This window comes from Grampus griseus (genome assembly GCF_964374135.1).
Source record: "Grampus griseus genome assembly, chromosome: X".
NCBI classification, from domain to species: domain Eukaryota; kingdom Metazoa; phylum Chordata; class Mammalia; order Artiodactyla; family Delphinidae; genus Grampus; species Grampus griseus.
Window position 1 is genome coordinate 55,002,827 of NC_138999.1, and position 144,179 is coordinate 55,147,005.

The 144,179-nt window shown below is 39.0% G+C and overlaps 2 protein-coding genes across 6 annotated transcripts; both read right to left on the bottom strand.

The window, feature by feature from the left end:
* Positions 1-13,394: 13,394 nt before the first annotated feature.
* Positions 13,395-88,953, bottom strand: EDA2R (ectodysplasin A2 receptor). 5 transcript variants are annotated; one of them, XM_082681610.1, is made up of 8 exons: positions 88,783-88,953; positions 73,619-73,715; positions 27,436-27,614; positions 26,796-26,881; positions 24,985-25,149; positions 23,550-23,735; positions 21,784-22,176; positions 13,395-20,179 (listed from the first exon to the last, which is right to left on the bottom strand). In XM_082681610.1, the coding sequence occupies exons 2-7, from the start codon at positions 73,703-73,705 to the stop codon at positions 21,785-21,787; spliced, it is 1,095 nt and encodes a 364-aa protein (XP_082537736.1). In that variant the 5' UTR covers positions 73,706-73,715; positions 88,783-88,953; the 3' UTR covers positions 13,395-20,179; position 21,784. The 5 variants fall into 5 exon arrangements, with proteins under 5 accessions (XP_082537736.1, XP_082537734.1, XP_082537735.1 ...); XM_082681608.1 differs by having other exon boundaries at positions 13,395-20,527; XM_082681609.1 differs by adding an exon at positions 83,067-83,124 and having other exon boundaries at positions 13,395-22,176.
* LOC309840068 (centromere protein N-like) lies at positions 76,262-77,003 on the bottom strand (the record flags this gene model as incomplete). Its single annotated transcript, XM_082682063.1, has 1 exon — positions 76,262-77,003. The coding sequence occupies exon 1, from the start codon at positions 76,991-76,993 to the stop codon at positions 76,262-76,264; it is 732 nt and encodes a 243-aa protein (XP_082538189.1). The 5' UTR covers positions 76,994-77,003.
* Positions 88,954-144,179: the final 55,226 nt, after the last annotated feature.

Below are 144,179 nucleotides of genomic sequence, written 5' to 3' on the forward strand. Positions count from 1 at the left end.
TTTGAATATAGAAGACTTAAGAGAGAGGTGACAGAGAAGAGAAATAGCTCTTGGTGAGAACTTTTGAAAATTTGTGGATTGAGCAAATAGATAACTTGCTGAGACAGTTTTATTTCATTTTAAAATTTTTATTTCTGTGAAAGAATAATGCAATCTTGAAGTCTCCAGATTTCCCCAAGGAGAATAATTTCCACAATACAGAGAGTGAATGCATTGCTCCTCACTTTCTGCACAGGACATAGGCTGACTCATAAGACAAATAATCTATGGGATAGTCAGGCATTTTATAATGGGACTTTTACTGTGTTTGAGTTATATTTTGCCTCCTATCATACTACTAGCAAGAACTAAAAAGATAGCTCATTCATTCCTTTCATTTGTCTGAGGAGAAAATTCCTGTGGCAGTAAGAATAAACTCTCTGAAAGATGCCCGTATCCTAATTCCTAGAACCTGTGAATATGTTACCTTACATGGCCAAAAGGATTTTGCAGATGTGATTAAATTAAGGATCTTGAGATAGGGAGATTATCCTAGACTATTTTAAGTGGGTCCAATGTAATCACAAGGGTCCTTGTAAGAGAAAAAGAGAGACAGGAATATCAGAGAGGAGAGATGTGACAGCAGAAGGAGAGGTTGGAATTATGCAGTCATAAGCCAAATAATACAGGCAGCTTCTAAAAACTGGAAAAGGCAAGGAGCAAACTTTCCACTGGAGCCTCCAGAGGGAACCGACCCTGCTGCCAACACGTTAATTTTAACCCCATAAGACTCGTTTTGGACTTCTAATCTCTAAAACTTTAAGATAATAAGTTTGTGTTGTTTAGATCACTAAGTTTGTGGCAATTTGTTGCAACAGCCATAGGAAAACTAATACAACTTCTAACTCTAAACCAGAGACTCATGCCAAGAATATAAGCCTGGAAGGAAGGAGACCAAGGTCTTATTTTAGGCTCTGGCATTCACTTGCTATGTGACCTTGGGCAAATCCTTGTTCATCCTCTCTGGGGCTTCAGTTTTCTCTTCCCAAAAGCAAAGAGGCTGAGACTAAACATAACTAGTGTTACAGATTCTTTCCTGCTAGGACAGCCAATGAGGACAGTGATAGATTCAGTGGAACACTCCTGGAAATAGTTTTCTTTTTACTAATTCAGGGTAGTGTGAAGACACAGAATACCTGTCACCCACACATCAGCGCTCTAGAGCCCTGCTCTCTTGGTGACTACTTTTGCACATCAGATGGGCCATATTTGCTCTAAGACAGTTATGGTGAGCCACTGGGTTTGTGTGGTGGGATACGTTGTGTCTTTGGTGAATCCAAATTGAACCTAGGGATTTGGACATGTTCCAGTTTTAAAAAGGCTCACTGCACTGAGGGAAGTTGAGCTTGCAGAGTCACACTTGTGCTCATGCCTTGCCTGTCTCCTTCCTTGAGCTGGGCCTTGCATGAAGTTGGGCACAAGGTAGAATCTTACCTACTTGTTCCATGTGTATGATGTTTTGTTTGGAGAGCTCAAAGCAACTGGGAAGATGAGATCCAGTCTTTGGATTCACTAATACCCATATCTGATTTCAGGTCTAGGAGGTCAGTGACCAGTGATTTGTTCCAGAACTGTCTCTGGTCTTCAAGGGGATGCTAGGGCTCAGATTGGGCAAAAAGTCACCCCAATATACTTTATTATAAAAATATCCCTCCCTATGTACTTCCACTTTAATGTCTACCCAAATGCTTAAGGGCAACTTTTGTCCCTACCCTGAGCTCATTCTGAATGTGCTTAGTGTTAAAATGTAGATCTGAAGGTGGAAGGGCCCCTCAAAATCATACAGTCCTGTCCCCTGTAAACAAAGAGAACAAAGAGTATCAATCATCATCCCATTATACAAAGGGTTAAGTCTCATCCCTCTGCAGTCATCCACTGACAGTGCACATTTAGGGGAATTCAGGATGGGAAAAACAGGATGAAGCATTCTTTGCTTTGGATATATGGGTCCCTAGATAGTTAAGGTTCATGTTTAAGGAAGAATTTCAATGACCCAAGATTCTTGAATACTCCCATACATAGAAAAGCACTAAAATTATTAACCTGAGAGATCGGTTCTTTGTGATTAGCAGTAATCTTGTACCAAGATATATGCTTGACTACATGTATTTCCCAGCCAAAACATTCATAATATACACTGGCTCCTCCCCTACCAATTCAGAGCAGTCCCCTCAGAGTTACTGAGGGCTATAGTTTCCCAGTCTATAGTCCTCAGTAAGATCTCTGAATAAAACTCAACTCACAACTTTCACATTGTGTGTATTTCTTTGACATCTTCAACCAACCATTAATATAAAGGTGTGGAAACTGAAGTGAAGAGGGAAGTTATCTGCCCAGAATCATTTAGTCCTATTCTTTTGTCAATTAGAAAGCAGGGGGATGCAGATGGGGGATGGGAAGGAGAGTCCATGGGGCCAGGAGAGAAGTATTAATTCTGACTATAGCTTTTTATACATGGCCTTGGACTGCACCCCCATCCCTGATGTCCAGTCAACTTTCATTTCACTCAAGCTATGATTGAGTGGTGATGCCATTTTAATTAAATTTCATTAACTCATTAACAAGTTTATGCTAACACTGTAGCTAGAGGACCAGAGGAGTAGCAGGTAATATCTGTATGGCAATGTCACAGTTCCTGAAACAGGAACTGAGTTTTTCAATCTCTAGCCATAGTACGTAGTACATTTTAGATTATTTAGACCAGTATTCACACTTAAAAACATGTCTGAAGCCAAAGTTTCATGAGAAACATCTATTATCTATGTTTATCTTGTGCTCAGTACTGTTCCGAGTACCTTAAATATGGTAACTCAATTCCTTAATTCACACAATGACCACTATGCAGTTGAAACTATGAAATTATATATATGTATATATATATAATTTAAATTATATATCTAACTATGTAAAAATAATTAGTAATTACAAATATGATGTAATGGCAATAACTATTCCCTTTTGCAGCAGGAGAAATTGAATCACAGACAAGTCAAGTCAAGTAATAAGTAATTGCCAGAACTGGGATTGACTACCAATTAGTGCATCTTCAGAGGCTGTGCTACTATATTTTACTACCTTTCCTTATTTAGCTTCATTAGAAATGAAGTATTCTGATATTTTATTCTGTTTTGTGTTCTTTTTGTCTTTACATTTATTAGCTAAATTGATTTTCATTTATTTATTTAACTGAACTACAGTTTGTCAACTGAAGAAAAATGCACAACCTAAAAGTTGCAAGTTAAGTTTTATTTTGGGAACTTATTGAAGACTATAGCCTGAGAGACAGCCTCTCAGATAGCTCTGAGGAACTGCTCCAAAGAGGTAAGGGAGGAGCCAGGGTATATAGGAATTTTTGCTGAAAAAAGAATGTAATGGAACATCAAAAGATTATTGCTAATCACAATAACCAGACATCTCAAATTAATGATTTTAGTGTTTTTCTACGTATGGGAAGATGCAAGAGTCTGAGCTCATTGAAATTATTCCTTAGACGTGCATCTTAACTATCTAGGGCCAATATCTAGAGCACAAAATCTTTCCTGTTTTGCTCCACCCCGAATCCCTCTCAGAGTGCACAATCAAGGGGGTGGCTGCAGTGGCTGATGGCTTGATGGTGGGCAACATTCATTGTTTACTGGAATGACAGGCAACATTCCTTTTCTACAGTTGATGTACAATATTATGCTTGTTTCAGGTGTACCACATAATGATTTGACATTTGCATACATTATGAAATGATCACCACAATAAATGTTTCATGTTTTCAGTACAGGTTTCCATCCAGTAAATTGATTTAGTAACCTACCAATGGTTCAAAACTATAGGTCTACTCTCCAAGTAAAGGAAAGAAGCCTAGGAAAGGCATGGCCAGCCACCAGACCCTACCCTACCCCACCTTTCACATACTTCTTCCTGGATTACTTGGATATTGACAATGAGTTTAAGTGGGAGAATGAAGAGATTCAATAGTAACAGCCAGGCAGGTCACTGACTTTTCTCTCTGCCCCTTCCACTTTTCTACAAAAGATAAAAGCATGACTTTGGACTACCAATGGGAGTACAGTGTTAGGGTTAAGTAGTGTTTTACAGAGGCGCTAAGGCCGTTGAATATGGAGGAAAAGCTTGGTTGAGGAGGGGTGGTGCCACTGACATAAGGGCCATTAATCCTTTAGCTATGTCTTGAGATGAGTCATGTTATTTTGAGCCAGGTTTTGTAGGTACTTCTGCAAAGTCCAACTGATTCCTCATATGGCTCCTTTGGATGAATAGATTTGGGAATAGTTTAAAAGTAGTAGCCCTTCTAGAGTATCTAAATAGGCATTTTCCAAAGAAGACATACAGATGGTCAATAGACACAGAAAAAGATGCTTCGTGTCACTAATTATCAGTGAAATGCACATCAAAATCAAAATGAGGTATCATTTCACACCTGTTGGACTGGTTATTATCTAAAAGACAAGAAATAACAAGATTAGAGAGGATGTGGGAAAAGGGGAACACTTGTATGCTGTTGGTGTGAATTTAATTTGTACAGCCACTATGGAAAGCAGTATAGAGGTTCCTCAAAAAATTAAAAATAGAACTACCATATGATTCAGCCATTCCACTTCTAAGTATTTATCTGAAGAATATAAAAACACTAATTCAAAAAGATATATGTACCCCTATGTTAATTGCAGCATTATTTACAATAGCCAAGATATGAAAACAACCTAAGTGTCATTGATGGATGAATGGATAAAGAAAATGTGGTATAAATACAATAGAATACTACTCAGTCATAACAAAGAAAGAAATCTTGCCATTTATGGCAACATGGGTAGAACATGAGGGTATTATACTAAGTGAAATAAGTCAGACAGAGAAAGACAAATACTGTGTAATTTCACTTATATATGGAATCTGAAAGAAAACAAAACAAAACTCATCTACAAATAACAAAATGGTGATGGGAGAATTGGATGAAGGAAGTTAATTGTACATTGTGGATGTATGCTGACTAAACATTGTGGTGATCACGTTGTAGTGTATACAAATATCAAATTATCATGTTGTACACCTGAAACTAATATAATGTTATATACCAATTTTACCTCAATGGAAAATAGAAAAAAAAAAAAAAGAAAGTAGGAGCCATTCATCAATTTCACATGGATAAATTCAATTTTAGTCCACTTAGGAGACTCTTCTGAGAATGGTACCAAAAGAATTAAAGCACTTATAACAAGCATTCACACTGATGAAAAGCCTCCAGAAATCAAGTGGGGCTAATAATAATAACATGTATGTCAATTTGGTTGGATGCATGAGCTCTCTCTCTTTGGGTGTTTCAGAAAGTAATCTCCTTCTGTTCAAATATGCTAAAAATTAAGCTTTTATATGTTAATGACTGGAACATATTTTTACTTAACTGACCTTGGTATGTAAAATCTGACTCTTGACTTCTCTCCTTATGCTCTCAGTCTAGCCACATTTAAAAGAAATTAGTTTTGAGGAAGGGAGATAATATGGCAGAGTAGGAGGACCTTGAGCTTACCTCCTCTCACCAGCACAACAAAATCACAACTAATTGCTGGAAAACTATCAGTAAAAAAGACTGTAATATAGCAAAAAATATATTCTATATCCAAAGACATAAAGAAGGAACCAAGAGACGGTAGGAGGTATGCACTTGCCATATAATCAAATCCCATACCACCTGGACCTACAAACTGGAGAATAATTATATTGCAGAAGTTCTCCCATGGGAGTGAGAACTCTGAGCCCCACTCCAGGCTGCCCAGCCTAAGAGTCCAGCATCGGAAGGAGGAACCCCCAGATAATTTGGCTTTGAAAGTCAGCAGGGCTTGACTGCACAAGCTCCACAAAATGAGGGAAAACAGAGACTCCTCTCTTAGAGGGTGTACACAAGGTCTCTTGCATACTGGAACCCAGGGCAAAGGCAGTGACTTCATAGAGGCCTGGGCAAGACCTAACTGCTGGGCTTGGAGGGTCTCCTGAGGAGGAAGGGGGTGGCTGTGGATCACTGTGTGGAAAAGGACACTGGTGGCAGAGGTACTGGGGAATATTCATTAGTGTGAACTCTCCAGGAAGCCACCATTTTGGCACCAAGACCTGGCCCCACCCAACAGTCTGTAGGCTCCAGTGCTGGTTGAATCAGCCCAAACAAACAACAGGGCAAGCACAGTGTTCTACTCATCCACTGGCAGGCTACCTAAAGACTTCCTGAGCCCACAGCCTCCTCTAGACACACTGTCTTGATTACTGTAGATTTATAGTAAGTGTTGAATTCAAGCAGTGTAATGGAGCAGGACCCTATGGGGCCTTCCCAGGACAGACCTCCCACCACCCAAATCTTCTGACTGCCTCTTGTCTGTAGAAAAACTTTAGGCAAAGAATAAATTTAATCATAGAAGTAGAAAAATGCAGGAGAAAAGAAAAGCAGTCAAGCAGGACAAAATAATAATAGCTTAGTCATTAAACAAAATCAAGGCCATTGAGTTCCTCCTCAAGGGCTATAGATAATATTCTGAGCCATCTCCTTTGGATTGTTTTACAGGTACTGAAAACCCCCACCAGGTGGAAAAAGTTAACTACACTATGTCCAGCCCGTAGCCATAATATAAGCTTCTTCATCTTGCACAATTTCTAGAACTGGCCTCAAGGAAATGGGAACAAACCAACCCTGGAACTGAAGAGTAACTGTACTTAAAACAATCAAGATGATGCTGATCAGACCACTGCAGGAGCAATTTCAAGATGAGTGTTGGAGCTGACTGTGCTGTTCTGCACCTAGCACCCTTCTTCCACCTATACACTCCTGAAACTCCCCTTTAAAAGCTCTTTCTCCCTGATTGATAGTGTGAAGTTGGCTTTTGGATGTGAGTCCACCTTCTCACTAGGTTGCCGGCCTACTGAATAAAGAAATCTTTCCTTTCCTACCAACGTTTGTCTTTCGAGTGTTGGGTTTCAAGTAGCAAGCAGCCAAACATGAGTTTGATAACAGTAATATCAGTCCTCTAACTTTGTTCTTGTCTTTCAATATTGTGTTCACTATTCTGGGTCTTTTGCCTCTTTGTATAAACTTTAGAATCAGCTTGTCAATATCCACCACATAACTTACTGGGATTTTGATTGGGATTGCATTGAATCAATAAATCAAATTAGGAAGAACTGACATTTTGACAATATTGAGCCTCCCTATCCATAAACATGGAATATCTCTCCATTTACTTAGTTTTTTTTTTATTTTTCATCAGAGTTTTGTAGTTTTCCTTATAAAGATCTTGTACATATTGTGTTAGACTTATACCTAAGTATTTCCTTTGGGGGAGGTGCTAGTGTAAATAACACTGTGAAAAATTTTCAAATTCCAGTTATTCATTGCCAGTATCTTGGTTACTTTTTTTTTCAGTTTAGTTTTCTCTGTTGTTCTAATTGGATAATTAGTATTATTGTATACTCAAGTTCAGTGATCTTTTCTCTCTTCCTCACTGTGCTCTTGAGTCCATCCATTGAGTTATTACAAGTATTGCATCTTTGAGTTATTACAAATATTGCATCTTTCAGTTCTAAAAGTTACTTGGTCCTTCTATTTCTTTGCTGAGACTGTTTTTGTTTTGTTTTGTTTTGTTTTTTCCATTTGCTTCAAGCAAATTCATAATTGCTCACTGAACAATTTTTATGATGGCTGCTTCAAAATCTTTGTGAGATAATAATATCTATGTCATTCCATTGACATCTGTTGTCTTTTCACATTTGCAATTTTTTTGGTTCTTCTTATGAACATGATGTTTTATTTTATATGGGCATTTTGTGTATTATATTATAAGACCTTGGGTATTTTCAATATATTCTGTTTAGCAGGCCTCCTCTGACATCACACCAGTGGGAGAAGGAGAGTCACTCTTTCATTACTGACAGGTGGGGAGTAGAAATTCAGGTTTCCCACTAGCTTTCCTTGACACCCTAGAGTAAAGGGGTGACTCCTTACTGCTGGGAAAAGGTGGGAGTTTCAGATTTTCACTGGGGGTCTGATGGTACCATCCTGGCTAGGAGGAGGAGTGGCACCATTTTATTGCTCCCCATGTGGCCTCCACTGACATCTCTGGGTGGGGAGATGCTTTGTTACTTCTGGATGGTAGTGAATATTCTGGATTCCCACTCATCCTTCACTGACACTGGTGGGGAATGGGAAGAATGCCTTGTTATCACTGGAGAGGGGAGGAATTCCACCCCCCCACACTAGGCCTCGACTGGTACTATGGAGGGATGCTTGTTACCACAAGACAGTAAAGTTCCCAGTCCTCATTTTGTCTTCTCTGATACCACCCTGGCAAGAAGGGAAGGGATACTTCATTAGAGCAGGGAAAGCGTCGAAATCTTGGTTCTCCGCACTGCTTTTATTGACAAAGATGGTGATGGGGTCACAGTTATTTCCACAATTTAGGGCAGTTATTAGCTAGAAGGTTTCTATCTTGCCTCTTTGTCTTTTAGCTGGAAAGAGTAGGGTTTCCTTGGGGGATTTATTGGCATTTATTGCTCATTGGCATTTCTGTGTCACTGGATTTTCTTCCACCCAGTCTGAGATGTATGCAACAAAAAGAAAACCCAGAGAACTCACTGCTGTATCACTCATCAGGTTCCATAGCCTCTAGATGGTTTGACTTCTCTCCACTTTTCAGGGCTTTCTCATATTTGTTTTATTTTATTATTTTATTTTATTTTATTTATCAATTTTTATTTTTACATCTTTATTGGAGTATAATTGCTTTACAATGTTGTGTTAGTTTCTGCTGTACAACAAAGTGAATCAGCTATATGTATACATATATCCCCACATTCCCTCCCTCTTGAGCCTCCCTAGCACCCCCCCTATCCCACCCCTCTAGGTCGTCACAAAGCATCAGGCTGATCTCCCTGTTCTATGCAGAAGCTTCCCACTAGCTATCTATTCTACATTTGGTAGTGTATATATGTCAATGTTAGTCTCACTTCCTCCCAACCTCCCCTTCTCCCCCATGTCCTCAAGTACATTCTCTATGTCTGTGTCTTTATTCTTGTCTTGCCACAAGGTTCATCAGTACCATTTTTCTAGATTCCATATATATGTGTTAACATATGGTATTTGTTTTTCTCTTTCTGATCTACCTCACTCTGTATGACAGACTCTAGGTTCATCCACCTCACTACAAATAACTCAATTTTGCTCCTTTTTATGGCTGAGTGATATTCTATTGTATACATGTGCCACATCTTCTTTATCCATTCATCTGTTGATGGACATTTAGGTTGCTTCCATGTCCTTGCTATTGTAATTAGTGCTGCAATGAACACTGAGGTACATGTATTTTTTTTAACTTTATTGGAGTATAATTGCTTTACAATGTTGTGTTAGTTTCTGCTGCATAACAAAGTGAATTAGCTATATGTATACATATATCTGCATATCCCTTCCCTCTTGTGCCTCCCTCCCATCCTCCCTATGTTGAGTCATATGGTAGTTCTATTTTTAGTTTTTTAAGGAACCTCCATATTGTTCTCCATAGTGGCTGTATCAATTTACTTTCCCACCAACAGTGCAAGAGGGTTCCCTTGTAACATTTATTGTTTGTAGAATTTTTGATGACGGCCATTCTGACTGGTGTGAGGTGATACCTCATTGTGGTTTTGATTTGCATTTCTCTAATGATTAGAGATGTTGAGCATCTTTTCATGTGTTTGTTGGCCATCTGTATGTCTTCTTTGGAGAAATGCTTATTTAGGTTTTCTGCCCATTTTTGCATTGGGTTGTTTGTTGTTTTGATATTGAGCTGCATGAGCTGCTTGTATATTTTGGAAATTAATCCTTTGTCCATTGCTTCGTTTGCAAATATTTTCTCCCATTCTGAGAGTTGTCTTTTCATCTTGTTTATGGTTTTCTTTGCTGTGCAAAAGCTTTGAAGTTTCATTAGGTCCCATTTTTTTATTTTTGTTTTTATTTCAATTACTCTAGGAGGTGGGTCAAAAGGATCTTGCTGTGATTTATGTCATAGAGTGTCCTGCCTATGTTTCTCTCTAAGAGTTTTATAGTCATATTTGTTTTAAATATAATGTCCAGGGATTTTAGCTGTGCTTAGGAGGGGGTGGTGGTAGAGAAATGCATCTCTTCCTCTGTGGTCTGGAACCTGAAACCCTTTTTTAAAGTGAGCTTTGGATGTTGCTTGCTTTCACAGCCTGAAGATTCTGCCCAGGAAGCTGACATATTAGAAACCATCTGTATTTGAGCATAAGTTTACACTTGATCCTGTAATTGGGATGATTTTTAAGGGATTAGTTAATATAGATTAGGAAGAATACTAGTTTAAACCTCAAAGGGAAAAGAGTTAAGTTTAAGAGATGTATGGAGAGGCAGGAAACAAACAGTTGATGGAAGTTTTAAAAGGACCTTTTAACAGAGTAAATAGATTACCTGTGGCCATGATAAGGAAAGCCATGAGTAGGAGAATGTTTCTATAGGGAAGAAGTTCTCAACCCTGGCTACTCATTAGTATCACCTGGGGACGTGTTTTGTTTTGTTTTTTTTTCTTCTAATACTCAGGCTGTATTTCAGAATGATTAACTTAAAATCTCTAGGTCTGAGGTCTATGCATCAGCATTTTTAAATCTCCCCAAGTGATTCCAGTATAAAGCCAAGGTTAAGAATCACTGCTGTAGGGGTGTTGGACTAGAGTAGGAAGGTTCAACTAATGTTAAGAAGAAACTCATCCCATACAAGACATTGGGAAGGTAGAATGAAGAAAAGATTAATCAGTGATTGTCAACAAGTAAGGCTTCTTGGAGAAAGGGTCTCTAACCAACCACAGGTGTCTTAATCTTTACCCATATGTGTTGTTTAATATAATATAATATTTTTCAATACTGTTACTGATTTACTACTTTAACAAGAGATCTAGTGTTATATAGAGCATGTAAATGAGAAGAAAAGTGTATCATGGTCTGTCTCTTTGTCGTTCTTACTTATGGAAAGCTTACTTTCTCAGATGCATCTGGAGGATCTGAAAATAATCCCTAGAGGCACGTTTAATGGAGATGATTCCAAAATGGAATAGAAAACATCAATAAAGCCCATAGGTTAAAAAATTAAGCCCCTGTTATTTACTCAGTCATATTCTAGTTACCATTTCTGGTTATATTCTCTGTCCTTCCTCTCCTTTGAGATCGCCTGCTACGAAGAGTCTATAGCAAAGCTAGGTCTTGTAAGTTTATTGCACATCAATGTTGGAAGGCTCTTAGAGATCATTGAGTTCAATCTCCTTAGTGTACCATGGGGGAAACTGAGGCCAAGGAAATTACCCTTTTCATACTCCATCTAGGGGATGATGAAGGTGAAATAAGAACTCATATCTCTGGGGAGCGGGAAGGGTAAGCTGTGACAAAGTGGGAGAGAGGCACGGGCATATATACACTACCAAACGTAAGGTAGATAGCTAGTGGGAAGCAGCCGCATAGCACAGGGAGATCAGCTCGGTGCTTTGCGACCACCTAGAGGGGTGGGATAGGGAGGGTGGGAGGGAGGGAGACGCAAGAGGGAAGAGATATGGGAACATATGTATATGTATAACTGATTCACTTTGTTATAAAGCAGAAAATACCACACCATTGTAAAGCAATTATACCCCAATAAAGATGTTAATATATATATATAAATAAATAAATAAATAAATACATAAAATAAATAAATAACTCATATCTCCAGCATGCTCTTTCAATGACAACATTGTGTCCAAGGAGATAGCATGATCAATGTGGTCCTTCTGATTACATGGGAATGATTAATATATCATGAGCTGATAATACTTTGACACTACTATGTGATATGATACTTAGAGAGACTTAGAGAGTCTCCTAGGGAGACTCTCTGATGTAGCCTCCCAAGCTGGGAACTATGAGAGATCCAGTGGGATAAATTCTATTCTCTTTCCTGAGGTCTGTCTTAGGGAGGCAGCTGAGGCATGGTGGGAAGTGTCTGTGCCTCAGAGTCAGATAAACTTAGACTGGAATTCTAGCACATCATTTACTACTGTATAACCATAGAAAAATCATTAAATCTGTGATCTTCTTTTGTAAAATGAAGGTTATAAAGAGCACCTACCACCTAGGGACATCATGAGGATTGAATGAGACAAAATATGAAAGTGAGAAAACACATGAGAGATAACCACTAAATATTGACTACTTTCCCTTCTATTTCACTTTTGCACTATTCCTTAGGAAAGAGATGTTAAGGAAGGGAATTTACTGGCACTAGAAACCACAAGGAAAAAAGGTTTGGGGCCATATAATCATGTGATTAGGCAGCTGCTCTCACTGGGGATCCATTTTTTCCAGGCAGGCAGCATTTGAACCACCACACACACACACACACACACACACACACACACACACACACACAGTTTCTAAGGCCTTAAAGGACTAACTGTTGGGCATACAGAAACTTGCCAATCATGTTGTGAACATAAAGTGAAAGATCATCATACCAGCAGAAATAGCAAGTGTTCCTAGTCCCTAATAAAAGGGTTATTAACAATCACCTAATAATCCCCTATTTGATAGTCTGAAGACTTGTTTGTGCTTTAATCCATCTATTTACAGAGCTCTGATTTTCCCATGTCCTTCTTGGGTAAGGAGTAGGACTTCACTGCCCTATGACTGGTACAAGCACACACTGACATCGACTCCAACAGATAAGTGCTAACACTTACTGTGCCTTAATCACCATCCATAAATTAGAGGGTTAAATCTCTCCCACTGTACTAGCATTCAAAATTTCGAGTAAGAATGGGAGGCCTGGTTGGGCAAAAAGTTCTTTTCTGACACAAAGGCAGGACAGACTCACCACAAGTCCTGGCCTCTTACCTGCCAAGTAATTCCCAGTTACTCCTCCTTTATTCTGTGATGGTTCCCTCAAAAAACTCCTCTGTAGCCTGTGATGGTATCTCCCAATATCTCTTTTCCTATACCCACCCCTGAATCTATAATAGTTTCCTTTGTTCTTCCTCCTTTTGTTTTGAATGATGCCTCCTGTAAGTTCCTTCTAGATGCATCCTTTCTCTTTCCTTGAGGCTATGTAGAGAGTTCAAAATGAAAAGAACCAAATAGGACTCTAGTTCTGTTTCTTTCTTTTGTCCTAATTGAGTAATTGGGTCATGTTTGTGTGTGTGTGTGTGTGTGTCTGTCTGTCTGAGAGAGAAAGAGAGATTATTTCTGGCAATGCAGGTGTTTGGAAAGTAATCAAATTGTTAAACCAACACCAGTCTACTCAGATCGATGATCACAGAATATTTTTTAAAACAGTTTTATTGAGGTGTATTTTACATATGATAAAATTCATCCATTTCAAGTGTGCATTTCAACAATTTTTATTTACTGAGTGATGCAGCAATCATCATAGCTCAATTTTAGAACATTTTCATCCCCAAATAAGATCCCTCATGCCTATTTACATTTACAGATTTTCCTTGACTTACAACTGGTTACATCCTGATAAATTCATCATATTTGAAAATATCCTAAGTGTAAAATGCATTTAATACTCTTAACCTACCAAACACTACAGCTTAGCACAGCCTGCCTTAAATGTGCTCAGAACACTTACATTAGCCTACAGTTGGGAAAAATCATCAAACACAAAGCTTATTTTATAATAAAGTATTGAATATCTCATGTAATTTACTGAATACTGCACTGAAAGTGAACAACAGAATGGTTGTATGGGTAGAGAATGGTTATAAGTATATCAGTTGGTTACCTTTGTGATTGCATGGCTGACTGGGAGCTGTGGCTCCCAGCATTACAAGAGAGTATTAGAGCACATATTGCTAGCCCAGGAAAAGATCAAAATTCAAAATTTGAAGTATGTTTCCTACTGAATGCTTATCACTTTCACACCATCATAAAGTCAAAAAGTTGTAAATTGAATCATCATAAATTGGGGACCATTTTTAATCCCTTTTCTCACCCCCCAGCCTGAGGCAACCATTAATCTACCTTCTGTCTCTATTAGCTTGCTTATATGGAAATTTTATATAAATGGAATCATACAATAAGTGGTCTCTTGTGTCTGGCTTTTTCACTTAGCTTGCTTTGAGGTTAATTTATGACATATTGTGCGTCGGTTCAATCTTTTTAATTACTGAATATTCTATTATATGTATACTTGAAAATTTGTTTAGGCATTCATCAGTTGATAGACATTTAGGTTTTTTCTACTTTTTGGATACTATAAATAATGTTTCTATGAATATTTGTGTAAAAGTTTTGTGTGTGCATATATTTTTAATTATCTTGGGGTACATACATAGTGGAGTTATTGGATTATATAGTAATTCTAACTTTAACTTTTAGAGGAATTACCAGGCTGTTTTCAAAAGTGGGTGTACCATTTTACAATCCCACCAGCAAGGTATGAGAGGTCCCATTCTCCACATCCTTGCCAATATGTTTTGTTGTCAGGATCATAGCATATTAAAGATGGGAGGAACTTGATTTCTCTAGCTCTTAAATAAGATTATAGTAAAGCACAACATTCAAAGTTAAATATTATCTACTTAGATGCTTCATTAAATCGAACGAGATTGTAAACACAGACTCTGAAATGGCCAGGTAGTACTTTTAAGAGATAATAATCCAGATGGTCTAAAGAGAATATGCTTGTATTTTTTAAAAGAATATTATAGTCAAAATGAAAATACACACAATCTCTGAGAGATTTTGCAGACCTCACAAGACATGTGCACAGTCCTCTTAGGACATGGAACCTGTTTTAAGAAATATTAGTTTAGAACACAAGAAGTTCTAGTAGATCTGTAGCCCAGAATAAAAGATAAATGTCATAAGCAATTCAAAAATATAGAAGGAGAGCTTGGACTATAACCCAGACCTCTTGGGTGGCAAGTCAGTGGATCCTACTATCCCTGGTGATGGATCCATTGAGAAGAAACACATTTCCTTGCTGTACTCACTGAGCAAAGACACACCAGTCAAATGAGGCACCTTGCTATTTGAAAGTAGAGGAATAAACAAGGTATTTGGATGTATTTTTCTTTATTGGCTAATATGAAATATTTCCAGACCATCAGAAATAAAACATAACTCTGCCAGTAGACACATATGCATATGGCTCAAGATTGAACAAAATCTCTATAAATAACAAATTTAGGAGGGAAAAGTAATTAAAATTTACCTACATTCAATTTAAAACACCAGAGACCTTCTTAGTGAGGCGAGCAGGGGATTAGGTGCATAAGAGATTATCTTCCCAGTATAGTAGGGTTTGTGTTGTGGAGAGGGTGCTACAGTATTGACACTGTTACCAAGCCTGGATCTGAGAACCTTGGAGGAGAAAGTTGCTCTCCTAGGCTCCTCCCTGTCAAAATCCAAATCCAGATACACAGAGAAGAAAATACAAAACTGAAAAACTAAACTCGTCCTCAGTAAATACCTCCCCTCCCTTACAAGCAAGAACAACTTTCTTTTGCTAGTTCAAATATAGACAACTCCACTATTTTCTAGTCTTAGGGACATGTTGAAAACTTTTCTGTCACATGTCCTTTGTGCTTCCACTGACCAATAACCCCCAAATAGAAAAAATACATGAAACCAAGGCACTCAAAGATGCCCATACTTTAAAAGCAATGAAATATTTAAAAACACTCCCCAGGAACAAATGCTTGAGTGTGACATTTGCCATGGCAAAGCAGCAATTATAAGGAAAACAAGCATGCTTCACCTCACCTCTACCCAAGATATCTTAAAAAGCAAAGTAAAACATTTCCTTAGTCCAATTGCTAACTACAATTTTTTAACTTCAGAATGAAAGTTAGAAGCAAGGTGATGCTGGGTATGACTTGGAATGGTCACACAATGTTCATACCATGAGGACCTTGCTCCTGGTTGGCACACCTGTGCACTGGGGTAGCCCCAGCAACCAAGGCTGTTGTCTTAATTGCTACAGAAAATATCATTGCTAAGAAGTTATTCTGGGCTGGGTATTCTAGCCAGGAAGTTTCTTGTCTTGTATGGGGCTCACAATGAGCTTTGCAGTAATTGTGTTTATGGATATACCGTTGGGGAATTTTGCTACATTGTTGCTGTTTTTTTCTGCAATGTTGCCCTCAGTGCCACTATAGTAACTGTACCATCTTAAAGCAGTTGTTAAGGGGAAACACTGGAGAAAGCCCTGGTCTGGGGATCAGGAGACTTGGGTCAGACTGATCTCTGGCCTGACAAGCCACATATCTAATATGAGCTGTTTTACTTTTCTTCAAAAGGGATATAATAACACCTTATTCAGGGGTTTGTGAGGATGAAATGAGACCATAAACATAAAAGAACTTTGTAAATTATAAAGTCTAGAGCAGGAACAATGAATAAAGCTGGCTGTAACATTTTATCATAATATTACTGTCATTATGACTGTGACAAAATCACTACCTTTGCCATAGATACAGCAATCTTAGACTTGGGCTTGAACCACTGCCAGGCACATGGTGACCTTTGAACACCTAAGGCCTGCCCAAGCTGAATCATCTTCTGTTTGGATACTAGTTCTTGCCCTACCAGAAGCTGCAGACATGACTAATTAGAGCCAGTGAGATGAGAATAAACTGTCCCAGAAAGAAAAGAACAGAGAACCTAAAGATCAAGGCCTAAACACTTGGCTCACACGTATTTGCCAATACCTGTGTTAAGTCAGGCTGCTTGGTGCAGGCTAGTAATTCAATTGCTTCTAATCCCCAGTCCAGTACAATGGGGCCTGTTTACTTTTTCCCAGGTGCTTTTAGCACCCTGACCAATGGGCTGTCCCCGGAGCCCTTAATCAATATTTGTAGATGAACTCTCCCCAAAGATGCATTTAATAAAATCCTGAAAGCAGAGGTTTTGTGGTAGAGAGCATTCATTTGCCAGGGCTAGGTCCTAATGAAGTGCACATGCAATTTAATGTACTTAATTAACCACCAAGTACTTGTGGGACAGAACTAGCTGTACAGTCCTCAAAAAGATAGCCAGATAATAAAGAAGAATACAGCCTCCAAGTTGCTTGTTCCTTCCTGGTCATGAGATGTATAGGTAGGAATTAAAGCAAAAACAAACTTCAGAAAGAATCAAATGGGAAGGGGTGGTGGGAAATCTGGGATCCAACTGACATGTTAGTAGAAAGTGGCAGTGAGGCTCCCTTCCTCTCCCCACTCAGCTACTCCTAAGTATATTAGAGGGTATCTTTGGAGGACTGCTGGGAGGTAATTTGGGGAAATCAGGCCCCAGAGGGAAGGTCACCTTGGCTCAGAAATTTTCCGTAAGGTTCCAATAAGGCAAATTCCAGCCCGGCTCCCTGCCGGAGGTGGAGAGTTATAGCACTTCAAATAAAGGGTGAGGCCCAGGAGATCCACAGGGAAATTATTTGCTCTGGCCTGTGCTGCATCACAGGACCATCACTCTTCAAACATGCATAAGATCTTCCAGCTAACCCAGGGAGTGTGGTGAGTCCAGAGGGATCTGGAAGAAGGGAGGGGAAAACTTGTAGGCTATAGGAGGTAAGAGCTATAGGGGAGAGTAAAGTCAAAAAAAAAAACCCCCAAAAAACAAAAAAACAAAGAAACCCTCTCCATCCTGGATGTGGATGAAGTCATGTGCTATTTTTCAGTGGAAGACTACACTGCTGCCTCCGTAGCACTTAGACTATGGGGCCAGCTGTTTTTTCTGGCGGTGGAGATGAATTGCCTTATTCAATCTCCTGCTCTTCCCTATGTTCCTTAATGATATTTTAAGGGTTATTTAGGCAGTGTCTAGTGGATAGAAATAACTAGTGCCCTCCAACACCTCTGCCTGTCCTTCTGCCATAGCCAAGAGCAGTTTCTACTCAAACTGTCCTTCCCTGGCTCTATCCTCAGCCATGGAATCCACACTTCAGTCTGGGGTTGGGAGTGTGGAGCACGCTGCCTTTCCAAAATATGAATTGCTTTGGGTAAGTTACTACTCCTATCTAGGGCTCAGGTTCCTCATCTTTAAATTAGGCATGTATGACTGAATTTTTTTAGAATGTAAAACACTAAAGTGTTATAATTGAAAGATTTGCTCAAATATCTGTAATCTACCTGGGAGAGGCTTTTAAAGATGGGATATTTGTCCCCCTCCCACCTTTAAAGTTAAAGTCTCAAGTCATTGCCCAAACTAAGATCAGAGACTCTTAAGTTGAACAGAGGAATACAGGAGGGAGGACAAGTAGGATGGATACTCCTACTGGCTCCAACCTTTATACCTTCTTTCTTACCCCCAGTGGCAAAAGGAGATAAGATAGACAGATAGAAAGGGTTTTGTCTGACCTTGCAGCTCTTCTCACGTTTTGATCTCTTGAGAGACAGTGCTGAATGGAAAGTCTCTTACCTTTCCACTGGGGTCAGATCTGGCAGAGAATATACATCCAGGCTGGCTACAGGGTGGGAGTAGGGGAGCTGATGGGAGGGGGAGAGAATAGGTTTGGTATTGTAGGCAAGGATATTACCTCATTCACATTCAGGCATAAAGGCCTTATTTGTCCCTCCACCCCTTTTGCTTCCAAAAAGTGTTGTTTTCTGGAACAGATATGCCAGAAAAGCTACTACTTTAAAACACTGTCTTCTAGAAAATGAAGATTTCAAGATATTGGAGATGACCCTAGCCTTGATAATTACCCCATACATTACTGAGTGCAGTCACCTTCCATTTCTGAGCCTCAGTTTCATCATCTGCAACCTGGAGATGGTAATTCTTGCCCTGCCCACCTCAGGGTGTGTATAAAGATCCAATGAGATGATTGCTGTGAATACACACTGCAAACTTTAAAGTGTAGCACATATACGTAGTAAATTCCAGCATTCCCACCCTAAGATACAGTCTTGGTTTTCACAAATTAAGTCACATCCAACATTCTGAAGTATATAGGTTGCTCCCAAACAAAGGAGAGAGTTGCTCTGCTCATCTGGGCAATTTTTCTTTCAAAATATGACCCACAGTGAGGAAGTGGGTATCAGCCCAAGTAGCCCATTATGGACATAAGGGAGACTTAAAAACAATCCATGGTGCCCACATCTGAGCCTTGATGTTCTCATCTGCCTTGTGGCATCAGCCATGGAGAGAGAAGTTCCACTTTATTCTGAGAAGCATGTGAAACTGGTGGTGAGGGCTCAGCAATTGATTGTTTTTCTCTAAACCAAGAAAGCACCAATGGTCCCTGAGCAACCCTAGGGCAGGCTTCATGGCTTTAACAACACCCACACCAGACACTTAGCTCCTAAGTGTCCCCCACTAGATCTCAGGGATTTCATGGTCACCCCAAAGATGAAAGCTCTGAGCTCTGAATTTGGCCCTTGGGATCTAGAGGCTCAGCCTTGGGCTTAAGAAGACAAGATACCAGGAAGGGACAAAAGAGGCAAGAAAAGAAGAGAAATAAGATAAAAGGAACTTTAGGAAGTACCATTTTAAGAGTCAAAAAGATGCTTAGTTGTATCCCCACTAAAGAAGGTAAGAAACCTATAAGTGGAGAGGAAGACCTCAGGGGGCAAAGGGGTTAGCTCCGTGATTGTCACAGCCACAGAAGTCTAAGAGATGTGTGGGGAATCAAGGTTTCAGGCCTCTCCTAAGATGTGTGTAAGTGTGTGTGTGTGTGTGTACTGGGGAGGGGGGGGCAGTGCAGAGGAGTGAAAGAGGGAAGAGTTTGATTTTGTCCCTAAAGTGCTAGGTAGATGTATCAATAGGGTACTGAGAGGCTCCCCCTTCAGATTCACCTGACCAAAGATGCAGGCAGTAAAACTCTACCCCATTCATTGCCATCCCCTTCCCTCCTCTCTATAATCAAGCTGAGCTAGGAATATGTCCGGTAGTCCCATGACTAGGGAATCTGGTTCTCCAGGCTATCTAGGATAGGAAAGCAAAAAATGCTGCTGGTCAGTCTTGGGAAAATGATGAAGGATCAATCCTTTGGTGGGATGGGATAGGATGTGCCCCGTCTGTAGAGTACAGGCTGTTGTGGATACCACATCCTATGCCCCTGCTGCTGTTGTGGTATAGGAACAAGGCAGGAAAGTCCAGGGAGAACGACTGGGCTGCCAGGAGCCCAAGAGACCTAGGGAGGGAGCAGAGCAAGTTAGAAACCTATGGGGCAATCTCACTAGCTCCTTCCTCTTCCCATCCCTCAAAAAATGGTTTTAGGCCAGTGGTTAAGGTATAATAGCAGAAAAACATCACTTGTGTGGGGTGGACATGATGACAGTTCTACCCTACTCTATGTTGGTGAGACAATTCCTCATGAAACTGGGTTCAGTTTTAAGCCCCCCATACTTTAACGGAACCCAAAGTGGTACTTTCCAGAGAGGAGATGCTATCTTTAGACTTCTTCAGGGCTATCACAAGACACAGGAAGCAGATGAGGTCTGTGTGGCCTGAGGAGCAGAGCAGGACCCAAGGGTGGTTACTATAAGAAGACAGAAAGGTTTTCTTTACATTGAGCTCAAATCCACCAGTCATAGCTGCAATACATGTTGGGCAGTAGTGAGCTCTCTGATACTGTAAGTATGTGAGCAAGGATGACACAAACACTTCTTGGGGATATTATAAAAGGGACTCAAGAATGGATTGGAGGAGTTGGAAGAGAGGTTGGCCTAGATGACCTTGAAGGTATCTAGGATGACTGGTTTAATAGGAGTCTTGGCTTTCACCTACATATTGTTTATATTTTCTTAGGTAAGATATAGGGAGCGGGAGTCATTGGGGGACCTGGACAATATCATAGCTGGAGAAATATGGAAATGGGTGGTGAAAGTAATTGGTTAGTTGAAAAATAGGAATCCACCCTCATGCTTCATACTGCCCCTTGTTACTTACATGGAGCTCCAAAACCTGTGCTCTAACCCAGTTCTGCCACTGAAATGCTCTGTGACTTTAAGCAAATCACTTTCCCTCTCTGTGTCTCAGTTCCTGCCTCTATAAAGTGTAACCTTCTTACCATAAAGGTATGTTATGAAGACCAGACGAGTGTAGTGTATATGTATGGATGTATTGGGTTGGTCAAAAAGTTCATTTGGGTTTTCCCATAAGACGTTATGGAAAAACCCGAACAAACTTTTTGGCCAACCCAATATAAATTGTGACTGGGGGCAAAGACAAACTAACATGGTTTAAACACCTCTAATGCATTAGACACTATAAAAGGCACTTGCACATGCATTTCTCATTCAACTCTCACAATATAAGGTGAATAGTATTTCCTACTTTTCACAGATTAAGGACCTGAGACTCAGAGAGGTGAAGGGATTTACACAAGCTTCACACAAATATTAAGGAATGGAGGTAGATTTGAAATATAAGGCTTCCAGATGCCAAGGTTTGTATATTTTCCCACTGTACCTTGGTGCTTGAATACATGATGGGAGATAACTGAATATAACTATTAGACAGTGGGGCTCTGAGAGAGATTGCAAAAGACCAGGATAGAAAAACTGGTATCATGTCAACCTGGCCAGTTCCTTGACAGCTGTAGGCCCAGATGTATGATGTATGACTGACTGGCTTAAAAGATTAACATTATCACAGTTGTCCCTCCATCCACCAGTGTTCCTAGCTTGCTGTTCCTCTGACACTAGCCCTACTGAACAACAGTACTCCAAGGGATAATTCCTTTTGGGGGTGGTCCCCAATTTCTGGTCTTTCTACCCTACCTTTCCAGCTCACCTCAGTAGAGTGAAAGGCTGGGTACTTCAAAGGGTACAGTGAGCTCCAGTCTGTCTCCAGAGTGTTCAGCTGTGTTCCCCCTCAAGGTCTCAGCTCCAGTATAGGAAGCAGAACTGGAAATCTTTCGCAGGTCCAGCTCTGTACATTCGATGGGAGTGTGGACCCAGTGGGAGTGGCTCTCTGAGGCACAGGAGGCCAAGGTAAAAGACTCCTGTGTGGGGAAGCCACGAGTCGAGCTGCAGTCGTCATCCAGGATGGGGTTAAGTGCCTGGGTCTCAAAGATGCTTTCACTCAGTGGGGACTCAGGACTGGTCTCCTGGCCAGGTGGCATGGGGAAGAGAGATTCCTCTTCCGCTGCCTCGTCAGCCTCATACTGCAGCGAACCTCCTGAAACTTGAAGCAGAAAGCCACTGAGTCACCCAAAGGCAGGGGCTCTTCTTAGCGGGGCACCTGGTCCTGAGCACAAAATCAGGAAAGATCTGGGAACTAGTGCTCCCCCTCCCATCCCTGGGGACCAGAGCACCTAGCACCAGGCTGAGGTGACACAGTTGAGAAACATATTTACATTGGGGTATCAGATTAAGGCTACCTGGTGGTGGATCAGGGAAAATTGTCAATTTCTCCAGAGAAAGAGAAATCCTTTGTGGGAAGCAGGATTTTAACAACACCCACACCAGACATGATCTTTATTCCCTGGTGTTATGCCAGTGTATATGTTGTGTTATATGGCAAAAGGCACTTTGCAGGTGGATTTAAGATTATGGACCTTAAAATAGGTAGATTATCCTGGATTACCCAGGTGGGCCCAATGTAATGACATGTGTCCTTAAAAGGGGAAGATGAAGGCAGAAGAGTCAGAGAGAGTATCAGATATGTGAAAGGAAAAGGACTTGACCACCATTGCTAGTTTTGAAAATGGAAATGGGTCATAAGTCAAAGAGTGGGTGGTGTCTAGAAACTGGGAATGGTTCTCAGCAGACAGTCAGCAAGGAAATGGAACCTCAACCTTATAACTGCAAGGAACTGAATTCTTCCACCTTTCTGAATGATCAAGGAAATGGATTAACCTCTTGATCTTCCAGAAATGAATGCAGCCTCGGCAACACCTTGATTTCAGCCTAGTGAGACTCTGAGTCGAGATCCAGCCAAGCTTACAAAGCTTCTGATCTATGGAAATGGTGAGATAATAAATGGGTGTTGTTTTAAGCCATTGAATTTGTTGTAGTTTGTTCTGGCAGTGATAGAAAATTAAAACACCTTTCATGCATAAGTCTGATTCAACATCAGGTTACAAACTGAGAGCCTATGGGATGTGTGTTTGTTTGACCCCTGCATTGTGGTTGTGGTACTTTTTAATTATAACTCATTGCCATAACTTAAAACTATTTCATATAAAAATCCAGAGTTTTGGCTTCTCTTGAAAATTCAGAAGATCTTGAAACATTGAATATTCCTACATGGTAACAAACAGCTGAAACTGAGTAGTAGATTCCTCTTTAGACAGGGGATGAACTATTCAGTTTGCCACAGTCTCTACTCCTCTCTAATGAACCTTATATTGGATCCAATTCACATATTCATCTCCCTTATACAACCCTAGTATTCATGTAAGTCAGTGACTCCTGAAAAACACCTCCTGATAAATGAGAAAATGTCTAATCTTATTTCCCCTGTGGAGACCCTGAGGGAGCTGCCTGCCCTCGTATCCCCAGAAAAGGGTACTGCATTATTATCTTGAGGACAGAGGACGAGCAGAGAAGCGTTACCCATTTCTCTTCTCCTGAGGCAGGAGGAGGGAGACAGGCAGCTCTCAGATGTTGCCTCATCTTCTTCTTTCCGGGCCCTGGGGCCCAAATGCTTCATTTCCCATGTTTCATGCCCATGCCCAGGGACTGGGCAACAGCTCTTATCTGAGAAACTGGCCTCCAAAGTCAGAGACAGGATGATCCACCCTGAGCCACAATGTTCCAGGAGACACCAGAGAGTAGAGGAGAGAGAATTAGAATTTGAGAAGGGTCATAAAGGGATAACAGTGTTGCCCTTGTGCCCTGCATCCCCTGAAATCCTAGATTCACCTCCACTTAAGTGAGAGGTAGAGCCAAACATATCTTCTAAGCTTTTTGAAGATCATCTGGCAGACCCTAGATCCAAAGTAACCAAGGTAGGCCTATATAAGCAGAATCTTTCCACACAAACAGAGAGGTTGAAAAAAGTTGTGTTGCTTTGGACCCAATATACAGTGGGCTGAGGAGGAGTCCTTAGCACCTGTGTATCTAGTAGAATGTGTCCTCCTCTTTCCTTACTAAATCAACTCTGCTTACTAGCCTGGGTTCCTATTTTGGTGTCTCTGTCCAGCTCTCAGCTCCCTTGATGGCACTGAAGCTGCACTGAACCTCAGTACTATTGACTAAAGATCTAAACCCTTCTCTGGTCTTGGCCAGCCACCATCTCACCTCCCCTATATCTTCCCTCAGTGACCTGGCATTCTTGTCTCATATTCTTGGCTAATGGCTGGACTTGTGCTGAAAATAGATCATGATGTTACTCCTGATTTTAAATATGACATTCCATCTAAAATTTCACATGGCCATCTCCTATGGGCTGGGCCAGAGCTCTGGTTATCATTATTGTCTGAGGAAAAATGTCTAAGTTTGCCAATTCCTCTGGACATTGGGCTCTCAGTTACCACATTTGGTATACTACTATACTGATAACCATTGCCTGAGACCTCACCCACTTTTATTATAGTCATGTCTCATTCCAGCCAGCCTTCCTCTTTTCCTGACATGCTCCAGAATCTATACCTATTAGTAGATATAACTAATTGGAAAAGAACTTAGAAATCAACTTCATCTCTCATTCTAAAGATTAAGGAGAAAGAGGTCCAAAGAAGCTAGATGACTTATCTAAAGTTACACAGTGATTTAGAGGTAGATTGGACTAGGACTTCAGATGCCTTTCCCAAGGGTTTTCCCATAATGTTGTAGCCCTTTATGAATCACCACACCTTAAAGAACCAGGTCCTATAAACTCATAGGGTCAGCCTCAATCATCTCTGAAGTCCTGTGCATTCTATTGCCACCCCAGATATTTCAGCACTGTAGGGAAGGTCCATTAACTCTCAACCCCAGGAAATTCCTCTCTTCTGCTAGTTAGAACCTTGTTCCTGATTCATGTAATACGTGAAGCAGCTACCCTTACCACGCTGGCAATTTCTGTTGAAGAACTGCTTGCAGTAGAGGAAGAAGAGCCCCAGGAAGGCCAGGGTAAACACCATGAGCAGACTGCTCACCAGTGCAACAAGTGTGACCTCCTGAGGGGATACTGTGGGTACATCTGCCTTCACTAAGCTCAACTGGAAGGCACCTGTGAGACAAGAAAGTGGGGGAGGTCAGTCACTGTGGGTAGTCAATAGTCACCCTGACACTGGGCCTGGACTTCCTCAGGCCAGCACCCTCTCCCCAGGGTCTTCCTCAACTAGGGCTGCTAAACTGGTTCTACTTCTTTGTAGAGCAGGGAAAAGTATAACGAACAAAGTGGAGGAACTAGCATATACTGCTGGTATGGTATAAATTAGTATAGTTATTTGAAGATGCACATATCCTGTGGTCTTTCCATGTCACATTCAGTTATATAACCTAGACAAATAGAAACAAACTAAAATGTTCATCAGTAGGGCACAGGATAAATAAATCATGATATAATTCTATTATGTAATATTATTATATAGCATTTAAAATAAAAGACCTGTATGGATCAATTTAAATAATCCAGAGAGGAAAAGCAAATTGGAGAGAGAGTATATAACTTGATATCACTTACATAAAACATTATAAAATATAAAAAATAGCATATAGAATACATTGCTTATGAATATATATATATATATATATATATATATATATATATATATATATATATAAAAGAATACAAGTATCAAAACATTGGTGGAGAGTTTGGCAGAGTCATAGTGCTCACAAGTTATCCACATGCTTCTCTGCATTTCCCATACACCCTTGTAGTAAGGCCATAAGAGTACTTCTGGCCAATGGACTGTGAGTGGAAGTAATGTGTGTCACTTGCAGACTGAAGTAGTTAAAAGCCAGTATGTCTCCTCTATCTCTTAACCTGTCCCATCAACCTGGAAACCACATGGTTTGATGGTATAGTTACAAGATAGAGTAAGATCTTTGCATATGAAAAATAAACTTTTATTGCATGAAATCACTGAGATTTGGGGGTTTGTTACTGTAGCATAACCTACCAACAAGATACACACAATTTCATGATAGTGGTTGCCTCTGGGGAGGTAAGGAGAGAATGGAACTCAGAAAGGATCAAAACACAGATTCCATTAAACTTGTGGAATCTTCATTTAAAAAAAATCTGAAGCAAATATGCAAAATTTTAAGATTTATTAATCATTGATGCTGTGTAACTGAGCATTTTTCTTTTTATATTTTTCTGCATTTAAAATATTTCTACATATTTGAAATACTTCATGTTTTAAAAAGATATCAATAAATTAAAAAATAAGTGAGTAGACATATAGTTGGTAGATAGACAAAAATAATAGACAGATAAATGGATAGTGATATGGGCACAGACTAGATCTTAGTGCTTCATTCAGCCTTTTACTAGTCCTAAGCATTAGGGACTCCTATAAACTTCAAATAAATAATACACAAGTGTACAAATATTATAATTTACAAAATGCTTTCTAACCTCTCATCTCACTAGAACTAGGCAGAATCCCATAAGGTATGAAGAACAATGATTTTCATGACTTACATTTTTTTCAGGTGAGGGAAATGAGGTTCAATGAGATTCAATAATTTATAGAAGATTACACAGATAATATATTGCAAAACTATTACTCAAATCTAACCAATTCCCTTGCCAATCTACCCTATAGGAAGGAGTATGAGGGGGTAGGGGAAGTCTTTACTATGCTGTCTTGCTGTCACCCAATGGATTGGGGGGGAAAGGGGAGAAGAGAACTGGATACACACACTGAACCTCAGAGGTGGGGGTCTGCTTCGTGCATGGGATACACTCTTGATCCTGCAGGCCTCCAATACGTGTCTTTTGGTAGAACCTGTAGTCAGAGCAATAAAAAATGGCAAGATGATCAAACAAGCAATGTACTTGGATTGGTCCTTCTTGAACCATAGGCAGCTTCTAAGAGTCTTGTCCTCCAGGAAGCCATCACTCACTCTGACCCCTCGTGAGTTCTCTGCCTCTATGTCTGATTCTGACTCAAGAGTCCCAGACGCTCCACCTCTTCCCCCATTCACCAAACCCTATAACCAAAAGGGGAACTAGTCTCACAAGAGAAGGAAACACTGCTTTGACACCAACTGCTTCCTAATCTCTTCTAGGTCTACAGTGAGATTTACCTTGAAACTTGGGCCTGAGCTAAGCATGCCAGCATGATAAAACAGCTGTTTAGTACTCATCTGTAATTGACTGCGTGCTAAGTACTTTATAGAGGTATCTTGAAAAAATAATGCTTCTCCCTCAGGGGAGCTTAAACTCATCATGATATGGACAGTTAGAATACTTCAACTAGGCCCTGAGAGGTAAGGATGAGGGAGACCTCCAAGGGCTACAGAATGCCCAGAAGAGCTTGGCCTTATGTAGCAGGCTCACCTGGGCAGACAGTCCCCACAGACGGCATTAGAGGTAGCTGTACAGTTCTCCTTCTGGATACGATTGATGACAGCACAGGTGTTGCAAGTATGACATCTATGGTGGCCCCAGCTGCTTTTATATCTGCGGGGAGGGCAGGCTGCGCAGTATGCATCTCCACCTTCTCCATAACCACAATCCTTCAGTGAAATGGGAGTCACTAACATTACTCTACAGAAACTTGGAGAGAGGATTAGCTATGGGACAAGTGGACATTGTACGGAGTAGCATTTTACAAACTGCAAGTTGCAACCCATTACTGAGTCATGACATCAATTTACAGTCAGCATAGGTTAGGTTATGCTATGGTAAAAAAGTAAACTCCAAACCTCAGTGTCTTAAAAGAACAAAAATTTATTTCTCACTCACACCATTTTGCTTACCAGAGATTTCCTGGGGGCTCTGTTTTACGTTATACTTACTGGGTTACCCAGAGTGATGGAGGCTTCATCTTTGTGCTACCATGATTGGAGCATCAGAGAAAAGAGAATATTGTGATCTGTGCACTGGCTCTTAAATCTTCCCCCAGAAATAACTCATTTCATTTTGCTCACGTCCTTCACCACACACATCACCTGATCATTAGTAACTACAAAAGTAAAAGAAAGTATAATTCTATAGTGTGCCAGAGCTGGGGAACTGGAAATATTTGACAATGAATGCTAATCACTACCTATCTTAGTATTGTTTTATAGAAGTTTTACAGATGAAATATGTAAGTATGTGTTGGGTTGTGATGAAAATTTTATTTCTTACATTTTACTGAACTATAGTTGACTCACAACATTATATTCATTTCAGGAGTACAACACAGTGATTCAATATTTTTATAGATTACACATCACACAAAGTTATTATATTATTGACTGTAATCCCTGTGATGTACATTGCATCTCTGTGGTGTATTCAGTTTATAACTGGTAGTTTGTCCCTCTTAATTCCCTTCACCTATTGGGCTGGCCAAAAAGTTCGTTTGGGTTTTTCTGCAGGATGTTAGGAACAACCTGAACGAACGTTTTGGCCAAGCTAATATTTTGCCCTTACCCCTACACTCCTCTCCTCTGCCAATGACTAGTTTTTTCTCTGTATCTGTGAGCCTGTTTCTGTTTGGTTATATTTGTTTATTTGTTTTTCAGATTCCACATATAAATGAAAACATATAGTATTTGTTATTCCCTGTCTGATTTCACCTATTACTCCACCCCTCTCCTCTCTGGCAACTACTAGTTTGGTCTCTACATCTGTGATTGTCTCTGTTTTGTTACATTTATTTGTTTGTTTTGTATTTTTAGATTCCACATATAAGTGAAGACATACTGCATTTGTCTTTCTCTCTGACTTATTTCACCTAGCATAATACCATCTAGATCCATCCATGTTGTTGTAAATGACAAGATTTCATTATTGTTTATGGTCGAGTAATATTTCATTGTGTGTGTATATATATATATATATATATACATATATGTGTGTGTGTGTGTGTGTATATATATATATATATATATATATATACACATACATATACCACATCTTCTTTACCCATTCATCTGTTGATGGACACTTAGGTTGCTTCTACATCTTGGCTATTAAAATAATGCTTCAATTAACACTGGGATGCATATAACTTTTTGAATTAGTGATTACATTTTCTTCAGATAAATACCCAAGAGTGGAATTGCTGGATCAAATGGTAGTAATATTTTTAATTTTTTGAGGAACCTTTATATTGTTTTCCATAATGGTTGTACCAATTTATATTCCTACAAACAGTGCATGAGGGGTCCCTTTTCTCCACATCCTCTCCAACATTTGTTATTTCTTGTCTTTTTGATGATAGCCATTCTGACAGGTGTGAGGTGACACCTCATTGTGATTTTGATTTGCATTTCCCTGATGATTAGTGATGTTGAAAATCTTTTCATGTGTCTGTTGGCCATATATATGTCTTCTTTGGAAAAATGTCTATTCTGGTCCTCTGCCCATTTTTAATTCGGTTGTTTGTGTGTTTTTGATGTTGACTGTTATGAGTTATTTGTATATTTTGGATATTAACCTCTTAGTGGATATTTTATTTGCAAATATATTCTTCTATTCAGTAAGTTGCCTTTTTGTTTTGTTGATGTGCTTTGCTGTGCAAGTTACAGACAATATCACAGAAATACAAATAATCATGAGAATACTATGAACAATTATATGCTAACAAATTGGACAACCAAGAAAAAATGGATACATTTCTAGAAATATACAATCTTTTAAGATTGAATCTTACTCTCGGAAATGCTCAAACATGTTTGAATAAAGGTGGTATAGAGGAGAGATGAGTGATCCAGCTGGATATTGTCTCAGGTCTGGTATTGACTCAGTGTAACTTTGGCTAGCCTCTCTCCATTTCCAAGCATCAGAGTCCCCAACACCTGAGGATATTAAAATAAATGGTCTCTAAATATTCTTCCAGCTCTGGCATTCTAACCTAGGAACGAGGCTCCTGCCTGTTATATCATAGCTCTTTGTCAAAGACACAACTCTACTTAACAATGGATATTAGTTATTTGTTTGTTGTGGGAGAAGTTGGCTGGTTGTTCACTAAACTCATTCACCTTTCTTCCTGGGAATACCACTTGTCAACATTTTCTAACCCCACACAAGTCTGTAGGGACATGTGCCTAATTTCTAGCCAATGGAATATGGTTTAAATGATGTATGCATCTCTCAGGCCTGGCTCAACAAAAAACTGTCTTTTTTCTTTATACTTATTTTATAATTAAAGTATCCTTAATTTTCTTTATGCTTTGATCTTCTGGCACACAGGGACACCCAGGGAGATGTTGGAATCAATATATTAAAAACGACAGAGGACATCAGGGATATGGAGGAGGCAGCAGCTCTGAGCTTTCATTCTCTCACAGAAGTGTAGCAACACAAACAGAAACTGTCGGAATCAATGTTGTCAGAACTCTGGGAAATAGTCAAACATTTACAACAATGAAGCAAATGCTGAACCAAGAAAAAGGCATCTTGAAAATGATAGGAAAGATTTGTGCCATTTTTACTTGCCCTTACTGCACCCCTCTCCCCAGTAACAGTCCTAAAGTGAAGGCAGTCTTAAAGTAGCAGCAGCCTGAGTTCCTAGTGTGAAACCCTCACCCCTAGGTCCAGAGTGAGCTAAGCAAAACTTATTCAAAAATTATTGTGTATGTCTATTTTAACCTGTTATCTGAAGGACAGATACAAGGTGCTCATCTCTGTTTCACTCAATTCAAAATGCAGGCTGGAAAATGGGTGGGCATTTGTTAAAATGTTTTGCAAAGCAAACTAATAAACCAGAGATGCCTGGGACAAGAAATTATGGGTGGAGACATATAATAGACTGCTTAAGTCTGGAGCAAAAGCTGGAGAAGATTCTTTGGGAAATTAGGACATTCAAAAGCACCAATATATATGGGGCCAGTTTAGAAAGGCCCATGTATGTCCAGGGAAAGACACATGACTAGAAAAATATGGAGAAGACCCAAAGCTTGCACACCGGACTGATACATGGGCTAAGTGCCAGTTTGGCTAAGTGTTGAAGGAGTGCTTCAGCACAGAGCCAATGTTCAAAGATTGGGAGAGGTATGTGGGTTTTTTGGTTGCTACTGTTGTTATTTACTTTTAACTGCTGGCACTCAAGGAAATTCCTGTCAAAATATTAGCTGAAAAAGAGCCACACAGACTTCAGTGATCACATATGACAAAGAATACAGTCTTTGCACAAATAATTTGGTTAAAACAACTAAACAAATGGACTACTATAGCCATCATCAAATAAAGTAACAACAACAGAAAACAGCTAAATATGGGGAAGGGGGAGAATCTGATTTTCAGTTACCACATTATAATTAAAACAGTTTTCAAAAACAACAACAACAAAAACACAAGGCATAAAAAGAAACAGGAATGTATGGCCCACTTACAGTAACAAATAAAATTGACAAACTGTTCCTGAGGAAGTCCAGACATCAGACCTACTAGACAAAGACAAAAAAGTACTGTCTTAAATATGTTCAAAGTAAAACATAGACAAAGAACTAAAGAATATAAGAAAATAAATGTATGAAAAATATGGTAATATCAAAAAAGAAAAATTGTAAAAAGTAACCAAACAGAAATACTAGAATTGAAAAGTAAAATAACTGAAATTAAAAATTCACTAGAAGAGTTCAACAGCAGATCTGAACAAGTAGAAGAACAAATGATGAAACCTGAAACATGACAGTTGAAATTGTTGAAATTATTAAGTCTGAGGAGCAGAAATTTAAAAAGGATGAAGTAAGTAAACAAAACCTAAGAGACACCATCAAATGGACCAATATACACATTATGGGAGTCCCAAAAGTAAAAGAGAGAGAAAGATAAAGAAGCAGAAAGAAATTTGAATAAATAATGGCTGAAATTTCTCAAAATTGACAGAAGACATGAATAACACATCCACAATGCTCAACAAACTTTGATTTGGAAAAACTCAAAAAGACCCATATGAGACATAAACAAGATGTGGATAGCCAAAGACAAAATGAAAATCTTGAAGCAGAAGGAGAGAAACAATCTGTCAAATACAAGGGATCCTCAATAAGATGCAAAGTTGATTTCTCTTCAGAACCTGGAAGCTGGAAGGCAATAAGATAACATATTTAAGTCTCAAAAGAAATAAACTATTAACCAATTTTATACCCAGCAAAAAATCCTTCAAAAAATGAGGGAGAAATTAAAATATTCCTAGATAAATAAAAGAAGCTAAAGGAGTTTGATACTACTAGACTTGTACTTCAATAAATGTTAAAGGGAGTTCTTCAGGTTAAAATGAAAGGACCCTAGATAGTAACTCAAAGCCATAAAAAGAAGTCAATATCCCTGGTAAAGTTAAATACACAGGCAAATACAGAAGGCAGCATTATTGAATATTTGGTTTGGAACTCTGCCTTTTATTTCCTATATTATTTAAAAGAAAAATTAATAAAATAGTAACAACAATAATAATAAATCTATGTTATTGCACATACAATGATTAAGATAAAAACAAAAGTGACAAAAATAACATAGAGGAAGGGGATATCAAACTGTATAAGTGGGCTTCCCTGGTGGCGCAGTGGTTGAGGGTCCGCCTGCTGATGCAGGGGACACGGGTTCATGTCCCAGTCCGGGAAGATCCCACATGCTGCGGAGTGGCTGGACCCATGTGCCATGGACACTGAGCCTGCGCGTCCAAAGCCTGTGCTCCACAACGGGAGAGGCCACAATAGTAAGAGGCCTGCACACCACACACACACAAAAAAAACAAAACAAAGAAAAACAAAAAACCCCCCAAAAAACCCTGTATGTGTCGAGTTTATGTATGTTATTGAAATTAACTTGGTATTAATGCAAAATATATTGTTAAAATTTAGTATGTAATATATAAAATAGATAATTGATAAGGACCTACTGTATAGCACAGGGAACTCTACTCAATACTCTGTAATGGCCTATGTGGGAAAAGAATCTAAAAAAGAGTGTGTATATATATATATGTGTATGTATATATATATGTGTGTGTGTGTGTGTGTATAACTGATTCATTTTCCTGTACACCTGAGACTAGCACAACATTGTAAATCAACTATGCTCCAATGAATTTTTTTTAAAAATAAATAAAATTTAGTATGTTAAAGGGAATCTACATGGTAACCACAAAGAAAATATATTTAAAAAGAAAACCCCACACAAAAGAAATGATAAGGGAATTAAAACTTTTCACTGCAAAAGATCAACTAGCACAAAAATGGCAATGAGGAAGAAAATGATGAATAAAAATGGCATAAGAAATACATAAAACTAATAATAAAATGTCAGAAGTACTCTCTTATCAGTACTAATCTTTATGTATATGGATTAAACTCTCCAAAGGTACAGATTGATGGGTTGGATAAAAAGAACATAATCCACTTATATACTATATGAAGAGATTCATTTAGATCCAAAGACACAAATGGGTTGAAAGTAAAAGACAGGAAACATATTCCATGCAAATAGTACTGAGAAGCGAATTGGGATGTCTACACTGATATCAGACAAAATAGACTTTAAGTTAAAACTTTTACAAGAGAAAGGGAAGGACGTTATATATTTATAAATGGTCAATACATCAAGAAGATATAACAACTCTGAACATACATACACCAAATAACAAATCCCCCCAAATCTATGCAGCATTGACAAAATTTAAGTGAGTAATAGTGGTTCTAAATAATAGTTGGAGACTTGAATACCAACTTCAATAAAAGATTGCATATCTAGACAGAATAGCAATAACAATGTAGAGGGCTTTAACAACACTATAAAACAACTAGACATAACTGACATTTATAGAACACTACACCTAACAAAAGAAGAATATACATTCTTCTCCATTGCACATGAAACATTCTGTAAGTAGACCACATATGTTAGGTTATGAAACAAGTTTCAATGAATTTTAAAAGACTGAAATTATACAAAGTGTCTTTTCTGACCACAAGACAATGATGATATAAATCAATAACAGAAAGAAAATTGGAAAATACACAAACATGTGTAATTAAATACCACATTCTTAAAAAACTAGTGGGTCAAAGAAAAAGTCTTAAGGGAAACTGTAAATTACTTAAAGCTGAATGACAATAAAAAAACACCACATACCAAAATGTATGGGATACAGCAAGGCAGTAGTAGTCTGAGGAAAACTTATACCTGTAAGTGCCTATATTAAAAAAGAAAAGAGATTTCAAATAAATAATCTAAATTTATACCACAAGGAACTAGAAAAAACATAACAAAGTAAGCCCAAAGCTAGCAGAAGGAAGGAAATAATAGATTAGAGTGGAGATAAATAGAGTAGAAAAACAATAGAATCAATGAAAACTAGATTCTTTGAAAAGATGAACAAAATTGGCAATCCTTCCAATCCTTCAGCTATACTTACAAAGAAAAAAGAGAGAAGATGAAGATGACTAAAATCAGAAAGGAAAGTGGGGGATTTCTGACAGAATGGCAGAGTAGGAGGACCTGAGCTCACCTCTTCTCACAAAAACACCAAAATCATGAGTATCTGCTGAACAATCATTGACAAAAAAAGGACTGGAAACAACCAAAAAACACAATGAGATGATAGGATCCTGTACCCACCAGGTGGGCAACCAACAAACTTTAAAATAATTATATTTCAGAGGTTCTCTCACAGGAGTGAGATTTCTGAGCCTCACATCAGGCTCCCTAGACTGCTGGTCTGGTATCAGGAGGAGGAGCCCGCAGAGCATTTGGCTTTGAAGGCCAGTGGGGCTTGATGGCAGGAACTCCACAAGACTTGGGGAAATAGAAGGAATATTCTTAGAGGACACACACAAGGTTTGTACAAACTGGGACCTAGGGGGAAAAACAGTGACTTCATAGCAGCCTGGGTCAGACCTACCTGCTGGTCTTGGAGGGTCTCCTGGGGAGGGGGGCGGCTGTAGCTCATTTCAAGGACAAGGACACTGGTGGCAGAGGTACTAGGGAGTACTCATTGGTTTGACCTGTCTGAGGTTGCCATTTTGACACCAAGGCTTGGTCCCACACAATAGCCCTTAGGCTCCAGTGCTAGGATGCCTAGGGCCAAACAACAAACAGGATGGGAACACAGCACCAACCATCAGAAGACAGACTGCTTAAAGTTTTCCTGAGAACACAGCCACCTTTAAACACACCTCTTGACACAGCCCTGCCAGCCAGTGGGACAGGACCCAGCTCTACCCACCAGTGGGCAGGCACCAGTCACTCTCACAAGGAGCCTGCACAAGCCTCTTAGACCAGCCTCACCCAACAGAGGGCAGACACCAGAAACAAGAGGAACTACAATCCTGCAGCCTCTGGGATCACAAACACCAAAAGTTAGGCAAAATGAGATAGCAGAGGAATATGTTCCAGATGAAGAAACAAGATAAAACCCCAGAACAACGAAGTGAAGTGGAGATAGGCAATCTACCCAACAAAGAGTTCAGTGTAATGACTGTAAAGATGATCCAAGAAGGTAGGAAAAGAATGGATGCACAGAGCTAGAAATTACAAGAAGTTTTAAACAAAAGGTTAGAAAATACAAAGAATAACCAAACAGAGTTGAAGAATAAAATAGTGAAAATGAAAAATACACTAGAAGGAACCAATAGCAGAATAAATGAGGCAGAAGAATGGATAAGTGAACTGAAGAAAGGATGGTGGAAATTACTGCCGAGGAACAGAATAAAGAAAAAAGAATGAAAAGAAGTGAGGACAATCTCAGAGACCTCTGAGACACACAAACATTCACATTACAAGGATCCCAGAAAGAGAAGAGAGAGATAAAAGTCATGAGAAAATATTTGAAGACATAATAGCTGAAAAATTCCCTACCCTAACAGGGGAAAGGAAACAATCACCCAAGTCCAGGAATCACAGAGAGTCTCATACATGATAAACCCAAGGAGGAACACACTGAAACACACAATAATAAAATTGACAAAAATCACAGACAGAGAAAATATTAAAAGCAACAAGGATTGTTTGTTTTTTTGTTATTGAGCTGCATGAGCTGCTTGTAAATTTTGGAAATTAATCCTTTGTCAGTTGCTTCATTTGCAAATATTTTCTCCCATTCTGAGGGTTGTCTTTTGGTCTTGTTTATGGTTTCCTTTGCTGTGCAAAAGCTTTGAAGTTTCATTAGGTCCCATTTGTTTATTTTTGTTTTTATTTCCATTCCTCTAGGAGGTGGGTCAAAAAGGATCTTGCTGTGATTTATGTCATAGAGTGTTCTGCCTATGTTTTCCTCTAAGAGTTTGATAGTTTCTGGCCTTACATTTAGGTCTTTAATCCATTTTGAGCTTATTTTTGTGTATGGTGTTAGGGAGTGATGTAATCTCATACTTTTACATGTACCTGTCCAGTTTTCCCCCAAAATGGGCAGAAGACCTAAATAGACATTTCTCCAAAGAAGACATACAGACTGCCAACAAACACATGAAAGAATGCTCGACATCATTAATCATTAGAGAAATGCAAATCAAAACTACAATGAGATATCATCTCACACCAGTCAGAATGGCCATCATCAAAAAATCTAGAAACAATAAATGCTGGAGAGGGTGTGGAGAAAAGGGAACACTCTTGCACTGCTGGTGGGAATGTGAATTGGTTCAGCCACTATGGAGAACAGTATGGATGTTCCTTAGAAAACTACAAATAGAACTACCATATGACCCAGCAATCCCACTACTGGGCATATACCCTGAGAAAACCAAAATTCAAAAAGAGTCATGTACCAAAATGTTCATTGCAGCTCTATTTACAATAGCTCGGAGATGGAAACAACCTAAGTGCCCATCATTGGATGAATGGATAAAGAAGATGTGGCACATATATACAATGGAATATTACTCAGCCATAAAAAGAAAAGAAATTGAGCTATTTGTAATGAGGTGGATAGACCTAGAGTCTGTCATACAGAGTGAAGTAAGTCAGAAAGAGAAAGACAAATACAGTATGCTAACACATATATATGGAATTGAAGAAAAATAAATGTCATGAAGAACCTAGGGGTAAGACAGGAATAAAGACACAGACCTACTGGAGAACGGACTTGAGGATATGGGGAGGGGGAAGGGTGAGCTCTGACAGGGCGAGAGAGAGGCATGGACATATATACACTACCAAACGTAAGGTAGATAGCTAGTGGGAAGCAGCCGCATGGCACAGGGATATTGGCTCGGTGCTTTGTGACAGCCTGGAGGGGTGGGATAGGGAGGGTGGGAGGGAGGGAGACGCAAGAGGGAAGAGATATGGGAACATATGTATATGTATAACTGATTCACTTTGTTATAAAGCAGAAACTAACACACCATTGTAAAGCAATTGTACCCCAATAAAGATGATAAAAAAAAATAAAATAAAAGCAGCAAGGAAAAAGCAACAAATAACATACAAGTAAATCCCAATAAGGTTATCAGTTGAGTTTTCACCAGAAACTCTGCAGGCCAGAAAGGAGTAGCACTATACTGTATATTTAAAGTGATGAAAGGGAAAAACCTACAACAAAGAATACTCTACACACCAAGGCTCTCATTCAGATTTGAGGGAGAAATCAAAAGCCTGACAGAGAAGCAAAGGCTAAGAGAATTCAACGCCACCAAATGAGCTTTACAATGAATGCTGAAGGAGCTTCTATAGGTAGCAAATAAGAGGCCACAATTAGAAACAAGAAAATTATGAAATGGGAAAGCTCAATGGTAAATGTAAACATACAGCAAAGGTAGGAAATCATCCACACACAAACATATTATCAAATCCAGCAATGGTGAGAAGAGGAGAATACAAATATAGGATATTGGAAATGCATTTGAAATTAATAGACCAGCAACTTACAACAATCTTGTATATATATAGGTTGCATGCCAACACTTCATGGGAACCACAAAAATCTGCAATAGATATCCAAAAAAAAAAAAAAAAAAGAGAGAGAAAAAGGAATCCAAAGAGAACTCTAAAGATACACATCAAATACCTAGAGAAGAGAACAAAAGTGGAAGGAAAGAAAAAAGACCTAAAAAACAAATCCAAAATATTAACAAAATAGTATTAATACATAAGTATCAGTGAGTATGTTAAATGTAAAAGGAATAAATGCTCCAAGCAAAAGACATAGACTGGCTGAATGGATACAAAAACAAGACCTATATATATGTTGTCTACAAGAGACCCACTTCAAATCTAGGGACACATACAGAAAGTGAGGGGATAGAAAAAGGTATTCAATGCCAATGGAAATCAAAAGAAAGTTGGAGTAGAAATACTTATATCAGAAAATATATATTTTAAAATAAGGACTGTTACAAGAGACAAAGAAGGACACTACATCAATCCATTTCTAATTCTACTGATTTGAGTTTTCTCCATTTTTTTCTTGATGAGTCTGGCTAATGGTTTATCAATTTTGTTTATCTTCTCAAAGAACCAGCTTTTAGTGTTTTTTTTTTTTTTTTTTTTGTGGTATGTGGGCCTCTCACTATTGTGGCCTCTCCCACTGCGGAGCACAGGCTCCGGACATGCAGGTCCAGCAGCCATGGCTCACAGGCCCAGCTGCTCTGCGGCATGTGGGATCTTCCCGGACCGGGGCACGAACCCACATCCCCTGCATCGGCACATGGACTCTCAACCACTGCACCACCAGGGAAGCCCCCAGCTTTTAGTTTTATTGATCGTTGCTACTGTTTCCTTCATTTCTTTTTCACTTATTTCTGATCTGATCTTTATGATTTCTTTCCTTCTGCTAACTTTGGGGTTTTTTGTTCTTCTTTCTCTAATTGCTTTAGGTGTAAGGTTAGGTGGTTTATTTGAGATGTTTCTTGTTTCTTGAGGTAGGATTGTATTGCGATGAACTTCCCTCTTAGAACTGCTGGAGAGGGTGTGGACAAAAGGGAACCCTCTTGCACTGTTGGTGGGAATGTAAATTGATACAGCCACTATGGAGAACAGTATGGAGGTTCCTTATAAAAACAAAAATAGAACTACCATATGACCCAGCAATCCCACTACTGGGCATATACCCTGAGAAAACCATAATTCAAAAAGAGTCATGTACCACAATGTTCATTGCAGCTCTATTTACAATAGCCAGGACATGGAAGCAACCTACGTGTCCATTGACAGATGAATGGATAAAGAAGATGTGGCACATATATACAATGGAATATTACTCAGCCATAAAAAGAAACGAAATTAAGTTATTTATATTGAGGTGGATGGACCAATAGTCTGTCATACAGAGTGAAGTGAGTCAGAAAGAGAAAAAAAATTACCGTATGCTAACACATATATATGGAATCTAAAAAAAAAAATGGTTATTATGAACCTCAGGGCAGGACAGGAATAAAGATGCAGATGTAGAGAATGGACTTGAGGACACGGGGAGGGGGAAGGGTAAGCTGGGACGAAGTGAGAGAGTGACATGGACTTATATATACTACCAAATGTAAAATAGATAGCTATTGGGAAGCAGCCGCATAGCACGGGGAGATCAGCACGGTACTTTGTGACCACCTAGATGGGTGGGATAGGGAGGGTGGGAGGAAGATGGAAGAGGGAGGAGATATGGGGATATATATATATATATATATATATATATATACACATATATATATGTATGTATATGTATAGCTGATTCACTCTTTTATAAAGCAGAAACTAACACACCATTGTAAAGCAATTATACTCCAATAAAGATGTTAAAAATAAAATAAAAAATTTAAAAAAGGTATCAATCCAAGAAGATATAACAATTGTAAATATATATGCACTCAACATAGGAACACCCGTATATATAAAGTGTATGCTAACAGCCATAAAAGGAGAAATAGTAACACAATAATAGTGGTGGACTTTAACACCCCAATTACATCAGTGAGAAAATCAATAAGGAAACACAGGCTTTAAATGACACATTAGACTATATGGACTTAACTGATATTTATAGGGCATTCCAACAAAAAGTAGCAGAACACACATTCTTCTCAAGTGCACATGGAATATTTTCCAGGATAGATAGCATGCTGGGCCATAAAGGAAACCTCAATATAAATTTCAGAAAATTGAAATCATATCAAGCATATTTTCCAACCACAATGCTGTGAAATTAGAAATCAACTACAAGAAAAAAAGTTGTAAAAAAAAGTTGGAGGTTAAACAACATGGTACTAAACAATGTATCACTGAAGAAGTCAACAAGCAAATTAAAAAGTACCTAGAGACAAATGAAAATGAAAACATGACGATCCAAAAATTATGGGATGCAGCATATGCAGTTCTAAGAGGGAAGTTTACAGCAATGCAATCGTACCTCAGGAAACAATTAAAATCACAAGTAAACAACCTAAAGTAAACAACCTAGGTGCTTTTACACCTAAAGAAACTAGAGAAAGAAGAACAAACAAACCCCAAAGTTAGCAGAAGGAAAGAAATAATGATCAGAGCAGTAATAAATGCAAAAGACTAAAAAAACAATAGACAAAGGTCAATGACGATAAAAGCTGGTTATTTGAAAGATAAGCAAAATTGATAAACCTTTAACCAGACACATCAAGATAAAAAGGAAGAGGGCCCAAGTCAATGAAATTAGAAATGAAAAAGAAGTTAAGACTGATGCCACAGAAATACAAAAGATCATAAGAGACTACTACAAGCAACTATATGCCAAAAAGTGGACAACAAAGAAGGAATGGACAAATTCTTAGAAAGGTACAATCTCCCAAGACTGAACCAGGAAGAAAAATAAAATATGAACAGACCAATCATGAGTACTGAAATTGAAAGTGTGATTAAAGAAACACCCAACGAACAAAAGTCCAGGACCAGATGACTTCACAGGTGAATTCTATCAAACATTTAGAGAAGAGTTAACAACTATCATTCTGAAACTCTTCCAAAAAATTGCAGAGGCAGGAACACTTCAGATTTCATTCTATGAGGTCACCATCACCCTGATACTAAAAACAGATAAAGATATCACACAAAAAAGAAAATTACAGACCAATGTCACTGATGAATATAGGGACAAAAATCCACAACAAAATACTAGCAACCGAATCAAATAATATATTAAAAAAATCATACATACATGATCAAGTGGGATTTATTCCAGGGATGCAAAGAGTTTTCAATATCCACAAATCAATCAGTGTGATACATCACATTAGCAAATTGAAGAATAAAACCATATGATCATCTCAATAGATGCAGAAAAAACTTTTGATAAAATTCAACACGTACTTAGGATAAAAGCTCTCCAGAAGGCAGGCATAGAGGGAACATAGCTCGACATAATGAAGGCCATATATGACAATCCCACAGCTAACATCATACTCAACAGTGAAAAGCTGAAATAATTTTCTCTAAGATCAGGAAAAAGACAAGGATGTCCACTCTCAATACTTTTACTCAACATAGTTTTGGAAGTCCTAGCTATGGAAATCAGAGAAGAAAAAGAAATAAAAGGAATCCAAAATGGAAAAGAAGAAGTAAAACTGTCAATGTCTGCAGATGACATGACACTATACATAGAAAGTCCTAAAGATGCCACCAGAAAACTATTACAGGTCACCAATGAATTTGGTGAAGTTACAGGATACAAAATTAATATGCAGAAATTTGTTGCATCCCAATATGCTAACAAAGAAAGATCAGAAAGAGAAATTAAGGAAACAATAACATTTACCATTGCATCAAAAAGAATAAAATACCTAGCAATAAATCTACCTAAGAAGACAAATGACATGTACTTTGAAAATTATAAGATGGTGATGAAAGAAATCAAAGATGACACAAACAAATGGAAAGATATACCATGTTCTTGGATTGGAAGAAAAAATATTGTCAGAATGACTATACTACCCAAGGTGATATACAGATTTAATGCAATCCCTATCAAATTGCCAATGGCTATTTTTTTTCAGATCTAGAACCAAAATCTTAAAATTTGTATGGAAACACAAAAGTCCCTGAATAGTAAAAGCAATCTTGAGAAAGAAAAATGGAGCGGGAGGAGTCAAGTTCTCTGACTTCAGACTATACTATAAAGCTACAGTAATCAAAAGCATATGGTACTGACACAAAGATAGACTTATAGATTAATGCAACAGGATAGAAAGCTTAGAAATAAAACCATGCATGTGTGGTCAATTAATCTATGACAAATGAGGCAAAAATATACAATGGAGAAAAGACAGTCTCTTCAATAAATGGTGCTGGGAAAACTGGCCAACTACATGTAAAAAAATAGAATTAGAACCTTCTCTTACACCATACACAAAAATAAACTCAAAATGGATTAAGGAGCTAAATGTAAGATCAGATAATATAAAACTTAGAGGAAAACATAAGCAGAACACAGTTTGACATAAATTGTAGCAATATCTTTTTAGATCCACATCCTAGAGTAATAAAATAGAAACAAATAGAAACAAATGGGACCTAATCAAACGTAAAAGCTTTTGCACAGCAATGGAAACTATAAACAAAAAGAAAAGGCAACCCACAGAATGGGAGAAAATATTTGCAAATGATGCAGTGGACAAGGGATTATCTCCAAAATATACAAATAGCTCAGTATCTAAAAAACCCTAGCAACCCAATCAAAGTAGACATTTCTCCAAAGAAGACATACAGATGGCCATAAAGCACATTAGCTCAACATCACTATTTATTACAGAATTGCAAGTCAAAACTACAATGAGGTACCACCTCACAGCAGTCAGAATGGCCATCATCAAAAATTTTAGAAACAATAAATGCTGAAGAGGATGTGGAGATAAGGGAACCTTCCTACACTATTGGTGGATATGTAAATTAGTACAGAACACTATGGAGAGCAGTATGGAGGTTCTTTAAAAAAACTAAAAATACAGCTAACATATGATCCAGCAATCCCAATACCGGGCATATATCTGGAGAAAACCATACTTTGGAAATATACTTGCACCCCAATATTCACTGCAGCACTATTTACAATTGCCAAGACATGGAAACAGCCTAAATGTCCACTGACAGATGAAAGTATAAAGAAGATGTGGTATATATATATAATGAAATATTGCTCAGCCATAAAAAGATTGAAATAATGCCATTTGCAGCAACATGAATGGACCTAGAGATTATCATACTAAGTGAAGTAAATCAGACAAAGACAAATATCATATGATATCATTTATATGTGGAATCTAAAAAATGATATAAATGAACTTATTCACAAAACAGAAAGAGAGTCACAGACTTAGAAAACAAACTTATGGTTACCAAAGGGGGATGGTGGGTGGAGGGATAAATTAGGAGGTTGGGATTAACAGATACACCCTAGTATATATAAAATAGATAATCAACAAAGACCTACTGTATAGCACAGGGAACTCTACTCAGTAATCTGTAATAACCTATTTGGGAAAATTATCTAGAAAAGAATAGATATATGTATATGTATAACTGAACCACTTTGCTGTACACATGAAACTAACACAACATTGTAAATCAACTATACTCCAAAATAAAATAAATATTAATAAAAAAGAAATGAATGTGGGGATATTACTAACAACCTTACAGAAATTAAATAAAATTATAAAAGAATGTTTTAACAGTTATATAGCAACAAATTAGATAATCTAGATGAAATGGATAAATTCCTATAAATCCACAAATTACCTAAACTGAGTCAAGAAGAAATAGACAATATCAGCAGACTTATACCAAGTAAAGAGATTGAATCAGTAATGATAAATCTCTCAATGAAGAAAAATCCAGGAAGAGGTGGCTTCTCTGGTGAATTCTACCAAACCTTAAAATAATTACTCTTAATGTTTTCAAAATTTACCAAAAAAATAAATTTAATTCAATACCTAACTCATGTTATGAGGCCAGCAATAACCTGATTAAAAATACGTCACAAGAAAAGAAAATTACACACCAATATCCCTCACGTATATTCATGTAAAAGTCTTCAACAAAATACAAACATAATGAATCCTATAGCATATTAAAAGGATTTTATACCAAGAAGAGTTTATCATAAGAATGCAAGGATGATTTAACATAAGAAAATCAATGTTAATATAGCTCACTAATAGAATAAAGGGGAAAAAACACATGCTTATATCAATTGTCAAAGAAATCTAGGAATAAAAGGGAACTTCTTCGACATGGTAAAAACCATATATGAAAAATCCACAGCTAAAATCATACTCAATGGTAAAAGACTGATACCTTTCCCCCTATGTTTAGAAACAAAAAAAACATGGCCACTTTCACCACTGCAGTTCAACATCTTACTGGAAGTCCTAGCCAGAGCTATTACAGAAGGCAAAGAAATAAAATGGATACAAATTGGAAGTAAAGAAGTAAAACTAGGGAATTCCCTGGCAGATCAGTAGTTAAGACTCTGCACTTCCAATACAGTAGGTTCAGGTTTGATCCCTGGTTGGGGAACTAAGATCTCACATGCTGCAAAGTATGGCCAAAAAATAAATAAGTAAAACTATATTCATAGATAACATATTCCTATGTAGAAAATATCCTAATTACTCCACATGAAAGCTAGTAGAGGAAATAAATTTTTATGGGCTGAATTATCTCCCACCCCTAAATCATATGTTGAAGCCATAACTCTTGGTACCTCAGAAAGTGGCTGTATTTCAGAGATGGGACCTTTACAAATATAATTAAATTAAAATGGGATAGTTAAGGTGGGTCCTAATCCAATATGACTAGTATCCTTACAAGAAGAAGAGATTAGGACATAGAGAAAGGGGAAGACCAAACACGTGCTTATATATGCATAGAGAGACAACCATGTGAACACACAGCAAGAAGGCAGACATATGCAAGCCAAAGAGGGCCTCAGAAGGAACAAAAGACAGTCTACACCTTGATCTCAGTATTCTAACCTCAAGAACTGTTAGAAAGTAAAATTTCACTGCATATATATATATATTATATATATATATATAGTTATAGTTATAGCTGTAGTTATAGTTATAGCAGCCTAGCAGCCCTAGCAAAGTAATACATATACAAAGTCAGAAAAGTTTCAGGATACAAGGTAAACACACAAAAGTCTGGTGCATTTCCATATACCAGCAAGAAACAATCCAAAAAAGAGATTAAAAAGCAATTATATTTCATAATACCTAAATGCATAAAATATCTGGAAATAAATTTAACTGAAGAGGGGAGTGTCCAAAATGGTAGAATAAGAAGAATATGAGCTCATCTTCTGCCATGCGCACATCAATATTACAATTATTTACAGAGCAACTATAGATGAGAAAGGCTGGAAGATTAGAAAAAAAGATCTTCAACAGCTAAAGATAAAGAAGGAACCACAACAGGTAGGAGGGGCTGAAATGGGTATCATCAAGACCCATACCCCAAAGTGGGTGACCGACAAATGGGAGGATGATTACAATTGCAGAGGTTCTCCCCAAGGAGCGACGGGACAGAGCCCTACGATGGGGTCTCCAGCCTGGGGGTCCTAAACTGGGAACATGTGTCCCCAGAACGTTTGGCTTTGAAGGCCAGCAGGGCTTAATATCAGGAGAGCCAGAGGGTTGTGAAAAATAAAGACACCACTCTTAAAGGGTGCACACAAAATCTTACACACTCCAGGACCCAGGGAAGAAGCAGTAATTTGATAGGAGCCTGGGTCAGACCCACCTGCTGGTCTTGGATAGTCTCCTGGAGAGACCACAGGAAACTGGAACTCACCCTGGGGATATAGACACTAGTTGCAGTAATTTTTTTGTGAGCTGCTTCTACCATGAAGATGCTGGTGCTGGTAAGTGCCATTTTGGAATCCTCCTTCTAGCTTATTAGTGCAGGGAGCCAGCCCTGCCTGTCAGGCTGTCAGCACCAGTATTGGGACACCTACAGCCAAGCAACTAGCCACCAGGGAGAGACACAAACCCACTGATGATCAGGATGGCTTCCTTAAGATCCCTTGAGCCCACAGACAACCTGAAACCCAACTCAGTCCACCAGAGGGCCTAGGACTCTGGCCTGCACACCAGTGCACCAGCATTAGACCTGGGAACCCAAGGGCCTTGAAGACAGAGATGCTGGAATCTGGCTATGTTCACCACTGGACTGGCATTAGCTCTGAGATCAGCTTCACCCACTAGTTGACAGAAACCAGTCCCAGGACCCACTGAGTCCCAGTCCTGCCCACCAGCAATCTGAAACACCAACACTAGATCCCTAGTGTCCTGCAGCCAGAGAACCTAGTGCTCAGCTCCACCACCATTGAGCTGGCAATAGTCTTGAGAACCCCTGAGCCTCAGCCCTGCCCACCAGAAGGCCAACACAAGCTCTGGGATGGCTGGGCCCTGTAGCCAGAGGCCTCAGGACACAGTTCTGTCCACCAGTGGGCCACCACTAGCCTCAGGACATGAGTTCACCCACCAGTGGGTGGGCAACTGCCCAGAGATACCTTGGGCCCTTAGTCAGGTGACCCATGATGTAGATCCACTCACCAGTGGGCCAGCACAAGCTTTCGGACATCCCAGACACAACACCCAGTTATGTCAGGATCTGGCCTGGCCTGGCAGCAAAACAAAAATAGATCTTGAACCCTGGACCTGCAGTCACCCAATGCAGAACCTGACTCCACCCACCAGGGGGCCAGCACTAGCCCTGGGAAAACAGGGGGCTCTGCAGCCAGCTACCTGGTGACCTGGCCGTACCAATCAGTGACAGGCAGCCTCTTCACAAGGAAGGGCCTAGCCACCAACTGGAATGGGGGTGAGACACACCCACCAGACCACCCACAGTAGTCATCTTGACACTATAGAAGGACCCACCAAACCCACATGGGGTACAACCCTAGCTCTGATAACCAGAAAGAAGTGCAATGCTGGGGTGCATGGGACATTTCCCACAAAAGGTCACTTCTCCAACATAACCAACCTACCAAACACATAGAAATGAAAAGAGAAAATTAGGCAAAATGAATATGTTCCAAATGAAGGAACAAGATAAAACTACAGAAAAACTAAGTGAAGTGGACATAGACAATCTACCCAATAAAGGGTTTGAGATAATGTTCATAAAGATGCTCAAAGAACTCAGGAGAAGATGGTATAAACAGCATGAGAAGTTAAGAAGTTTTTAACAGAGAGTTAGAAAATATAAAGAACAACAAAGGAGATGAAAAATGACACAACAGAAGTGAGGAATACAACAGAAGGGATGAACAGTAGATTACATGACACAGAAGAACAGATCAGTGACCTGGAAGACAAAGCAGTGGAAATCACTGAAGCTGAACAGAAAAAAGAAAAAAAAAAAGAAAAAAAAGGGGGGCTTCCCTGGTGGCACAGTGGTTGAGAATCTGCCTGCTAATGCAGGGGACATGGGTTCGAGCCCTGGTCTGGGAAGATCCCACATGCCGTGGAACAACTAGGCCAGTGAGCCACAATTACTGAGCCTGCGCATCTGGAGCCTGTGCTCCACAACAAGAGAGGTCACGAGAGTGAGAGGCCTGTGCACCACGATGAAGAGTGGCCCCCACTTGCCACAACTAGAGAAAGCCCTTGCACATAAATGAAGACCCAACACAGCCATAAATTAAAAAATTAATTAAAAAAGGCTTAACATTTAAAAAAAAAAGAAGACAAGCTTGAGCTCGATAAGGTGGAGTAGAAGGATGTAGGCTTACCCCTTCTTACAGAAAAAAAATCACAACTAAATGCTGAACAAACAATGACAGAAAAACACTGAAACCTATCAAAAAAAGATACCCTAAAGAAGAAGCCAAAATGAGACAGTAAGAGGGGTGCAATCATGATAAGATCAAACCCCATACCTGCCAGGAAGGCAACCCATGGACTGGAGAGCAATTGTACCACAGAGACCCTCACAAAGGAGTGAAGGTCATGAGCCCCATGTCAGGCTTCCCAGCCAGGGGTCCAGCATTGGGAGGAGAAGCCCCCAGAGAATCTGGCTTTAAAGCCAGCAGTGTTTGATCACAGGAAATCCATGGGACTGGGGAAAACAGAGACCCACTCTTGGAGGGTGCACACAAGGTCCCATGTGCACCAGAACCCAGAGGAAAAAAGCAGTGACCTCATAAGAAACTGGGCAAGACCTACCTTCTAGCATTAGAGGGTCTCCTGAAGAGGTGGGGGGTGGCTGTGGCTCACTGTGGGGACAAAGAAAATGGCAGCAGCAGTTCTAGCAAGTGCTCATTGGTGTGAGCCCTCCCAGAGGCTGCCACTAGTTCCACCCAACAGCCTGTTGGCTCCAGTACTGGGACGCCCCAGGCCAAACAACAAACAAGGTGGGAAGAGAGCTGCACCTATCAGCATCAGCTGCTTAAAGTTCTCCTGAGCATGGCCCTGCCCACCAGAGGGAGAAAACCCAGCTCCACCCACTAGTGGAGTCCCTCCACTGCCTCATCCATCAGAGGGCAAACAGCAGAAGCAAGAAGAATTACAATCTTGCAGCCTATGGAACAGAAACCACAATCACAGAAAGTCAGGCAAAATGAGATTGCAGATGAATGTTTCCCAGATGAAGGAAATAGATAAAACTCCAGAAGAACCACTAAATGAAGTGGAGATAGGCAACCTGCCAGAAAAAGAGTTCAGAATAATGGTAGTGAAGATGATCAAAGACCTCAGAAAAAGAATGGCAGGAAGGATTGAGAAGATGCAAGAAGTGTTTAAGAAAGACCTAGAAGAACTAAAGAACAAACAAACAGAGATAAACAATACAATAACTGAAATAAAAAATACACTAGAAGGAATCAATAGTAGAGTAACTGAGGCAGAAGAACAGAATGGATAAGTGACCTGGAAGACAGATGGTGGAAATCACTGCCATGGAAAAGAGTAAAGAAGAATGAAAAGAAACGAGGACAGTCTAAGAGACCTCTGGGATGATATTAAATGAACGAACATTCTCATTATATGGGTCCCAGAAGGAAAAGAGAGCAAGAGAGAAAGGACATGAGAAAATATGAAGAGGTAATGTATAACAGACATCTAGGTCCATGAAGCACAGAGAGTTCCCAAGAAGTTCAATCCAAAGAGGACCACACCAAGACCCTCTGCAATTAAAGTAGCAAAAGTTCAATGTACAGAGAGAATATTAAAAGCAGAGATGGAAATCAACAAGTTTTGTACAAGGGAAATCCCACAAGGCTATCAGCTGCCTTTTAAGCAGAAACTGCAGGCCAGAAGGAAGTGGCACAATATATTTAAAATGATGAAAGGAAAAAAACTATAACTAAGAATGTTATACCTGGTAAGGATTTAATTCAAATTTAATAGGGTTACCCAAAGTTTTACAGACAAGCAAAAGCTAAAAGTTCATCCACAGCAAGCCAGCTTTACAAGAAATGTTAAAGGGCATTCTCTAATTTTAAACAAAAAAGGCCACAACTAGAAATATTAAAAGCAGGAACAGAAAAATCTCATTGGTAAAGGCAATATACTGTAAATGTAGTAGTAAATCAACAACACAAAAAGCCAGTAGAAAGATTAAAGAGTAAAATCAACTATATTCAATGAGTAATTAAGAGACACAAACAAAAAGAAGATGTAAAATATGTGAAAAACAGTTGATGTGGGAGGAGGGTAGTAAAAATGCAATGTTGTTTAAAAACATTTGAAATTAAGAGATCAGTAGCTTAAAATAATCATGTATATATAGCAAATTCTATCTGTTAACCTCATGGTAACCACAAACCAAAAATCTATAATAGAACACAGACAGAAAAAGAGAGAAAGGAATCCAAACATAACATGAAAGATAGGCATCAAATCACAAGGGAAGAGTGCAAAAGAAGAAGAAAGGAAAAAAAAAAGAAATATGAAAAGAACACCAAATAATTAACAAAATGAAAATAATTACACACTTGTCAGTAGTTACTTCAAATTTATTTATTTATTTTTAAATATCTTTATTGGAGTATAATTTCTTACAATGGTGTGCTAGTTTCTGCTTTATAACAAAGTGAATCAGTTATACATATACATATGTTCCCATATCTCTTCCCTCTTGTATCCCCCTCCCTTCCACCCTCCCTATCCCACCCCTCTAGGTGGTCACAAACAATTGAGCTGATCTCCCTTTGCTATGCGGCTGCTTCCCACTAGCTATCTATTTTACCTTTGTTAGTGTATATATGTCCATGTCACTCTCTCACTTTGTCACAGCTTACCCTTCAAATTTAAATGGACTAAATGCTCTAGTCGAAAGACATAGAGTGGCTGAATGAATACAAAAAGACCCACATATATGCTGGTTTCACAAGACTCACTTCAGATCTAAAGACACACAGAAACTGTAAGTGAGGGGATGGAAAAAATATTCCATGAAAAGGGAAATGAAAAGAAAACCAGGGTAGCAATACTTATATCACACAAAATAGACTTTAAAACAAAGACTATAGCAAAGATGAAGAAGGACATTACAAAATGATTAAGGGATCAATCCAAGAGATATAACGAAAATATATATGAACCTAACATAGGAGCCCCTAAATACATAATGGAAATATTAACAGAAGTACAGAGAAAAATCGACAGTAACAGAGAAAGAGTGGGGCACTTTAACACACAACATACATATATGGACATATCATCCAGATGGAAAATCAATAAGGAAACACTGGCCCTAAACAACACATTACACCAAATGAATGTAATAAATCTATATAGAACATTCCATCCAAAAGCAAGAGAGTACACATCCTTTTCAAGTGCATATGGAACATTCTCCAGGACTGATCACATGCTAGGCTACTAAACAAGCCTTGGTAAATTTAAGAAAATTAAAATCATATCAAGCAACTTTTCCAACCACAACACTATGAGACTAGAAAACAACTACAAGATAAAAACTGCAAAAACCAAACACGTGGAGGCTAAACAATATGTTACTAAACAACCAATGGGTCACTGAAGAAATCAGAGGAAATAAAAAAATTCCTGGAGACAAATAAAAACAGAAACACAATGATCCAAAATCTACAGGATGTGGCAAAATCAGTTCTCAGGAGGAAATTTATGATACAAGCTTACCTCAGGGAACAAGAAAAATCTCAAGGAAACAACTTAACCTTACACCTAAAGGAACTAGAAAAAGAAAAAAAAGCAAAACCCAGTGTTGGGACTTCCCTGGTGGCACAGTGGTTAAGAATCTGTCTGCCAATGCAGGGGACATGGGTTTCAGCCCTGGTCTGGGAAGATCCCACATTTTGTGGAGCAACTAAGCCCGTGCACCACAAGTACTGAGCCTCTTCTCTAGAGCCTGTGAGCCACAACTACTGAAGCCCATGTGCCTAGAGCCTGTGCTCCACAACAAAGAGAAACCACCACAATGAGAAGCTTCTGCATCACAATGAAGAGTAGCCCCTGCTCGCCGCAACTAGAGAAAGCCTGTGCACAGCAACGAAGACTCAATGCAGCCAAAAATAAAATTAATTAATTAATTTAAAAAAACCCCAGGGTTAGTAGAAGGAAAGAAATCCAGAGCAGAGATAAACGAAATAGAGACTAAACAATTAGACAAGATCAATGATACTAAGAGATGGTCTTTGAAAAGATAAACAAAATTGATAAACCAAACTCATCAAGAAAAAAGAGAAAGGACCTAAATTAATAAAATCAGAAATGGAGTAGCAGAAGTTACAACCCACACTATAAAAATATAAAGAATCATAAGAGATGACTATGAAAAACTATACCCCAATAAAATGGACAACCTAGTAGAAATGGACAAATTCTTAGAAATTTACAATCCCCCAAGAGTGAACCAGGAAGAAATAGAAAATATGAGCAGACCAATTACCAGTAATGAAATTTAATCGGTAGTAAAAAAAAAAAAAAAAAACTCAACAAACAAAAGTACAGAACTAGAAGTCTTCACAGGTGAATTCTACCAAACATTTAGAGTTAACACGTATCGTCCTTAAACTATAAAAAAAACTGCAGAAGAAGGAAAGCTGCCAAACTCACCCTGATACAAAAACTTGACAAAGATATCACACAAAATAAGAAAATTACAGGCCACTATCACTGATGAACATAGATGCAAAAATCATCAACAAAATATTAGTAAGCTGAATCCAATAATAAATTCAAAGGATCATACTCTGATAAAGTGGGATTTATTTCAAGATGCAAGGATTGTTCAGTATCCACAAATCAATCACTGTGATACAACACTGTAACAAATTGAAGAATAAAAATCATATGATCATCTCAATAGATGCAGAAGAACATTTTGACAAATTAAACATCCATTTATAAAAAAAATTAACAAGATGGGTAGAGAGGGAACATACCTCAACACAATTAAGGTGATATATGATAAGCCCACAGCTAACATCATACTCAGTGGTGAAAACTGAAAACTTTTCCTCTAACATCAGGAACAACACAAGGATGCTCACTCTCACTCCTTTTATTCAACATAGTATTGGAAGTCCTATACACAGCAGTCAGAAAAGAAAAAGAAATAAAACTGGAAAGGAAGAAGTAAAACTGTCACTGTATACGAATGACATGATAACATATATATATCAAAAATCTTAAATATGCCACCAAAAAACTATTGGAGCTCACCAATAAATTCAGTAAAGTTGCAGGATACAAAATTACTATACAGAAATATTTGTTGAAAGCTTTGATTTTTCTGTTAAAGGCTTTGGCCTTTCTGTTAGCACTTGTTTGGCACTTTGGGCTGACTCTTTGCAATCAGGCTGTCCCTAATAGAACTGTGCTAGCTTTTGCTCTAATTCCTTTTGGAACCAGGCTGTTCCTATTGGAACTGTGTGGCTAAGCCTTTGGTCCAGTTCCTTTGGAACTGGGCTGTTTTTCCTATTAGAACTGTGCTGTTTAGGATTTTTTCCCCTTTGCTTTAGAGAAAAGAAATTTCTACGAAATGGGATCTCAGTAATATAATGCTTTGAGTATGCCCCTACTTCAGGGATCCTAGCCAGTTTAATGTTTAAAAACTGCAGTCCCTCCTCATGTGCATTTCTAACTAAATGGATCAACTTAATTGAGAACACTGATGGCCATTATGGGGGACTTTTGAACTCCCCAAACATACTTTTCTTAAAATGGAATTGAAAGCCATGGCTCTAAAACTGTCAAAAATGAATAGCACACCTATTTTAACTGGCATTTTGAAGCTTCCAAATGTGATCATAGGAGTCTAAAATTGCCTCACTGCAAAATAAAATTTATAAAATAACTGAGGCAAACAAACTATTGAAGAACGACAAAATGGCTTCTAAGACCTCTTTCCCCTCCTCCATTTTCCATCCCTGGACGTGCAGCAGCCATCTTATGCTCAAATCCTACCTCTGGTGCCATCTTCCTCCTTCCCTTATGGACTGCCTCCATTTCCTCTATATCCTCAGATTCCTCTTTCTAATTCTCTCACTGAACTTCCCGTTTTTCTTAAACCTCTCCCTGCTCCTTCCTCCCCTGAACCTATTAGAACCTGCCCCTTTAAAGTTAAGTCTTCTGATCCAAACAAACCCCCAAGGTTTGCTGATGAATTTAACATAGTTATTCAAACCTACTAACCTGGTTTTTCAGATTTGTATCAGTTAGTCCACATGCTTGTTGGTGAGGGTCAAGCCAAATACTGGATAAACTTGCCAGATGGTAAAATCTTGAAAGGGATTTAGAAAAGTAAGCCCCTAACTTTTGGCAAGAGGCTAAAACATTTGCTGGAGAACTCCAGTGAGCAATTACAGTAGCTTTCCCTAAGCCTACTGACTAAAATAAAATTCAGGGTTGCAGACAAAAATCTAGTGAACCTGTTCACGACTATTACAATTTACTTAAGGCTATTTTCAAAGGAAATTCTGGGCTTCTTTCAGGTGTTAAATATAATTGGGTAGGCTTTAACTGTGTGTTTACTAAGGGCTGAAACAGGATCTTTCCCTTTTAGTTAAAAGGAGCAGGGTGGAATGGGAAACTATGTCTACCTTAGATTAGGTTAATCTGGAAAATCAGCTGGCTTGCACCCTAGATGTGTCACTAAATGAAAAACTGCTACAATTCTTAATTTTCAACTCTGACAAATGAAGGGCCCTAAACAAAACAAACAAACAAAAAAACCTCTTAGTTTCAGCTATTACTGCAAAGAGCCAGGACATTGGCAAAAAGATAATCACAAACTTAAGCACTTTAGGTGCCTTCAGCCCTCTAACCAGAATTTCCAGTGCCCTCCCATTTCTGAAAAATTGGGGCTCCAAGGATCTACAGGGACTCCTCCCAATCCTTCCTCTTAATTGGCTCAGATAAACAACTCTCCACACTGGGAATGAATCTTTTACTGTCCTTATTGACACTGGAGTCACACTGTCAGTGTTCAACCCCACTGCTATAAAGCAGCTGCTGCCTCAGAATACTAAAAGAGTTCAAATAAGGAAGATTTCTAGTGAACCACAAAAGGTTCCTGTCTCTGAACCCATTCCATCTTGATTAAGCCCCTTGAGAGATAACCACTGTTTTCTCCTTAGTCCCTCCACCCCTATCCATTTATCAGGTGAGACTTCTTAGAAAAGTATCATGCTGGAATTTCTTTCTACCAGAAGGGGGAAATAATTCTAGAATTTGACAGTAGCAATGAAAATACCGAACCAGATAAATTAAATGACCCTTCAACATCTTTCATTTTCTCTGTCTCTGATGGTACTTGAGCTGGTTCTGGAGACACTGATAATTTGTCATTATTGAGCCAATTCCAACCCTTCTTATGGGTAAAATATCCAACTGAGATTGCCAAAATACACAGTGCACCTCCCATCAAGACTCACATAGATCCCTCAAAACCTCTCCCCAGAATTAATTAATACCCTATAAGTAAAGAAGCACTTCAAGGTATAAAGCCCATAAAAGAAGATTGCAAGGCTCAGGGCCTCATTATCCCTTGTACTAGTTTCTGTAATACTCATATTTTACCTTTGAGAAAACCCAAGGAGGTATGTCCAGGATCTCTGAGCAATAAACAACATTATCGCTCAATACACTGCTCTTCCTACCCCCATACATTACTAACATCCATTGTAACAGAAGGCAAATTTTTCACCATAATTGATCTATGCAGTACATTTTTCAGTATTCCCGTTGATAAGGCTAGCCAATATGTTTCTGCCTTCACCTGGGAAGGATGACAATACATCTGGACAGTAATGTGTCAGGGTTTCCTTTTTTTTTTCTTTATTTGGCCACACCATGTGGCTTGTGGAATCTTATTTCCTGGACCAGTGATTGAACCCATGCCCTCAGCAGTGAAAGCATGGAGTTCTAACCACTGGACAACCAGGGAATTCCCAGTAAGTCCCTCTTAATTTTCACAAATCCTGAAAGCTGATGTGGATGATACAAAGTTTTCTACAGATTTGAAGTTGTTACAATATATAGATGATTTGCTTCTATGCTCTCCTTCTCAAACCTCTTCACACGAAGACAGCGTCCATCTGTTAAAACTTTTGGCCTTAAAGGAACCATAAAGTCTCCAAAGAACAACTGCACTTTGCTCAAACTCAGGTTGGATGTTTAGGGCACATGATCTCTGAACAAGGACTACATTTGGATCTATGTAGGCTTTATGGAAACCTGAGGTTCCCAAAACCTAAAACTAAGTGTCAATTATGAGGTTTTATTGGGTTAGCAGGCTACTGTCAAAGTTGAATTCCAAATTTTTTTCTTATCCCCCAGCATTTATATGCTTTATTAAAAAAGAGAAAACTTGAAAAGGGGCACAGATACCAGGAACAGGGAATGCCTCCCTGCAGTATACAAACTCAGAATGTGCAGAGAGGCTATGTTTGGATTTGAAGAAGGAGCCTTCAAGATGGCAGAGGAGTAAGACGTGGAGATCACCTTCCTCCCCACAAATACATAAAAATTACAACTACATGTGGAACAACACCTATATAACACCGAATGAATACTGGCAGAAGACCTCAGACTTCCCAAAATCTTTTCTTTTGCCATTTGTACTAGGGTTCTGACTGTCCATTATTTTTATTTATTCTTTTTTCTTTTTAGTATAGTTTCTAGCACTTGTTATCATTGGAGGATTTGTTCTTTGGTGTGGTTGCTCTCTTCTTTCTTTCTGTTTCTTTTTTATTATTATTTTTTATTTTTAATAGTTATTTTCTATTTTAATAACTTTCTTTTCTTTTCTTTTCTTTCTTTCTTTCTTTCTTACTTACTTTCTTTTTCTCTCCCTTTTCTTCTGACCCATGTGGCTGACAGGATCTTGGTGCTCTGGTAGGGGGTCAGGCCTGAGCCTCTGAGGAGGGAGAGGTGAGTTCAGGACACTGGTCCACCAGAGACCTCCTGGTCCCACGTAATATAAAATGGTGAAAGCTCTCCCAGAGATCTCCTTCTCAAGGCTAAGACCCAGCTCCACTCAATGACCAGCAAGCTACAGTGCAGGACACCCTATTCCAAACAACTAGCAAGACAGGAACACAAACCCACCCATTAAAAGAGAGGCTGCTTAAAATCATAAAAAGTTCACAAACACCCCAAAACACACCACAGGACGTGTTCCTGACCACCAGAAAGAAAAGATCCAGACTCATCCACCAGAACACAGGCACCACTCCCCTCCACCAGAAAGCCTACACAACCCACTGAACCAACCTTAGCCACTGGGGACAGACACCAAAAACAATGGGAAGTAATGAACCTGCAGCCTGCAAAATGGAGACCCCAAATGCAGTAAGTTATGCAAAATGAGAAGACAGAGAAAATCACAGCAGATGACGGAGCAAGGTAAAAACTCACCAGACTAAACAAATAAATAGGAAATAGGCAGTCTACCTGAAAAAGAATTCAGAATAATGGTAGGAAAGATGATCCAAAATCTTGTAAATAGAATGGAGAAAATACAGAAACATTTAACAAGGACTGAGAAGAACTAAAGAGCAAACAAACAAAGATGAACAACAAAATAAATGAAATTAAAAATTCTCTAGAAGGAATCAATAGCAGAATAACTGAGGTAAAAGAACGAATAAGTGACTTGGAAGATAAAATAGTGGAAATAACTACTGCAGAGCAGAATAAAGAAAAAAATTGAAAAGAATTGAGGACAAGTTCAGAGACTTTTGTGACAACATTAAATATGCCAATATTCGAATTATAGGAGTCCCAGAAAAAGAAGAGAAAAAAAGGGACTGAGAAAATATTTGAGGAGATTATACTTGAAAAATTCCTCAATATTGGTAAGGAAATAGTCAGTCAAGTCCAGGAAGTGGAGAGAGTCCATACAGGATAAATCCAAGGAGAACCACACAAAGACACATATTAATCAAACTATGAAAAATTAACTACAAAGAAAAAATATTAATAGCAGCAAGGGAAAAGCAACAATTAACATACAAGGGAATTCCCATAAGGTAAACAGTGAAACTTTCAGCAAAAACTATGAAAGCTAGAGAGGAGTGGTAGGACATATTTAAAGAGATGAAAGAGAACAACCTACAGCCAAGATTTCTCAACACAGCAAGGATATCATTCAGATTTGAAGGAGAAATTTAAAAATGTAGAGACAAGCAAAAGCTAAGACAATTCAGCAACACCAAATGAGCTCTACAACAAATGCTAAAGGAACTTCTCTAGACAGGAAACACAAGACAAGAAAAAGAATTACAATAACAAACACAAAACAATTAAGAAAATGGTAATAGGAACATATATATCAATAACTACCGTAAATATAAATAGATTAAATGCTCCCACCAAAATACATAGACTGGCTGAATGGAAACAAAAACAAGACCTGTACATATGCTGTCTACAAGAGACCCACATTAGTCCTAGGGACACATACAGACTGAAAGTGAGGGGATGGAAAAAGATATTCCATGAAAATGGAAATCAAAAGACAGCTGGAGTAGCAATTCTCATATCAGACAAAATAGACTTTAAAATAAAAACTATTAGAAGAGACAAAGAAGGACACTACATAATGATCAAGGGATCAGTCCAAGAAAAAGATATAACGATTGTAAATATTTATGCTCCAAATATAGGAGCACCTCAATACATAAGGTAAATGCTAACAGCCATAAAAGGGGAAAATGACAGTAACACAATAATAGTAGGGGACATTAACACCCCACTTTCACCAATGGACAGATCATCCAAAAGGAGAATAAACAAGGAAACATAAGCCTTAAATGATACATTAAAAAAATGGACTTAGTTGATATTTATAAGACATTCCAACCAAAAACAGCAGATTATACTTTATTATCAAGGGCTCATGGAACATTCTCCAGGACAGATTATATCCTGGGTCACAAAAGGAGCCTTGGCCATTTTAGGAAATTTGAAATCATATCAAATATCTTTTCTGACCACAATGCTATGAGCTGAGATATCAATTACAGGAAAAAAATATGTAAAAAATACAAACACATGGAGGCTAAATGATACATTACTAAATAACCAAATGTTCACTGAATAAATCAAAGAGGAAATCAGAAAATACCTAGCAACAAATGAAAATGAAAACACAACAATCCCAAACCTATGAGATGCAGCAAAAGTAGTTCTAAGAGGGAAGGTTATACAATACAATTCTACCTCAAGAAACAAGAAACATCTCAAATAAACAACCTAACCATACACATAAAGGAATTAGAGAAAGAAGAACAAAATAATACCCAAAGTTAGCAGAAGGAAATAAATCATAAAGATCAGATCAGAAATAAATGAAAAAGAAATGAAGGAAAGGATAGCAAAGACCAATAAAACTAAAAGCTGGTTCTTTGAGAAGATAAACAAAACTGATAAACCATTAGTCAGACTCATTATGAATAAAAGTGAGAAGACTCAAATCAATAGAAGTAGAAATGAAAAGGAGAGGTAACAACTGTCATTGCAGAAATACAAATGATCATGAGAGATTATTACTAGCAACTATATGCCAATAAAATAGACGACCTGGCAAAAATGGACTAATTTTTTAAAAAGCACAAACTTCCGAGACTGAACCAGCAAGAAATAGAAAATATAAAAAGTCCAATCACAAGCACTGAAATTGAAACTGCTTAAAAATATTCCAACAAACAAAAGCCCAGCACCAGTTGACTTGACAGGTGAACTCTATCAAACACTTAGAGAAGAGCTCACACCTATAATTCTCAAACTCTTCCAAAATATAGCAGAGTGAGGAACACTCCCAAACTCATTCTACGAGGCCACCATCACCCTAATACCAAAACCAGACAAAGATGACCCAAAAAAGAAACTACAGGCCAATATCACTGATGAACATAGAAGCAAAAATCCTCAACTAAATACTAGCAAACAGAGTCCAACAGCACATTAAAAGGATCATACACCATGATCAAGTAGGGTTTATCCCAGGAATGCAAGGATTCTGCAATATACCAAATCAATCAATGTGATAAACTATATTAACAAATTGAAGGAGAAAAACCACAAGATCATTTCAGTAGATGCAGAAAAATCCTTCCACAAAATTCAACCCTCAATTTTTATAAAAACACTCCAAGAAGTAGGCAGAGAGGGAACTTAGCTCACCATAATAAAGGCCATATATGACAAACACAAAGCCAACATCGATGTCAATGGCAAAAAATTGAAACTATTTCCACTGAGAACAGGAGCAAGACAAGGTTGTCTACTCTCACCACTATTATTCAAAATAGTTTTGGAAGTTTTAGTCACAGAAATCAGAGAAGAAAAAGAAATAAAAGGAATCCAATTCCAAAAAGGAGAAAAACAAACTGTTTGCAGATGACATGACATTATACATAGAGAATCCGAAAGACGCTACCAGAAAACTACTAGAGGTAATCAGTGAATTTGGTAGAGTAGCAGGATACAAAATTAATGCACATAAATCTCTTGCATTCATAAACACTAATGTGATGAAAAATCTGAAATAGAAATTAAGGAAACGCTCCCATTTACCATTGCAACAAAAAAGAATAAAACACGTAGGAATAAACCTACCCAAGGAGACAAAAGACCTGTATGCAGAAAACTATAAGACACTGATGAAAGTAATAAGATGATACAAACAGATGGAGAGACATACCATGTTCTTTGATTGGAAGAATCAACATTGTGAAAATGACTATACTACCCAAAGCAATCTACAGATTCAATGCAATGCCTATCAAACTACCAATGCCATTTTTCACAGAACTAGAACAAAAAAGTTCACAATTTGTATGGAAACAAAAAGATCCCGAATAGCCAAAGCAAAGTTGAGAAAGCAAAATGGAGCTGGAGAAATCAGGCACCTGGACTTCAGACTATAGTACAAAGCTATAGTAATGAAGACAGTTTAGTACTGGCAGAAAAACAAAAATGGAACAGGAAAGAAATCTCAGAGATAAACCCACACACATATGGTCACCTTATCTTTGATAAAGGAGGCAAGAATATACAATGGAGAAAAGACAGCCTCTTCAATAAGTGGTGCTGGAAAAACAGGACAGGTACATGTAAAAGTATGAAATTAGAACACTTCCTAACACCGTACACAAAAATAAACTCAAAATGGATTAAAGACCTAAATGTAAGGACACACACTATAAAACTCTTAGAGGAAAACATAGGTAGAACACGCTATGACATAAATCACAGCAAGATACTTTTTGACCCACCTCCTAGAGAAATGGGAATAACAAAAATAAATAAACGGGACATAAGGAAACTTAAAAGTTTTGCGCAGCATAGGATACCATAAACAAGACGAAAAGACAACCCTCAGAATGGGAGCATTAGTGGAAAGGGTTTCAGTTTTTCACCATTGAGAAGAATGGTGGCTGTGGTTTTGTCATATATGGCCTTTATTTTGTTGAGGTAAGTTCCCTCTCTGCCTACTTTCTGGAAGGTCTTTATCATACATAGGTGTTGAATTTTGTCAAAAACTTTTTCTGCATCTATTGAGAGGATAATAGGGTTTTTCTCCTTCAATTTGTTAATATGGTTTATCACATTGACTGATTTGTGTATATTGAAGAATCCTAGCATTCCTGGGATAAACCCCACTTGATCATGGTGTATGATCCATTAATGTGCTGTTGGATTCTGTTTGCTAGTATTTTGTTGAGGATTTTTGCATCTATGTTCATCAGTGATATTGGCCTGTAGTTTTCTTTTTTTGTGGCATCATTGTCTGGTTTTGTTATCAGGGTGATGGTGGTCTCACAGAATGAGTTTTGGAGTGTTCCTCCCTCTGCTATATTTTGGAAGAGTTTGAGAAGGATCGGTGTTAGCTCTTCTCTTAATGTTTGATAGAATTCACCTGTGAAGCCATCTGATCCTGGGCTTTTGTTTGTTGGAAGATTTTTAGTAACAGTCTCAATTTCAGTGCTTGTGATTGGTCTTTTTATATTTTCTATTTCTTCCTGGTTCAGTCTTGGAAGGTTGTGCTTTTCTAAGCATTTGTCCATTTCTTCCCAGTTGCCCATTTTATTGGCATAGAGGTGCTTGTAGTAATCTCTCATGATCCTTTTTATTTCTGCAGTGTCAGTTGTTACTTCTCCTTTTTCTTTTATAATTCTATTTATTTGAGTCTTCTCCCTTTTTATCTTGATGAGTCTGGGTAAGGGTTTGATGATTTTGTTTATCTTCTCAAAGAACCAGCTTTTAGTTTTATTGATATTTGCTATCATTTCCTTCATTTCTTTATCATTTATTTCTGATCTGATATTTATGATTTCTTTCCTTCTGCTAACATGGGGGTTTCTTTGTTCTTATTTCTCTAATTGTTTTAGGTGTAAAGTCAGCTTGTTTATTTGAGATGTTTCTTGTTTCTTGAGGTAGGTTTTTAATGCTGTAAACTTCCCTCTTAGAACTGCTTTTGGTGCACCCCATAGGTTTTGGGTCTTCGTGTTTTCATTGCCATTTGTTTGTAGTTATTTTTTTGATTTCCTCTTTGATTTCTTCAGTGACCTCTTGGTTATTAAGTAGTGTAATGTTTAGCCTCCACGTGTTTGTATCTTTTACAGCTTTTTTCCTGTTATTGGTATCTAGTCTCATAGAGTTGTGGTTCAGAAAAGATACTTGATACGATTTCGATTTTCTTAAATTTACCAAGGCTTGATTTGTGATCCATGATATGATCTATCCTGGAGAATGTTCCATGAGCACTTGAGAAGAAAGTGTAGTCTCCTGTTTTTGGATGGAATGTCCTATAATCATCAATTAAGTCCATATTGTTTAATGTAGCATTTAAAGCTTGTGTTTCCTTATTTATTTTCATTTAGGATGAGCTGTCTATTGGTGAAAGTGGGGACTTAAAGTCCCCTACTATCATTGTGTTACATTTGAGTTCCCCTTTTATAGCTGTTAGCATTTGCCTTATGTATTGAAGTGCTCCTGTGTTGGGTGCATAAATATTTACAATTGTTATGTCTTCTTCTTGGATTGATCCCTTGATTATTATGTAGTGTCCTTCTTTGTCTCTTGTAATAGTCTTTATTTTAAAGTTTATTTTGTCTGATATGAGAATTGCTCCTCCACCTGTCTTTTGATTTCCATTTTCATGGAATATCTTTTTCCATCCTCTCACTTTCAGTCTGTATGTGTCCCTAGGACAAAAGTGGGTCTCTTGTAGATAGCATATGTACAGGTCTTGTTTTTGTATCCATTCAGCCAGTCTAGGTCTTTTGGTTGGAGCATTTAATCCATTTACATTTAAGGTAATTATCAATATATATTCCTATTACCTTTTTTTTAAACATCTTTACAATGGTATGTTAATTTCTGCTTTATAACAAAGTGAATCAGTTATACATATACATATGCTATTACAATTTTCTTAATTATTTTAGGTTTGTTATTGTAAATCTTTTCCTTTACTTGTGTTTTCTGCCTAGAGAAGTTCCTTTAGCATTTGATGTAAGGCTGGATTGGTGATGTCGAATTCCCTTAGCTTTGGCTTGTCTGTAAAGCTTTTAATTTCTCCTTCAAATCTGAGTGAGATCCTTGCTGGTTAGAGTAATCTCGGTTGTAGGCATTTCCCTTACATCACTTTAAATATGTCCTGCCACTCCCTTCTGGCTTGCAGAGTTTCTGGTGAAAGATCAGCTGTTAACCTTATTGGGATTCCCTTGTAAGTTAATTTTTGCTTTTTCCTTGCTGCTTTAAATATTTTTTCTTTATATTTAATTTTTGATAGTTTGATTAATATGTGTCTTGGCATGTTTCTCCTTGGATTTATCCTGTATGGGACTCTCTGCATTTCCTGGACTTGACTATTTCCTTTCCCATATTAGGGAAGGTTTCAACTATAATCTCTTCAAATATTTTCTCAGTCCCGTTTTTCTCCTCTTCTTCTTCTGGGACCCCTATAATTCAAATGTTTTTGTGTTTAGTCTTGTCCCAGCAGTCTCTGAGACTTTCCTCAATTATTTTCATTGTTTTTCCTTTATTCTGCTCTACAGTAGTTTTTTCCACTATTTTATCTTCCAGGTCACTTATCTGTTCTTCTGCCTCAGTTATTCTTCTATTGATTCCTTCTGGAGAATTTCTTTTTTTTCGTGGTACGTGGGCCGCTGACTGCTGTGGCCTCTCTCACTGCGGAGCACAGGCTCTGGACGTGCAGGCCCAGCGGCCATGGCCCATTGGCTCAGCCGCTCCACGGCATGTGGGATCCTCCCAGACTGGGGCACGAACTCGCGTCCCCTGCATCGGCAGGCAGACTCCCAACCACTGCGCCACCAGGGAAGCCCAGGAGAATTTTTAATTTCATTTATTGTGTCATTCTTTATTGTTTGTTTGCTCTTTTGTTCTTCTAGGTCCTTGTTAAATGTTTCTTGTATTTTCTCCATCTATTTCCAAGATTTTGGATCATCTTTACTATCATTACTCTGAATTCTGTTTCAGGTAGCCTGCCTATTTCCTATTCATTTGTTCTGGTGGGTTTTTACCTTGCTCCTTCATCTGCTGCATATTTATCTTCTCCTTTTATTTAACTTACTGTGTTTGGGGTCTCCTTTTCATAGGCTGCGTGTTTGTAGTACCCCTTGGTCTTGGTTTCTGTCCCCAGTGGCTAATGTTGGTTCAGTGTGTTGTGTAGCCTTCCTGGTGGAGGGGACAGGTGCCTGTGTTCTGGTGGATGAGGCTGGATCTTTTCTTCCTGGTGGGCATGACCACGTCTGGTGGTGTGTTTTGGGGTGTCTGTGCACTGTGATTTTAGGCATCCTCTCTGCTATTGGGTGGTGTTTTGTTCTTGTCTTGCTAGTTGTTTGGTGTAGGGTTTCCATCACTGTAGTTTGCTGGTCATTGACTGGAGCTGGGTTTTATCATTGAGATGGAGATCTCTGGGAAAACTTTCACCGTTTGATATTACATGGGGCCAAGAGGTCGCTTGTGGACCAGTATCCTGAACTCAGCTCTCCAACCTCTGAAGCTCAGCCCTGACAACCATTTGGACCACCAAGACCCTGTCAGCCACACAGCTCAGAAGAAAATGGATAAGAAAAAAGAAAGAAGGAAAGAAAGAAAAGAAAAGAAATAAAATTATTAAAATTTAAAAATTATTAGAAACAAAAAATAAAAAACTAATTAAAAAAAAAACAGAGCAACCCAACCAAAAAACAAATCCATCAGTGACAACAAGTGCTAAAGATTATACGAACAAAAAATACCAAAGAAAAGGAAAGAGAGAACCCTAGGAGAAATGGCAAAAGTAAAGCTGTACAGACAAAATCATACAAAGAAGCATGCACATTCACACTCACCGAAAGAGAAAAAGAAAAATAATATATGTTTATATATATAAAGGTAGAGAGCAAAGAAATCAATAAACAAATCTACAAGTAAAAATAAGCTCTAAGTATTAAACTAAGATAAACATAAAACCAGAAACAAATTAGATGCAGAATGCAAACCCCCAGTCTACATTCGCTCCCAAAGTCCACCCCCTGAATTTTGGGTTGCTTTATTGTCTATTCAGGTATTCCAGAGATACTGGGTACATGAAGTTGATTGTGGAGATTTATTCTGGTGTTCCTGAAGCTGCTAGGAGTAATTTCCCTTTCTCTTCTTTGTTTGCACATATCCTGGGTTTCAGCTTTGGATTTCTCCCCACCTCTGTGTGAAGGTCACCTGAGGGTGTTTGTTCTCCCCCGAGACAGGAAGGGGTTAAAGTAGCAGCTGATTAGGGGGCTCTGGCTCACTTGGGCGGGGTGGAGGGAGGGGTATGGAATGCGGTATGAGCCTGGGGCAGAAGAGGCCAGTATGATGTTGCAACAGCCTGAGGCACGCCATGTGTTCTCCCAGGGAAGTTGTCCCTGGATCATGGGAGCCTGGCATGTCGGGCTGCACAGGCTCCCGGGAATGGAGGTGTGGATAGTGACCTGTGCTTGCACACAGGCTAATTGGTGGCTGCAACAGCAGCCTTAGCATTTCATGCCCTTCTCTGGCGTTTGTGCTGATAGCCGCGACTCACGCCTGTCTCCGGAGCTCTTTTAGGATGTTCTCTGAATTCCCTCTCCTTGCACACCCAAAAGCAATGGTCTCTTGCCTCTTAGGCAGTTCCAGACTTTTTCCTGAACTCCCTCCCAGCTAGCTGTGGTGCACTAGCCCCCTTCAGGCTGTGTTCATGCAGCCAACCCCAGTCCTCTCCCTGGGGTCTGAACTCCGAACACTGTGCCTCACCTTCCAGCCCCCACCAGCCCCGCTGGGTGTGCAGACAAGCCTCGCAGGCTGGTGAGTGCTGGTCAGTTCCAATCTTCTGTGCAGGAATCTCTCTGCTTTGCCCTGTGCACCCCTGTTGCTGTATTCTCCTGTGTGCCTCAAGGCTCACCTCCCTCCACCCCTTGTCTCCACCAGTGAAGGGGCTTCCTTGTGTATGGAAACTTTTCCTCCTTTACAACTCCCTCCCAGAAGTGCAGGTCCCATCCCCATTCTTTTGTCTCTGTTTTTCCTTTTTTCTTTTGCCCTACCCAGGCACCTGGGGAGTTTCTTGCCTTTTGGGAAGTCTGAGGACTTCTGCCAGTGTCCGGTAGGTGTTCTGTAGGAGTTTTTCCACATGTAGATGTATTTTTGATGTATTTGTTGGGAGGAAGGTGATCTCCACTTCTTACTCCTCCGCCATCTTGAAGGTCCCCCTCAACACTCATTTATATAAAAACTCTCCAGAAAGTTGGCAAAGAGGGAACCTCATTCAACATAATAAAGGCCATATACAAAAAAACCCACAGCAAACATCATTTTTCAGTGGTGAAAAACTGTAACATTTCCTCCAGGATCAGGAACAAGACAGAGATGTCCACTTATGACACTATTATTCAACATAGTTTGAGAAGTCCTAACCATGGCAATCAGAGAAGAAGTAAAAGGAATCCAAATTGGAAAAGAAGAATTAAAACTGTCCTTGTTTGCTGATGACATGATACTATGCATTGAACCTAATAAATATTCTACAGGAAAACTAATAGAGCTCATCAGTGAATTTGGTAAAGTTGCAGGATACAAAATTAATACACAGAAATCTCTTGCTTTCCTATACACTAAAAACAAAAGATCAGAAAGAGGAATAAAGGAAACAATCTCATTTACAGTCACAACAAAGATAATAAAATAACTAGGAATAAACCTACCTAAGGAGGCAAAAGACCTGTACTCAGAAATCTATAAGATACTGATGAAAGTAATCCAAGACAACACAAACAGATGGAAAGATATACCACGTTCCTGAATTGGAAGAATCAATACTGTGAATATAACTATACTACACAAAGCAATCTACACATTCAGCACAATTCCTATCAAATAACCAATGGCATTTTTTACTGAATTAGCTCAAAAATTTTACAATTTGTATGGAAACACAAAAGACACCAAAGAGCCAAATCAATCTTGAGAAGGAAAAACGAAGTTGGAGGAAACAGGTTCCCTGACTTCAGACTGTGCTATAAAGCTATGGTCATCAAGACAGTATGGTTCTGGCACAAAAACAAAACTATAGATGAGTGGAGCAGGATAGACAGCCCAGAGTTTAACCCACACACCTATGGTCACCTAATAGATGACAAAGCAGCAAGAATATTCAATGGAGAGAAGAGAGTCTCTTCAAAGTATGGTGCTGAGAAAACTGAATAGCTACATGTAAAAGAATAAAATTAGAACACTCCCTAACACCATACACAAAAATAAACTCAAAATGGATTAAAGACCTGAATGTAAGGCCAGACCCTGTAAAACTCTTAGAGGAAAACATAGGCAGAACACTGCTTGTTGTAAATCACAGCAGGATCTTTTTTGACGTACCACACAGGGTAATGAAAATAAGGACAAAAACAAATGGGACCTAATTAAACTTAAAAGTTTTTGCACCCCAAAGGTAACCATAAACAAAATGAAAAGACAACCCTCAGAATGGGACAAAAAATATTGGGTTGGCCAAAATGTCAGTTTGGGGATTTCCATAAGATGGTACAGAAAAACACGAATGAACTTCTTGGCCAACCAAATATTTGCAAATGAAAGAATTGACAATGGATTAATTACCAAAGTATACAAACAGGTCATGCAGCTCAATATCATAAAAACAAAGAACCCAATCCAAAAATGGGCAGAATGCCTAAAATGACATTTTTCCCAAGGAGACATACAGATGGCCAACAAACACATGAGAAGCTGCTCAACATCAGTAATTATTAGAGAAATGTGAATCAAAACTGCAATGAAGTATCACCTCACACTGGTCAGAATGTACATCATCAGAAAATCTATAAACAATAAATACTGAAGAGGATGTAAAGAAAAGGGAACACTCCTACACTGTTAGGAATGTAAATTGGTACAGTAACTATAGAGAACAGTATGGAGGTTCCTTAAAAACTAAAAATAGAACTACCATATGACCCAGCAATCCCACTACTGGGCATATAACCTGAGAAAGCCATAATTCAAAAAGAGTAATGTACCACAGTGTTCACTGCAGCACTATTTACAATAGCCAGGACGTGGAAGCAACCTAAACATTCATTAACAGAGGAATGGATAAAAAAGATGTGGTACATATATACAATGGAATATTACTCAGTCATAGAAAGGAATGAAATTGGGTCGTTTGTAGAGATGTGTATGCGTATAAAGACTGTCATACAGAGTGAAATAAGTCAGAAAGAGAAAAACAAATATCGTATATTAGAGCATATATGTAGAACCTAGAAAATGGTACAGATGAACCGGTTTGCAGAGCAGAAATTGAGACATGGAAGTAGAGAACAAATGTATGGACACAAAGAGGGGAAAGCAGCGGGGGGTGGGGGTTGTGGTGTGATGAATTGGGAGATTGGGATTGACATGTATGCACTGATGTGTATAAAATGGATGACTAATAAGAAATAAAGAAATAAACACTTAAAAAAAGAAAAGAAAAAGGGCTTCTCTGGTGGCGCAGTGGTTGAGAGTCTGCCTGCTGATGCAGGGGACATGGGTTTGTGCCCCAGTCCGGGAAGATCCCACATGGCACGGAGCGGCTAGGCCCATGAGCCATGGCCACTGAGCCTGCGCATCTGGAGCCTGTGCTCCACAATGGGAGAGGCCACAACAGTGAGAGGTCTGCGTACCGCAAAAAAAAAAAAAAAAAATCATAAAATTACCTGATAGTCAAAGCAATGATATTTGAAAGTGAGGAAAGTATAGGAACCTAAGTAGAAGTAATGTTTCCATACTGTACTAAAAATGGTAAAAAAATGGTAAAATGTTGATAACAGTGGAGAGTGTTAAGTCACATGTGTATATTGTAATACAGTAAGTCCCCTACATACAAAGGAGTTCCATTCTGAGAGCATGTTCATTAAGTCCAATTTGTTCATAAGTCCAACAAAGTTAGCCTAGGTACCCAACAAATACAATCGACTATATAGTACTGTGCTGTAATAGGTTTATAATACTTTTCACACAAATAATACATAACAAACAAACACATAAGTAAAGAAAACATTTGAATCTTACAGTATAGTACCTTGAAAAGTATAGTAGTACAGTACAACAGCTGGCATACAGGGGCTGGCATTGAGTGAACAGGCAAGAAGAGTTACTGACTGGAGGAGGGAGAGGAGGTGGGAGATGGTAGAGCTGAAGGATCATCAACAATAGGAGATGGAAGACAAGTTTCAAGTTCACTCACGCCTGATGTTGATGGAATGCATTTTCACATCTTTGAAAGTTCGCATCTTGAACTTTGTAGGGGACTTACTGTACCCAGAATGATTTCAAGGAAACTGTACCAAAACCCTACAAATAAATCAAGATGGAATCCTAAAAAAAAATGTTCAAGTAACCCACAGCGGGGCAAGAAAAGACAAACGGAAGAATAAGAAACAAAAAAATAAAATGATAAAATGGTCTAACATATCAACAATTACCTTAAATATAAATGGTTTAAGTACACCAATTAAGAGCAGAGATTGGCATAGTGGATAAACACTATCAAATTGTCCTCAACAAGAATTCCTTGAATAAATAGATATTTCATTTCTTAAGAAATTAAAAAGGAAGAAATTATCATGAAAAATTTATATTGAAATTTTTCTTTCCTAATGAGGAAGCAAAGAAAATTTGTTCAAATGATCAAGTCCCCCAAAACTCTTTTGCTACTAACCAGTTTTATAACCAGAAAAACATTGATCTTCTTAATTAATTTTACCAAGCTAGCACAGTTCTTAAATAAGTTTTGATGCTGATAGCGCTGAGTACTTATTTATTATAAATAAAATATTAACTTATAAAACATAAGAGGGCATTTAATTCAAAATCACAATAAAATTATCCTTGGGATGCAAGATACTTTAATTTTGGAATTTATTAATATATGTCATCAAATTAATATATCAAAGGGACATACATAAAATAGTCAAGAGATAATGAATGATAAAATGAAATAAAATTCAAGACCATTTCTGATTTTTAAAAGTATTACACATTATATAAATGATTTTTAAAATACCCCATATTCTTCTATCTGTTTTTCTACTCAGGTGCCTTACATGAGTGAAGAATGAACAATAAACAATGAATAGAACAGAAAAAACAAGCAAACAGAAACGGTTCACAAAACTGCAAATAAACACCAAAAGGTGATATTTTCCCCTATCAAATAGTAAAAAGTTAAAAAAAAAAAATGAACGTGAAGTCCTCATATGTTAGTGATTTAATGTTACAAAGGAAGACAAAATTAATAGATGATAGAAACACACATTATTTATGTGTGGTTAGGCTTCTGGGATATAAGAATTCCATGAAATGTTGAAAATAAATGTAATTATAGTGGAAATTAGTAAAAATTATCACAAGTGTTATCTGCTAATATATTACAGGAATCTTAAAAATGTATGCATTATTTAGCTTGACAATTATACTTCTAAAAATGTGTCCTGAGGAAAGAGTGTTGATTTTTTCTAAAGTTTTATTTACAGTGATGTTTATGGTTCATATGAGTGAACTTTAAAACTAAATAAAAGAAATTATAAAAACAAGCCTGTGTCAGATGCTGTTAATTCCTTATCCAAAAGTCATTGCCCATTTTCTTCCTTACTAACAGAACACTGATTTCATTCTGGGTGGTAAAGTGACCAGCCTCAAGAACTGACTCTCCCTGCCTCCCTCCCTTCCTTCCTTCCTTTCTGGCTGCATTGGGTCTTTGTTGCTGTGCGAGGGCTTTCTCTATTTGCCTCGAGGCGGGGCTCCTCTTCATTGTGGTGTGTGGGCTTCTCATTGCGGTGGCTTCTGTTGTTGCAGAGCATGAGCTCTAGGCACACGGGCTTCAGTAGTTGTGGCTTCTAGAGCGCAGGCTCAGTAGTTGTGGCACACAGGCTTGGTTGCTCTGTGACATATGGGATCTTCCTGGACCAGGGCTCGAACCCATATCCTCTGCATTGGCAGGCAGATTCTTAACCACTGCGCCACCAGGGAAGTCCAAGAAGTGATTCGTGATTGGTCTTAGCCCATTATGGAAATCCCATTTTTGTTTGCCAGGTACTCATGTCCTAGCATTCCCAGCAGTTTTGAGATACTTATAATGCCCAACTCTGGCCCATAACATACAAAGGGAAATCTGTTGTGGAGCTTCTAGGAAAATACTTCTTCACTAACAATGTCACGCTACTTTGTCTCTGCCCCTTCTTCCTGACTTTGACTCTGATGTGAAGATGTAATGCTTTGAGTTATGGTAACCAAGAGACCACAAGCATGAGGAAAAAATAGCAAGGTGCCCAGGATGTAGGATAAAAAGAGCCTGGGTCCTTGACAATATTGTTGATCTGCCCACACAACCACAGGGATCCCTGCTTCCAAATTTCATTACATAAATAAATGTGTTTATGGTTCAAGTCACTGGTAAGTTTTATGTTACTTTTAACTTAGTACATCTTAATTTAATCAAAGATTAATTTGCCCACAGCAAAGCTGGGACTCAAACCCATGTGTATTCAATTTTTACTGAACACTGTGACTTTGAGCAAGTCACATACGCTCTCTGAGTCTCAGTTTCAACATCTAAAATGGGGCTCATAATACCTTCTTGGTGAGACTCGAGAGCCAAATGAGATAATGCACATGAAAACTCTTTACAAAGTACAGACTGTTATACAAGTACAAGCTGTTTTTACATAAAGCAGTTGCAGGAACACAATACTGCAGTTCATTCATTTTTTCTGAGCTTTCTAGTGGTGCTGAAATAAATGACAACCAAAGAGGTGCTTAGACAAATGCACATTTCATCATGGGCCACTTTTTGAGAATTTGGTAACAGCAGTTTAACAGAAAGACCTATTTTTCTCCCTTGGAGAAGTTCAGGTTTGTAAATATGGATGGTTTTAAAGGTAATGGCCATGTACATGACAGGAACATTTCTCAGAGCTTGTTCTTATAGGAGTGCCAAGCCTTTTGATCATGAAGATGAATGTGATATTTAAAATAGATTTTGTCAAGCTAAGTAGCTTATTCCATCTGGTCCATCCTAATGTCTAGCATGACCTAACTTCTGAAGACTTTTCCTTGGTCTTGGGATCCCTTATTAACCATGTGGGCACCCCACTGTGGTATAGAATGCTATGTGTAAAGAGTTAAAATTAGAGTTAGTGCTTGTCTGTTAATATCCCTGGGCCTTAGTCTCTTCATTTGTGAAATAGGGAGGTAGGAAGGAGGCCGGCTAAATAATTGATACATTTTGTTTCAGTCAGAGTATCATGTCACTCTCCTAACTAAAACCATCCAAAGGGTTCCTGGTGTGCTTTTTAAAAAATTAAAATTTCTCATCATAAACTTAAAGATTCCCATGGTTTGGCCGATACTTCCCTCTGTGACCTCATTATGTACTAGTCTACCTCTCACTCACCAATCACCAGCTGCACTTACCTTCTTCCTCTTTCTTGAACATGCCTAGCTCATTCTCACCTTGGAACTGTGCACTAGCTGTATTCTCTCCCCAGAAGACACCTCCTTGAGAGGCCTTCCCTTGCTACCTGATCTAAGCAGCCACCCAGTCACTCTGTATCAGGTCACTGTAAATAATTCTTGTCATACTTCCATATCTATGTATGTATCTTGTTCATTGTTTGCTCCACTAATTAAAAGGTAAGGTTCATGAAGGCAAAGAATTTTGTCTGTTTTACCATACCCACAGTGGCTACAACCATGCCTGCCACTTTGTAGGTGTTCAATAAGTAATTGCTGAATTAATGAACAACTGCATAAAATATGTGAGTGTGAAAAAAAAATCTGCCAACTGTCTGTTCCCAGCCTTTGTGTTCCCAGCTGCAGCCTAAATTTAATACCACTCCCAGGTTTTGGGACCAATAGGGACCTGAAGCAGGAACAATTAAGCAGCTCCAGCTCTGCAAGCCAGGGCTGTGTATAAAATCCCTGCTTTGTGGGTGGTTTTGTTCTGACCCTTACCACTAATTGGGATTCTAGACCCTCCCTAGTTCCCCATCAATGAAGCCTCTCTTGCAGTTTCCTCAGTGGCCCAGTCCCTCTAGACAGAGGCCACATTTCAGACTACTCAGTTCTTCTCTCTTTCCAATTCCCAAGACCTGATATCTGGCTCCTGAACCGCAAATGAGTGGGCCCTTCTTTAGTTGACATATGTCCCTAATACCAAACAGCCTTCCTAGACCTTTGCATTACACATTTACTCTTGAAATACCCCACTATCTCATGGAATCCTCCCCTGACCCTGATGTTGCCAGGTTGACTTCTTAATGGAGTTGTGACTGCTATTGTCACAATCTTTGTTTTTTTTTGATGTGGACCATTTTTTTAAAAAGTCTACTGAATTTGTTACAATATTGCTTCTGATTTATGTTTTGGTTTTTTTGGCCCTGAGGCATGTGGGATCTTAGCTCCCTGACCAGGGATGGATTCCGCACCCCCTGCATTGGAAGGTGAAGTCTTAACCACTGGACCACCAGAGAAGTCCCCTGTCATAATCTTTGGTTTGTTTTATCTACTAAACTGATTAGACACAGATGGGGATGATTCTGCTAATCTTGGACTCTCTTGGTTGCCAGTCTGGTTCTTAAGATGTGACAGAAATAAGTATCCTGACCAGGGGGACTTACCTTGGAGAGCTCTTGTCCAGGCCCACAGAGTTGGCAAGCGACACACCGTCCCCATTGGTCCCAGTACTCATTTTCTTGGCAATCCATGGTGGGAATGCTATGGGTACACAACACAACAATTAGGGAACTAGCGGAAAGGGATTTCAAAGTAAGTAGTGCCTTCCATGTCAATTGGTTTATGGGCCTCTTAATCTAGTCTCTGGTCCTGGGTTATAAGGGTTGAGAAAGGCAACCCAAAACAGCTAATGCATATATAGCACTGACCATGTGCCAAGAACTCTTAAATGGTTTACAAGTAATAATTCAACCTTTAAAACAACCATACAAATAATTATTATTAGCCTAATTTTGCATATGAGGAAAATGAAGCACAGAGACCAAGGGATTCACCAAAGTTCACACAGTTAGTGGCTATAACACTTGCTGAACTGGAAAGAGAATAAGACAAGGAGCTGGCTTCTGCCTAGGGAGTAGAGAATAACCACAATCTCTCACATGTTACCAGCTATTAACAGTTTAGAAAGCACTTTAATACCCATTATATTTGATCCATACAACATCCATGTGAGGTAAGCAATATAGAGATTATCATCCTTCCTTTGTGGATGAGAAAGCTGAAACATGGTTCCCTTTTGCCAAAACTGTCTTTAAGTTTGAGAAGAACTAGCTGTCATTGCTTCTGTCCTTGTCTGGGTAGGAGGGGAGAATGACGCAGCATGAAGAAATGTGCTGGTACACTAAGGTGTAGATAAAAGGAAACACTAGTCACATAACAGTTCTCATAATACAAATGGCATAGGGCAGTGGCACTAGTATTGGTCAGAGTGTTGGGAGATATGGGTTCTATCCTGGATATAGGGTAACCAATCATCCAGTTTCGCTTAGGACTAAGAAGCTTCCTCAGGACATGAGACTTTCAGTGTTAAAACTGGGACAGTCTCAGGTAAATTGGGATGGTTGGTCAACTTACTTGGCTCTTCTTCATTCAACCTATGATCCTGGATGATTCACTTTATTTTTTCTGGCCTTAGTTACTTAATTTGAAGAAAGGGGGAAGTATATTCCTCACCTACCTTATATAGGTCTTGGGATGATTAAATGAGCTAAGGTCCATAAAAGCATTCTGAAGGATTTGAAAAGCTATACAAAATAAGACAGAGTTAAGTATGTAGACAGAGAGTTTTACACAAAGGTGAATTTTAATGTAAGTAACTGATACATGGAGCTTGCACTACTCAAAGAGAAAGCTGGGGTGAGATTCTTTTGTGCACTCCTTAACTTCATGTCAAGGTGAACTTCAGGTGGCTTCTCAAAGTACTGAAAGTCCTAAGTATGTACTTCCAGTCAGAAGAGAGGAGAGTGTGGATGTGCACCTTGAGAGACCATCACTCCTCCCTTCAAAAGTCCCCAATAGCGATGGGATAAGTCATCCTGTCAGGCATTTTTGCTTGAATGCACCTTTTCCCACCATCAACTGGGCCATTCTTTCCCATGCATTCATTCAGAAGAAAGTGGACTACAAAATCCATTTTTGCACAAGCTGAAGATGTTACCTCCTATGTGTTTCGATTACTGGCCCATAGTGTCACCCTCAGTACGCACGCTCCCCTCCCTACCCCATCTTCTCATTAAGAACAAAAACCATCAGTGGTCTCACAGCCCTCATGACAAGGGAATTAAGTGTCATGGGCACAGGGCCAGCATATTGGTCTGGACAACTCCCCTGTATCCTTCTCTTGCTCACAGAAACAGAAAAACATTGTCAGGAGCCAAAGAGCAGTCCTGCCCTTGAGATAAGCTCCTTATATAGGCATCTGAAATCTCCATAGCAGCTGTTTCTGGCCTTTGGGTGTCTGAGACAGCCTATTCTGTTTGGCATCCAGAGCCCCTCCCATGTAATAAACATGTGGCATGATTTTTTTTTTAAAGTACTTTATTGCTAAAAAATGCTAACCATCATCTGAGCCCTCAGGGAGTTGTAATCTTTTTGCAGTAGTAACATCAAAGATCACTGATCACAGATCACCATAACAAATATAATAATAATGAAAAAGTTTGAAATATTGTGAGAATTATGGAAATGTGACACAGAGACGTGAAATGAGCAAATGCTGTTGGAAAAATGGCGCTGAGAGATTTGCTCAATGCAGGGTTGCCACAGACCTTCAATTTGTAAATAACGCAATACCTGTGAGATGCAATAAAGTACTCAGGAAGCATTAAGAGCCTGGGCTCCAGACTCAGATTCGGATTTCACTCCTGGCTTTGCCGATTCTTAGCTATGTGATTTTGCCTCACAAGTTACTAAACCTCTCTGAAACCCAGTTTCCTGATGAAAAGAGCTTGTTCATGGGACTGCTGTGAAGAAATAGGAAATGACTCATATAAACACCTTAGTATGGTGCCTGGCACAGAAGAAATGCTCAACAACTGTTAGTTAATTTTTGTTTTTGTTCTGATTATTATTAGATGCCAGTCTAGTAAATTCTAAAAGAGATTATGGTAGCTTAGCTTCCCCACTTCAACAGAAATGTAATTTTCAATTTTCTGAAAACAGTAAATACTTTTGAATCACATCCTGGTACATAAATGTTTTCATGGTGACAGAAATCTGAAAAGGAATGTCCTTCCAAATTTCAGTTTTTATCTTAAAACACACATACTATTTATATCTAGCCCAAGGCTTCTTTCTTGTAGAGGTGTAGTAGAGTTGTGAGTTTCAAAGGTCTGATTATACTGTTTAAAAACAATAGCCTTAAGAGAGTCCAGATACCGGCTTCTGAGGTCCATTTTCACAATCTGATGGTGTTTGCTAGCAATTGTCAGTGCCTGACCCAGAAGGGGTAGATTGCTTTTCAGTTGGGAGGAAGAAGTGAAGGCATATGGTGTTTGGGAATAATACACCACGTAAGCAGGTTTGTACTGGTTTGGCTTTCTATACTGTGTTCCCCAGGCAATTTGAATCCATACTGCATTCTCCTCAGCATCTCTGAAGCTGACTGTCACATTTTTTAATGCTCTCTTAAGAATTTTCTTGAATGAACTTTTGAATTGTTCCATATCAAAAAGGTCAGTGTCTTCACCTGGTCCTTTACTCATCTGAAAAACATCCCAAACTTTCTGATGCCGATGAAATTGAGTATAAATGATGTCTAAAAGGGCTGCATCATTGAGACTTGCACGATTTTCCTCACAAAGCAGAACCAAGTCCTGAACAAGAGATTCCTTTCTCTGCCGGAAGTTTACAGTCTGCAGTTGATTTTCAGACAAAAAATTCCAGGTTTTTAGTATCGTCATCATTTCAGTCAATGGGATTTTCAAGATGGTCCTCCTGAAAAACTCGGAAACAGTTTCATCCATCTCTTTGGCACACATCGCCGGCCGGCTCTCTCATCAGATGTTCCCGCCTGCTGCACCTTCAAAGCCACCAATTGCAGTTCCCACCGCCCTGGCATGTGGCATGAATTTTAACATGTCCCTCTAACTTTGGCTTTGAGACCTGTGTCTAGGCAAGTTGGGCGTATTGCCAAATCCCCATATCAGGTCCCAGGGGATGAACAAAGGACTTTTCCCCCCTCTTTTGTCAAACTGTTTATCCAAAGCATACAAATTAAACTGTCTTTCATTATAAGTTTAACAAATTGCCTTTTTAAAAGAGAAGAAAGCCACATAGACTCTGATCTGTTTTGAAGAAGTCAGGGCATATGGGTAAAATTGTCTAAGAATGGTTAAATTATTACCCAGGGACAAACTCAGACCTTATGTAAAGTTCTTCCCTGTGGTCAGCAGTGTCCTGTGGTAGATGTACTGCCTTTTTATTTTAAGAGAAGATGAGAGAGAGTAATTAGGTTTTGAGAAAATCAGAGCTACTCTGAAGCATCCTATAACTGCAGCTAACACTCTTCTAAAATGTCACAGAAGATGTCTGAATCTTCCAAACTGCTGTATAAGACAGCAATATAGACAGACCTATAAGATTTTGACATATGTATATACTCATACAAATGCTATCCAGATAAAGATACAAATACAAAAACCTTTCCATTACCTCAGTAGACCCTTTCATGCCCCTTCCCAGTCAATGCCATCCCCGTCTCCCAGGTAATTTCTATTCTGACTTCTGTCACAATCATTAGTTTAATCTGTCCTTGAACTTCATATAAATTGGATTCATATAAGAGCACTCTTGGGACTTCCCTGGTGGTCCAGTGGCTAAGACACTATGCTCCCAATGCAGGGGGCCCGGTTTTGATCCCTGGTCATGGAACTAGATCCCACATGCTGCAACTAAATATCCCACATGCCACAACTAAAAGATCCCGCACGTGGTAAAAGAAGATCCCACGATTATACCCCAATAAAGATGTTAAAAAAAAAAAGAAGATCCCATGTGCCACAACTAAGACCCTGCACAGCCAAATAAATAAATAAATAAATATTTCAAAAAAAGAGGACTTTTTTGTTTCTGGCTTTCTTTGCTCAATGTAATGTCTGTGAGATTTATCCATTACACTGTATGTAGCAATATTCATTCCTTACCATTGCTGTGTAGTACCCCATTATATGGATATGCCACAATTTATTTATGCATTTTTTGGTTAATGGACATTGAACTGTTTTTAATTTGTAACCATTTACAATAAAGTTGCTATACTATGGTCAATTGCTTTTCAAAAAGAGTGCCAAGACAGTTTAATGGGAAAGGAACAGGCTTTTCAAAAAAAGGCATTGTGACAACTGGGTATCCACATAAAACAGAATCAAATTGGACCCTTACCTCACACCATATATAAAATTAACTCAAAATGGACCAAACCTCTAAATGAAAGACATAAACCTATAAAACTCTTAAAAGAGCTTTATAAGAAAACATAAAAATGTTTATAATTAAATATTTCTTTCTTATAAGAAAATATAGGTATAAATATTTGTGACCTTTGATTAGGCTATGGTTTCTTAGATACAACACCAAAAAGAAAGCAAGAAGAAAACAATGATAAATTTTACTTAATCAAAATTTAAAACTTTTGTGCTTCAAGGACAATATCAGGAAAATAAAAAGACAACCCACATAATGGGAGAAAAAAAACCCTATAAATTATAGAGAACCTGATTTTATATATATATATATATATATATATATATATAATAGAGAAATCTTACAACTCAACAATAAAAATGCAAATAACCTAATTAAATATGGGCAAAGTACTTGAATATACATTGCTCCAAGAAGATATAAAAAATGGCCAATAAGGATATTAAAACATGCTCAACGTCATTAGCAATTAGGGGAATGCAACTCAAAATCACCATGAAATCCCACGTCATACCCACTAAGGTGGCTATAACAAAAAAGGGGATGATTAAGTGTTGGCAAGGATGTGGATAAATTGCAACCCTCATATATTGCTGGTGAGAATGTAAAGTGGTGCAGTCCCTTTGGAAAATGGTTTTTCAGTTCCTCAAAATAATAAACATAAAGTTACCATGTGATCCAGCAATTCCAATATTTAGTATATACCCAAAAGTACTGAAAATATATATCCACACAAAAATTTGTACATGAATGTTCCTAGCAGCATTATACATAATAGTCAAAAATGTAGAAACAACTCAAATGTAAATTAACTAAGTGGATAAACAAAATGTGGTCTATCAATACAATTAAATATTATTCAGCCAGAAAAAGGAATGAAGTACTCGATGAGGACTACAACATGGTTGAAACTTGAAAATATTATGCTAAGTGAAAGAAGCCACACAAAAGGAAAACTATACGATTCCATTTATATGAAATGTTCAGAATAGGCAATTCATAAAGACAGAAAGTAGGCCAGTAATTGCTAGGGGCTGGGGAAAGGAGAGAATAGGAAATAGCTACTTAATGGATATGAGTTTCATTTTGGGGTAAGGAAATGGCTTGGAACTAGATAGTAGTGATGGTTGTACAACTTGGTGAATATGTTAAAAAACAGTGAATTATACACTTTGAAAAGTGAATTTTATGGTATGTGAATTGTTTCAATTTTTTAAAAAACCTAGTTCTTCAGCTTTTTCTTTAATACTGTGAATTACCCTGTATCATTCTAATAGACATTGTTTAATTTATTCCCCAAATTAAAATTTTAAAATGCTACTATGAATATTCTTATATATGCCCTCCAAATGATTTTTTCCCCCCAAATTTATCTAGTAGGTGCTATTTGGGTATATTGATTGGGTTTAACCAGAGGTGTTGACAAGTGGCAAGATGACTAGAATATCTCTTTATTTTGTCTGTCTCTGTCATGTGACTGCTCACTCTGTCCATCCCCCTGTCCTGATCCACTCCCCCACTAAAAAAAATAAACTAGAAAAATAAGAATGCAACCTGACAGGGAAAAGGAGAAGTAATGAGGCTGACATTAATAATAATTCCCACATGAGCTCACTGTGCCTTAAAAATTGATGTTGGATAAGTTTCTCCTGGATGTTAGATACTCAGACTACTGCCAGTGCAGCTGCCTCTGGCCACAGCTTACGATTGCTGCTCTTCTCAACTTGCACATGCCTGTGGGATGAAACATTCTGTCTCTAGGACGGGTGGGCAGAACAAGATGACAGGTCTAAATTAAGAACTCAGGACTTCATGGAAGATATTTGCTTTTCCTGGGCAGTGCAGGAGGTGTGGGATTAAAGAGGATGAGAAAGACAGCAGCTGGTCCATGCCCTGCCCATTCCTCTCCTTGTGAGCCTACCCAGTCACCCACGTGCAGAGGACTGGCAAAAATCAAAGTAGTTGCTCAGTCTGGCCGTGAGAACAGTACTTTCTTTGAAAATCAAGCTTCTAATCTGTGTAGTGCCCTCATCATTTCCAGATGTTTGGCCTATAATTCAGATGTTGCTTTATCATTTGGTGCTGGCTTTCAGCCTTCTCCTTCCTGGCCTGGCCCAGGGATACTCCTATCTCAGCTTTCTCTTGTCCATAATCTGCTTCCAAACTATGAAACATCTTATCTTCCTCCTGTCCAAGTATTTGTGAATTCTGCATTCCTCAGAATGGTAAGTGGTCCCAGGTCCAGCTCTGCCATCAGAAGCATGATCCTCCCCACTTCCAAACTCAAGGTCCCAATCATATCATGAGGATTTGGTCAATCTCTTTGATTAGTGGTTCTCAGTATAGGCTGCACCTTGGGAGCTTCAAAAAAACACTTATACCTGGGTCACATTCCTGAGATTCTGATGTATTTTAAAAATTCACCAGGTGATTCTCATGTGCAGCCAACTTTGAAAATCATTGTTTTAAGGGCTCTTTTTGGCTCTTGTATGTTTCACCTGAATATAAGGTGCAGTCAGAAAAAAGTCTTTCTGTTCCCCCATATTCAGAGGGAACTTGGTGAGGGAGTAACCTGGGGCCTACCCATTTTTTTTCTGGAAATAATAGGTGATAGAGTTAAAAGGGCTGAGGGTGGAATGGTTCTTTTAAAACATGTTAGATCATGTCATTTCCAACCTCAAAATCCATCGATGCCTCTCCACCTCACTCAATAAACTAAAGTCCTTATAACGGTCAATGAGGTTTTAGATGATCTGCTTACCACCCCATCACCTCTTTGACTCCATGATCTACTATTCTTCCTATTATTCCCTTAACTCCAGCCATGCCAACCTCCTTGCTCTTCCTCAAACTAATCAGGAAATGCTTCCACCTTAAGGCCTTAACACTTGCTGTTCCCTTATTCAGGCATGTTTTACCCCAGATAACTACATGGCTACCTTCCTCATCTTCTTCAGTTCTTTGATATAAATTATCTTCTTAGTGAGGTTTCTTGACCACTGTTTCAAAACTGCAAGTTCCCTCCATATTCCCTATCCCTTCTCCTGTTTCATTCTTCTCAGTAGCACTTGTGACCATCTGACACACTTTATCTTATTTACTTCTTTATTGCCTGTTTCTACCCCAACTAGAATGTAAGCACCATGAGATCATGGTCCTGTCGTGGTCACTACTTCATCCCCCATGCTTAGAACAGTGCCTGGCATACAATAGGCACTAAATAAATATTTGTTGGATGAGTGAATGGTAAAAATTTACAAAATAACGGTAACAATCTTCTGAGTGAAAGGTTTCACAGTTTTAAAGGGTTTAATATCAGTTAGCTCAATATGTCCTTCCAGTAACCCTGAGAATAAGCCATGGATTATTATCACCAATTCATAGATTTTAAAAACTGTGACTTAAAGAAAAAAATGCCTCTAAATTTATTTAACTAGCATTAAATAAAGCCAGAACTCACAGGTGATTTAAGACTCATGAGTTTGGCATGCTTTCCAAGGCAGTACTGAACTCTAAAATAGGGAATGGAGGTCCTCCCAGGCTGTCACTTAAATTTACTATTTCATCAGCAATCTTTTAGGTTGGGACAAAGGTATTTTTTGAATACTAATATGTGTTTAAAGAATGGCTAGACAGGGTTTCTGCTCAAGCCCTAGGATACGAGGGCCAGGACAAAGATGGTAGCAGTAGGAACAGGAAGGAAGTGATGGTGGGAGATACAGATCTTACAAAGTAAGTTCACAGGACCTTACAATTACATGGATGTGAGAGCCAAGAGAAAGACATAAGTCAGAGAAGATTCTGAGGGTTTCTTCCTGAGAAACCAGGAGAAACTCAGGGTGCAAAAAGTGTGAAAGGGGAGTTGCTTGTTAGGAAAAAAAGAGACAATGCACTCAGTTTTTCAAACTGTTTTAAGTATGAAAAGTTTGAGGGGACAAAGGACCATGTCAGTTGTGGTGCCTAGCAGGCAATTAAAATATGTAGAACATAGGTTGGGGCTAGAGATAAGTCAAATGCATAAAAATACCAGCTCGTGGATGCACATCAGAATCGTCTGGAGTACTTTAAAACATACCTATTCCCTAGACCAATTAAATAAAATCTTCAGAAGGTAGAGCACCATTGGCCTAGGTAAATCATGGCAGAGGCTTAGATGAGCAAAGAAAAATGCTAAGAACAAAACACTAAGGGACATCCATATGTGAAGCTGGTAGAGGAAGATTAGCCAGCAGTAACCAAGAAGGGGAATCCAGGGAAGAAAGAATAGAACTCAGATGGGACAGTACAGGACAAAGTTTTAAGAAGTAAAAGATGAGCAGCAGTGTCAGCTGTTGGTGCAGGGAGGTGAAGGAGCATCAGGACTGGAAATATATTATTTTGTTGGTATGTGACAAAAATAAATTGTCTTAATATTCAAGTATATCACAATATGTGCATGGAATAGAAATAATTCAGAGACCACAGGTGGTTGTTACAGTTTTTAACAAGCTTCTCTTTCCATTTCCAAAGTGGCTGAAGAAATACAACTGTTAGTGATAGCAACATTTGGTCCAGTAATGTCAGGATTAGTATATCAACAGAGGAGAATGAAGGAAGCTGTGCAAAATTAAGGAAGTCACACCTATTTACCTTGTTCTTTATTCTGGTGTACAGAGCAACAGATAATGGCTCAGCAAGAATAAAGATGCTGGAGTAGAAAAGTAAAGAAAATTTTATTATAAACAATTGTCACTGTACAGATAGAATTAATATCCAGTTGGACAATTTCAATTCAGCCAAAAGCAAATGTTAACCATGTGAGTTAAAATTTTTCTCCTTCAAAACATGTGGAAGCACACACATCCACAACAAAAAAGCACAAATCTAGGAAAGACAAACATAACTTAAAAGACTGTAAATTGAGGCAGAAAAAAAGCTAAAAAATATATAAATATTTAGTTAGTGTCTGGAACTGCTGAAAAAAATTGTTAAAGGGAGGGGAGAAAAGAACTGTGTAGCCAAGAATATGGTGATATAATTAAGACCAGCAATCTTTGGGCTGATTATGAGAGGAAAATATCACTTTAATGATTGCTGAAACAGTCTTCCCAAGTGGGAGCAAAGGTACGGAACTACGCTGGATGATGTTCAAGGGAAAAATGAGATAATGTATGTGAGAGTGCTCTGGAAACTCCAAATTGTGCTACACATGTGAGGGGTTGCTATGAGTGTTGTTTCTATTCCACCCAGAGTTTGGGAGCAAAGGACATTGGAGAGAGGCTACAGGCCAAACAACCAATACCCAAAACCCCTGCTATTGTTCCACAGTGTCCCTAGCCAAAGTGAGTCACATTCATGTACTGACCACCACAAGATACAATGAAATTAGTGGTATCATCAAAAATTAGTTACATCGCCAGCAGTACTAGGTGAGTTTCCACAGAGGATATGCTTTTGACTGAGTTCTCCCAGCTGAAAACTGGATTAATGGTATGATTTCTTTACAGGGCTAGGAGCTGGATAAAACTCAGTCAAGTGCTCTCATTTCTGATTTTTATTAATGTTCTTTGGTCTTGCCCCACATTCTCTCCACCCTGTCCAGTTTACCAACTATCTGGAATAGTTGTATCTCTCTGAAGATGTCAATAAGAACAGTGCCTTTTCTCCCACAGCAATCATGTACACTATCCCTTGGGGATCCCATGTATCCCCCTATCATGTACACTATCCCTTCCTCATAGGCCAGAAATATCCTAAAGAAACAGACATACAAACTGATGAGCATTTGCAAGCACAGCTCAGGGCTACTTATCCTTCCAATCTGAATGGGAGAATCAGTCCATAGAATGAAGCCTGTCTGTACAGGATGAGATATTGATGCCAAAATATTTCTTGCCTTTTATTTTTTAGACTTCCTAAGAAAAAGAAAGGTGGCGGGGTAGTGGGGAAAAGATGAAACTGATACAACAAGAAGCCTATGATTGCATATGTAAATGCACATTCTATAAAACAATGTTCAGAATTGTACAATCTTAGATGGGAGCTTAAAACTCATCTTAGTCCCAGCTTCCTGTTGCCCAATAAAGAAATATCATCCATATCTACTTGAACTCACCTCAAGTAGAGTAACAGACACCTCAGTACTCATACGACAGCACATTTCATTATGGTTTATTTTTTTTCTCCTCTTTGGTAACTGACTAAAACTTCAAACCATCAGATAATTGAAAACATATTCTCATGGAATCCCAAAAGGATTCTTCAAGACAACCTAACCTCATTCCCTTGATGTTCCATATGGGGAGACTGAGGCCCCTCTAGAAGGGATAAAATTTCCCCCAATTCACATAGTTGGTCAGCACAGAGCCAGGACTAGAATCTAAAGTCTCCAAATTTAGGGCCCAGTGCCAAAATTAAAAAACAAAACAAAACAAAACAATACTGACCTTGGAGTAACAAAAATCTGGTTTCTAGTTTTGTTCAGACACTTACTAACTAAATGATCTCTAGCAAGTTTCATTTTCTTTGAGACTATTTGGCTACCTGTACAATTAAGACAAGAGGACCTGGACCTTCCCTAGTTGGGGTGAGGAGTCAGTGGGATTATGGATTTGAAAGTACCTGGCACACAGTGGGAACTTAAGAAATAATTTACAAAGGAACTTGTCACATTCACCCATCCTGTTCCTTTTACAGTGTTTCTGATCACTTTGAAGGTGCCACCATCACCCCACTTTATATAGCTCAAAGCCTCAGAGTCTTATTTGACTTGACAGCATGCTATAAGAGAAATGATGAAAAAGCTGGGCTGTTTGACTTGGGAATGAAAGATGAATGGGGATCTGTTTTATGGTTTTCAGATCTCTGAGGAACTATCATGGAAGAGAATGAGCAGACTTGTCTGAGTGGCCCCAGGGAGAATGACTAGAACCTCTGGAAGCCAAAGGGAGACTGAGTTCAGTTTAACAAAAGGAAGAACTTTTGCAGAGTCAAGGCTTTCTATGAAGGGAATGGACTCTCTCAGAGATCAGTAAGTACACTCCCTTTGAAAGTATTCAGGCAGAGACTAGCAAAGATGTTATAAGGTGAAGTCAATTGGGGTGAAAGAAAATTATGATTCATGAACTTTCTACTATGAATTTTCTACCTACTATGCATCAGATACTGTGCTAGATACTTCACAGGGATTATTTCTTTTAATCCTTCCAACAAAACTATGACATGTCTACTATTCTCCCTTCAGACTGAGTTTTGGAGACGTTCAGTATTTCTCACTGGGGTTACTACTGGTATTATAAGTGAGTGGTGCTCAACATCACTAATCATTAGAGAAATGCAAATCAAAACTACAATGAGGTATCACCTCACACCAGTCAGAATGGCCATCATCAAAAAATCTACAAACAATAAATGCTGGAGAGGGTGTGAAGAAAAGGGAACCCTCTTGCACTGTTGGTGGGAATGTAACTTGATACAGCCACTATGGAGAACAGTATGGAGGTTCCTTAAAAAACTAAAAATAGAACTACCATAAGACACAGAAATCCCACTACTGGGTATATATCCTGAGAAAACCATAATTCAAAAAGAGTCATGTACCACAATGTTCATTGCAGCTCAATTTACAATATCCAGGACATGCAAGCAACCTAAGTGTCTATCGACAGATGAATGAATAAAGAAGATATGGCACATATATACAATGGAATATTACTTAACCATAAAAAGAGACAAAACTGAGTTATTTGTAGTGAGGTGGATGGACCTAGAGTCTGTCATACAGAGTGAAGTAAGTCAGAAAGAGAAAAACAAATACCATATGCTAAGACATATATACGGAATCTAAAAAAAAAGGTTATGAAGAACCTAGGGACAGGACAGGAATAAAGACTCTGACATAGAGAATGAACTTGAGGACATGGAGAGGGGGAAGTGTAAGCTGGGACAAAGTGAGTGAGTGGCATGGACATATATACACTACCAAATGTAAAATAGATAGCTAGTGGGAAGCAGCCACATAGCACAGGGAGATCAGCTCGGTGCTTTGTGACCACCTAGAATGGTGGGATAGGGAGGGTGGGAGGGAGACGCAAGAGGGAGGAGATATGGGGATATATGTAAATGTATAGCTGATTCACTATGTTGTAAAGCAGAAACTAACACACCATTGCAAAGCAATTATACTCCAATACAGATGTTAAAAAAAAAATAAGTGGGTGGGAAGAACAATAGTTTGCTGTCTCAACCTGGTTGGTACTAAATTCAGTAGTACTTCATTCTTTGTGCAAAAAAATCCCACTCTCAACACGTATCTCTAAATGCCCTATGGATATCGTATTGATCCTGGTTGGGAATGATGGATAAATAATATGCTTAGGATCACAGACAGCAGGTAAGTAGCAGACCCAGGACTTGAATAAGCTGTGTTTAACTCAGAAAGTAGATATCCTTTCTATTTGTACCATCCACAGAAATGGATGGAATTGGGATTGGAATACACAACATTTTAAAGTCTAAACCAATCCCAAGAGATAGTGATTCTCTCATATTCCTCTCTTTTCAATCTCATATAATTTATCAACTTCTAAGTTCTGCAGATCCAACTTCTGTGATGTATTGTTAAATTCATTGCCTCCTTTCTACTCCCATAGTCACCACCTCAGTTCAGGGTCTCATTCCCTCTCTGCATCTAGTTTATCTACATCTCATGTTTTCCTATTCCAATTCAGTTAACTCATGTTTACCAGATTATTCTTCCTGAAACAGAGATTTATATTTTTTCTTTAGCTCAGAAACTTTCAATGATTTTCCACAGTGTGACGAATTGAACAGAAAATCTAGCATCCAAAAGTCTTCCACAGTTTTTCATCAATCTACCATGTCAACTTTAACTTTCACTTTCCACGTAATTGTACTCTAAAATCCAGTTCAGCTGGTGTTCTTTTCACATGCTCTGAGTTTCCCTGCCTCCAAACAGTTGTTCCTGTTTTTTTCCTGGCTTGGACTGCCTTCTCTCCTGCCTCCACCTGTTGAAATCCTATCTGTGTTTCATGGCCCATCTTAAATAATAATAATAGTTAACATTTATTGAGTGCTTATTTTGGTCAAGCCACTGTGCTAAGTGTGTGCAAGTATTTCACATGGATTATCTAATTTAATCCTCACAAAAACTTGATAAAATAAGCTCTATTTTTATATCCATTTTAAACTAGATTAAAACAAAATTCAGACAGGGAAAAGTAATTATGCTTGTCCAATGTCACACAAGTTAATAAATGGTAGGATGGGAGTTGAACTCAAGTAGTCTGGCTCTGGAGCCCTGAAAGATGATACAATGTCAAAACACAAACAATCAAAAAACACTTTCTGATTTACTCTGGCTCAACTAGATGTGATCCTTACCTGACAATACCAAAGCGTACTTTAACTGGACCTTTAAAGCTATTTTGTGTTATATTTATTTATTCTTACACCCATGATGAGGTCCCAGTGGGCATAGACTATGTCTTAGGCATCTGTCTGTCTCACACAGTGGTGGCACAGAGTAGGTGCTCAGTGAGTCTGTTATGTTTAATTGAAGGTATGTTGGGGTGAAAGAGGGGACAGGAGAGTTATATAGGGGAAGATGCCCATACTCTCCTGCCTTAGCCACCCTGCAATGGTTTCATACTGGTCAGCACTGCCAACACCTGTCCAAACAAGACCTTGCAGTCTCTGCTTCCCCAGCCTAGTTTCTGGCGGGTCTCTACTTGTCCCCCAGTTCTCACAGCTGCCTCGGCCTTTTGGCCAATGTTTGATGTAAAGCAGGATCAAAATATCACTGCCTTGGGCTCAGTTTCCAGGAGTGAGGGATCAAGTGAAACCCAGCCGGATGGGTGAGACTGAAAGCCCCCAAATAGAGCTTGCAAACTCTTTACACAAGCCCCGACTTGCCCAGGGGCCACGTGGGTAGGCCAGCCACTCAACGTCCCTCGGGATGCTTCACAAATCTGATCCAACTCCTCCCTCCCTCCCCTAAGCTCGTAGCCTCCTTCTCTTTTCTCTTCCTTATCTCCTAACTGGAGATACTCAGGGTGTTTGGGCGGGTCCACACATGTTCCCAGAGGCCATAATGGTCCAGTACAAGCCTACTCCAGGGGAACTGGCTCACCAAGGCCATCAGGGTATTAGCTCAGGTCCATGGCACCCTACACAGCACTCTCTGGATACAGATGGATGGGCAGACAGACAGCCACAGGACACCTTCCCAGGCATTCTGACTTTGTAGCACCTTAGCAGGGTCATCCTAACCTGATCCTGAACTTGCATCTCTAGGCCCCACAGGTCCAAGCCACCTTGCCATGCCAGAGGGTGTTCCCACACTTACCCTGTAAATAAATGTATGGATGGATCTTGCTCCAGTGACGGAATCCCTGGACAAACGTACCTCAGCGCAGGCCAGACATCCCACCAAGCCCCCACTTCTCAGCCGCCAGTCTCCATACTACACTCACAGTAGATGAAATTCGTTACAATCAAAGCTCTGCTCTGACTCATTTCACATCCACATGTAGCAACAACAGCCAGAACCTATTCTCTTTTCCTTTCATGCTACGCCTACTTCTCCGCCCCCATGAAGCAGCTATTGGACCACTTGAGTGTCTAGGTGTGGCTACACAAAGAAGTTTCACCCCTGACAGTGAGAGTGGGGGAGGAGTTGGGGAAGAGTGGGTGAATAGTGACCAAGCCACGCCTTTGGCAAGAACTGAAAAGCTTCAGGGACTGAAGCAGGGAGAGAGGTAATGGAAGCAGGAGAAATTGTGGAGCTGAAGTTAAGATCTGTGGTGTCAAGGGAGGATTGGTGTCTTCATGGCAGAGTGTCACTTCCTCATATAAGCCTCACTAATCAAAGTCCTGCCCTGTCCACTGCACTCTGTTTATTTTCTTACTGGCACTGAATTGTAATCTGTAATAATTATTGATTAAATTCCTTGATTGTTTAATGTCTGTCCTTTCCCTTCCACTAATTGGTAAGCATCATGAGCTAATACTTAATAACTAACACTTATGCAACACTTGCTATCTGCCAGTCACTCTTCTCAATATTTTACATATATTAGCTCATTTAATCCTTATAACTACCCTAGTTTTATTCACAATTTAGAGATAAGAAAACTAAGGCATAGAATGATTGCCCAATTGTCAAACAGCTAGTAAGTGACAGGGCTGGGAAGGAGTCTGGTACACAGGAGAGGAATAAATAAACTAGAGAACCAAGTGTAAACGACAAAATGGGAGAGGTCAGAAAGACTTTGAATATGTTGAACTTAGCCAAAGAGCCCTACAGATGAAGAAATGTGAGCTGGCAGCAAGGGGACCCTTTAGCCTGGGTGTACTCTCCCACCTGACACAACCCTGCTGCCTTTTAGTTTTTCAACACAAGTCCTTTCCAGCTAAGTTGGGAACATTCTTCAAGGTCAGGATTAGGGGCCTTTCAACAACCCTAGCCTCAAGAGCTCCCCCTCCCTTGCTCCCTATGAGCCATGTCTCTCTCTCTCTTTTTTTTTTTAACTTTGTTTTTTATTTTTAAAAAATGTTTATTGGGGCTTCCCTGGTGGCGTAGTGGTTGAGAGTCCGCCTGCCTATGCAGGGGACACGGGTTCATGCCCCAGTCCGGGAAGATCCCACATGCCGCGGAGTGGCTGGGCCCATGAGCCATGGCCGCTAAGCCTGCGCATCCAGAGCCTGTGCTCCGCAACGGGAGCGGCCACAACAGTGAGAGGCCCGCGTTCCACACACACACACACACACACACACACAAAGTTTATTGGAGTATAGTGGATTTACAATGTTGTATTAGTTACTGCTATACAGCAAAGTGAATCAGTTATACATATACATATATCCACCCTTTTTTAGATTATTTTCCCATATAAGCCATTAGAAAGTGTTGAGTACAGTTCCCTGTGCTATACCTTATTATTATAACCTTATTAGTTATCTGTTTTATATATAGTAGTGTATATATGTCAATCCCATCTCCCAATTTATCCCTCCCCCCCTTTCCCCCAGGTAACCATAAATTGGTTTTCTACATCTGTAACTCTGTTTCCATTTTGTAGATAAGTTCATTTGTATACTTTTTTTTAGGTTCCACATATAAGCGATATCATATGATATTTCTCTTCCTGTTTATGACTTACTTCACTCAGTAGAACCATGCCTCATTTTAAAACTCCTCTCTCACTGGTATCTTTATTATTTACCTTCCACCTTATGTCCAACCCTTCTACCCCACAAACATATTTGAATTCTTCCCACTGCAAAATAAAATCTCCCCCACTGCCTCCTCCTAAAATAATAGCCTCATCTCTCTTCCTTCCTCAGCCAAATTTCTGGCCAGAGTAGTCTCCACTCACTGTTTCCATGTCTTTACTTTCCATTAGCTTCCCAATTTATTGCACGCTGGCTTCCAGCCCAATGTTCTTTCCCTGAGATCACAAGTGACCTTTTTTACTGCCAGATTTTAGGGAACATTTTCACTCATTTTCGTATTTATCTGCAGTTTCTTTCCAGTGCTAGCCACTCTTTTCTTTGGGAAACATTCTTTCTTGTGTTGGAAAACACTACTCGGCTCCTGGTTTCCCTCTGTTTCTCTTACCCTTCTTTCTCAGATTGTGTCACTGGATATTCTCCAGTATCTCATTTTATAATGTTGGTGATGCTGGGGCCCTCACAACACTTTATACATACAATATCATTTATCCCACAGAACAACTCATAAGTATTATTTTCCTTATTTTATACATGTGGCAACTCTGGATCAGACAAGTTAACTGAATTGTGCAAAGGTACACAGCAAGTACAAGCTTAATCCAGAACTATAACTAGTACCTGACTCTAAGCATGTTACATCATGCTGTCTTGTTCCAGTGAGTAAGGACATGGCATAGCAATAGAGTGGCTTTGGAGTCTGAATTGGGATCCCAGATCTGTCACTTAAAATTTGCATGCTGTGTGATCTTAGACAAGTACTTTAACCTCTCAGAGATTCAGTTTCCCTATCTATAAAATGTGGAAAGAAACAAGCTTGCTGGGAAGATTTGAGAGGAATATATATATAGACTTCCGAACCCAGTTCCAAACACAATAACTGAGATCTGTTAGAATGATAGTGGTAATGAGGACTATAATTGTCAACCTTTTCCCCCTAACTAATTTTCCTACCTTTTATTGTTAGTCTAACCTTATTAGTCTATTTTCTTGTCACTAGTTCCTAATTTTATTTGTTTTTGCCTGACTCAGTCCTCCTCTGAGAGAATGTAATTTCGACTGAGGCAATTAGCCAAACTCCTGTGTTTTCTCTACACCCTACCTTCTCAGGCGTAGGATTGGAAATTCAGCACACACCAACCAGAAGGCTGTGCAACTCTGACTCTTCTACACATGTATTTGCTAATAATATTACTTTAAAACAATAGGTAGCATAGTCCTCTAGAGTTCTTTACACAGGTATCTCATTCAATCCTTATAACCATGGGAAGGTGCCATTACTATTACCATGTCAATTTACTAATTGGAAAGGGAAGAATTACCATCTCTTGGATGTGTACTACATGCGGGCACTGAGATAGGCAATTTATATGTTATCTCACTAACCCTTCAAGAGCACTTCCATGATCTGGTGATTATTACGTCCATTTTAAAAATAAAAAAAAATAAATTGGATATATAAAACATTATGTGACATCCAAATGAGCACAGAATTGCTAAGCAGAGTTGTTGAGATTTGAACTTGAATTTTCTAAGTCCAACCCTGAAGCTCTTTTTAGTATACCATGCTATTTCTCACCTACAGACAGCCTTGTGGGGACAGAAAACTATCACTGTGGATGCAGAAAAAGATTTAGATACTTCATTCTAAAACTCTACTTATGGGATGAAGGCCATAGGGCTTTGAAGCAGCATTTCTGCAAAATATTAGGATTGTTTAGGTCAGTTCAATTTCAAAAGGAATTCACAGCATGATATGCCTGGCACAAAAATAAATAAATAATAAATTAATTAATAAATACATAATAGGAGAAAGAATGGCAACACTAAGGGGTACACAATTGTATAAAAGATTCATAATCATATAAGAGATATATCTAGTGTCCACAGGGCAGGTTCTAAAATTCTTATTCTTCTTAGCTTTTGTGAGACAACCAGACACTCATTTCATTGCCATCACCCACCACTATGTTTGGTTTGAGAAGACTCAAGAGGACTTGGTCACTTTCTGCCAACATCTGAAGGGCTGTCACAGGGTAGAAGGAACTGATGAGATTTGTATCTTAAGGGGGGAAAATGAGCCCATATGGGTAGAATGTACAGGCAGACAGATTTATACTCAGTATAAGGAATTGTTTTCTAATAATCACAGTGAAGGGTCAGGTCAGTCTCCAGGGCTCCAGATAACAGTCTTTCCCATTTATCTTCACTAATATAATGTTACCAGCCTGGAGTCGGCAGCTAAGGTCATTTTCCTCAGTGTGTGTCTCCAGCCTGCCTGGATTCAGAGTGATTCCTCTAGGGGAGAGTTTAGACCTAAGATTCCTTTCCAGCCATCTCTCAAGACCTCTCCCTAGCAGGGCTTTGTGGGCTTTGGCTGTGCTTCCACTCAGAGTGAGGTGCAAGTTGGCCTCTTATGGGAAAGCTCAGAAAGCTCAAGGCAAACCAGGAAGGCTAGAGGAAGTAGTGAATGTAGGCTTAAGTGTAGAATCTACAGGCAGAGTTACTACTGAGGCTCAGGAAGCATGTCTCTCCAGATATATCCCTAGAAACCAATCAGCACCTAGGATGGAGGTGAAGGCAATTTTAGGGCCTGGACTTAGAGATAGGGGTAGGGCAAAGAGAAGAAGTTGCCAGAAAAAATAACTGCCCAGTCTTCTTGGATTTCCAACTATTCTTGAGTACTACATATTTCTCCCAAGTTACTATCAGGCCTTGTTCTAATTTAATTTTCATAACAGCTTTATTAGATAGGTACTATGATTATCATCCTTAACTTTCAGATGAGAAATCAAGATAGAGTGGCTAAGGAGTTTGTTCATGGTAATACAGCCAGAAAACTCAATGGATTCAAGAACTCTCACTCAGGTCTCTGGCAGCAGAATCATCATTACCTGGAAACATTTTTTCAATGCAAATTCTCTAGTCCCAGCCCAGATCTAATGAATCAGAAATTTCCAGTGTTAGGCCCAGAAATCTGTGTTTTAACAAGCTCTCTAGGGTGATTCTGATTCCAACTCAAGTTTGAATACCACTGTTCTAAAGCACTAAGTGAAATAATTTCTCTCCTTCCCAATTAGAGGGTCCTCCCATCTTCCCTGCACAGCTATTCTAAACTTCTACATTTTCCCTGAAGTCCCTATTTTGGCACCTAGTTATCAGTCCAGAAAAATGAATCCCTATCCTTATCATCAAGAAACAGATGCTATTAGGTATGAAGTCCTTCCACCACTTTCCCTTATGCCAGTAAGTTTCTCTCTCCATCCATTCTGGTCTTTCCTCTTGGTGGAGAGGAGGAGAGCATGAGCCTCTTCTCCCTTCCCTGTTCCCTATGGACCATGCTTTATTTTTAACCCCTCTCTCACAGGTATCTTTATTATTCACCTTTCCTCTGTATCCAGCCACTCTACCCACAAACATATTTGAATTCCTCCCACTGGTGGAGGAGAGACCCTTCCCTCTTGACTCCTTAATGAATTACTATGCCTCTCTTTATTTCAAAAGACTTCAAGATTCTCCAGCCATAACCCCATGCATACCTGCACCCAACAACTTCCTTCTAACAACCTCACTCCCTCATCCCAGCCTTCCACCTATGGAAAACTAGCCTCATTAAGCTCAGAGGTCCCCCCAACCTGATCCACCTAGAAACAAATCTTCAACACCAAAACACCATTTTTTGTTAGGTCAGCCCTGCTGGGGAGCCCCTACACTTAAGAATTGAGAAGAAGAATTCACCCACTTCCTTTATCACTACTATTCCCAAGAACCTGCATGACAGCTTCCCACTGTGTATGGCATAAACTTTGAAGCCTTTTGATGCATTATTCTGATAATAACAGTAATAGCTATAATTTTGAGCATCAAGTGTCTAGAACTATGTTAAGTACTTTGTCTGAATTATCTAAGCCTCAAAGGAATCTTGAGGTACACCTATCTCCAGGCTCTGAGAGGTTAAATGACTTACGTAAGGATATGCAGTTAGGCAATAGCAACATCAAGATTTAAACATAGCCTGTGTTCTGACAACAAACACCTTAATAACATTAACTACCATTAAATCACTGTATAATATATACTATGTATTATGCCAGGTATATTTTGAAAATAGTAGTAAGACTAGTAGTAGTCCATTTATCAAGGACCTAATATGTGCCCTGTGCTACGTTAACCCCTTTCATTTCATACATTATTTCATTTAATACAATGGCACCATGAGACAGAGCTGATATTTTTGCCTCTTGGATGATGCAACTAAGACTTAAAAAGTGATAAGTCTAAGGTCATTAAGAGAGAAGGCACAAAAAACTGGGTTTGGAACAAGGTGCTTTTGACTGAAAATTCTTTGTTCTTTCAACTGAAGCATCTTGGCTCTTATCAATCAATAATGAAATGGGATTAAAATACAGTAGAAAGGGCATGAGCTTTAGTGAGGACAGTTCTGAGTTCAAACCCTGAGTTGTGACTTTGATCAAGTTTCTTCATGTGAAATATGTTAGGAATACAGTAAGTCCCCTACATACGAACCTTCAAGTTGTGAACTTCCAAAGATGCTAACGTGCGTTCCATCAATGTCAGGCGTGAGTGAAATTGCAGCTTGCCCTTCATCTCCTAGTGCTGATGATCCTTCACCTCTGCCATCTCCCACCTCCCCTCCCTCCTCCAGTCAGTAACTCTTTTTGCCTATTCACTCGATGCCAGCCTCTGTATGCCAGCTGTTGTACTGTACTACTGTACTTTTCAAGGTACTGTACTGTAAGATCAAAAATGTTTCCTTTATTTTTTGTGTTTGTTTTTTATGTATTATTTGTGTGGAAAGTATGATAAACCTATTATATAGTACAGTATATTACTATATAGCCGATTGTGTTACTTGGGTACTTAGGCTAACTTTGTTGGACTTAAAAACAAATTGGACTTACAAATGCACTCTCAGACTGGAACTCGTTCGTATGTAGGGGACTTACTGTATCTTTGGTTCTGATGTCCCACCCTTTCTATATCTCATTCCCTTGTTTTGGTTTTGCAAATTCTAGTACCTCAGGCTTTGGTTGGTTGATAATAAAAATTTTCTGCCTTGTGCCTACCATAAAAGAAAAGGAGTGGGCTCTGGTCCTTTGTGTGAGTGGTGGGTGTTCTGATTCCAATTCATACACACCACCAGTGAAAGCCATGGATAATTTCATCATTAGTTACCTAAGAAGGAAGCACACCTTACCAAACAGAGCATTAATTTTTCCTAGGACAGAGTTTAGTCCCACATGAGGAAAGTATGTATTCCTTGTTGACATTGTTTTGTCTCTGATAGTTTTGGGAAATAATAGTCTTGTAATTGTTATGCTTTCTAAGCTTAGCTTACATTACAAGAGGTATGGAAATCTATATTTCAGACACCTTCATGTGTGACATTGGTTTCAAGTAGATTTTTTTCTGGTCTCCATATCTTTTCCTTAATAGAAGAGAAGAGAGTGGGGCCTAATCTCATCTTGAGATCTGTCATATATCTATGACAGAGGAGAGAGTGAACAAGGGGTACATATCATTATTGTGAATAGAGGCAAAAATAAACAAATGACAAACATACAATATAATTTTAAGTATTGATAAACACTAGGAAGAAAAATAAAATATGGAAAGGGAGTGTATGATGGGGAGTAGCTATTTCAGGTAGGATTGTCAGGGAAGGCCTCTCTGAGTCAGTGCTATCTGAGCAGTGACCTGAATGATGTGGGGAATCAAACCATGAAAAGGTCTGGGGAAAGAGTGTTCCAAGATGAGTGAAAAGCAAAGGCAAAGTCTTAGAGATGGGATGCTCAAAGAATAACAAAAATGCCAGTCTTAGAGGTCAGAAACTGGCAAATAATGAAGGGCCTTGTAGACCATGGTAAGGAGTTTGGATTTTATTTTAAGTGTGATGAGATGCCACTGGAGGGTTTTGGTCTGAGAAATATTATTTGAATTCTATTTCAAAAGGATGACTGTGGTTTAACTGTGGACAATGGACCTTATGGGGCAAGAGTGGATATGAGGAGATATGCTAAGTGGCTGCAGAAGTAGCCAAGGCAACAAATAATGTTGGTTTGGACTTGGATGAAAGTGTTAAGAAACAGTTGGATTCTGTATTTGCTTTGGAGTTAAGATTTAGATGATTTTCTACATGATTGGGCAGTGTGAAAAAATTGGGATCAATGATGATTCCTAGGTTTAGGCCCACGCAAGTGGATGAATGGTGATGACATTTATTCAGATGAGAAGACTGGGGGAGAAGCAAGTTTTATGGGGGTAGGAAATCAAGTGTGTGGTTTTGGACATATTAACTTTTTTTTTTTCAAAATTGTGATGATTGCAACTGATATTTTTTCTTGTTTTTTTCAATTAATTTTTATTGGAGTATAGTTGATTTACAATGTTGTGTTAGTTTCTGCTGTACAGCAAAGTGAATCAGTTATACATATACATATATCCACTCTTTTTTAGATTCTTTCCACATGTAGGATATTACAGACAATTGAGTAGAGTTCCCTGTGCTATACAGTAGGTTCTTATTAGTTACCTATGTTATTTATACTGCAAACGTGTATATGTCATGTTTATATATGACGTGTATATGACATAATGTGTATATGTCAATCCCAATCTCCTAATTTATCTCTCCCCCCACTTCCCCCTTGGTAACCATAAGTTTGTTTTCTACACCTGTGACTCTATTTCTGTTTTGTTAATAGGTTCATTTGTGCCATTTTTTAAGATTCCACATAAAAACAATATCAGTTTGTATTTCTCTGACTTACTTCACTCAGTATGACAATCTCTAGGTTCATCCATGTCACTGCAAGTGGCATTATTTTGTTTTTTTTCTGGCTGAGTAATATTCCATTGTATGTATGTGCTACATCTTCTTTACCCATTCCTCCATCAAAGGACACTTCAGTTGTTTCCATGTCCTGGCTATCATAACTAGTGCTGCAATGAACATTGGGGTGCATGTATGTTTTTGAATAACGGTTTTCTCCAGATATATGCCCAGGAGTGGGATTGCTGGATCATATGGTAGCTCTACTTTTAGTTTTTTAAGGTACCTCCATACTGTTCTCCATACTGGCTGTACCAGTTTACATTCCCACCAACAAAGTAGGAGGGTTCCCTTTTCTCCACACCCTTTCCAGCATTAGACGTTTGTAGATTTTTTGATGATGGCCATTCTGACTCGTGTGAGGTGATACATCATTGTAGTTTTGATTTTTATTTCTCTAATAATTAGTGACGTTGAGCATCTTTTCAGGTGCCTTTTAGCCATCTGTATGTCTTCTTCGAAGAACGTCTATTTACATCTTCCAGTCACTTTTTGACTGGGTTGTTGGTTTTTTTGATATTGAGCTTCATGATCTGTTTTTATATTTTGGAGATTAATCCTTGTTGGTTGTTTTGTTTGCAGTACTTTCTCTCATTCTGAGGGTTGTGTTTTGTTTTATGATTTCCTTTGTTGTGCAAAAGCATTTAAGATTACTTAGGTCCGATTTGTTTATTTTTGTTTTAATTACTTTAGGAAATGGATGGAAAAAGATCTTGCTCTGCTTTATGTCAAAGGGTGTTCTGACTACAATTTCCTCTAAGAGTTTTATAGTGTCTGACCTTACATTTAGGTCTTTAACCCATTTTGAGTTTATTTTTGTGTATGGTGTTAGGGAGTGTTCTAATTTCATTGTTTTATACGTAGCTGTCCAGTTTTCCAGCACCACTTAGTGAAGAGGCTGTCTTTCTCTATTGCATATTATTGCCTCCTTTGTCATAGATAAGGTGACCATAGGTGTGTGGGTTTATCTCTGGAATTTCTATCCTGTTCCATTGATCTATATTTCTGTTCTTGTGCCAGTACCATGCTGTTTTAATGACTGTAGCTTTGTAGTATAGTATGAAACCAGGGAATGTGATTCCTCCAGGTCCGTTTTACTTTTATCTCCATTGCTTTTCTTTCATATTCCATTATTTTTTAATTATTTTTTTACATCTTTATTGGAGTATAATTGCTTTACAATGGTGTGTTAGTTTCCACTTTACAACAAAGTGAATCAGTTATACATATACATATGTTCCAATATCTCTTCCCTCTTGCATCTCCCTCCCTCCCAACCTCCCTATCCCACACATCTAGGTGGTCACGAAGTACAGAGCAGATCTCCCTGTGCTATGTGGCTGCTTCCCACCAGCTATCTATTCTATGTTTTGTAGTGTATATATGTCCATGCCACACTCTCACTTTGTCAGAGCTTACCCTTACCCCTCTGCATATCCTCAAGTCCATTCTCTAGTAGGTCTGTGTCTTTATTCCCACCTTACCCTTAGGTTCTTCATGACATTTTTTTTCTTAGATTCCATATATATGTGTTAGCATACAGTATTTGTCTTTCTATTTCTGACTTACTTCACTCTGTATGACAGAATCTAGGTCCGTCCACCACACTACAAATAACTAAATTTTGTATCTTTTTATGGTTGAGTACTATTCCATTGTATATATATGCCAAATCTTTATCCATTCATCTCATGATGGACACGTAGGTTGCTTCCATTGCTTGGCTATTGTAAATGAGCTGCAATGAATATTTTACTACATGACTCTTTTCAATTATGGCTTTATAAGGGTATATACCCAGTAGTGGGATTGCTGGGTCATTTGGTAGATCTATTTGTAGTTTTTAAGGAACCTCCATACTGTTCTCCATAGTGGCTGTACCAATTCACATTCCCACCAGCAGTGCAAGAGTGTTCTGTTTTCTCCACACCCTCTGCAACATTTATTGTTTCTAGATTTTTTGATGATGGCCATTATGACTGGTGTCAGATGATATCTCATTGTAGTTTTGATTTGCATTTCTCTAATGCTTAATGATGTTGAACATTCTTTCATGTGTTTGTTGGCAATCTGCATATCTTCTTTGGAGAAATGTTTATTTAGGTCTTCTGCTCATTTTTGGATTGGGTTGTTTGTGTTTTTGTTATTGACCTGCATGAGCTGCTTAAAAATTATGGAGATTAATCCTTTGTCAGTTGCTTCATTTGCAAATATTTTCTCCCATTCTGAGGGTTGTCTTTTGGTCTTGTTTATGGTTTCCTTCTCTGTGCATAAGCTTTCAAGTTTCATTAGGTCCCATTTGTTTATTTTTGATTTTATTTCCATTTCTCTTGGAGATGGGTCAAAAAGGATCTTGCTCTGATTTATGTCATATAGTTTTCTGCCTATGTTTTCTTTTAAGAGTTTAATAGGTTCTGGCCTTATATTTAGGTCTTTAATCCATTTTGAGCTTATTTTTGTGTATGATGTTAGGGAGTGATCTAATCTCATACTTTTACATGTACCTGTCCAGTTTTCCCAGCACCAGTTATTGAAGAGGATGTCCTTTCTCCACTGTACATTCCTGCCTACTTTATCAAAGATAAGGTGACCATATGTGCATGGGTTTATTTCTGGGCTTTCTATCCTGTTCCATTGGGCTATTGTTCTGTTTTTGTGCCAGGACCATACTGTCTTGATTACTGTAGCTCTGTAGTATAGACTGAAGTCAGGGAGCTCTATTCCTCTAGCTCCATTTTTCATTCTCAAGATTGCTTTGGATATTCAGGGTCTTTTGTGTTTCCATACAGATTGTGAAATTGTTTGTTCTGGTTCTGTGAAAAATGCCAGTGGTAGTTTGATAGGGATTGCATTGAATCTGTAGATTGCTTTGCATAGTAGAGTCATTTTCACAATGTTGATTCTTCCAATCCAAGAAAATGGCATATCTTCCATCTATTTGTATCATCTTTACTTTCTCATCAGTGTCTTATAACTTTCTGCATACAGGTCTTTCGTCTCCTTAGGTAGGTTTATTCCTAGATATTTTATTCTTTATGTTGCAGTGGTAAATGGGAGTATTTTCTTTATTTCATTTTCAGATTTTTCATCATTAGTGTATAGGAATGCCAGAGATTTCTGTGCATTAGTTTTGTATTCTGCTGCTTTACCAATTCATTGATTAGCTCTAGTAGTTTTCAGGTGGCCTCTTTAGGATTCTCCATATATACTATCATGTCATCTGCAAACAGTGACAGCTTTACTTCTTTTCCGACTTGGATTCCTTTTATTTCCTTTTCTTCTCTGATTGCTGTGGCTAAAACTTCCAAAACTATGTTGAATAATAGTGGTGAGGGAGGAGGGGAAGATGGCGCAAGAGTAAGACACGGAGATCATCTTCCTCCCCACAGATACACCAGTAATACATCTACACGTGGAACAACTCCTACAGAACACCTACTGAATGCTGGCAGAAGACCTCAGACCTCCCAAAACGTAAGAAACTCCCCCACGTACCTGGGTAGGGCAAAAGAAAAAAAGATAAAACAGAGACAAAAGAATAGGGACGACACCTGCACCAGTGGGAGGGAGCTGTGAAGGAGGAAAGGTTTCCACACACTAGGAAGCCCCTTCGCAGGTGGAGACTGCAGGTGGCGGAGGTGGGGATCTTTGGAGCCGCAGAGGAGACCGAAGCAACAGGGGTGCCGAGGGCAAAGTGGGGAGATTCCTGCACAGGGAATCGGTGCCGACCAGCACTCACCAGCCCATGAGGCTTGTCTGTTCACCAGCCTGGGCCAGCGGGGCTGCAAGCTGAGTCTCGGGCTTTTGTCGGATCCCAGGGAGAGGACTGGGCTTGGAGGCGTGAACATAGCCTGAAGGGGTTAGTGCGCCACGGCTGGCTGGGAGGGAGTCCAGGAAAAGTTTTGGAGCTGCCGAAGAGGCAAGAGACTTTTTCTTCCCTCTTTGTTTCCTGGTGCGTGAGGAGAGGGGATTAAGAGCACTGTTTAAAGGAGCTCCAGAGATGGGTGCGAGCTGCGGCTAAAAGCGCGGACCCCAGAGATGGGCAGGGGATGCTAAGGCTGCTGGTGCCACCACCAAGAAGCCTGTGTGCAAACACAGGTCACTATCCACACCACCCTTATGGGGAGCTGTGCAGTCCGCCACAGCCAGGTTCCCGTGATCCAGGGACAACTTCCTCAGGAGAATGCACGGCGAGCCTCAGGTTGGTGCAACGTTACAGTGGCCTCTGCCACCGCAGGCTCGCTACACACTCCATGCCCCTCCCTCCACCTGGCCTGAGTGAGCCAGAGCCCCCGTATCAGCGGCTTCTTTAACCCCACCCCGTCTGAGCAAAAAACAGACGCCCTCCAGTGACCTACATGCAGAGGCGGGGCCAAATCCAAAGCTGAGTCCCTGGGAGCTGTGAAAACAAAGAAGAGAAAGGGAAATCTCTTGCAGCAGCCTCAGAAGCATTGTATTAAAGCTCTACAATCAACTTGATGTACCCTACATCTGTGGAATACATGAATAGACAAGGAAGCATCCCAAATTGAGGAGGTGGATTTTGAGAGCAAGATTTATGATTTTTTCCCCTTTTCCTCCTTTTATGAGCTTGTGTGTGTATGCTTCTGTGTGAGATTTTGTCTGTATAGCTTTGCTTCCACCATTTGTCCTAAGGTTCTGTCTGTTTTTTTAAAATATTTTTCTTAATAATTATTTTTGAATTTAATAACTATTATATTTTACTTTATTTTATTTTACTTTATCTTCTTTCTTGCTTTCTTCCTTCCTTCCCTCCTCCCTTCCTTCGTTTCTTCCTCCCAACATCCCTCCCTCCCTCCCTCCTTTCCTTTTTCTTTCCTTCTTTCCTTCTTTTCTTCTTTCTTCCTTCCTTCCTTCCTTCCTTCCTTCCTTCCTTCCTTCCTTCCTTCCTTTCTTTCTTTCTTTCTTTCATTCTTCCTATTTCTACTAATTCTTTCCCTCTACTTTTTCTCCCATTTACTCTGAGCCATGTGGATGGAAGGCTCTTGATTCTGAAGCCAGGAATCAGTGCTGTGCCTCTAAGGTGGGAGAGACAACTTCAGGACACTGGTCAACAAGAGAGCTCCCAGCTCCACATAATATCAAATGACGAAAATCTCCCAGAGATCTCCATCTCAACGCCAACACCCAGCTTCAATCAATGACCAGCAAGCTACAGTGTTGGACACCCTATGCCAAACAACTAGCAAAAGAGGAACACAACACCATCCATTAGTAGAGAGGCTGCCTAAAATCATAATAAGTCCACAGACAACCCAAAACACACCATCACATGTGAACCTGCCCACCAGAAAGACAAGATCCAGCCTCATCCACCAGAACACAGGCACTAGTCCCCTCCACCAGGAAGCCCACACAACCCACTGAACCAACCTTAGCCACTGGGGACAGACACCAAAAGCAACGGGAATTACGAACCCACAGCCTGTGAAATGGAGACCCCAAGCACAGCAAGATAAGCAAAATCAGAAGACAGAAAAACACCCAGCAGATGAACGAGCAAGATAAAAAACCACTAGAGCTAACAAATAAAGAGGGAATAGGCAGTCTATCTGAAAAAGAATTCAGAACAATGATAGTAAAGATGATCCAATATCTTGGAAATAGAATAGACAAAATGCAAGAAACACTTAACAAGGACCTAGAAGAACTAAAGAGGAAACAAGTAGTGATGAACAACACAATAAATGAAATGAAAAATACTTTAGATGGGATCAATAGCAGAATAACTGAGGCAGAAGAATGGATAAGTGACCTAGAAGACAAAAGAGTGGAAATAAATACTGCAGAGCAGAATAAAAAAAAAAATGAAAAGAACTGAGGACAGTCTCAGAGACCTCTGGGACAACATTAAACACACCAACATTCGAATTGTAGGGCTTCCAGAAGAAAAAGAGAAAAAGAAAGGGACTGAGAAAATCTTTGAAGAGATGATAGTTGAAAACTTCCCTAATATGGAAAAGGAAATAGATAATCAAGTCCAGGAAGCACAGAGAGTCCCATACAGCAAAAATCCAAGGAGAAATATGCCAAGACACATATTAATCAAACTGTCAAAAATTAAATACAAAGAAAACATATTAAAATCAGCAAGGGAAAAACAACAAATAACACACAAGGGAATCCCCATAAGGTTAACAGCTGATCTTTCATCAGAAACTCTGCAAGCCAGAAGGGACTGGCCAGACATAGTTAAAGTGATGAAGGAGAAAAACCTGCAACCAAGATTACTCTACCCAGCAAAGATCTCATTCACATATGATGGAGAAATTAAAACCTTTACAGACAAGCAAAAGCTGAGAGAGTTCAGCAACACCAAACCAGCTTTACAACAAATGCTAAAGGAACTTCTCTAGGCAAGAAACACAAGAGAAGGAAAAGAACTAAAATAACGAACCCAAAACAATTTAGAAAATGGGAATAGGAACATACATATCGGTAATTCTCTTAAATGTAAATGGACTAAATGCTCCCACCAAAAGACACAGACTGGCTGAATGCATAACAAAACAAGACCCATATATATGCTGTCTAGAAGAGACCCACTTCAGACCTAGAGAGACATACAGACTGAAAGTAAGGGGATGGAAAAAGATATTCCATGCAAATGGAAGCCAAAAGAATGCTGGAGTAGCAATTCTCATATCAGACAAAATAGACTTTAAAATAAAGACTATTAGAAGAGACAAAGAAGGACACTACATAATGAACAAGGGATTGATCCAAGAAGAAGATATAACAATTGTAAATATTTATGCACCCAATATAGGAACACCTCAATACATAAGGGAAATACTAACAGCCATAAAAGGGGAAATCGACAGTAACACATTCATAGTAGGGGACTTTAACACCCCACTTTCACCAATGGACAGATCATCCAAAATGAAAGTAAATAAGGAAACACATGCCTTAAATGATACATTAAACAAGATGGACTTAATTGATATTTATAGGACACTCCATCCAAAAACAACAGAATACACATTTTTCTCAAGTGCTCATGGAACATTCTCCAGGATAGATCATATATTGGGTCACAAATCAAGCCTTGGTAAATTTAAGAAAATTGAAATTGTATCAGGTATCTTTTCCGACCACAACACTCTGAGACTAGATATCAATTACAGGAAAAGATCTGTAAAAAATATAAACACATGGAGGCCAAACAATACACTACTTAATAACGAAGTGATCACTGAAGAAATCAAAGAGGAAATAAAAAATACCTAGAGACAAATGACAATGGAGACAAGACGACCCAAACCTATGGGATGGAGCAAAAGCAGTTCTAAAAGGGAAGTTTATAGCAATACAAACCCACCTTAGGAAAAAGGCAACATCTCGAATAAACATCATAACCTTGCACATAAAGCAATTAGAGAAAGAAGAACAGAAATACCCCAAAGTTAGCAGAAGAAAAGAAATCATAAAAATCAGATCTGACATAAATGAAAAAGAAATGAAGGAAACAATAGCAAAGATCAATAAAACTAAAAGCTGGTTCTTTGAGAAGATAAACAAAATAGATAAACCATTAGCCAGACTCATCAAGAAAAAAAGGGAGAAGACTCAAATCAATAGAATTAGAAATGAAAAATGGGAAGTAACAACTGACACTGCAGAAATAAAAAAGATCATGAGAGATTAATACAAGCAACTCTATGCCAATAAAATGGACACCCTATAAGAAATGGACAAATTCTTAGAAATGCACAACCTGCCAAGACTGAATCAGGAAGATACAGGAAATATGAACAGACTAATCACAAGCACTGAAATTGAAACTGTGAATAAAAATCTTCCAACAAACAAAAGCCCAGGACCAGATGGATTCACAAATTCTATCAAACATTTAGAGAAGAGATTACACTTATCTTTCTCAAACTCTTCCAAAATACAGCAGAGGGAGGAACACTCCCAATTCATTCTACGAGGCCAGCCTCACCTTGATAACAAAACCAGAGAAGGATGTCACAAAGAAAGAAAACTACAGGCCAATATCACTGATGAACATAGATGCAAAAGTCCTCAGCAAAATACCAGCAAACAGAATCCAGCAGCACATTAAAAGGAACATACACCATGATCAATTGGGGTTTATTCCAGGAATTCAAGGATTCTTCAATAGACACAAACCAATCAATGTGATACACCATATTAACAAATTAAAGGAGAAAATCCATATGATCATCTCAATAGATGCAGAGAAAACTTTTGACAAAATTCAACACCCATTTATGATAAAAACCCTGCAGAGTAGGCATAGAGGGAACTTTCCTCGACATAATAAAGGCCATATATTACAAATCCACAGCCAATATCATCCTCAATGGTGAAAAACTGAAAGCATTTCCACTAAGATCAGGAAGAAGACAATGTTGCCCACTGTTACCACTCTTATTCAACATAGTTTTGGAAGTTTTAGCCATAGCAATCAGAGAAGAAAAGGAAATAAAAGGAATCCAAATCGGAAAAGAAGTAGTAAAGCTGTCACTGTTTGCAGATGACATGATACTATACATAGAGAATCCTAAAGATGGTACCAGAAAACTACTAGAGCTAATCAGTGAATTTGGTAAAGTTGCAGGATTAAAAATTAATGCACAGAAATCTCTGGCATTTCTATACACTAATGATGAAAAATCTGAAAGTGAAATCAAGAAAACACTCCCATTTACCATTGTAACAAAAAGAATAAAATATCTAGGAATAAACCTACCTAAGGAGACAAAGGACCTGTATGCAGAAAATTATGACACTGATGAAAGAAATTAAAGATGATACAAATAGTTGGAGACATATACCATGTTCTTGGATTGGAGGAATCAACATTGTGAAAATGACTCTACTACCCAAAGCAATCTACAGATTCAATGCCATACCTATCAAAATACCACTGGCATTTTTCACAGAACTAGAACAAATAATTTCACAATTTGTATGGAAACACAAAAGACCCCGTATAGCCAAAGCAATCTTGAGAACGAAAAATGGAGCTGGAGGAATCAGGCTCCCTGAGTTCAGACTATACTACAAAGCTACAGTTATCAAGACAGTATGGTACTGGCACAAAAACAGAAATGTAGATCAATGGAACAGGATAGAAAGCTCGGAGATAGACCCACGCACATATGATCACGTTTTCTTTGATAAAGGAGGCAGGAATGTACAGTGGAGGAGGGACAGTGTCTTCAGTAAGTGGTGCTGGGAAAACTGGACAGGTACATTTAAAAGTATGAGATTAGATCACTCCCTAACATCATACACAAAAATAAGCTCAAAATGGATTAAAGACCTAAATGTAAGGCCAGAAACTATCAAACTCTTAGAGGAAAACATAGGCAGAACACTCTGTGACATAAATCACATCAAGATCCTTTTTGACCCACCTCCTAGAGAAATGGAAATAAAACAAAAATAAACAAATGCGACCTAATGAAACTTCAAAGCTTTTGCACAGCAAAGGAAACCATAAACAAGACCAAAAGACAACCCTCAGAATGGGAGAAAATATTTGCAAGTGAAGCAACTGACAGAGGATTAATTTCCAAATTTTACAAGCAGCTCATGGAGCTCAATAACAAAAAAACAGGGCTTCCCTGGTGGCGCAGTGTTTGAGAGGCCGCCTGGCGATGCAGGGGACACAGGTTCGTGCCCCAGTCAGTTAAGATCCCACATGCCGTGGAGCAGCTGGGCCCATGAGCCATGGCCGCTGAGCCTGCGCATCCGGAGCCTGTGCACTGGAATGGGAGAGTCCACAACAGTGAGAGGCCCGCAAACCCAAAAACAAACAAACAAAAAACCCAATCCAAAAATTGGCAGAAGACCTAAATAAACATTTCTCCAAAGAAGATATACAGACTGCCAACAAACACATGAAAGAATGTTCAACATCATTAATCATTAGAGAAATGCAAATCAAAACTACAATGAGATATCATCTCACACCAGTGACAATGGCCATCATCAAAAAATCTCGAACAATAAATACTTGAGAGGGTGTGGAGAAAAGGGAACACTCTTGCACTGCTGGTGGGAATGTGAATTGGTACAGCCACTATGGAGAACAGTATGGAGGTTCCTTAAAAACTACAAATAGAACTACCATATGACCCAGCAATCCCACTACTGGTCATATACCCTGAGAAAACCAAAATTCAAAAAGAGTCATGTAGCAAAATGTTCATTGCAGCTCTATTTACAATAGCACGGAGATGGAAACCACCTAAGTGTCCATCATTGGATGAATGGATAAAGAAGATGTGGCACATATATACAATGGAATATTACTCAGCCATAAAAAGAAACGAAATTGAGGTATTTGTAATGAGATGGATAGACCTAGAGTCTGTCATACAGAGTGAAGTAAGTCAGAAAGAGAAAGAGAAATACCGTATGCTAATACATATATATGGAATTTAAGAAAAATAATGTCATGAAGAACCTAGGGGTAAGACAGGAATAAAGACACAGACCTACTAGAGAATGGACTTGAGGATATGGGGAGGGGGAATGTTGAGCTGTGAGAAAGCGAGAGAGGCATGGACATATATACACTACCAAACGTAAGGTAGATAGCTAGTGGGAAGAAGCCGCATAGCACCGGGAGATCAGCTTGGTGTTTTGTGACCGCCTGGAGGGGTGGGATAGGGAGGTTGGGAGGGAGGGAGACGCAAGAGGGAAGAGATATGGGAACATATGTATATGTATAACTGATTCACTTTGTTATAAAGCAGAAACTAACACACCATTGTAAAGCAATTATACCCCAATAAAGATGTTAAAAAAACCAAAACAAACAAACAAAGAAACAAAGGCCATGTCTGGAAGCAATTTGGGTTGGGGGAGGGGTGTCTTGAGGCTTGTCCAGTCCTTTTCCCTTTGTTCAGACTAGGCAGGGGAGCCACATCTGTCCACTCAGGGCTCTTTTGTATAATTGCCCCCAGAAATCTAACTTTGGCTTGTGAAATATTCCAAACTCATTAAATAGATAGATGATCAGAATCTGAAATGACTGTCGTCCACTAAGGAAATATTTCATGAGGGACCATACTACTAAGAGAGCTGAATGCCTGCCCCTGAGCCTCTAGTGAGGAGTGGAAGGAATCTAGGCCCCTGTGATTGTGTGTAAGACCAGAACCCTCATCAAGCTCCACCATGACTGGCAACTGTCACTCATGTTCTTCAGTTCCTGCAGCTCCTGCCTTTAACTGTCTGTTGAAATTGAAGTTGGTGCTGGGCACATTGTCCAGCCTCGCCACCACCCACAATGCAAACATATGCTGACTGAACAACAAACAGGAGCCCCAGAGTACCTCCATAATGACCAGATGCGGCACGGTTGCTGCTGCCACCCACAGAGTACCAGCAGCCTGTTTAGACTTTTACATGAGAAATGAACTTCCATTTTGTTCAAGCTGCTGTTGTTTGTTACCAACCTGGGTTCTTGGACTCTTTAATCGATAGAAATTAATAAGAGGCCAGATGAGAAATTCAGGTAAGGCTTTATTGGGACTCATGATGCAGCACAAGGGAGTGAAAACAAGTAACAGGTGCTCTTTCTGGCTCCCTGAGGTCGGGGGAGAGGGGAGCAAGCTGGGCCCTTAAGTGGGGTGAGGGTAGGGGGGGATCAATGGGTTGAGCTGGAGGGGTGGCTTAGGTGGTGTGCCCACCCCCTTGCTGGTGCTGTGTGCAGGGGGCATGAGCAGTACCCTGTTTTTGCTTCCGGCACCCAAGAAGTGGCGGATGGCAGGGAGGCAGAAAGGTGGGAGAGGGTTGGAGTGGGAGTTTGGGATTAGCAGATGTGAACTGGTATATACAGAATGGATAAACAGCAAGATCCTACTGTATACCACAGGGAACTATATTCAATATCCTGAGATAAGCCATAATGGAAAAGCATATGAAAAAGAATGTATATATATGAATAAATGAGTCACTTTGCTGTACAGCAGTAATTAACACAACATTGTAATTCAACTATACTTCAATAAAAATAAATTTCAAAAATAAATTCAAAGAAGCAGCAAAAAAAAATAAAAAAGAATAATAGTGGTGAGAGTGGGCAACCTTGTCTTGTTCCTGATCTTAGTGGAAATGCTTTCAGTTTTTCACCATTGAGGACGATGCTGGCTCTGGGTTTGTCATATATGGCCTTTATTATGTTGAGGAAAGTTCAATCTATGCCTACTATCTGCAGGGTTTTTTTTTTATCATAAATGGGTGTTGAATTTTGTTGAAAGCTTTCTCTGCATCTATTGAGATGATCATACGGTTTTTCTCCTTCAATATGCTAATATGTTTTATCACATTGATTGATTTGCGTATATTGAAGAATCCTTGCATTCCTGGAATAAACCCCACTTGATCATGGTGTATGTTCCTTTTAATGTGCTGTTGGATTCTGTTTGCTGGTATTTACTTGAGGATTTTTGCATCTATGTTCATCAGTGATATTGGCCAGCAGTTTTCTTTCTTTGTGACATCCTTGTCTGGTTTTGGTATCAAGGTGATGGTGGCCTCATAGAATGAGTTTGAGAGTGTTCCTCCCTCTGCTATATTCTGGAAGAATTTGAGAAGGATAGGTGTTAGCTCTTCTCTAAATGTTTGATAGAATTCACCTGTGAAGCCATGCGGTCCTGGGCTTTTGTTTGTTGGAAGATTTTTAATCAAAGATTCAAATTCAGTGCTGGTGACTGGTCTGTTCATATTTCCTATTTCTTCCTGATTCAGTCTTGGCAGGTTGTGCATTTCTAAGAATTTGTCCATTTCTTCCAGGTTGTCCATTTTATTAGCATAGAGTTGCTTGTAGTAATCTCTCATGATGTTTTGTATTTCTGCAGTGTCAGTTGTTATTTCTCCTTTTTCATTTCTAATTATATTGACTTGAGTCTTCTCCCTTTTTTTCTTGATGAGTCTGGCTAATGGTTATCAATTTTGTTTATCTTCTCAAAGAACCATCTTTTAGTTTTATTGATCTTTGCTATTGTTTCCTTCATTTCTGTTTCATTTATTTCTGATCTGATCATTATGATCTCTTTCCTTCTGCTAGCTTTGGGGTTTTTTTGTTCTTCTTTCTCTAATTGCTTTAGGTGCAAGGTTAGGTTGTTTATTCAAGATGTGTCCTGTTTCTTAAGGTAGGATTGTATTGCTATATACTTCCCTCTTAGAACTGATTCTGCTGCATTCCATAGGTTGTGGGTTGTCGTGTCTCCACTGTCATTTGTTTCTAGGTATTTTTTGATTTCCTCTTTGATTTCTTCAGTGATCACTTCGTTATTAAGTAGTGTATAGTTTAGCCTCCATGTGTTTGTATTTTTCACAGCTCTTTTCCTGTAATTGATATCTAGTCTCATAGCATTGTGGTTGGAAAAGATACTTGATACGATTTCAATTTTCTTAAATTTACCAAGGCTTGATTTGTGACATGTGATATGATCTATACTGGAGAATGTTCCATGAACACTTGAGAAAAATGTGTATTCTGTTGTTTTTGGATGGAATGTCCTATACATATCAATTAAGTCCATCTTGTTTAATGTATCATTTAAAGCTTGTTTCCTTATTTATTTTCATTTTGGATGATCTGTCCATTGGTGAAAGTGGGGTGTTAAAGTCCCCTACTATGAATGTGTTACTGTCGATTTCCCCTTTTATGGCTGTTAGTATTTGCCTTATGTATTGAGGTGCTCCTATGTTGGGTGCATAAATATTTACAGTTGTTATATTTTCTTCTTGGATCGATCCCTTGATCATTATGTAGTGTCCTTCTTTATCTATTCTAATAGTCTTTATTTTAAAGTTTATTTTGTCTGATATGAGAATTGCTACTCTTTTGGTTTCCATTTGCATGAAATATCCTTTTCCATTCCCTTACTTTCAGTCTGTATGTGACTCTAGGTCTTATGTGGGTCTCTTGTAGACAGTATATCTATGGGTCTTGTTTTTGTATGCATTCAGCCAATCTGTGTCTTTTGGTGGGAGCATTTAGTCCATTTACATTTAAGATAATTATCGATATGTATGTTCCTATTCCCATTTTCTAAATTGTTTTGGGTTTGTTATTGTAGTTCTTTTCCTTCTCTTGTGTTTCTTGCCTAGAGAAGTTCCTTTAGCATTTGTTGTGAAGCCGGTTTGGTGGTGCTGAACTCTCTCAGCTTTTGCTTGTCTGTAAAGGTTTTAATTCCTCCATCAAATCTGAATGAGATCCTTGCTGGGTAGAGTAATCTTGGTTGCAGGTTTTTCTCCTTCATCACTTTAAATATGTCCTGCCAGTCCCTTCTGGCTTGCAGAGTTTCTGCTGAAAGATCAGCTGTTAACCTTACGGAGATTCCCTTGTGTATTATTTGTTGTTATTTCACTTGCTGCTTTTAACATGTTTTCTTTGTATTTAATTTTTTACAGTTTTATTAACATGTGTCTTTGTGTATTTCTGCTTGGATTTATCTTGTATGGGACTCTCTGTGCTTCCTGGACTTGATTAATTATTTCCTTTCCCATATTAGGGACGTTTTCAACTATATCTCTTCAAATATTTTCTCAGTCCCTTTCTTTTTCTCTTTTTCTTCTGGAATCCCTATAATTCGAATGTTGGTGCATTTACTGCTGTCCCAGAAGTCTCTGAGACTGTCCTCAGTTCTTTTCATTCTTTTTTCTTTATTCTGCTCTGCAGTAGTTTTTTCCACTATTTTACCTTCCAGGTCACTTATCCGTTCTTCTGCCTCATTTATTCTGCTATTGATCCCATCTAGAGTATTTTTCATTTCACTTGTTGTGTTGTTCATCGTTGCTTGTTTCACCTTTAGTTCTTCTAAGTCCTTGTTAAATGTTTCTTGCATTTTGTCTGTTCTATTTCCATGATTTTGGATCATCTTTACTATCATTATTCTGAATTCTTTTTCTGGTAGACTGCCTCTTCCCTCTTCAGTTGTTAGGTCTGGTTGGTTTTTATCTTGCTCCTTCTTCTGCAGTGTGATTTTCTGTCTTCTTATTTTGCTTATCTTACTGTGTTTGGCATCTCCTATTTGCAGGCTGCAGGTTCTTAGTTCCCGTTGTTTTTGGTGTCTGTCCTCATTGACTAAAGTTGGTTCAGTGTGTTGTGTAGGCTTCCTAGTGGAGGGGACTAGTGCCTGTGTTCTGGTGGATGAGGCTGGATCTTGTCTTTCTGGTGGGCAGGTCCACGTCTGGTGGTGTGTTTTCAGGTGTCTGTGTATTTATTATGATTTTAGGCAGCCTGTCTTCTAATGGGTGAGGTTGTGTTCCTGTCTTGCTAGTTGTTTGGCATAGGGTGTCCAGAACTGTAGCCTGCTGGTCGTTGAGTGAAGCTGGTGGCTTGCGTTGAGATGGAGATCTCTGGGAGATATTTGGCCTTTGATATTATGTGTAGCTGAGAGGTCTCTTTTGGACCAGTGTCCGGAAGTTGGCTCTCCCACCTCAGAGGCACAGCACTGACTCCTGGCTGCAGCACCAAAAGCCTTTCATCCACGCGGCTCAGAATAAATGGGAGAAAAATTAGAAAGAAGGAATTAGTAGAAGTAGAAAGAAAGAAAGAAAGAATGGAGGGAGGGAGGGATGGAGGGAGGGATGGAGGGAGGAAGGAAGGAAGGAAGGAAGGAAGGAAGGAGCGAAGGAAGGAAAAAGAGAAAGGAAGAAGGTAAAGTAAAATAAATTAAAGTAAGATAAAATCTAATAAAGTTATTAAAATAGAAAATTATTATTAAGAAAAACAATTAAAGAAATACAAATGGACGGATAGAACCCTAGGACACATGGTGGAAGCAAAGCTATACAGACAAAATCTCACACAGAAGCATACACATACACAATCACAAAAAGTGGAAAAGGGGATAAAATCATAAATCTTGCTCTCAAAGTCCACCTCCTCAATTTGGGATGATTCGTTCTCTATTCATGAATTCCACAGATGCAGGGTACATGAAGTTGACTGTGGAGTTTTAATCCGCTGCTTCTGAGGCTGCTGGGAGATATTTCCCTTTCTCTTCTTTGTTCTCACAGCTCCCGGGGGTCTGCTTTGGATTTGGCCCCACCTCTGTGTGTAGGTCGCCGGAGGGCATCTGTTCTTTGCTCTGACAGGACGGGGTTAAAGAAGCAGCTGCTTCGGGGACTCTGGCTCACTCAGGCCGGGGTGTGGGAGGGACACGGAGTGCAGGGCGGTCCGGGGGCGGCAGAGTCCAGCATGATGTTGCACCAGCCTGAGGCATGCCGTGTGTTCTCCCAGGGAAGTTGTCCCTGGATCCCGGGACTCTGGCAGTGGCAGGCTGCACAGGCTTCCGGAAGGGGTGTGTGGATAGTGACCTGTGCTCGCACACAGGCTTCTTGGTGGCAGGAGCAGCAGCCTTAGCATCTCCTGCCCGTGTCTGGGGTCCACAATTTGAGCCACGGCTCACACCCGTCTCTGGAACTCCTTTAATCAGAGCTCTTAATCCCCTCTCCTTTCACACCAGGAAACAAAGAGGGAAGAAAAAGTTTCTTGCCTCTTCCGCAGGTCCAGACATTTTCCCGGACTCCCTCCCGGCTAGCCGAGGTGCACTAAGCCCCTACAGGCTGTGTTCACGCCGCCAATCCCAGTCCTCTCCCAGTGCTCTGATGGAAGCCTGAGCCTCAGCTCCCAGCCCCGCCCACCCCAGCGGGTGAGCAGACAAGCCTCTTGGGCTGGTGAGTGCTGGCCGGCACCAATCGTCTGTGCAGGAATCTCTCTGCTTTGCCCTCCGCATACCTGGTGGCTGCTCTCTCATCGGTGGCTCTGAAGCTTTCCCTCTCCACCAACCCCAGTCTCCGCCCGCGAAGGGGCTTCCTAGTGTGTGGAAACTTTTCCTCCTTCACAGCTCCCTCCCACTGGTGCAGGTCCCGTCCCTATCCTTTTGTCTCTGTTTTTTCTTTTCTGTTTTGCCCTACCCAGGTACATGGGGAGTTTCTTGCCTTTTGGGAAGTCTGAGGTCTTCTGCCAGTGTTCAGTAGGTATTCTGTAGGAGTTGTTCCACGTGTAGATGTATTTCTGGTGTATCTGTGGGGAGGAAGGTGATCTCCACATCTTACTCTTCCACCATCTTCCCCTCGTCCTTATTTCTTTCTCATTTACTTCTGATCTGATCTTTATGATTTCTTTTCTTCTGCTAACTTTGGGGTTGTTTTTTGTTCTACTTTCTCTAATTGCTTTAGGTGCAAGGTTAGGTTGTTTATTCGAGATGTTTCCTGTTTCTTAAGGTAGGATTGTATTACTATAAACTTCCCTCTTAGAACTGCTTTTGCTGAATCCCATAGGTTTTGGGCCGTCGTGTCTCTATTGTCATTTGTTTGTAGGTATTTTTGGATTTCCTCTTTGATTTCTTCAGTGATCACTTCGTTATTAAGTAGTGTATTGTTTAGCCTCCATGTGTTTGTATTTTTTACAGATATTTTCCTGTAATTGATATCTAGTCTCATAGCATTGTGGTCGGAAGAGATTACATACAATTTCAATTTTTTTAAATTTACCAAGGCTTGATTTGTGACCCAAGATATGATCTATCCTGGATAATATTCCATGATTACTTGAGAAAAATGTGTATTCTGTTGTGTTTGGATGGAATGTCCTATAAATTTCAATTAAGTCCATCTTGTTTAATGTATCATTTAAAGCTTGTGTTTCCTTATTTATTTTCATTTTGGATGATCTGTCCATTTGTGAAAGTGGGGTGTTAAAGTCCCCTACTATGAATGTTTTACTGTCGATAAACCCTTTTATGTCTCTTAGTATTTGCCTTATGTATTGAGGTGTTCCTATGTTGGGTGCATAAATATTTACAATTGTTATATCTTCTTATTGGATCGATTCCTTAATGAGTATGTAGTGTCCTTCTTTGTCTCTTGTAATAGTCTTTATTTTAAAGTATATTTGTCTGATATGAGAATTGCTACTGCAGCTTTCCTTTGGTTTCCATTTGCACGGAATATCTTTTTCCATCCCCTCACTTTCAGTCTGTTTGTGTGCCTAGGTCTGAAGTGGTTCTCTTGTAGACAGCATATATATGGCTCTTGTTTTTGTATCCATTCAGCCAGTCTGTGTCTTTTAGTGGGAGCATTTATTCCATTTGCATTTGAGGTAATTATCGATATGAATGTTCCTATTCCCATTTTCTTCCCTGTTTTGTGTTTGTTATTGTAGGTCTTTTCCTACTCTTGTGTTTCTTGCCTAGAGAATTTCCTTTAGCATTTGTTGTAAAGCTGGTTCGGTGGTGCTGAACTCTCTGAGCTTCTGCTTGTCTGTAAAGTTTTTATTTTCTCCATCAAATCTGAATGAGATCCTTGCTGGGTAGAGTAATCTTGGTTGTAGGATTTTCTCCTTCATCACTTTAACTATGTCTGGCCAGCTCCTTCTGGCTTGCATATTTTCTGCTGAAAGTTCAGCTGTTAACCTTATGGGGATTCCCTTGTGTGTTATTTGTTGTTTTTCCCTTGCTGCTTTTAATATGTTTTCTTTGTATTTAATTTTTGACAGTTTGAATAATATATGTCTTGGTGTGTTTCTCCTTGGTTTATCCTGTATGGGACTCTCTGTGCTTCCTGGACTTGATTAACTATTTCCTTTCCCATATTAGGGAAGTTTTCAACTATAATCTCTTCCAATATTTTCGCAGTCCCTTTCTTTTTTCTCTTCTTCTTCTGGAACCCCTATAATTCGAATGTTGGTGTGTTTAATGTTGTCCTAGAGGTCTCTGAGACTGTCCTCAGTTCTTTTCATTCTTTTTTCTTTATTCTGCTCTGCAGTAGTTTTTTCCACTATTTTATCTTCCTGGTCCCTTATCCATTCTTCTCCCTCAGTTATGCTGCTATTGATCCCATCTGGAGTATTTTTAATTTCATTTATTATGTTGTTCATTGTTGCTTGTTTCACCTTTAGTTCTTCTAGGTCCTTGTTAAATGTTTCTTGCATTTTGTCTATTCTATTTCCAAGATTTTGGATATCTTTACTATAATTATTCTGAATTCTTTTTCAGTAGACTGCCTATTTCCTCTTCATTTATTAGGTCTGGTGGGTTTTTATCTTGCTGCTTCATCTGCTGTGTGTTTTTCTGTCTTCTCATTTTGCTTATCTTACTGTGTTTGAGGTCACCTTTTTGCTGGCTGCAGGTTCGTAGTTCCCGTTGTTTTTGGTGTCTGTCCCCAGCGGCTAAAGTTGGTTCAGTGTGTTGTGTAGGTTTCCTGGTGGAGGGGACTAGTGCCTGTGTTCTGGTGGATGAGGCTGGGTCTTGTCTTTCTGGTGGGCAGGTCCACATCTGGTGGTGTGTTTTGGGGTGTCTGTGGACTTATGATTTTTGGCAGCCTCTCTGCTAATGGGTGGATTTGTGTTCCTCTTTTACTTGTTGTTTGGCATAGTGTGTCCAGCACTGTAGCTTGCTGGTTGTTGAGTGAAGCTTAGTGCTGGTGTTAAGATGGAGATCGCTGGGAAATTTTCACCATTTTATATTACGTGGACCTTTGAGGTCTCTTGTGGACCAGTGTCCTGAAGTTGGCTCTCCCACCTCAGAGGCACAGCACTGAGTCCTGGCTGCAGCACCAAGAGCCTTTCATCCACACGGCTCAGAATAAAAAGGAGAAAAAGTAGAAAGAAAGAAAGAAAGAAAGAAAGAAAGAGGATAAAATAAAATAAAGATAAATAAACTAAAGTTATTAAAATAAAAAATAATTATTAAGAAAAAAATATTTTTAAACTAAAAAAAAGGACTGACAGAACCCTAGGAGAAATGGTGAAAACAAAGCTTTACAAACAAAATCTCACACAGAAGCATACACATACACACTCACAAAAATAGGAAAAGGGGAAAAAGTAATAAATCGTGCTCTCAAAGTCCACCTCCTCAATTTTGGATGATTTGTTGTCTATTCAGGTATTCCACTGATGCAGGGTACATTAAGGTGACTGTGGAGATTTAATCTGCTGCTCCTGAGTCTGCTGGGAGAGATTTCCCTTTCTCTTCTTCGTTTGCACAGCTCCCGGGTTTCAGCTTTGGATTTGGCCCCACCTCTTAGTGTAGGTGACCTGAGGGCATCTGTTCTTCACTCAGACAGGATGGGGTTAAAGAAGCAGCTGATTTTGGGGCTCTGGCTCACTCAGGCAGGGGGCGAGGGAGGGGCATGGTGCATGGGGCGAGCCTGTGGTGGCAGAGGCTGGCGTGACGTTACACCAGCCTGAGTTGTGCCATGTGTTCTCCCGGGGAAGTTGTTCCTGGATCCCAGGACCCTGGCAGTGGGGGGCTGTACAGGCTCCCCGGAAGGGAGGTGTGGAGAGTGAACTGTGCTCGCACAGAGGCTTCTTGTTGGCAGCAGCAGCGGCCTTAGTGTCTCAGACCTGTCTCTGTGGTTCGCACTGTTAGCCATGGTTCACGCACATCTCTGGAGCTCCTTTAAGCAGCGCTCTTAATCCCCTCTCCTTGCGCATCAGGAAACAGATGGAAGAAAAAGTCTTGCCTCTTTGGCAGGTCCAGACATTTTCCCAGACTCCCTCCCGGCTAGCCGTGTTGCACTAACACCTTCAGGCTGTGTTCACGCCGCCAGTCCTCTCCCTGCGATCCGACTGAAATCTGAGCCTCAGCTCCCAGCCCCCGCACTCCCTGTCGGGTGAGCAGACAATCCTCTCTGTGTGGTGAGAGCCGGTCTGCATCAATCCTCTGTGCGGGAATCTCTCCGTTTTGCCCTCTGCACCCCTGTGGCTGCGCTCTCCTCTGCAGCTCCAAAGCTTCTCTCCTCCGCCACTTGCCATCTCCGCCTGTGAAAGGGCTTCCTAGTGTGTGGAAAGCTTTCCTCCTTCACAGCTCCCTCCCTCTGGTGCAGGTCCCGTCCCTATTCTTTTGTCTCTGTTTTTTCTTTTTGCTTTTGCCCTATCCAGGTTCTTGGGGAGTTTCTTGCCTTTTGGGAGGTCTGAAGTCTTCTGCCAGTGTTCAGTGGGTGTTCTGTGGGAATTGTTCCACGTGTAGATCCAGGTCCATTTTTGTTTCACAAGATTGCTTTGGCTTTTGTGTTTCCATACAAATTGTAAAGTTTTTGTTCTAATTCTGTGAAAAATGCTATTGGTAATTTGACAGGGATTGGATTGAGTCTGTTGACTGCTTTGGGTATATAGTCATTTTGACAATATTGATTCTTCCAATCCAAGAACATGGTATATCTCTACATCTGTTTCTGTCATCTTTGATTTTGTTCATCAGTATCTTATGGTTTTCTGAGTACAGGTCTTTTGCCTCCTTAGGTAAGTTTATTACTAGGTATTTTATTCTGTTTGATGCAGTGGCAAATGCGGTTGTTTTCTGAATTTCTCTTTTTTTGTTGGTGTATCAGAATGCAATAGGTTTTTGTGTATTAATTTTGTATCCTGAAACTACCAAATTCATTGATGAGCTCTAATCATTTTCTGCTAGGAATTGTAGGGTTTTCTATGTATACTATCATGTCATCTGCAAATAGTGACAGTTTTGCTTCTTTTCTTTTCCTTTCTTTAAAATATTTATTTATTTATTTGGCTGTGTTGGGTCTTAGGTTTGTCACTTGGGACATTTTGTTGCAGTGTGCAGGCTCTTCTTTGTGGTGCACGGGCTTCTCTCTAGTTGTGGCATGCTAGAGTTGTGGCCCTAGAGCACGTGGGCTCAGTAGTTGCAGCATTTGTGCTCTCTAGTTGTGGCACATGGGCTCATTAGTTGCAGTGCATGTGTTTAGTTGCCCTGTAGCATGTGGGATCTTAGTTGCCCGACCAGGGATCAAACCCACGTCCCCTGCATTGGAAGGCAGATTCTTAACCAATAGACTATCCGGGAAGTTCCTTACTTCTTTCCCACTCGGATTCCTTTTACTTCTTTTTCTTCTCTGGTGATCGTGGCTAGATCTTCCAAAACATTGTGGAATAATAGTGGCGAGAGTGGACATCCTTGTCTTATTCCTGATCTTAGAGGAAATGCTTTCACTTTTTTACCATTCAGAATGTTTGCTGTGGGTTTGACATATATGGCTTTTATTATGTTGAGGTATGTTTCCTCTATGCTCACTTTCTGGAGTGTTTTTATCATAAATGGGTACTGAAGTTTGTCAACATTTTTCAGCATCTACTGAGATGATCATATGGTTTTTATTCTTCCATTTGTTGATGTGGTGTATCACACTGATTGATTTGCATATATTGAAGACTCCTTGTATCCCTGGGATAAATCACACTTGATCATGGTGTATGATCCTTTTAATGTGTTGTTGGGTTAAGTTTGCTAGTATTTTGTTGAGGATATTTGCATCGATGTTCATCAGTGATATTTGCCTGTAATTTTCTTTTTTGTGTGTGTGATATCTTTGTCTGGTTTGGTATTAGAGTGAGGGTGGCCTCATAGAATGAGCTTGGGAGTATCTGCCCCTCTGTAAATTTTGGAAGATTTTCAGAAGGGTAGATGTTAACTCTTCACTAAATGTTTGATATAATTGACCTGTGAAGCCATCTGATCCTGGACTTTTGTTTTGGAAGTTTTTAAATCATAGTTTCAAATTTAGTACTTGTGACTTGTCTGTTCATATTTTCTATTTCTTCCTGGTTCATTCTTGGGAGATTGCATTTTCTAAGAATTTGTCCATTTCTCCTAGGTTTTCCATTTTGTTAGTGTATAGTTGCTTGTAGTAGTCTTTTAAGATCCTTTGTATGTTTGTGGTGTCCATTGTAACTTCTCCTTTTCATTTCTAATTTTATTGAATTGAGTCCTCTCCCTTTCTTTATGAGTCTGGCTAATGATTTATCAATTTTGCTTATCGTTTCAAAGAACCAGCTTTTAGTGTCATTGATCTTTGCTATTGTCTTCTTTATCTCTATTTCATTTATTTCTCCTCTGATCTTTATGTTATTTGCTGCTTTTCCCTTGTTGCTATTAATGTTTTCTCTTTGGCTTTAATTTTTGTAAGTTTGATTAATATGTGTTTCGGTGTGTTCCTCCTTGTGTTATCCTATATGGGACTCTCTGTGCTTCCTGGACTTGAGTGAGTGTTTCCTTTCCCATGTTAGGAAAGTTTTTCTCTGTAATCTCATCAAATATTTTCTCAGGCCCTTTCTCTTTCTCTTCTCCTTCTGGGACCCTTATAATGTGAATGTTGGAACGTTAAACATTGTCTCAGAGTTCTCTGAGGCTGTCCTCATTTTTATAGATTCTTTTTTTTAAAATTCTATTCTGTGGCAGTGATTTCCAACACTCTGTCTTCCAGCTCATTTATTTGTTTTTTCTGCTTAATTTATTTTGCTATTTATTCCTTCCAGTGTATTTTTCATTTCAGTTATTTTATTATTCATCTCTGTTTGTTCTTTAAGTAATGAACTAACGATACACAAACAACTTTGATAAAATTATGCTGAGTGAAAAAAAAAAAGCCTGATGTGTGTTTAATGGAGAAATGACCTGCAATATTCAAGTGATTAATGTGCCACCTCCTGATTTAGGTTGCTCATTCCATTATCTTAGTGAAGTTATATGAAGCACAGTTAGAGATGATGTGCATGAAATTGGTAGACCTTGCTAAATGACATAGAACTGAAGTCATAAACTTGGGAATTTTCCCCACTTATGAACTGTTGGCAAGTCTGGTCAGTTTTACTATCCCTCTGGCCACTTTATTAATATAGGCCATTGACAGCTCTTGCCTGGGCTACTGCACCAGCCTCTTACCTTTTTTCTCTGCCTCTGCTGTCAGTTCCCTCCAACCCACTCTCTACACACCATCCAGAGTGATGTCTTTAGCATATTAATCACTCAAAACTCTTCAGTGACTCCCCATTAGTATAAAGATAAAATACAAAATCCTTAGTGTAATGCATGAGACACTTAAGCCTTTGTCCCTTTCTACTTCAACTTCATATTCCACCACTCTCCTCTAGGAACCTTATTGTTGAGAATACCCTCCGCTGCAAATTTTCCTTTGCATATACTGATCTATCAGCCTGAAGCGTCTTTCCTCCCAAGTCCACTTCTTTACTTCATCCTTCAGATCTTAGCTCTTATATTTCCTTCATTTACCACTGTCATCAAGCAAGGAGTCTTGCAGGACTACCCCCATCTGGAGGGAGAATCCCATACAAGGCAAACCAGAGTTACAAACTTACCAAAGTGTTCATTCTTTTCTAGACACTGACAGTGTTAAAATGGATTCAACTGGTATTTTCAATTAATTAATTAATTAATTTTATTTTATTTTTGCCTGCATTGGATCTTTGTTGTTGCAAGCAGGCTTTTTCTAGTTTTGGTGACTGGGGGCTACTCTTCATTGTGGTGTGCAGGCTTCTCATTGCAGTGGCTTCTCTTGTTGCAGAGCACAGGCTCTAGGCGTGAGGCCTTCAGTAGTTGTGGCACACAGGCTCAGTAGCTGTGGCTCACGGTCTCTATAGTGCAGGCTCAGTAGTAGTGGCACATGGGCTTAGTTGCTGTGTGGCATGTGGGATCTTCCCAGACTAGGGCTTGAACCTGTGACCCCTTCATTGGCCAGTGCATTTTTAACCACTGTGCCACCAGGGAAGCCCTCAAATGGTATTTTTTAGTTACTTGTATTACAGAGATAACTTTACAAAATTTCCAATTCTTGCTAATTAAAAGATTAATGTTAATTAGTAAAGGAAGGATATTGTGGACACCAGGTGGTACAGTGGTTGCATCTTAATGTTATCTTTCCTTGTAGACATTTGTTAGTTTTGCATTCTGTTTTGAATTCTTGTAGTTCTATGTCAAAGTTATGTAGGGTGGAGTTAGACCAGAGGATATTTCTGAACTGATAAAAGGTTATTATATTGGAGTGAAGTAGACAGGCAAAAAGCCCCAGACTTTCATCAAAACAGGGGGCTTGGGGCACATTTCAGCTCTGTTTGCAGACATATCTTTTTTTTTTATGAAGATGAATTTGGAGACCAGAAGACCCAAACATACACCTGCACAATTTCTTGAGGTGGTGAGGGATACTGCTCCTTCACATTTCATCAGTCAACTTAATGCAGGTGTGAGTGAAGTGTAGCTTTAATGATGACAATGAGACAGATATGGTGTCTTGTGTTACTGATACGAAAATAGCAGATAGCATCAGGAATACTTCCTGAAAGGGCACTAATGATACATTACTATAATACTATTTCTAATTTGTAAAGCACTTTGCATTTACAAAAGCACTTTCATTAATTACTCTACCCTTATGGGGTAGGCATTTTAAACTTCATTTTACAGATGAGGAAACTGGCGTTCAGAGAGGAGCATGGGACTAATCAAGAATTACATAGCCAAGCAGTTGAGCTGTGATAAAAATGGAACACTTTTGACTTCCAATTTAGTGTTTTTTTCATTATACTACTTTGCATCTGATATTTGTGTGGAATTTTTTTGCTTGTTAGAATTTTGCCACTATTACTCTTTCACCATCAATTCTTTTTCTTTTACATGCTGTCCAGTGGAACCTGAATTTTTTTAGTTACAATTAAGGTGCCTGTAAAACATCTCCACTAGCCATCATAGTTTTTTTTTTAAATTTTATTTTACTTAATTTTTTTTATACTTTGTAGGCAACTGGTTTGGCTTTTGATTTACTCATTATGTTTCAAAAAAAGCAATCATGTTACCTTGTCCTGGAGTGTACTTAACCACACCTTTGTCATTCCACTTTTATAGAAGAAAGCAAAATATAAAAAAGGAAACAAACTATTTACTTTAGACTCATTATCTTGATAGGTCCTGTGACACATACACAATTATATATACATCTTTGGCTCTGTCTCAAGCAATTCACAATAATGTGTATTCTTAGAGATGGCCCCCAGTTTATTAAGAAAAATCAAATTACATCACATATTTCAAAACACTAAAGCAAGGAAGTTTGCAATGGTTCTCATTAAAAATATTAAAATAAAGTTTAGCATTTAAATGCTTAAATATTTCATATAACTTATTAGAACATTTCCCTTTCTGGCCATACAGGATAAATTTATTACAACTTGATTAAGACTCCTGTAAGCCTATCAGCAAACTCTAACTAGTAATTCAACAAATATTCACAGAGTCCTTATCACAAGTCAGGCACTGAGCTAGGTTGTGAGGTATGCCATGTTTTTCTAAGAAATAGATACTGCTCTGAATATGTTCACTTTCTAAACACCTCTTATGGTGAAGTACATTTTAACAGGTTGTTGGGTGGGGCTGGGTGTCAGGGCCAAAATGTGGACCTCTGGGAGAGCTCACTCTGATCAATATTCCCTGGTGCTTTTGCTACCAGTGTCCTTGCCTCCACAGAGAGTTATAATAGACTTTCGCCTCCCCAGGATACCCTCCAAGACACGTAGGTAGGTGTAGGCCAGGTTCCTTTGGAGGTACCGCTTTCTGTTGGGTCCCAGTGCATGTGAAAACTTGTGTGCATCCTCCAGGAGTGGAGTGTCTGTTTACCCCAGCCCTGTGGAATTCCTGCACTCAAGCCCCACTGACCTTCAAGGTTAAATGCTTTGAAGGTGCTTCCTCCGAATGCCAGACCCTCAGACTCTCTTGGAGGGCTATTTTTTAAATTTATTTTTTATAGGCGTATACTTGATTTACAATGTAATATTTGTTTCTGCTGCACTGCAAAGTGAATCAGTTATACATATACACAACTTTTTTTAGATTCTATTCCCATATGTCATTACAAACTATTGAATAGTGTCCCCTGTGCTGTACAGTAGGTTTTTATTAGTTATCTATCTTATATATAGTAATGTGTATATGTCAATCCCAATCTCCCAGTTTCTCTCTCCCTTCCTTCCTCATTGGTAACCATAAGTTCGTTTTCTACACCTGTGACTGTATTTCTGTTTTGTAAATAGGTTCATTTGTACAATTATTTAAGATTCCACATATAAGCGATATCAAATGACATTTGTCTTTCTCTGTCTGACTTACTATACTCAGTATGACAATCTCTAGGTCCACCTATGTCACTGTAAATGGCATTATTTTGTTCTTTTATATGGATGATTAATATTCCACTGGATACATGAAGCACATATTCTCTTTTTTTTTAACATCTTTTTTGGAGTATAATTGCTTTAAAATGGTGTGTTAGTTTCTGATTTATAACAAAGTGAATCAGCTATACATATACATATATCCCCATATCTCCTCCTTCTTGCAACTCTCTCCCACACTCCCTATCCCAACCCTCTGGTGGACACAAGCACCGAGCTGATCTTCCAATGCTATGTGGCTGCTTCCCAATAGCTATCTATTTTATGTTTAGTAGTGTATATATGTCCATGCCACTCGCACACTTTGTCCCAGCTTACACTTCCCCCTCACCATGTCCTCAACTCCATTCTTTACGTCTCCGTCTTTATTCCTGTCTTGCCCATAAGTTCTTCAGAACCTTCTTATTTTTTTTATTTTTTGATTCCACATATATGTGCTAGCTTATGGTATGTTTCCTCTTCACTCTGTATGACAGACTCTAGGTCCATTCACCTCACTACACATAACTCAGTTTTGTTTCTTTTATGGCTGAGTAATATTCCACTGTATATATGCACCATATATTCTTTATCCATTCATCTGTTGATGGAAACTTATTTGCTTCCATGTCCTGGCTATTGTAAATAGATCTGCAATGAACACTGTGGTACATGACTCTTTGTGAACTATGGTTTTCTCAGGATATATGCCCAGTAGTGGGATCGGTGGGTCTTATGGTAGTTTTATTTGTAGTTTTTTAAGGAACCTCCATACTGTTCTCCATAGTGGCTGTATCAATTTACATTCCCACCAACAGTGCAAGAGGGTACCCTTTTCTCCACACCCTCTCCAGAATTTACTCTGTAGATATTTTGATGATGGCCATTCTGATTGGTGTGAAGAGATACCATACTGTAGTTTTGATTTGCATTTCTCTAATGATTAGTGATGTTGAGCATTCTTTCATCTGTTTGTTGGCAATCTGTATATCTTCTTTGGAGAAATATCTATTTAGGTCATCTGCCCAGTTTTGGATTGGGTTACTTGTTTTTCTGATATTGAGCTGTATGAGCTACTTACAAATTTTGGAGATTAATCCTTTGTCAGTTGCTTAATTTGCAAAAATTTTCTCCCATTCTGAGGATTGTCTTTTCATCTTGTTTATGGTTTCCTTTGCTGTACAAAAGATTTTAAGTTTCATTAAGTCCTATTTGTTTGCTTTTGTTTATATTTCCATTTCTCTAGAAGGTGGGTGAAAAAGTATCTTGCTGTGATTTATGTCATAGAGTGTTCTGGATGTGTTTTCCTCTAAGAATTTCATAGTGTCTGGCCCTACATTAAGATCTTTAATCCATCTTTAGTTTATTTTTGTGTATGGTGTTAGGGAATGTTTAATTTCATTCTTTTACATGTAGCTGTCCAGTTTTCCCTGCACCACTTATTGAAGAGGCTGTCTTTTCTCCATTGTATATTCTTGCCTGCTTTATCAAAAATAAGTTGACCATATGTGCATGGGTTTATCGCTGGGCTTTCTATCGTGTTCCATTGATCTATATTTATGTTTTTGTGCCAGTACCATACTCTCTTGATAACTGTAGCTTTGTAGTATAGTCTGAAGTCTGGGACCCTGATTCCTCCTGCTCCATTTTTCTTTCTCAAGATTGCTTTGGCAATTTGGGGTCTTTTGTGTTTCCATACAAATTTTGATATTTTGTGTTCTATTTCTCAGAAAAATACCTTAGGTAGTTTGATAGGCATTGATTTGAATCTGTAGATTGCTTTGGGTAGTAGAGTCATTTTCACAATGTTGAATCTTCCAATCCAAGAACATGGTACATCTCTCCATCTGTTTGTGTCATCTTTAATTTCTTTCATCAGTGACTTAAAGTTTTCTGTATACAGACATTTTTTCTCCTTGGGTTGGTTTATTACCAGGTATTTTATTTTTTTTGTTGCAGTGGTAAATAGGAGTGCTTCCTTAATTTCTCTCTCAGATTTTTCACCACATTAGTGTATAGGAATGCAAGAAATTTCTGTGCATTAGTTTTGTATCCTTCTACTCTACCAAATTCATTGATTATCTGTAGTAGTTTTCTGGTAGCGTCTTTAGGATTCTCTACATATAGTGTCATGTTATCTGCAAACAGTGACAGTTTTAATTCTTCTATTGTGAAATGGATTCCCTTTATTTCTTTTTCTTCTCTGATTACTGTGGCTAAAACTTCCAAAACTATATTGAATAATAGTGGTGAGAGTGGACACCTTGTCTTGTTCCTGATCATAGTGGAAATGTTTTCAATTTTTTGCCTTTGAGAACAATGTTGGCTGTAGGTTTGTCATATATGGCCCTTATTATGTTGAGGTAAGTTCCCTCTCTGCCTACTTTCTGGAGAGTTTTTTAACATAAATCGGTGTTGAGTTTTTTGGAAAGCTTTTTCTTCATCTATTAAGATAATCATATGGTTTTTGTCCTTCAATTTGTTAATATGGTGTATCACATTGTTTGATTTGCGTATATTGAAGAAACCTTGCATTCCTGGGAAAAAATCCACCTGTTCATGGTTTATGATCCCTTTAATGTGCTGCTGGATTCTGTTTGCAAGTATTTGTTGAGTAATTTTTCATCTATGTTCATCAGTGATATTGGCTTCTAGTTTTCTCTCTTTGGGTCATCGTTTTCTGGTTTTGGTCAGAGGGTGATGGTAGCTTCCTAGAATGAGTTTGGGAGTGTTCCTCCCTCTGCTATATTTTGGAAATGTATGAGAAGGATAGGTGTTAGCTCTTCTCTAAATGTTTGATAGAATTTGCCTTTGAGGCCACCTGGGCTTTTGTTTGTTGGAATATTTTTAATCAGGGTTTCAATTTCAGTGCTTGTGATTGGTCTGTTCATATTTTCTATTTCTTCCTGGTTCATTCTTGGAAGGTTATGTTTTTCTAAGAATGTGTCCAATTCTTCCAGGTTGTCCATTTTATTGGCATAGAGTTGCTTGTAGTAATCTCTCATGATGCCTTGTATTTCTCCAGTGTCAGTTGTTACTTCTTTTGAATTTCTAATTCTATTGATTTGAGTCTTCTTCCTTTTATTCTTGATGAGTCTGGCTAATGGTTTATCAATTTCGTTTACCTTCTCAAAGAACCAGCCTTTAGTTTTATTGATCTTTGCTATGGTTTCCTTCATTTCTTTTTCATTTATTTCTAATCTGATCTTTATGATTTCTTTCAGTCTGCTAACCTTGGGATTTTTTGTTGTTTGTTCTCTAATTGCTTTAAGTGTAAGGTTAAGTTGTTTATTTGAGATGTTTCTTGAGGTAGGATTGTGTTGCTATAAACTTCCCTCTTAGAACTGCTTTTCTGCATCCCATAGGTTTTCGGCAGTCGTGTTTTCATTGTCATTTTTTTCTAGGTATTTTTTGATTTCCTCTTTGATTTATTCAGTGATCTGTTGGTTATTGAGTAGTGTAATGTTTAGCCTCTATGTGTTTGTGTTTTTTACATATTTTTCCTGTAACTGATATCTAGTCTCATAGCGTTGTGGTCAGAAAAGGTACTTGATAAGAGTTCAAATTTCTTAAATGTACCAAGGATTGTTTTGTGTCCCAAGATATGATCTATCCTGGAGAATGTTCCATGAGCAATTGAGAAGAAAGTGTATTCTGCTGTTTTTGGATGGAGTGTCCTATAAATATCATTTAAGTCCATCTTGTTTAAGGTATCATTAAAAGCTTGTGTTTCCTTATTTATTTTCATTTTGGATGATCTGTCCATTGGTGAAAGTGATGTGTTAAAGTACCCTACTATGATTGTGTTACTGTCAAATTTCCCTTTTATGGCTGCTAGCATTTGCCTTATGTATTGTGGTGGTCCTATGTTGGGTGCATAAATATTTACCAATGTTCTATCTTCTTCTTGGATTGATCCCTTGATCATTATGTAGTGTCCTTCTTTGTCTCTTGTAATAGTCTTTATTTTAAATTCTATTTTGTCTGTTAGGAGAATTGCTACTCCAGCTTTCTTTTGATTTCCATTTGCATGGAATATCTTTTTCCATCCCCACACTTTCTGTCTGTCTGTGTCCCTATGTCTGAAGTGGGTCTCTTGGATACAGCATATATATGGGTCTTGGTTTTGTACCCATTCAGCCAGTCTATGTCTTTTGGTGGGAGCATTTAATCCACTTACACTTAAGGTAGTTATCGATACATATGTTCCTATTCCCATATTCTTAATTGTTTTGGGTTTGTTACTGTAGGTCTTTTCTTTCTCTTGTGTTTCCTGCCTAGAGAATTTCCTTTAGAATTTGTTGTAAAGCTGGTTTAGTGGTGCTGAATTCCTTTAGCTTTTGTTTTGTCTGTAAAGTTTTTAATTTCTCTGTCAAATCTGAATGAGATCCTTGTTGGGTAGAGTAGTCTTGGTTGTAGGTTTTTCCCTTTCATCACTTTAAATATGTCCTGCCACTCCCTTCTTGCTTGCAGAGTTTCTGCCAAAATATCTGCTGTTAACCTTATGGGGATTCCCTTTTATGTTGTTTGTTGTTTTTCCCTTGTTGCTTTTAATATTTTTTCTTTGTATGTAATTTTTGATAGTTTGATTAATATTTGTCTTGGTGTGTTTCTCCTTCGATTTATCCTATATTCAACTCTCTGTGCTTCCTGGACTTGATTGACTATTTCCTTTCCCATATTAGGGAATTCTTCAAATATAATCTCTTCTAATATTTTCTCAGTCCCTTTCCTTTTCTTCTTCTTCTGGGACCCTTATCATTTGAATGTTGTTGTGTTTAATGTTGTCCCAGAGGTCTCTGAGACTGTCCTCATTTCTTTCATTGTATTTTCTTTATTCTGCTGTGCAGTTGTTATTTTCACTATTTTATCTTCCAGGTCACTTACCCATTCTTCTGCCTCAGTTATTCTGCAGTTGATTCCTTCTAGAGAAGTCTTAATTTCATGTATTGTGTTGTTCATCATTGTTTGCTCTTTAGTTATTCTATGTCCTTGTTAAACGTTTCTTGTATTTTCTTCTTTCTATATCCACGATTTTGGATCATCTTTACTATACCTACTCTGAATCCTTTTTCAGGTAGACTGCGTATTTCCTCTTCATTTGTTTTTTCTGATGGGTTTTTACCTTACTCTTTCATCTGCTGTGTGTTTCTCTGTTGAATCATTTTGCTGAACTTACTGTGTTTGGGGTCTCCTTTTCACATGCTGCAAGTTGGTAGTTCCCATTGTTTTCGGTGTCTGTCCCCAGTGGCTAAGGTTGGTTCAGTGGGTTTTGTAGGCTTCCTGGTGGAGGGGACTGGTTCCTGTGTTCTGGTGGATGAGGCTGGATCTTTTCTTTTTGGTGGGTAGGGCTGCATCCAGTGGTGTTTTTTGTGGTGTCTGTGACCTTATTATGATTTTAGGCAGTCTCTCTGCTAATGGGTGGGTTTGTGTTCCTGTCTTGCTAGCTGTTTGGCATACAGTGTCCAGCCCTGTAGCTTGCTCATCGTTGAGTGGAGCTGGGTCTTTGTGTTGAGATGGTGATCTCTGGAAGAGCTTTCACTGTTTGATATTACATGGAGTCAGGAGGCCTCTGGTTGACCAATGTCCTGAACTTGGACCTCCCATCTCAGAGACACAGGCCTGACACCCAGCTGGAGCACCAGACCCTGTCAGCCATACAGCTCAGAAGAAAAGGGAGAAAGAAAGAAAGAAAACAATAAAATAAAGATATTAAAAAATAATTAAAAATAATAAAATTAAAAAGTAATTTATAAAAAAGATGGAAAGAAAGAAGAGAGCAAACAAAGCAAAAAAACCCAATCCACCAATGAACATAAGCACTAAAAACCATATGAAAAAACAAACAAATGGACAGACAGCACTCTAGGGCAAATGGTAAAAGCCAAGCTACACAAAGTCACACAGAGTCAGCTGCCTAAATTTTGGGATGATTCATTGTCTCTTCATGTATTCCAGAGATGCTCTGTACCTAAAGTTGATTGGGAGATTTAATCCACTGATCCTGAGGCTGCTGGGAGAAATTTCCTTTTCTCTTCTCTGTTCGCACAGCTCCTGGGGTTCAGTCTTGGGTTTTGCCCCATCTCTGTGTGTAGGTCGCCTGAGGGTGTCTGTTTTTGCTCAGACAGGACAGGGTTAAAGTAACAGCTGATTAGGCGGCTCTGTCTCTCTCAGGCTGCGGGAATGGATGGGTACAGAATGCGATGTGAGGCTACTGCGGTAGAGGACCGCATGATGTTTCAATAGCCTGAGGCGTGCCGTGTGTTCTCCCAGGGGATTTTTCCATGTATCACGGAACCCTGGCAGTGGTGGGCTGCACTGGCTCCATGGAGGAGAGGTGGGATAGTGACCTGCTTCCACACAGGCTTCTTGGTGGCTACAGCAGCAGTGTTAGCGTTTCAGGCCCTTCTCTGGTGTGCACGCTGATAGCTGCAGCTTTTGCCCATCTCTTTATCTCATTTAGGCGGTGCTCTGAATCCCCTCTCCTCGCGCACCCCCCAAAAATGTCCTCTTTCCTCTTAGGCAGTTCCAGGCTTTATCCTGGACTCCTCCCAGATACCTGTGGTGCACTAGCCCCCTTCAGGCTGTGTTCACACAGCCAACTCCAGTCCTCTCCCTTGGATCTGAACTCCAAAGCCAGAACCTCAGCTCCCAGCCCCCACCTATACTGGCGGGTGAGCATACAAGCCTCTCAGGCTGTTCAGTGCTGGTCGGCAGCAATCTTCTGTGTGGGAATCTCTCCAGTTTACCCTCTGCACCCCTTTTTCTGATCTCTCCTCTGTGGATCCAAAGCTTCCCCACCACCACCCCCAGTCTCTGTCAGTGAAGGGGTTTCCTAGTGTGTGGAAACTTTTCCTCCTTCACTGCTTCTTCCCAGAGGTGCAGGTCCTGTCCCTATTCTTTTGTCTCTGGTTTTTCTTTTTTCTTTTGTCCTACCCAGGTATGTGGGCAGTTTTTTGCCTTTTGGGAAGTCTGAGGTCTTCTGCCAGTGTTCAGTAGGTGTTATGTAGGAGTTGTTCCACATGTAGATGTATTTCTGATGTATTTGTGGGGAGGAAGGTGATCTCCAGGTCTTACTCCTCTGCCATCTTGAAGGTCTCCATACCACATATTCTTTATCCATTTCTCTTTCAATGAACACTTAGGTTGCTTCTATGTCTTGGCTATGGTAAATAGTGCTGCTATGAACATTGTGGTGTATGTATCCTTTCAAATTACTAGATATATGTCCAGCAGTGGGATTGCTGGATCATAATGTAGCTCTATTTTTAGTTTTTTAAGGAATCTCCATACTGTTCTCAATAGTGGCTATACCAATTTATATTCCCACCAACAGTGTAGGAGGGTTCCCTTTTCTCGACGCCCTTGGAGGGCTATTTTTATGTGGGAATGTCCCTGGGTAGCTTGTGTGGGTTTAATGTTTTTTGGTGAAAAGGCTGTTTTTAGTATAGATGTCTGTCATCTCTTTCCACAGTGTGTGCTGCCTGTTATCCCCTTGACAGTAGTTGTGACTGGTGTTGCGGTAACCAGAGCCTGTACTGGATATTGAGCAGGACCTCCCCTTGGCTCTGTGGCTGTCATCTCTCTGTGAGAGTTGTGATCTGCTCCCTAGTTGTGGGAGTAGAAGTCCCCAGATCTGTTTTTCAGCTGTGTTTCTTATCTGTGGTGTGAGATAGGCAGGATTGGGGCACTCCCATTAGGAGGGAAGTCACTGAGTATTCCTCCTTTAGAGCTGTTCACCTATGGTTGTGCTGTGTTGTGTCACCTTTCACTCATTGTGTGAGTTCTCAGACTACACTGTTGTTGGCACTGCTCTCGGCCCCACCTTAACTGTGAGTATGCCAACAACTAGTCCTGGCGTTTCTTAGACATTGTTTTTACCAGGCCACCAGTGTAGATCCACTGATGTCAGGTCCCAGGACTGCAGTAATCATGGATCTGGACCCACTGTGGGTGCTCTGGGGGCAGCTCAGACTCTGTCCTTTCCCAACCTGTGCATATATGTGCTCACAATTTCTACAGCTGATAAAGCTAGACTCATCTTGGCTGAAGGAGCACTCGTTATCCATTCAGATATTCTGTAGGTGCTGAGTTTACAAAGCTGGTGGTGGTGGTGTCAATTCCCCATTTGAGCAGCTGCGAGGAGAGATTTCAGCTTTTTTTCCTTATTTGCACATCCCCTGGAGCTAAGCTGTTGTTTCAACCCCACCTCTGCATGTGGGCCATACACAGGGGTCTGTTCCTGTGGCTGCCCCAGAGCACATGAGTCTGCCCTGTGAGGAGGAGGGGCAGAGGGAGTGGTGGCCAGGGTCATGAGAGTGCCCACTGCAGCAGGGACAGGATGCAGAGGAGAAGGCAGTGGCCACCAAGGTCGTGGGAGTCCTGGTGGGGATGGGTCATGCAGGGGAGCCAGCATCCATGTGTGCAAGAGAGTTGGCCCTGGTGGGGACTGGGTGCACAGGGGAGCTGGTGACCATAGGAATGAGAGCCGCCCCAGCGGTAGTCCTTCCTAGTGCCCAGGGGGGCAGGGGCCATGGTGTGGGGAGAGAGGCTGCAATGGCAGCCCCACCCCTTGTGTGTCAATCAACAATGGTGCTTCACTTCTATGGCAGTCCATGTTTTCTCTACAAACATTCCTGGTTGTGGATTTCCTCACTCCCATCCCATCAGGCTGTCTCCTCACAGCCAACAGCAGTCCTCTCCCTGGGTTTGCTCTCCAAACCCCACATTCCCCGTCTGCACCAGCAGACACATGTCTCAGTCTGGGGAAAACAGGGCTCTGGCACAGACCATCTCTGTAAGTCTCAGTCTGTTCTGCCTGCCACAGACCAGTTGCTGTGCTGTCCTCCAATAGACCCCAAAGCTCCCCTTTTGTCCTAACTGATCTCTCCACTGGTGAGGGGTCTTTCCCAGATGCGGGAAACTCTCCTCTCTTTCACCTTACCCCCCCGCCAGGGGTGTAGGTCCCATCCTGCTTCGTCTCCTCTTCCTTTTCCCTTCTTCTTTCTTTCATCCTACCCAGTTACATGAAGATCTTTCTTGGCCTTTTAGGTGTCCGAGATCTTCTGCTAGTGTTCAGCTGGTGCTCTGTGAAAATTATTCCATTTGTAGATGTATTCTTGATGCATTTGTGGAGAGATATGAAATCCATGTCCTACTTGACCCTTCCTGAAAATATTAAATTTTAATGTGCTTATCAGATTTCCCAGAGGCTCAGCACACACTGATTTAGAAGCTGTGCCCACTGACTGAGTAACTGGGGTCAGGCAGTAGCAGGAGTCAAAGAAATGAGAACACCCAGATAATCAGAAGTTGACTGATATGGTTCTTTTTACAATGAGAGTTAGTAGAAGAAAAAGAAGTGGTACTAAAATGGCAAATGATAGTTAGAACCATGAAGTCAGAACGTTAAAGCTGGAAGCAAACTTTAAGTCCATCTAATACCACTTGCCATCTGATGCTGGAATCCCAGCTACATCATCCCACCAAATTAATCCAGCCTCTTCTTAATTACCTCCAGTGATGAGGATAAATTCATCACAGGCTTTGAAGTTACCCATTTTCATCACCTGAAAAATAACTTGACTGCATTCAGATAGTAGTCCCTCACTACTCTGTTCCCATTAGATGTGTTTCCCTGCTGCCTGCATCATTCCCTTATATAAGCCCTGTGCTTACTCCAATCTAGAGCTCTTGGATAACAGTAATACCCACCTGTCTTAATTAACATGTTAGAAAGAGAAATCAATATCAATGCTTAGTAATAATATATCCAAAGCATCCCCAACTTCCCTTATCTTCCTAATTAGGGTATTGCATCAGATATGGAATGCCATATCTTCATATTTCTATTGAAAAATTAAAGTATATTACAAGATGAAAATCCCAATTGGGGAAGGGACATGAATTCATGGCCTAATAGGAATCACTATAGTAAATGGTAATATTCAGTCTGTAGAAGTGAAGAATTGAGAGGCAAGTGGTATAAGAAACAAAGTGATTGCTAGCTTCAGGTACTTGAGGAACTGTCATGAGCACTGAGGAGTATCAGTTTTGTTTAGTGTTGCCTTTGATGAAGGAATGAAGACTCATTAAAACTTATGGTGGGGAAAGAGACAAGACGGCAGAGTAGAAGGACCCTGTGCTCACCTCCTCTCATGAGCACACCAAAATCACAACTAAGTGCTGAACAACCATTTATTAAAAAGACTGGAACCTACCAAAAAATTATATTCTACATCCCAAAACAAAGAAGAAACCACAACGAGATGGTAGGAGGGGTGCACTTTTGATGCAATCAAATCTTGTGACACCTGAATGGGCAACTCATAAACTGGAGAATAATTATATTGCAGAAAGCCTTCCACAGGAGTGAAAATTCTGAGTCCCATGGCAGGCTTCCTAGCCTGAGGGTCGGGCATCAGAAAGAGGAGCCATCAGAGCAATTTGCTTTGAAGGCCAGTGGGGCTTAATGGCAGATGCTCCACAAGACTGGGGGAAAAAGAGATTCCACTCTTAAAGAGTGCACACAAAATCTCACATGCAGCAGGACCCAGGGAAAAAGCAGTAACTTCATAGGAGTCTGGGCCAGACCTACCTGCTGGTCTTGGAGTGTATCCTGGAGTGAGGCAGGGGGCAGCTGTGTATCACCCTGGGGACATAGACACTGGAGGCATACATAATTGGGAATGCATGAACATTGCTGTTGCTGCTGCTGGTGGCTGACATTGTGGATCATTAGTGCCAAGACCTGGCCCCACCTAACAGCCTGTAGCTTCCAGTGCTGGGACACCTTGGGCCAAACAACTAACGGGATGGGGACACAGCCCCAGCCATCAGCTGCCTAAAGACTTCCTGACCCACAGAGGGCTCTAGATATGCCCCTAGACATGACCCTGCCCACCAGAGGACCAAGACACAGCTCCATCCACCAGTGGGAAGGCACCAGCCTCTCTGAGCAGGAAGCCTGCACAAGCCTCTAGGCCAGCCTCACCCTCCATAAGGCAGACAACAGAAGCAAGAAACCTACAATCCCAAAACTTGAGGAACTGAGTCTGCAAACACAGAAATTTAGACAAAATGAGATGCAGAGGAATATGTTCTACACCAAGGAGCAAGGTAAAACCCCAGAACAACTAAGTGAAGTGGAGATAGACAATCTATCTGAGACAGAGTTCAGAGTAATGATCATAAAGATGGTCCAAGAACTCAGGAAAAGAATGGATTCACAGAGTGAGAAGTTACAAGAAGTTTTTAACAAAAAGTTATAAAATATAAACAACCACTAAACAAAATTGAAGAATACAATAACTGAAATGAAAATATACTAGAAGTAATCAATAGCAGAACAAAGAATATATGAGCTGGAAGACAGAGTAGTGGAAATCACTGCTGCAGAACAGAATAATAAGAAAAGAAAAGAAACGAAGTGAGGGCAGTTTAAAAGACGTCTGGGGCAACATCCAACACACTAATATTTACAATATAGCAGTCCCAGAAAGAGAAAATAGAGAGAAATGGCCTGAGAAAATATCTGAAGAGATAATAGCTGAAAAGTTACCTAACATGGAAAAGGAAACAGTCACCAAAGTACAGGAAGTGCAGAAACATACATAGAGGATTAATGCAAGGAGGAACATACCAAGATACATAATAATCAAATTGACAAAAGATAAAGAGAAAATGTTAAAAGCAACAAGGGAAAAGCAACAAATAACACACAAGGGAACACCCATAAGGCTGTCAGCTGATTTTTTAGCAGAAACTCTGCAGGTCAAAAGAGCATGGCATGAAATATTTAAAGTGATGAAAGGGATAAACCTAAAACCAAGAATACACTACCCAGCAAGGCTCTTATTCAGATTCAGTGGACAAGTCAAAAGCTTTACAGAAAAGCAAAAGCTAAAATAATTCAGCATCACCAAATCACCTTTACAACAAATGCTAAAGGATCTTCTCTAGGTGGAAAAGAAAAGGCCACAATTGGAAACAAGAAGATTACAAAATGGGAAAGCTCACCAGTAAAGGCAAACATACACTAAATGTAGGAAATCATCCACACACAAAATGATTAGGGAGGTTAAAAGACAAAAGTAGTAATATCAGTTGTATCCACAATAGGCAGTTAAGAGACACACAAAACAATCAGATGTAAAATATATCAAAACCAGTAATCTTGTGAGGAGGAGAGTACAAATGCAGCATATTTAAAATGCATTTGAAATTAAGAAATCAGAAATTTAAAACAATCATATATATATATATATATATATATATATATATATATATGACTGCTAAACCAAAACGTCATGAAAACCACAAAAAAAACTATAATAGATACAAACACACACACACACAAAATGAACCTAAACACAACACTAAAGATAGTCATCGAATCACAAAAGAAGAGAACAAAAAAGGAAAGGAAACAAAAGACCTACAGAAACAAATCCAAAAGAATTAACAAGTAAGAACATACATATTTATAATGACCTTAAATGTAAACAGAACAAATGCTCCAACCAAAAGACATAGACTGGCTGAATGGATACAAAAACAAGATCCTTATATATGGTGTCTACTAGGGACCTACTGCAGATCTAGAGACATGTACAGACTGAAAGTGAGGGGATGGAAAAAGGTACTCCATGCAAATGAAAATCATCAGAAAGCTAGAGTAGCAATACTCATATCAGAAAAAATAGACTTTAAAATAAAGACTGTTACAAGAGACAAAGAAGAATACTACATAGTGATCAAGAAATCAATCAAACAAATAAATAAATATATATATATAAAACAATTATAAATTTATATGCACCCAACATAGGAGCAGATCAATATAAAAACAAATGTTAACAGACATAAAAGGAGAAATTGACAGTAATACGATAATAGTGGTGGACTTGAACACCCCACTTACATCAAAGGACAGATCATCCAGTCAGAGAATCAATAAGGAAACACAGGTCTTAAATGACACATTATACCAGATGGACCTAATTGATATTTATAGAGCATTCCATGCAAAAGCATCACAATACACATTCTTTTCACATGCACATTGAACATTCTGCAGGATAGGTCACATACTGTCTACAAAGCAAGCCTTGGTAAATTTAAGAAAAATGAAATTATATCAAGCTTGTTTTCCAACCACACTAGAAGAAGAGAAATCAACTACAAGGAAAAAACTACAAAACAACATAAACACATGGAGACTAAACAAATGCTACTAAAAAAACCCCAATGGATCACTGCAGAAATCAAAGAGGAAATAAAAAATTACCTAGAGACAAATGAAAATGAAACATATTGAACCAAAACCTATAGGACGTAGCAAAAGCAGTTCTAAAAGGGAAGTTTATAGCAATAAAAGCCTGCCTCAGGAAGGAAGAAAAATCCCAATAAACAACCCAACCTTACACCTAAAGCAACAAGGGGAAGCAGAACAAACAAAACCCAAAGCTAGTAGAAGGAAATAAATTGTAAAGATCAGAGCAGAAATAAATGAAAGAGACTAAAAATGAAATATTTTTAGAAAAGGTCAATGAAGCTAAGTTCTGGTTCTTTGAAAGGATAAGCAAAATAAAACTTTATCCAGACTCATCCAGAATAAAAGGAGAGGGCCCCAAACAATAAAATCAGAAAAGCAAGAGGGAAGAGATATGGGAACATATGTATAACTGATTCACTTTGTTATAAAGCAGAAACTAACACACCATTGTAAAGCAATTATGCTCCAATAAAGATGTAAAAAAAAAAAAGTGAAAAAGGAGAAGTTACAACTGACACTACAGAAATATAAAGCATCGTAAGAGACTACTATGAAAAAATATATCCCAATAAAATGGACAACCTAGAAGAAATGGACAAATTCTTAGAAAGGTACAATCGCCCAAAACTGAACCAGGAAGAAAGAGAAAATATGAAAAGAACAATTACAAGTACTGAAATTGAATCCATGATTTAAAAACTCACAACAAACACAAGTGCAGGACCAGATGGCTTTACAGGCGAATTGTACCAAACATTTGGAAAGGAATTAACACCTATTCTTCTGTAACTATTCCAAAAATTGACAAAGGCAGGGACACTTCAGAATTCTTTCTCTGAGGCTAACATCACCCTGATATCAAAACCAGAAAAACACAGAAAAATAAAACCACAGGCCAGTATCACTGATGAACATAAGTACAAAAATTCTCAACAAAATACTAGCTAACCAAATCCAACAATACATTAAAAAGATTATACTCCATGATCAAGTGGGATTTATCCCAGGGATGCAAGGATTTTTCAATATCCACAAATGAAACAGTGCAATTCACCACATTAACAAACTGAAGAATAAAAACCATATGATCATCTCAATAGATGCAGAAAAATCTTTTGATAAAATTCAATATCCATTTTTGATAAAAACTCTCCAGAAAGTGGGCACAGATGAAACCTACCTCAACATAATAAAGGCCATATATGACAAACAGCTAACGTCATACTCAATGGTGAAAAGCTGAAAACATTTCCCCTAAGATCAGGAACAAGACAGGGATTCCCACACTCACCACTTTTATTCAACATAGTTTTGGTAGTATTAGCCACAGCAATCACAGAAGAAAAAGAAATAAAAGGAATCTATGTTGGAAAAGAAGAAGTAAAACTGTCACTATTTGCAGATGACATGACACTATACAGAGAAAATCCCAAAGATGCAACCAGAAAACTACTAGAGCTCATCAATGAATTGGGTAAAGTTGCAGGATACAAAATTAATACACTGGAACAATGAAGGATAACAAAGAGAAATTAAGGAAACAATCCCATTTACCCTTACTTTAAAAAGAATAAATTACCTAGGAGTAAACCTACCTAAGGAGAAAAAATACCTATACTAAAAAAACCTATAACATTGAGGAAAGAAATCAAAGATGACCCAAACAGATGGAAAGATATACCGTGTTCTTATATTGGAAGAATCAATATTGTCATAATAACAATCTACCCACGGCAACCTACAGATTCAATGCAATTCCTATCAAATTTCCAATGGCATTTTTTGCAGAACTGGAACAAAACTTTTTAAAATTGTACGGAAACAGAAAACAATGCAAATAGCAAAAGCAATCTTGAGAAAGAAGAATGGAGCTGGAGGAATCACGTTTCCTGACAGTAATCAAGACAGTATGGTACTGTACAAAAACAGATATACAGATCAATGGAACAGGATAGAAAGCCCAGAAATAAACCCATGCACAAATGGTCAATTAATCTATGACAAAGGAGGCAAGAATATATAATGGAGAAAAGACTGTCTCTTCAATAAATGGTGCTGGGAAAACTGTACAGCTACATGTAAAAGAATGAGATTAGAACATTCTATAAGACCATACACAAAAACTCAAAATGGATTAAATAACTAAATGTAAGACCAGATACTATAAAATTCCTAGAGGAGCATATAGGCAGAATCCTCTTTGACATAAATCACAGCACTGTCTTTTTGAATCCATCACTGAGAATGATGGAAATAAAAATAAACAAATGGGACCTAATTAAATTTAAAAGATTTTGCATTACAAAGGAAACGATACACAAAACAAAAAGACAACTTACAGAATGTGAGAAAGTATTTGCAAACAATGAGACCGACAAGGGATTAACTTCCAAAATATATAAACAGCTCATACAGCTCAATAGCAAAAAAAAAAAAAAACAAACAACACAATCAAAAGAAGATCTAAATAGACATTTCCCTAAATAAGATGTACAGATTGCCAATGGGCACATGAATAAATGCTCAACAGTGCTAATTATTAGTGAAGTGTAAATCAAAACTACAAGGCAGTATCACTTTACATCAGCCAGAATGGCCATGATCAAAAATTCTACCAATAATAAATGTGGGAGAGGATGTGGAGAATAAGGAACCCTCCTACACCATTGATGGGAATGTAAATTGATACAGCCCCTATGTAGAACAGTATAGATGTTCCTTTATAAACTAAAAGTAGAGTTACCATATGATCCTGCAATACTACTCCTGAGCATACATCTGGAGAAAACTATAATTCAAAAAGATACATGCACCCCAATGTTCATAGCAGCACTATTTACAATAGCCAAGACATGGAAACAACCTAAGTGTCCATTGACAAATGAATGGATAAAGAAGATAAGGTATACACATACAATGGGATACTACTCAGCCATAAAAAAGAATGAAATAATGCCATTTGAAGCAACATGAATAGACCTAGAGATTATCATATTAAGTGAAGTAAGCCAGACAGAGAAAGACAAATATCATATGATACCACTTATATGTGAAATCTAAAAAAATAATACAAATGAACATATGTAGGAAACAGAAATAGACCCACAGACATAGAAAAGGAACATGGCTACCAAGGGGGAAATGCATGGGGTGAAGGATAAATTAGGAGCTTTGGATTAACATATACACACTATTATATATAAAGTAGATAATTGACAAGGACCTACTGTATCACATGGAAGTATGCTCAATATTTGTAGTAAACTATAAGGGAAACATTCTGGAAATGTAAAATAAATAGCTAGTGGGAAGGAGCCACATAGCACAGGGAGATCCACTCACTGCTTTGTGACCACCTAGAGGGGTGGGAGAGGGAGGGTGGGAGGGAGATGCAAGAGGGAGGGGATATAGGGATATATGTATGTGTGTAGCTGATTCACTTTGTTATAAAGCAGAAACTAACACACCATTGTAAAGCAATTATACTCCAATAAAGATGTTTAAAAAAATAAAGGGAAAGATTCTGGGAAAGAATATATATATATATACACATATATATATATATATATATGAATGAATCACTTTGCTTTACATCTGAAACTAACCCAACATTATAAATCAATTATACTTCAATTTAAAAATAAATACATAAAAATAAGGAAAAACAAAACAGTCACAAGAGCTATAGAGAACAAACTAGTGGTTACCAGTGTAGAGAGGGAAGAGGGAGGGGAGTAAGAGACACAAAATACTATGTATAAAATAAGTAAGCTACAAGGATATATTGTACTGCTCAGTGAATATATTGCTCAGCAATATTTTATAATAGCTATAGATGGAAGATAACATTTCAAAACTTGTGAACAACTCTTGTACACCTGAAACATATAATATTGTAAATCAACTATACCTCAATTTTTAAAAAGTAAAAGAAAAAGAATACAACAAAAAAGTTAAAAATAAATAAATGAATAAAACTCATAGAATCAGGGTACCCACACAGTCTCCACTGGCAATGCAGTGCAGGAAGCACAAGGGTGTGCATTACCACCTTATAGTGGTGAAAGTCCAGGCTCCCCACCTGGTCATACTAAAGCATACCCACAGTGGGGAGTGGGGTTGGGGGTGCTTCATCATAGCCTGGCAAGGCTGGAAGTCTAGGCTCCCCATTCACCCTTTGCTGGCATAGGTGAGTACAGGCTCACTGTTCATTTGTTTTGTGGTGCTTGGTTGTGGTAGAGATGTTATTGTTTAAAATCTTTCTGTCTTGCTCACCTGCTCTTTTCCAAAGCTTTGGTAGAAGAGAATAGGCTTTTCTTGGGGCTTTTTCTGTGTTTTTCACATTTCTAAATTGCCAGCTTATCCAGTATCCAGTCTGGGATATGTGAAGCTAAAAGAAAACTCAGGGAACTCATCACCATATGATTTCTTGGCTCCTGAAGGCCCTAGTCAGTCTTCTTATGCTTGTTTTATAAACTATGTCCAGGGGTTTTAGTTGTACCTAGCAGGAGCAACAGGGAAAAGAACATCTATTCTATCTAACAATTTCACAGAGCTGTCCACAGGTGAAATGGACAGCCCAGAGGTGTAACAAATTCCCTTTTCTTGGAAGTGTCCAAGCAAAGTTGGGAATAATCAACTTGGCTAGTAATATTATAGACACAGATTAAGCAATGGATGGGGAGTTGAACTGAAATTTCTCAGTTTATTTCGAATCTATAGTTTTTATACTATGGTTTTATAGGTATTTCACCTTTTTAATCAGCAAGTAGTTATTGAGTTCCTTCAATATGCCAACCAATGTGCTGGGTACTGAGGATGCAGCAGTGAATAAGACAAAAACGTTCCCAATTTTCATGGAACGTACAGAGAAGGGAGACAAACAAGCAAATAAATATTATTAAGATAATTTTAATATAAGTGAAGAAGGAAGTGCAAAGAGGCCATATTAGATAGGATGATCCACAAAAGCCTCTCCCAGGAAGTCATGTTTCAGCTGATATTTGAATAACAAGAACAAGTCCTGTGAGATCTATGAGAAGACTGTATACAAAGGAAACAGCAACTTGGAAAAGTGGGGACAATTGAGTTGGGTTAAATGAACATAAGATAGTCAATATTAATATAATAAAGTGGATAAAGCATTGAGAGATCATGTTGGGCTTTGTCTGACAACAAATTCCTTAGAATTTGGTTTTATTCTGAGTGAGATGGGAAGCATTTGGAGAGTTTTAAGAAAGTGAGATAAACTGATTTATGGCATAACAGATGTGTTGAAAAGAGATGCTCACCAGAGCACTAGTATGAAATATTGATAGTTTTGCTTTTTTTTTTTTATAACTTTTGTGCTATTTCAAATTCTCTTTTTCTGCTAAGTGGGAAATCTCTTAAGGACAGCTGGGGCAGATTCCATAAACAACTTGTCATGTTTCTTTTTTTTTCTTTAACATCTTTATTAGAGCATAATTGCTTTACAATGGTGTGACAGTTTCTGCTATATAAAAAAGTGATTCAGTTAAACATACACATATGTCACCATATCTATTCCCTCTTGCATCCCCCTCCCTCCCACCCTCCCTATCCCACCCCTCTAGGTGGTCACAAAGCACCGAGCTGATCTCCCCGTGCTATGTGGCTGCCTCCCACTAGCAATATATTTTACGTTTGGTAGTGTATATATGTCCATGCCACTCTCTCACATTGTGCCAGCTTATGCATCCCCCTCCCCATATCCTTAAGTTCATTCTCTAGTAGGTATGCATCTTTATTCCCATCTTGCCCCTAGGGTTTTCTGACCACGTATTTCTTTTTTTTTTTTTTTTAGATTCCAAATATATGTATTAGCATATGGCACCTGTTTTACTATTTCTGACTTACCTTATTCTGTATGACAGTCTCTAGGTCCATCAACCTCACTACAAATAACTCAGTTCTGTTCCTTTATATGGCTGAGTAATATTCCATTGTATATATATGCCACAACTTCTTTATCTATCCATATGTTGATGGACACTTAGGTTGCTTCCATGTACTGACTATTGTAAATAGAACTGCAATGAACATTTTGGTACATGACTTTTTTTGAATTATGGTTTTCTCGGGGTATACGCCCAGTAGTAGGATTGCTGAGTCATATGGTAGTCCTATTTGTAGTTTTAAAGGAACCTCCATACTGCTCTCCATAGTGGCTAAACCAATTCACATTCACACCAGCAGTGCAAGAGTGTTCCCTTTTCTCCACATCCTCTCCAGCATTTATTGTTTCTAGATTTTTTGATGATGGCCATTATGACTGGTGTCAGATGATATCTCATTGTAGTTTTGACTTGCATTTCTCTAATGATTAGTGATGTTGAACATTCTTTCATGTGTCTGTTGGAAATGTGTATATCTTCTTTG

Coding starts and splice junctions, on each gene's coding strand:
- EDA2R (XM_082681610.1), bottom strand. CDS start 73,705: ATGGATTGCCAAGAAAATGAGTACTGGGACCAATGGGGACGGTGTGTC. Junction 25,150..26,795: donor CCCCACCTCTGAGGTTCAGT/GTGTGTATCCAG, acceptor CTTGTCTCACAG/GTGCCTTCCAGTTGAGCTTA. Junction 23,736..24,984: donor CAACAGAAATTGCCAGCGTG/GTAAGGGTAGCT, acceptor ATTGTGGCTCAG/GGTGGATCATCCTGTCTCTG.